Raw genomic sequence first — 135363 nt, 5'->3', positions numbered from 1 at the left:
TAGGCGTGGAGTTGGACAATGACCCGAAGGTGACCCAGGTGGCCCCAGCCCGTCTCACATTGACCAGTCAAGTTGGGCCTAGGAAGGCCTCTTTCCGGCCCAGGTTGTAAGATGTGGGGTGACTCGTCCAGAGCAACCCCCCTGCCGTTGTCTGCACTCACCGCCTCGCCATGACATACCGTCTGGAGGCCACCTGGGCATCATGAATGCTTAACACCCCTGGCCTTGTGGCTGGGACTCTGGACAGTTCATCATGGAGGTAAGGGGCCCTGTACTGAATACACGGTCTTTGTTAACATCACAGGCTTGCCAAGCTGAGGTCAGGGGTGCCTGGACAGGGAGAAGTGCTGGGCCTGTTCACAACTCGGTTATACCACTGGATGCTGTCCTGTGCTCTGACCAGCCCAAGGAAGGTCATGGGCGGGGAGGTTGTTAACGCCTCCCTTTATACTAACTCCTTCCAGCAGTGTCTCTCCAGCCCTGAATGGTCCAGAGAGCAGTGAAAGAACTCCCTGTTAAATACCTACCGTATTGCCAGCCTCCTGATTCATTTAATAGATGAAGACATTGAAGCTCAAAAACATTCAATGGGGGAATTTCCTGGTGGTCCAGTGGTTAAGACTCTGTGCTCCCAGTGCAGGGGCGTGGGTTTGATACCTGGTGGGGGAACTAAGATCCTGCATGCCACATGGCACAGCCAAAAAAAAAAAAAACATTCAGTGGTTTTCCAAGGCTGAGAAGTGATGGAGCCTGGTGGGAGTGATTCTTTTTGGGTGTGTAACTTTGCTCTCTTCTGCCAGGACTTTAATCTCCTCCTCCCTTTTTGGCCTTGGATCACTTCTGAAGGGCAGGGCTGGAGAGCACTAGACTGGGCGTCAAGAGTCTTTCTTAGCCACTGAGTCTGGTTCTGTGGGGAAAGTTACATCCCTTCTCTGGACCTTGGTTTTCCTTATCTATGGACGATTGGGAAATTGGACCAGACCAGCTTTCTCCTCAGCTCTCGGCTCTTCCCACCCCTCTCCCATCCAGGCCGTTCTCCCTCCTGTTTCCCTAAGTTGATGTCGTCATGGAGGAAATTAACACGACTTAGAGAAGGGTCGAGTCAGACGTCTTGATTTTCTTCAAATGTCAGGATCGCATTTTCTTCTATCTTCTGCTTCCAGGTAGCTATCCCACTGTCCCTTCCGCTTTTAGGGGCTTAAGGATGTTATTACCAAGCTGCTGATCTCTGCCTCTTGCCAGGCGGGCTCAAAGAAGTCTACATCCTTCTCTTAACTTTTTATTTCTTGGTTTCTTAAGCCCTTTTTTCTGTTTGAACCTGATAGATTACCTCATTTCCTTGTTAAAACAGAATTGTTCGCCTACAGGATATTTATCCTACTTCCTTTCCGGGAAGGAGCTTGGTATGGTGGGTTCGACTCTGAACTCCACCTCCTACAAGCTGAGACCAAGGATCCGTGCATGTTTCTGTCACCAGGGTCTGCTCAGTCTGCTGCTGGGCTCTGTCCTGCAGTGTTTGCAAATGCAAAGTGGCCTCTTAAGCCCCAGGGCAATGTGGGCCACCTGAGAAAAAGCTCAGTGCCAGTCACCAGGGCAGAGTAGCATCAGCCACACCTGGTACCTGGAGCCAGCCCTTCCCTACCAACTCTTCCAAGGTGGGCAGCTCTCGTCCCTAGGTCCCCCAGTGTGCTACTAAGGGGTGCTGGGCCCAGACAAGCCACCCCTGGCGCACATGACTGTGTGTGCCCTCCACACAAACAGAATATTCCATCTGAAATAATTCTGTGGCAGGGGACACACAGGTTAGTTCAAGACACTCCCGGGAAACCAATTTCTCTTTGTACTTCAGGGAAGGGTTTGGCTAAAAGACCACTTGATCCTCACTATGGCAGGACACTTGATATCTCAGTTTGCAACATCTGCTTGCAGGATTAAGGTGACCTCACTTTTTTCTCCATGAACAATGGGTGAATGTTTGCCTCACCATTGTGTATGACCCTTTCTGCTGGATTTCCCAAACAAAAGAAGCCCAAACTTCCAGACCCCCCTTCCTTGTCCCCCATAAATGGCATCAAGTCATCAGCAAAAGACTATAAAAAGGTTCCAGATTCCACCTTAATGGGTACCCTGTCTCTTGCAGGAAATATCCCAAAATGTTAACTGAGGTTTTCTGTGGGTTGCCAGTGGTTTTTTCTACTTCACTCTCTTCTAGATTTTCTACAAATAGTGTTTTGTTTCCTTTGTCAAAAAGGTTTTAAAGGAAACAATCATTCTCTGCAGCAAATTCTAGGTATATATCCCCTTCTATAGTGCTGGATAAGTTAATTCAAGCATATAAGTAATTTTTTTTAAGACATGTGAATTTAAAGTAAGTATACGTGAGCATTTCTTTGATCTTGGGGTAAGGAAGACCTTTTTAAAAAACCTTTTGTAATTATTAAAGACATAGATTATAAAAGTGCATGCTCATGGTTTAAAAAATAATTGAGATTGAATAGAATATTCATATAAGGAAGAGGAAGAGCCTCTCATGTTCCAACTCCCAGTCTTACTCTCCAGACATAACCCAAGTTGATTGGAATTCCTTTCAAATCACTTTTTTTTTCTTTGAGAATTATGTTTTATTCGGTGGACATTCTGAGGACTTCAAGCCCAGGAGACAGTCTCTCAGATAGCTCTAAGGGACAGCTCCCTCAAATTGCTTTTTAAATGCACACACACGCAAACACACAGAGCATGTTTATGTTGACCTTTTATTAGACAATGAGATTATTCTATAATTACTGATCTGCTTCTTTTAGCACTTACTAATGTATCTTGGAGATCTTTCCAAAGCCCATGAATATCCATTATCCTACACGGTCTTCCATTGTATGGGTGTGCAATGTTTATGTGTTTTACCATGACAAACAATGCTGCAGTGAACGTATGCATATGTGTCTTTGGCCACTTGTGTATTTCCATAAGATAAATTCCTATAAATGGAATTGCTGCGTTACAGAATATGCTTAATTAAAGAACTTTTATAGGTATTAACAAATTGTGCTTCATCAACAATGTATAAGTGAGACTATCTTCTACATCATTGAGTAGTATCAAACTTTTTATTCTTAGCCAGTTTGGTAGGATTTAGTGATCATGTCTTGGAGTCTTGGAGCCCAGTGTAGGGACTTTGGCTTTTACTCAGAGTGAAATGGAGAGCAATTAGAGAGTGATAAGAATAAACTGTAGAGGGCAAGTCTGGAAGCAGACCAGTAAGAAAGCCTCTTGGACAATTCCAGTGAGAGATGGGGGCCTGTTCCAGGGCAGAGGCACTATAAACAACAAGATTTGCTAATGTAATTGATGTGGGGAAAAGAGGAGAGTCAAGGATAACTACGACATACAGATGGCCAATAGGCAAATGAAAAGATGCTCAACATCCCTAATTATTAGAGAAATGCAAATCAAAACTACATTGAGGGGGGCTTCCCTGGTGGTGCAGTGGTTAAGAATCTGCCTGCCAATGCAGGGGACACGGGTTCGAGCCCTGGTCCAGGAAGATCCCACATGCTGCAGAGCAACGAAGAGTAGCCTCCGGCTTTCCGCAACTATAGAAAGCCTGCGCGCAGCAATGAAAACCCAAAGCAGCCAAAAATAAGTGAATAAACAAATAATTTTTTTAAAAAAAGGATAACTCTAAGGTTTTTGGAGCAATTGGTAGGAAGAAGTTGCCGTTAACTGATATGGAAAAGACTGTGGATAGAGCAGACTTGAGGGAGGGAAGATCAGGAGTTAAGTAGTGGATGTGTTAAATTTGAGATGTCTGTTGGACAATATCCAATGGAAAATGTGGAGTAAGCAGTGGGTTATAGAAGTCTAGAGTTCAGAAAAGAAGCCCGGGCTGGAGATATAAATTGGTAAGTCATCAGCATATGGATGTTATTTAAAACCAGGGGACTGTATGAGATCACCAAGAGAGTCAGAAGAGGAAAGGTCTGAGTCCTAAGCCCTGGGATACTCCATCTCTTTAGAGGTCAGAAGAAATGAAGCAGAAGCAGCACAGAACATAGTGGTAAGGTACTTTGAATCTATGTAAATATTTCACTTTCATCAAACTTTCTATTTATGCATTAATTTATATCAGTGTGGACTCATGGTGTCCTATTTTATTCAATAGTTTATAATCCATTACTACCATTATTTACTTTGGTGCTCAAATTGTCCATGATTTGGCCAGTAGAATCCCTTTAAAACTGGCTTTTGTTTTGTTTTGTCTTTTGACAAATCTCCATCATTCTTTTTGAGTACATACTTTCTGGTGTAACATGTTCAAGGTTCATCTTCCCAAACCCAGCCCTGAAATCAGCCATTTTTCCAAAGAGCCCTGGTTTCTTTCAGTGGGGAACAATCTCTAGAAACCAAGATCTGGGGGCTGGGTGTGCTCATTATTATGGGGGAGTTGCTGTTCCCAGGCTCTAAGAAAGGGTTTCTTAAAGATAGAAGTTAAAGCATTTTCTTATACTTATGGGGATGACAAAATAGAGAAAATTTGATGATGCAGGAGAGAAAAGAGGAAATTGTTGGGCTTCAGTGCACAAGTGGACTTAAGCAGCATCCACAGGTACAGGAAGGCAGGTAGGTGAGTGTATGTGGTGGTGTCTACTTACAGAAAAACTTTATTTATTTATTATTTTTTGGCTGCGTTGGGTCTTCGTTGCTGCGCACGGGCTTTCTCTAGTTGCGGCGAGTGGGGGCTACTCTTCGTTGCGGTGCGCATGCTTCTCATTGCAGTGGCTTCCCTTGTTGCGGAGCACCAGCTCTAGGTGCGCAGGCTTCAGCAGTTGTGGCGCGTGGGCTCAGTAGTTGTAACATGCGGACTCAGCAGTTGTGGTGCACAGGCTTAGTTGCTCCACGGCAAGTGGGATCTTCCGGGACCAGGGCTCGAACCCATGTCCCCTGCATTGGCAGGTGGATTCTTAACCACTGCGCCACCAGGGAAGTCCCAGAAGAACTTTTCTGATTGCTTTTATTTTCTCAAGGAAATAATCACGGTCATTGGCCAAGAGGAAGGATGGGAGAAAGAGTTGTTGGAGGTTTGAGAAGAAAGGAGATAGAATGAGTAGTCATCTAGGAGCTCAAAAGTTAGTGAATAGGCTAGAGAATATAGTAGGATTACCAGGCAGCATGAAGGGTCCACTTGAGGTGATTAGGAATTAAAAGTGAGACTTACTAATATGAATGTGTTGGGGGGTTTTCTCCTGCCATATTAGGTACAGAATAGGGAGCAAGTTGGATTAGCCAGGGCTGCCAATTTGCTAAATAAGTGCAACAAAGAGAGAGAGGCAAGGGAATCGAAGATACATGCATGGAAGCGATTCTATTAACTGGCTGTGGGCTTTACACTGGTTAAAGAGGGAAGAGAGAGCAATAAAGGAGAGAGGCATGAAGGGAGGTAGAATCAGTAGATTGAAGGTCCTGGTGGAATCAAAAGAGTTTTGGAGATAAAGTACTAGGGGGAATGAGTTGGAAAGATGTTGGGAAGAAAAGAGGTGATAGTCAGAGGGTGGGATGCATGAAACTGAGATTATGGGAGAATGGGAGATGTTATGGGTTGAATTGTGTCCCTCCCCTCCTTAAAAAATATTGAAGTCCTAAACCCCAGTACCTTGGGAAATGACCTTACAGAAGTAATCAAGTTAAAATGAGGTCATTTGGGTGGGCCCTAATCCAAAATGACTGATGTCCTTATAAAAAGTGGAAAATTGGACACAGGGAGAATGCCACGTGAACATGATGGCAGAGATCAGGGTGATGCATCTGCAAGCCAAGGAATGCCAGTGATTGCCAGCAAACCACCAGAAGCTAGGGGAGAGGTCTGAGAGGAACAGATTCTCCTTCAATAGCCCTCAGAAGGAAGCAACCCTGCTAACACCTTGATCAGATTTCTAGCCTCCAGAACTGTGAGCAAGTTACTTTCTGGTTTTTGAGCCACCCAATCTGTGACACTTTGTTACGGAAGCCCTGGGACACTAATACAGAAGGGTTGCAGTTATGGGTAATGAGAAGGACCAGGGGATGACCATGGGAGTGAGTGGCTCAGATAGGGTAGAGGGCAAGGTCATTGGAAAAGAGGTCATGGAATGCAGAGGCCAAGGTATTGGGAGGATTACCTCTGTAGATACTGAGAGCTCTCAGAATTAGGACAGAATTAGCATCAGAGGGGGTGACAGTGAGGCAGGAGCCAAAACCTCAAGAAATAAGAGGAAGTAACCCAGAGATTGATAGACAGGTGGAAAAGAGGGGTATGGTGGGTGGAATAGTCCGTTGACATGAGATTCAAAGCTGAGGGACTTTAGGGAAGAAGAACGGTCTGAAAGCACTGAGGAGTACAGGGGGTGCCTACACACCCTCTGGCCTCATGGCACAGGGGCTGAGGGAGAGAAAGCAGTGCCCACTTGAGAGGTCTGCAGGGAGGGCATCCTCAGGGAGAGCCAGGAGGTCAAAGGGAACATTCGAAGAGGCTGTGTCCATGAGAAGTTTGCTGATGAGGAGCCATGAGCTTGAGAGGGCCCAGTGGAAGGGTTTCAGGAGACGGGAACAGAGCAGGGAATGTGCAGGGCTGTGAGGATCAGAGTGTGGGAGACAAAGGGTCATCCCGCGTCAAGAGGATAGACTACAAAATATGGTGGCATGTTTATCAAGTTACCACAGAGGGACTCTTTTTTCACTGTAACCTTTTATACCTTTTGAATTTCATACCACGTGTATGGGGAAATGGTGGCGATGTGGAATGGTCACTGCAGACAGAGGAGAGGGACCAGGGTAAGGTCAAGTCAAGGATTTTTCAGAGGAGGCTGGAGCCCAATGGAGGCTGAGAAGCAGAAATGTCCAGTGGCACAATCTGCAGGAAAGTGGGATTTTTGTGGTTCCTGTTTCTTCTCTTAGCAGGGTGCAGAGGCCTGGTTCTAGGACTAGAAAAGGTGGATTGTGGGCTTAGTGCAAGGATGGGCTTTGTTGAGGTGGCTGGTGATGTCATCCACCATAGGCTCCAGCTTGAGCAATAATAATAACATATAAGAGCGAACACATACACAGCGTTTACAGTGTGCCAGGCACTGTTCTAAGTGCTCACACATATTAATTCAGTTCATCCTCACCACAACCTTTTTAGGTAGGTATTATTTTTATCCCCATTTTAATATGAGAGTGAGGCTCAGAGAGCTTACGTAAGCTGCCCAAGGTCAAAGCTTGTCTGTGGAAGACCTGTGATTCAAACCCAGGCAGTCCAGCTCCAGGGTCTGCATTAAACAAAGACAGAAGTGATGCCTGAGGGGCCTTGAAAGGAGCAGGATAAAGTGGAGGGGTTAAGGGGCAGGACTGGAGTTTCAATGCACCCAGAATGCAAGGGAGAGAGCATGGGGGAGCTGGGACGATGTGGGCTGTGGTCTGAGAGTGGAAGAGTAGACGTCTATACTCTGAGGCTAGCTGAAATGAGCCAGAAGTGAAAGTCCTGGGAGGGGTGAAGGTCGAGGAACCGGGGAGTGGGTGGTGGAGGACCATCCACGGGAGCACAGTTGAACACAGGTCTCTGATAAGTGCCGCGGATGATTCCTGCGGGAGAGTGAGTGGGCAGGGAAGAGTCTGAGCAGAGGGCAGCTGGGGCCTAAGGTGGCACAAGCCACCAGAAAATCGGGTTTCCGTCGTTAACTCGTAGGGTAGCTAACAGGGTAGCACTGGGGGCCTTCTCTAAGGCGGAAGCAATCCAAGGAGTTATTGAAAAGCCTCAAATTCAAGTATGCCGCATATGTTCTTTGTTTGAGATTCTTTAACTTGAAAAGAAAAAAATCATTTCCTACGGAACAGTCGGAAAATAAATGGCCACCAGGTGGCGCAATAGCGGCAGCGCCCATCTAAGAGGTTTGCAGGCCTGAAGTGCCACCCTGTGGCGAGAAGACGAGATGCAGGGTGCCCTCCCTTCACCACACACCTCATCCTGGCTGCTCTCTCCCCACACCCAATACACGCGTTGCACAAAGTACAGAGAACATGAATATGTGGACTTGGACGGACGTAAACTGTCCCTGTCAGAGTCTGTTTCACCTGGAACCTCCCTCGCCAGTCCAGCCCCAGCTGGACCTCAGGGTGGGCACTTTTCCCACAGCCAGTCCCAAGGCAGGCAGCGTTGGCAAGGGAGCAGAAGGGACTCTGGGCCTGGTTTGCCTCTCTCTTCCTACCCCTTCTGAAGTCAGGTCACTCTGCAGGGGCCCTTCCGCCCCATGCCGGGCCTCCCCTTTCGCTCCTTCATTTCCTCATGCACCCATATTGTCGTTCACACAAGGAACATTCATTGGGCACCTAGTAGGTGTGAACACTGAGCTAACTGAACCAGGGACCCAGGGATAAATGTGGCATGTCCCAGCCCTTGGGACTCACAGTTCTAGTCGGTGATGCCAGTCACTGGGTGATGGATCGTAGGAGAGCGTGGGTAGTGCTCTGATGGAGGGTGCCCGGATGCTATGGAGGCCCCAGAAGGGGCTAAAACCCAGTCTTGGGGGCTCAGAGAAGGCTTCCCAGATGAGGTGGTATCAAAACTAAGAACTGCAGGGTGGGTATGATGAGTCAGACCAAGTGGGTGTGGGTGAGAGTTCTAGGCAGAAAAATAAAAATACCAAGGCCTAGCAGTGAGGGATCAAATGGAACATTCTAGCATAAATATGAGTTTATTAGGACTAAAAGATGAGAGGACAGAGGTAAGCAGGAGACTTGAATGTATGATGGGAAGTTTGGACTTTATCCTGACAGCAAAAATGAGTCATTGAAAAGTTCAGTGTTCGCCATCAGAAAGATTCGTTTAGAAGTAGTGTGCAGAGTGCACACTACCCAAGGCTGGGGCACTGGGAGGCCGGTGAGGAGGCTGGAGCAATATTCCAGGCAAGATTCAGTAGGGCCTGCACCTAGGCAGCAGGAGTTGGGTTTGAGGGTAGTGCACAGATTTAAAAGATTTCCATATGCTCCTTAAATGGTGAGGTTCCTGGAGTTCCACTGGGCTCACTCAATCTTCATAAAATAATGCCTTTGAGATCCACCTGAGTTGTATGTATCTATAGTTTTTCCTTTTTATTGCAGAGTAGCATTCCATCGCTACTCTGCATGTATTTACATGCATGTATTACTGTTAGTTTGTACATTCCCCTGTTGAAGGATGTTTGGATTGTTTCCAGTTTTTGACTATTACAAATAAAGCTTCTCTGAACATTCTGTCCAGATTTTTGCTTGGATACAGGTTTTTATTTCTCTAGGATAAATACCCAGTAGTGCAATTGCTACGTTGTATCGTTAATACATGTTTAATTTTATAAGAAACTGCCAATTGTTTTCCAGAGGTTGTACCATCTTACCTCACCACTTGGCAGTGTGAGGGATCCAGTTGCTCCACATTCTCACCAGTACTTGGTTTTATCACAATTAACAAAAAAAATTTTAGCCATTCTCATCAGTGTAAAGTGGTATTTCATGGTTGACTTCATTTGCATTTGCCTAATACCTAATGAGGTTTAAGAGATTTTCATGTGCTTATTTGCTATTTGTGTATCTTTTTTGGTGAAGTGTCTGTTCAAGGAGCTGACTCATTTGTATGGGTTTAAAATGTGTCAAATCATCCACATCTCTATCCCTGACTTCTCCCCTGAGCTTCAGATTTATATGCAAAGGCCTCCTGGCACCTTCGTAGAAGTCCCTGATGGTGGCCTTCTCAGCATGTTCAAAACCAAAAGTGCCATCCCACCCCCGGTCCTGGGCCTCCCCAATGGAAGAGGTAATGCTTGGAGGATTTACTACTATGTGCCAAACACCGTACTAAGTGCTTTCTCTACATGTTTTAATTAACTTAATCCTATGGGGTATTATCCTATGAGGTAAGTCTGTTTATCCTATGAGGTAAGTCTGTTTTTACCTCCATTTTACACAGGGGAAAATGAGAGACAGAAAGGCTGACTGACTCTCCCAAGTTTGCAGAGCTGGGAAGTGGCTGGTAGGACCGTCCAGACACCTGAGAGTTACCCTAGATTCTTCTCTCTCTCCTCTCTGCATCTATTCATTCACTAAGGCCTGGACATTTCACCTCATGAATATTTTATTTCATTGTCTACCTTCCTATCCTTATAACTACTGCTCTATTTCAGACCATCTTTTCTCTTGCCTGGACCATTGTTAAGTACCTTTTTTTTTAACTTTCTATTATAGAAAATTTCAACCGTACAAAAAAGTAGAGAGAATAGTACAGCGAATATGTCCATTGCCCAGCTACGACCAATATAAACTCATGACCATTCACTTCATCTATACCCTCCACTCCCTGCTGCCACCCAACCTCATTATTTATTTATTTATTTATGGCTGCGTTGGGTCTTCGTTGCTGCGCGTGGGCTTTGTCTAGTTGCAGCGAGCAGGGGCTACTCTTTGTTGCGGTGCGCGGGCTTCTCATCGCGGTGGCTTCTCTTTTTGCGGAGCCCAGGCTCTAGGTGCGCGGGCTTCAGTAGTTGCGGCAGGAGGCCTCAGTAGTTGTGGCGCATGGGCTTAGTTGCTCCACGGCATGTGGGATCTTCTGGGACCAGGGCTCGAACGCGTATCCCCTGCATTGGCAGGCGGATTCTTAACCACTGCACCACCAGGGAAGTCCCTAACTGCATTATTTTGAAGCGAATCTCAGACAGCATATTAATACATCTATAGATATTTCAGTATGCACCTCTAAAAGATGTTTTAAAGAACATCATCACAATTACATGATTAGCAGTATTTATATTAATTATATTATAGACTTAGCATTAGCAATACTTTTTTTTTTTTAAGTTACTCATTTATTTTGGGCTGCATTGGGTCTTCATTGCTGTGCATGTACTTTCTCTAGTTGCGGTGAGCAGGGGCTACTCTTCATTGCGGTGCGCGGGCTTCTCATTGCGGTGGCTTCTCTTGTTGCGGAGCACGGGCTCTAGGCGCACGGGCTTCAGTAGTTGTAGCACATGGGCTCAGCAGTTGTGGCTCGCGGGCTCTAGAGCGCAGGCTCAGTAGTTGTGGTGCACGGGCTTAGTTGCTCCGCGGCATGTGGGATCTTCCCGGACCAGGGCTTGAACCCGTGTCCCCTGCATTGGCAGGCGGATTCTTAACCACTGCGCCACCAAGGAAGCGCCAGCAATACTTCTTTAAATCCTCAACTATCTAGTTCGTGTTGGTATTAGTTATCTATTGCTGTGTAACTTAGTGGTTTAAAATAACAATAAACATTTATTGTCACTCAGTTTCTGTGGGTCAGGAATTCGGGAGCGGCTTAGCTAGTTCCGGCTCAGTGTCTCCTGAGACTGCAGTCACTTGAAAGCTTGACAGTTCCTGGAGGATCTGCTTTCCAGGTTGCTCAATCACACTGGCTGGCAATTCAGTGCTGGCTGTGGCTTGGGTCCTCTCTGCAAGCACTCTCCACCGGGCAGCTTGAACGGCCTCAGAACCCATGCCTGGTTTCCCTCAGAGCAAGTGCACCAGAGAGCCAAGGAGGAAGCTGCAATGCCTTTCATGACCAAGCTTCGTAAATCACACACAGTTCAGCAGCATTCATCCCATTATATGTACCAGCCTGCTTCCACGTAGAGGGTGTGAATACCAGGAGGCCAGGATTTTTGAGGGGTGGGTGGGCATCCTGGAGAATGGTTACCACAGGTTCAAATTGCCCCAGTTCTCCCTCTCTCTCCCTCTCTCTCATTTACAGTTGGTTTATTTGAATCAGGATCCAATTCAGGTCTACATCATTGCATTTTCTTGATATGGCTCGTAAGTCTTAACCTCTAGGTTCCTTTCCCTCTATTGTTTTTTTTTTTATTTCGTTCTTCCTTCTTTGCCTTTTCTTTTTCTTAAAAAAGAATCTAGGTTGTTTGTCCTTAGAGTTTTACTAGGTTTTGCTGCTTGCATCCCCATTATGTCATTTAACATAGTCCTCTGACCCGTCTTCCCTGTAAACTGGTACTTGATCTAGAACGTAATATGCCTGAGAGTCAACTTTTTTTTGGAAGTGTTGCTTACTTGCATCAGGAGGCATATGTCAGGTTGTCTCTTAATATGATGTTGGTGGCTGTTATCATCTCCTAGCTTCATTATTCCGTCAGAGGTTTACAATAGTGATACTAATCCTATAATTCCTTCATGTAATAGCTGGAGTACTTCTATAGAGAGAAACTTTTACTTACTTTTTGATTACTCTGAAGTACAGTTTATACAGACAAGAAAGGATAAATGCTGCTGTTTATTGACAAAGTGACTGGTTTCTAGCATCCACCAAAGCTGACCAATATTTTTAAAAGTATCATGAACTTATGAGTTTATTGATGCTCAAATTATCCCGTCTTCGGCCAGGAGGAGCCTCTTTAGATTAGCCCCTGAGTCCTTCTGAATGATACTACAGTAGTCATCTTTGACAGCTCCTTTGCTTTCTGGCATAACGTTATGTTCCAGGTTCATCTTGTACATTTCCTGAGCCATTTCTCCAAGGAGCTCTGCTTCCTTCTAGTGAGACAGGAGAGGGACCACATCTGGGCATTAGTGTATAATTGCCTTTCAACTAGCCCCTTTCCCCAGTCTACTCTCTAGTCACCTGAGATGTGAGGACTTAAATCTGACCATTCCCTTGCTCAAAGCCCTTCAATGCTCTCTGCTGCCGTCAGGACAAGGCCAGCTCCTTAGCACCGAACAGCAGGCCCTCAGTTATTGTTTACCCCCTCCTTCTCATTTCCTACTGGTCCCCTCCGTAAAATTCACAACCCAGCAATTGCACTCCCAGCACTCCCCATGCTGAATCACGCTCCTGTGCCTTTTCTCACACTAATCCCTTGACCTGAAAACACCCACTCCTACCACTGCCTTTCTAACCTCACCACTTGTCTCACTTGACTCAATCTTCGAGATTTCACCTTAGTTCAGGTATCATCTCCAACACACTTTTCCCTGAACCAGGAGCAGGGCTGTCTCTGTTGTCCATGGCCCTGTGTTTACCTGTAAGAACTTAATGTCTGCATGTAGCTCTCCTGCACTGCTCCGCCATGATGACTGAAGAGCAGTAACTATATCCACCTCTAGCCCAGCATGGAGCACGTTACCTGGCGCCAAGTGGGCGCCCCCATCTGACCCCCTGCTTCGCAGAACAGACTGTCTATTCTCCCAGCACAGACATCCTTCCACTTCTGCCGCCCACCGATGCCTTCCCCACTCTAGCTCAGCCTGCAGGTCTGCTAGGCGTGGAACGAGCTATGTTAACCTCTTCTGTTTAACTTGTGACTGGTGGGCTAGTTGGGAGAAGACTAAAAGGGAGCTCACTGCCCTGCTCTGGTTACAAAGATTGAGGGTGCGAAGACAGTACCTGAAACACCTCACATTTCCTGCTCCACCTCAGCTGGGGCCTCAGCCAGGAGTCAGAGTAACAGGAAGCTGTTTACAATGAGAGTGACAACCAGAGGGCAAGCATGCCAAAATGGAGTAACCTGACTGTAATGCAAATTTTGGTTTATAATCACATATATAAACTCTACGAGGACAAGGATTTTTATATTTTCACTGATGATTTCTACCGTCGAGAATAGAGCCGGGCCCAGTGGGTGACCACAGATATTGCAGACCACGATACTTGCAAAATGAGTGAATTGTCATGCTTTTTCCATTATGCATCCCCAAATGTCAAAGCTTGGCTGTATACTGGAACCAACTACACGTGCTGCTACCATGAACCCCCTATGATAAAGGCTGGGTAGAAGGAGGACCAGAAAAAGGCCTGGGCTGTGTATGGAACAGAGAATATCCCCAACATTTGTGGCAAGCTGGGGCTACAGACCGAGAGGCCCAAGTGGGGGTCTCTTTATTTCTATTCATACCTAGAGCAAACTTAATCCTGTCCTACTCCCAGCCCCAAGAACAAGAAGTCAGACAGCCCCCCAAACCTCCCGTTCAGCTGTGGCCCTGAATTTCACACACACTTACACAAGGAAAGGTTAAGGAATTTTCTTTATTTTTTACAAATTAAGACTATGTAGATTCCATATATTTCTGAATCAAAAACACCTTTGTCTTCACAGTATGAGTTAGAGAATACAGCCTGAGCTGGAAACCAAGGAACTAGAAAAGAAAGTGATAATTACAGTGATTACTGTATTAAAAACCTGTTAGGCATTTTCTTTAAAAGTAGTTTTTTATATCTTGTCATTCTTGGCACTGTTTCTAAAGAAAAACTCCTTCATCCCAAGCAAAAAAAGCACAAGAGGTGGAGTTTGGCTTCAGGAGATGTAACGCATATTCTCAGGCCTAGCAGAGAATCAACAAATGTATGGAGAGTTGCTATTGGGGGCTGAATGGGAAGGAAATCCCTTTTAGTAAATTCTCAAGCCACAGGCTGGAGACAGCAGCTAAATCAGAGGGCAGCATCCTCTGCAGAAGCAAGACATTCTGAGTGGCATGCCACTCCAGGAATCACACAGCCTGGGAACAAAACTGTTTCATGGGATGGCACAGTGATGTGGTGTGCTGTGAACCAGTAGCCACTGGGTCAAACTGTGTACTGGTTGTGAACAGGGGAAGCCAAAAATGGTGTCCTACTAGCAATGAGTTTTCGATGGCTCAGTTCCCCTTACGTTGAAGCCCTGTGAGTAGCCAGAGCCACAAACGCTCCCAAGGCTGCCTGACCTTCTGTGCCAGCTGGCTGTGGCAGCTCACAGGGAAGGAGCTGGTGACCCCATTAGTACTGCCCCCCTACACTTGCAAACACAGAACTGTAGGAAAGCAGAAGTCTTGCAGGTTTGGTCGCCCAGCCCCTGCCTAAAGAAGGCTGCAGATTTCTGCACACAGGTGAATAGACCAAAACCTGAAGTGCATCTGTAAAATGGACATTTACCTACTGCCCCAAATCTCTGACCTGACACTACCTATTAGTGCCCAAGATAAGACAAAAACGCACCTAAGGACTGTTATGAATGCTGCCTCCCAAGCCATCACAGCCCGTGCCACTGGTGTGAACAAAGACCCACTCAGTTAGTGGGGGAGATACTACTCTCCCCTGCCCCAAACAGGTCCTCATCTGCGTCTGTCTGGCAGGATTAGTCACAATTACCTCAGAGGCTCAGCCATGCCCCTTCTCTATCCTTCCTCTCCCGGGACCCTTAATCACAGCCACGTGGTAGAGGCCACTCAGTAACTAAGGTAGTGATCAATTTAACAAAAAAATGGGGAAGTCTGGGAACTCTACATTATATCTTGCCATACATAATCAGCCATTTCATAAGATGCCTGACCAGAATTTCCCTTTGTGCTGAAACCCTCCCACCCCATGGATGGAAAGCAGGCAGATTCCGAGGGCCAGACAAGGGATTGGAAAGGGAACCCACACAAATCCACACTCCTTTTGTGACAGCAAGGCAGAAAGGCATGTCTGCCAGACCAGCAGTGACTCGGGCAGCTCAGGGGAAGCAAAGCATCCACCAGAAGAGGCTTTTCATGGTCTCTGTAGGGGTTGGCAGCTCAGACGTAATAAGCCTGAGTAACAATGGGACCAGCAAACGTCTTTCCAATGGAAAACACACTGCCTAGTCCCATAGGAAATGCGCATAAAGCAAACAACGCTGAGGGAAGAAGGGCCGAGCAAGGCGTCTCTACCAAACAGTTCAGGTCCACTCGGTGAAGCTCAGTCGTAAAGCGGACTCCTGGAGTTTGCTTCCTCTGCAGATCCAGCTCCTCATCACGGCAGACTGGCTGCCTGAGCAGAGGAAGAGGCTAGGGATGGGGGATGACAAAAAAGGGAGTGGGGAAGAATCCCAGAAATATGAAGCCAAACTCCAAACTATATTTTGCTAATCATTTTTTTGATCAAAAAATTCAAAATAGAGAAAACCACAAAGTACAAAAGCTTTTCTGATGCTTTTCATTATCGCAGAACACGCAACCTGTATGTAATGTGTGCAAAGAGGAAATGAGGGGCGGAGGGAGAGGAAGTCAAATTGGGGAAGGCTGGATGGTCATTTCACTTCTTCTCCTTCTTCTTATCCTAGAAATGGAGGAAAATTACCCAATTAACTTCTGGCATTGACATTTAAGCTAAAACTCTTGAGTCAGCCGATACCTCACTGCCTTTGGTTAGTGATTGGAAGGGATCCGGACAGTAAAAAGGGAGGAGAGGTGCTCCTTCAGTATAGGAGGAACTAAATCTTAACCATCTTCTGCTGGTGGTCTCCCAAGTCGCTACAGACTTGACAACAATAAAGGTTAAGCAGTTGCTCCCGTTGCTACCCCATGAGTAGCTAGGTGGGCTGCCTAACCACTCCTGGCTACTCACGACCACGACAGCTCAGATCCCAACCACTGAAGGCTGCAGACCAGCGGTCTACCCTAAAATAACTGAACGAGAGGCCAAGACCAAGCCAAGATCAACTTTCCATTAGGCCTGAGAAGAAAGCATAAATCCTCAGCATAAATCAACATTCGAAATAATATAGTCCAGTTGAACTCTTCATTGCACTGGGGGGAAGCCCAGGGTATCATTACATGGATGAAAGGGATGTTGTTTTGACTGAAACTGCTTGGTCCTCAGTCCAATCGCAGTACAGACCAGAGGACCACCAATCCCATCTGGTCAACTGCTTCCATCACCACTGCACCGACTCACATTCCACCTTAAGTTCTGTAAAGAAAGGCCTGTGCTTTTATTTGTTCCCCTACTGCTGGAGTGGATGATGTTTGCCACTCACTAACCCTATACAGAATGCCCTTCTTGAAGAAAATTAAGACTAACAAATGGGTAAAATTGGCCTATTTCTAAAATATATATACAAAAGCTGGTGGTATTATATAAATCCTCTAGATTATCTTTTTGAGTCACAACTATCTTTACAGCCTTTAAATCCTTCATATAGTAGACTGTTTCTTGTTGCCACTGAAGCTCTTTTCCTTTTGATACTAATCTCAGGGATTCATTTAAAAAAGAAAAAAAAAAAAAGGATGATTTTTACTTGTTCCTTTTTCTCCAACAGCTAAAGACTTCTAGTTGAACTCTTACTCAGTGGCCTGCCTTACAGTTACCCTGGACCCACACAGTGTGAGCAAGTTCTCAAGCTTTAAGTACACATAGATGCCGAGCTCAGGAGCCAGTCTTTCATCTTTAGGTGGTGCTAACCTTCTCATTCATAGCCAGGATCATCATGAGTTTTCTGAAGAGAGTAACGAAATCTAAGAAGAGGTCAACGCAGTGCCTGAAAGAGAAGAACCAGGTCACAAACTGCACTTCCCACTTTCCTTTATCCACAAGCCCACAAAGGTGCAGAACACAGAAACCCCGCCCCAACTCCAAGAGTCAACTTCACCAGCACTCCACCACCAACTAAGTAAAACTCTAGTGTCTGAGATCCTCTTCAACTCAGCGAAGCCATGGAGCATAGAGAAAAGAAAATTTAGACTCTGCAGAGGCCTGAGTCTGAACCTGGAACTACCATTAACTAGTTGAGACTTTGAGAGGATTACTACATTAAAAAAATTATATGCGTATCTTCTTCTCATTGTTAAAGGTTTAAAGAATACAATAGTATAAAGAGTAAAAGGTGAAAGATCCCTTTCCCTCTCCTCTGCCTAGAGGTAACCACTATTCAAAGTATGGATAATTAAATACATATTATTAGTCCAACTTTTAAAAATCTGATGTCTTTCAGGAATTGAGGGAAACGATGCTTTTTGGTGCATAGTTCCAAAACCATGGATATCCTATCATGTATGCCCCTGAAGGCTGGCCACGTAAGTCAGCCAGTGCCATCTGGTCCTTCTTATTCCTACCGATGTGGAAAGAAAGGTGAGTCAAGCAAAAGATCATCCCAGAGATCAGAAAAGAGTCGTCGAATGGAAGAGTATGCCTCCCCGCTTCATGCTCATTAAAGACCAGGTTTCACACTCACCAGATATAATCTTTATCTCCACTTTCAGCCTTTTCAATAATGAGTTGAGTATCAAAAAGGACAAAGCCACACATGACCACCAGTCCCACATACAGGTTTGCCTAACAAAAGAAGAATGAGATGAGGTTACCACGTGGTAGACATTGTAAAGAAAAAACAGCCATACCTCCTTCTGGCCCTTGGCCACTTGAAAGTACATCGAACGCTAACCCTACTGACATTAACATTCGTGGGAACTGAAGCCACAGTGAAGACCATATTACTTCCCTAGGCACAATTCTGCACTTCAGAAGGCTCCGTCCTGGGAGGGTGAGTGGCGAGGCTTCAAGAGCACTGCCCCACAAAGATGAGAATTCTTAGTCTATCTTGGCTATAGGGGGTTAAGCAAGAAAAAGAAATGCAAGGTAAATGGCTGCTGCAAAGTTATATGCAAATCTCACCTGGAAAAGCCAAATGGATCTGAAGAAAAGGTTCCCCAGGGAAGACAAGAGCATCAGGCTCATGGCTGACATCAAGATACCTGTAAGAGAAGACAAAAAGCCATCTTGAGAAAAGCCAAAGCAAAGTAAAGCAAAGCAATCCCATTAAGGGCATTCATTACTTTCCCCCCAAAATGAAGGCTTTCAATTTCAACCCAACAGTCACAAGTTGGAGGTGAGGGGAAAGGTCCTAGTGAGAATTCTGGCTAAAGTGGAGACCCTCGCCCTATTTTCCAGTCCACACATACCTCCCAGAAAGAGGTAGCTACGGCGCCTGGCATAGAGTGCACTCAGGGTGAAGCAGGTGAAGATCATTGCTGTGCCCAGGAAGGCGGTGGGAAGGATGCTGTTAAGGGAAAAGACCATTATATCAAAGGCTACAGGTATATAACCTATATTTAGAAGGTATATTTAGAAGGTATATTCGTAAGACACTAGTAACATAGTTACCTGGGGTTGATGGCAATGCACAAGTCCAGAGCAGGGCCCAGGCCAACTCCTAGAAAACAAAAAGCCCCAGAACACAGCATTAACACCGATTTTTGAAGAGGACTCTCATCCAAAAGCTGATCATCAATAGCATGGGCATGCCTACAGTCCTAGAAAACAACAAAACAAGTGGACTAACGTAATTAAATCTCTCTCTCTTCCATCCTCAACTGTTTTCCAGAGAACAAATACTTGACTGAGTTATTTATGGACAGACCTGCACAACTGTCCCCTTGGCTGAAAATCATAGATGACCCAGGAGGAATAGACATTAGGAAAAATGAAGCAGGCATGTCAAACATTTTCCAGCTAAATTATAAGGCTGCAAAACTCTGAAGAGCAGTGATGTGAGACTGTAATGTGGGCCAGATCAGGAATTAGATGAAAAGGATAAAGAGCAAAGCAGTGCCTTGTGGCCAACAACCTGTAGTCATGCAGGCTGACTCCCTCTGTAGCAGAAAAGGCCAGACCGGTTCTGCAGGTGGACACCTGCCAACAGGAGGGTGCGGCGGCAACCTGTTCCAGCTCCAATCTCTCCTCTACTCTGGCTTTTCTCTCCTTCTGATAATCCCACACCTTTAATACCTTCAAAAACTAGCTTTCCCTGATCTAAAAATCTTAATCTCTAAATCCCTTCCTTTCTACAATTTCTTCAACACTGTATAGATTAGACGCACTCAGAACAAGTTGTACTAACTCAAATGTTGCTTTGCAAGTATTTTTACTATGTACCTTGAGACCTGTTTTCCTTAATGACAATTCTAGAAGATCTGCGCTTTTAATTCTTTCCTTGAGAATCAGCAAAGTGCCCTGTAGGATGGATCTCAATGTATGACTTTAATTAACTGTCCACAAGATTCAGAACAGATGCTCCTATGATAGTTGCCAGTGTGAGTTCAACTAAGTCAGATTCTTGGCCTAGTTTAGTCCCATGTCCACCATTAACAAGTTACGCTACCTAAGCTCTTAAACCTCATTCATTCAAGCATACAAATGCTTATTTTTGGATACAAAAGTAGAAGTCACAGACACTAGTCACAAAGAGCCCTCTAGATGGGGAAGCAAGATGCACCTCTATGAAATAAGAAAGCAATACAAGGCACACTCAAATACAAGATAGGATGGTACAGTGTGCCAGTTGGGGTGCATCAGAATAAATATATATCTTGGGCCTTAATCTAAAGAGATACTAAAAATACAGTGTCCCTCCCTCAAAATTAAACCAATCCCTTAACATACCTGTAAGGAAAGCAAATCCAGCAAGAAGTCCCAGTCTTTTTTGCTCAGTTTCATGGCTATGAGGTGTTGCCATCAGCCAAATCATCAACCCCAGGGATCCCAAGGCAGAGAGCAGGCCAGCCTGTTAGATCCAGTCAATAATTAAACACTTGAAAGTATCAAATTTATTTTGCAAGAGACCTTATTGGGTTCAAATATTCACCTGGACTTCCTAATATTTGCTTCTAACCTGGAGGCAGCAGAAAAGGCAGTGAGGGCTGAGGAGAAAAACCAGAAGCTTGGAGGACAAGGTCAGGACCATGGTGGATGCTGGAGGCAGTCCATTAACTGTAACTGCCCAAGTCAAATTATGAGTCTGACCCAAGAAACAGAAAAGATGAATCAAAGTGACAAGTGCTTGAAGCATATTCCAATCTGCAGAACAAGTAGGAATGACCTCTTTTTGATCACTTTAAAACACACACACACACTCAAATGTATATACACACACACAGAAAAAACTGAATGATTGTGCCCCCCCTCCTCAAATTCATGTTTAAATCCTAACCCCCAATTTAATGGTATTTGGAGGTGGGGTCTTTGGAACGTGATTAGATCATAAGGGTGGAGCCTTCACAAAGGGAGGTTAGTGACCTTATAAAAGAGATCCCAGAGAGCTCCCTTGCCCCTTCTACCATGTGACGACACAGGAGAAGATGGCTGTTTACACAGGAAGCTGGCCCTCACCACAGAACAAATCTGCCAGCACCTATCATGATCTTGGACTTCCCAGCCTCCCAAACTCTGAGAAACGTTTGTTGTTTAAGCCACCCAGTTTATGGTATTCTGTTAGAGCAGCCTGAATGAACTGAGACAGAGAGTAAGAACCAAAATGTTAAGTTAATTTAGGGTGATGGGATTATGGAGTTTTATATTTCCTTCTTATCACTAGTCTGTTTTCTAAATTCTCTACAATGAACATGCATTAGTTTTATAAGAAAAAAAAATTTTGTTTTAAAGCAAGTGGGAAAAGTTACAAGCATTAGAAAGAGAGGAAAATCATCAAGGATGTATGTAGACACCAAAGTTCCTTCCTTCTTTTAAAGGTAGTCAATCCTCAGTTTTCACAGTAGTTCTGCTCTATACAGCCACTGTAAGCAATGAATCAGTGATACTGAACAAATGCTCCTGGAGGAAACAAAGGTTTAAGCTCTTTCGAGCCTCTTGTCACATTTTTATCAACTGGTCAATACAAAACCTTGTCGTATATGTCTTTTCTGTTTAAAGACACTTGGATATATACTGTTGACTCATCAGCATAGAACTCGTGCCCAGCCGCACTGTAATTCATGCCTGAACAAAGCTTATGTAACACACGTATTTTCTCTATAAGGCACATCACAGTCTTGCACTTAGCAATACCACTCAGCACTTTTTAGCACTATGCCTGAGGCCATTTTAAACATCAAAATCACCAAGAAAAATTATAAGAACGCAGGTGGCACTAAACAGACTATGAAAAAGACACTTGTTTACAGTATGAGAGCTTGAAAGAAGGCAGTGTTGCCTTGTTCAACCTCAGCCAGAATATGGTGCAATGGACAACTCGAATTTTTTGCCACTCTGTGTATGGCTGCAAATGTCCACAAAAGCACCATGAGAACTGATTTTAGGGTTACAAATGAATTTTGCTGAGTAGGTAAATCACAAATACGGAATCCATGAAAGATGAGGATGACTATATTACTTAAAAAAACAATGAAAACACAACCAGAAACCAAAAGGGCCACTTTTGCCTAAAAGGTAGAAAATGTTTTAGTCTGAACATGAGGGATCAAAGCCCTATCTTTGAGTGTCTAGAGTAATTTTTCACACAACCTCTGCCAGGAGATGCCTGAGCATGGGGATGCCTGATCATGCCACTCCTCAGCAGTGGCAAATGCCAACACAGGCACACCCCTGTACTTACACTAAAAAGGTCACTCCAAAAGGGACAAGTCTTGGTTAGTGAGCTTCAAACTTTTTGATTATTCCTCAAGCATCCCTTTTATTGTTTCTAGCCAAACGCCAACTCTCACTCAACAAAGGAAAATGAGTTTATCAAAGAATAAAATGGGCCAAATCCTTAAAGGTCTCAACCCTGTCTCTCCTGATAATCATACAATCAGTGTTCTGTATCCAACTACTACACAGTCATTCAGGCAAAAAAAGAGGAAGAATGGAAGAAAAGATAAAAAGGTTACTGTGCAAAACCAGCCCAGCACGCAGACCTCTCCCCAGTGGGTGGGGGTCTTGTGTGTCAGCAGCACACCGTTCAGTGTCAGGGTCAAAACATCCTGTTTTCAGTATTTAGAGAGGGCAGAGTTGCCAGAAAAATTAAATGGTTCTGCATGTCCTGATTTACAACTGGCTCTGGCTGGGTTCAGATCCCAAACTACTGAAAAGTATTAAGGAAGGACATAGGCTTGTACCACCCTGCTGAGCTAGTTTCTTCCTAATGCGATTTGTGCCACAGCAACTAGAGGAGAAAACCGCTCTTACCTGAATGAAATGGGTGACCACATGGACATAGGCCCCGGCAGCTGCCACAAACATACAGAGGGCAAAACTGGCATAGACCTTCTTCAGGTGCTGCTGTGTCGAGGGGGTTCTAGGAAAGAATGTTAATAATGGCCATTACTCCAGGACCAATCTCATCTCTAAGCTAAGAATAATTTTCCTTCTTCTTCCCAGAGAATATGTGAAAGTTTTGGTACAATAAAAAAAGAATGCTTTGAAAACTAGGTTAACAAACAGAAAATCTTAAATGCTGAGGAAGGCCCCAATGCCCAAACTATGAACAATCATTACCCAAACTATAATAACTAAATGGCTTTCCAGCGACCACACCGCAGCCCTTAGAATTTGGGTGCTTTTATCAGATCCTCTGGATTCTAGCAAAGTTAATATGTTAGTTTGTACGTACAAAAGTTAATACATCAGGAAAAGGAAAAGAAACAAGATATGAAAGGAAATGTAATAAGGAAGTACAGTCAAGGTCAAAGCACTTACATGTGGGAAAATTTAAGGAGTGCATCAAAGTTGATCTTCCGATCAAATATGTTCATGATGCTAGAGTCTGTGGGACACAGTCTCCACTCTGTGGAATCAAGGAAATAAGAAAAGTTATTTTAAAGATACAAGGACACACAAAATAACAAACAACTTTCTTATGAAAAATAGCAACATACAAGTTTGGAAAAATGAAAGTTATATCTAAAATCCCACTGCCCTAACACCACCATTTGCATTTTTATGTATTTCCTTCTAGAATACATTTGCAATCATACGCAACCATTTTAAAGGGGACAGAAGAACCCATCTTCTTCTCCTCAAACTGTTTCATTACTAGCATTTGATTTCTATTCTTTCAGAAGATAACCTGCCCCTTTAAAAGACAGTTTGTTTCTTTGAGAAATTCTCTATTAGCAAGCTAGTTAAAGGGACCCAGTCTTACTGGAACATAAAGCAACTTGTCATTTTTTCAAGATGCCAGAGAATTCCCTCAGCAAAGGCACAGAAGCTTAAAGATAAAAAAGAAAAACTATAAAGCTGGGTCTGGCACTAGGGCTTGCATTTCTTAAATATACATTTAGAAACTTTCCACCCAATGCAATTTAGAACTGAACTGTAAGGGAGCCACAATTTTAAAAAGAGGAAAGTTCCTCCATGAAAAAGAAATTTGTGCAGAGAGAATTTTTTAAAACACAATTTCAGAACCTTTCTTACAGAAGAGTTGGAATAGTACAAGGAATTTCTGCACACTTCACCCAGATTTCCTAAATGTTAGTATGTCACCATATTTGCTTTATCCCCCCCTCTCTATATAGCAATATATGGAGACCTTTTCCTAACTATGCAAGACACAATGCCTCTTTACACCTAAACACTTCAGTATGTATATCCTGAAAACAATGATCAAAATCAGTAAATTAACAATAATACAATACCATTCTCTAATCTACAGATCTTATTCAGATCTTGTCAACTGTCCCAATTGTCAGAAAGGGCATTTTAAAACTGAACTACAGCCAGGTTACATTACATCAATACCATAAAGTCAGGATCTTAAGTTTTGCTCCCTCCCGTATCGCACGTGCAATCCTAAATAAACACATTTAACCTATAGAACTAAAAATCTAATCAAGAGCTTTCATCCTTCCTAAATATCAATGCTCCAGATTCTTATTAGACCCATAATACCCATTCATTTCAAATCAGCCAAAAACGGGGGAGAGGAGGGGATTAAAGCTAAGCTGTTTGAAAGACAGGCCTACTACTCACACCCATTCTATCAGCACCTAGCCCAATACTCAGCAAAATTAATCCAGGCAATAAAAGTTACAATCCCCAAACTGACTTCCCGAGGAATCCTGGGCCAGTGGAAAGATGCCATCCTTAGAGTTCACAAGCATCACTACCGCTTGTTTCCTGAGGCTCTCTCTCATACATGGAACAATTACAATGGCTGGCTTGCTTTCTCTGATTTCCTCTTTCCTTTCTCACCAACATCCCTACTCACCTCAGTTGTACTGTTAGTTTTGTTCTGAAGGATAGATACAGTGAGAAGCTGCAGAACCTACTAAAGCTGTTCCTCTCGCCTCTAAATCACGGGGCTCTGGGCCCTCTTGATCTAGATGGTGCAATGGTTGCAGGCTATTGCATGGCCAACCAAAGCCTTCCATAACCATGATGAATCCGTCCTCTAGAGAACACACTTACAGGATGGCAGAATCCAGCACCTGGAAAGTGTCTTTGTTTAAAGCTTCCATTAACAGCCTTAATGACATCCCTAGACAGAACTTGCAACAGCACTGAAGCAACCTTCAGAGCCAAGTTTCTCAGTATTCACAACAAAGCTAGAGTGCCTCTTGCTTCCAATTTCAAGAGTTCCAGTGTGTGTGTGGGAGGGTGTGTGTTAAATCCTCAAATACCCTGGGGATTATTAGTCAGAAAGGGGCAACACTCTGTAACCAGACCCCCCTGAATGGAAACTGTGGGAGGGGAGAATGGCAGTTTGCTCTCTGGCATTTCCCAGGGGGTACTGACTGTCCCTCTTACAACTGCTGATGGAAAAACCAAAACCATCAAAGGTTGTGAGGATAGGGACAGAGGTATCAAATATGAATTTCTCCATGATTTAGTGCCTTGCAATTTAAAATCATTAAAAAATTAATTAAAACCAGTTTTCCAACATTACTACCAACTCTAAAATTTAAGTGAAATATGTAATCACCAAATTTTCTAGATGCAAAGGTACACAGCAATTTTAGTAGCAGCTTCATGGGGAAAAATGCAATAAAGTATACATTTAATAATTATGACATGATGTATATATGACATAATTTCAGAACTATTAAAATTAGAAGGGGAAATAGTTAGGTCTTAGAATCAAGGAAATAAATATATGACAGTTTGCTCTCGGTCTGTTCCAAACAGACAAGAACTAACATATAGATAAGTAATGAGTTAAAACTGTTCTTATAACTTTCGCCAGATAGACTAAACTTACCAGTTTTCTATCTTAGCCTCAACTGCTTGTGCTCAGAAGCTGTAGAGAAAAGATATCTACATTTCAATGGTTCATATGCCAACTCAGCTGAACAAGATTAAATTGCATTCATAACTCAAAAATAGCAGCTCCCATACCAAAAGTATTTTCAGTCCCAGGGACAGTCAGCTCTCAACAGGGCTTGAAGTATTCAAAACCGTTAACCAAGTAACTCAGCTAACATTCCAGAGGGGCCCCCATAGTTAAGCAAAAATCTTGGTTTTAAAAAAAAGTACAGGGAATTCCCTGGCAGTCCAGTGGTTGGGACTCCGCATTTTCACTGCCGGAGAGCCCAGGTTCAGTCCCTGGTCAAGGAACTAGGATCCTGCAAGCCGTGCAGCGTGGCCAAAAAAATAAATAAACAAAATAAAAAATAAAAATAAATGTAAAAGCACATTAAAATGATAAATTTTATGTTATATATATTTTAACAAAATAAAGGGAAAACGTATACTACAAGTTACTCAAAAATTATTCATTATAGGACTCCCCCTAACATACACTGAAGCCCACTACGGAACGGATACCAGCATTGGTCTGTCTCACCCTGGACCCCAACTCGTACAGAGTTCTATACTCAAATCTAAAATAGGGAGGTGGACAGTGCCTCAGAGACTCATGGGAAATTTGCCTGCACTGCATTTGTAAATGAGAAGTAAATGTTCAGGTGTTACATAACCAAATTCCTTTTATTTAGTTTAGAGACTCATTTTATGCCTTCATCCTTTGAAAGGCAGAATACCAAAACTTGTCAAAATTTGTCATGCATATATTGCTCAAGCTTTGTTGGAAGTGTCACCATCCGTGGTTCCCCAGGCCAGCCTCTCTGCCAGAGCCACCCAAAAACAAAACAAAAAACTTATTGCACAATAGGACTTCCCTGGTGGCGCAGTGGATAAGAATCCCCCTGTCAATGCAGGGGACACTGGTTCGAGCCCTGGTCTGGGAAGATCCCACATGCCACGGAGCAACTAAGCCCATGTGCCACAACTACTGAGCCTGCGCTCTAGAACCCACACGCCACAACTACTGGAGCCCGTGCGCCTAGAGCCCGTACTCCTAGAGCCCGTGCTCCGCAACGAGAAGCCACCGCAAGAAGCACACACACCATAACAAAGAGTAGCCCCAGCTAGCCACAACTAGAGAAAGCCCGGGTGAAGCAACGAAGACCCAACGCTGCCAAAAAAACAAAAACAAAAAAACCCTTACTGCATAGGTTTATCAAGATAGAAAAACTCAAGTAAACACACTGTTTTGAGTTAGGTATTCCTGGGGTCTGCTTTTGTTTGAGGAGGGAAGGGCAGCAGGGGCAGGTAGGAGGAGACAAATATTCTTATCAATTAACATCTTTGTCTTCTTACATATTGTTAAATCTCTTGTTGTTTTCTAAGAACCTTCCTTACCCATGTCCTAAAACAAAATATTATTATCAACAGCCAAGCCTTAAATTAAAAAAAAAAAAAAAATTCTCCTCAATCTTATTCCAACACCTATTAAGTACAATGCATATGAAACATGGCCAAGTGGCCAAAAGCTATGCAAAACAATCATGCATTTAGTCTTCTTTTTTTTTTTAGTCTTCATTTTAAAAAAATCCTTGCCTTTGAAAAAGAAAAGCTTACTGACTCCTGGAGCCAGCCCAGAAGCTGCCTCAGTGTATACAATTTAACAACATTAAACCAACCAAAGAAACACTGTTCACGCATTTAATTAAACATACAGTGCATGAATTATATGGTTCTTCATTCCCGTTGTAGTAATTCAAACATCTTGAATCCTGTTCCCACACACCCAAAAGGGACCAAATTGATACTTGAGAGAAGAAAAATCTCATGTGGTTAAAAAAAAAAAAGGTGGTGGTGGTGGGGGGGAATTGTAATTTTTTTAGTAGTTCTTTCTATTGAATAGTTTGTAGAGTCTACAACCATGTCCCTAGCATAGTGGTTAAGAGCACAGCCTGCTGCGTTTGAATCTTGGCTACTTCCTTAGCTGTGTGATGGAGCAAGTCTCTGGCACTTAACGTCACTGTGCTTCAGTTTCCTCATTTGTAAAGTTATAACATTTAATATTCCCTACTTCATACGGATGAGGACTAAGTGAGATAATACAACATGCTAAGAATAGTGCTTCGTACATAAGAACAGCTCAATATATTAACCATTGTTTTTACTAGTGTAATTCATTACTCTCATGTCCTCAGTGCACAATTTTCCCCCTTTTCTTAAATTTTTGTTGTTGTTTATAATCATTTAATGAATGTTCCAAACACACCCTTCACAGGCTACAGGTGATGATTTTCCCTTTTAGAAGTCTAGTTTTAGGGACTTCCCTGGCAGTCCAGTGGTTAAGACTTCGCTTTCCAATGCAGGAGGTGAGGGTTCAATCCCTGACCGGGAGCTAAGATCCCACATGCCTAGTGGCCAAAAAACCAAAACACAAAACAGAAGCAATATTGTAACAAAGACTTTAAAAATGGTCCACATTAAAAAAAAAAATCTAGTTTTAGAAGACATTTATCATAGGCCTAATATACATATGCTCTGTATTTTAATTTTAAAAATGTATTACTCAAGAATTAGAAATGAAAAAGGAGAGTAACAACTAACACTGCAGAAATACAAAGGATCATGAGAGATTACTACAAGCAACTATATGCCAATAAAATGGACAGCCTGGAAGAAATGGACAAATTCTGAGAAAAGCACAACCTCTGAGACTGAACCAGGAAGAAACAGAAAATATAAACAGGCCAATCACAAGCACTAAAACTGAAACTGATTAAAAATCTTCCAACAAACAAAAGCCCAGGACCAGATGGCTTCACAAGCAAATTCTAACAAACATTTACAGAAGAGCTAACACCTATCCTCCTCAAACTCTTCCAAAATACAGCAGAGGGAGGAACACTCCCAAACTCATTCTACGAGGCCACCATCACCCTGATACCAAAACCAGAAAAAGATGTCACAAAGAAAGGAAACTACAGGCCAATAACACTAATGAACATAGATGCAAAAATCCTCAACAGAATACTAGCAAACAGAATCCAACAGCACATTAAAAGGATCGTACACCATGAGCAAGTGGGGTTTATCCCAGGAATGCAAGGATTCTTCAGTATACACAAATCAATGTGATACACCACATTAACAAATTGAAGGAGAAAAACCATATGATCATCTCAATAGATGCAGAAAAAGCTTTTGACAAAATTCAACACCCATTTATGATAAAAACCCTCCAGAAAGTAGGCATAGAGGGAACTTACCTCAACATAATAAAGGCCATATATGACAAACCCACAGCCAACATCGTTCTCAATGGTGAAAAACTGAAACCATTTCCTCTAAGATCAGGAACAAGACAAGGTTGTCAACTCTCACCACTATTATTCAACATAGTTTTGGAAGTTTTAGCCACAGCAATCAGAGAAGAAAAAGAAATAAAAGGAATCCAAATCGGAAAAGAAGGAGTAACGGTGTCACTGTTTGCAGATGACATGATACTATACATAGAGAATCCTAAAGATGCTACCAGAAAACTACCAGAGCTAATCAATGAATTTGGTAAAGTAGCAGGACACAAAATTAATGCACAGAGATCTCTTGCATTCCTGTACAATAATGATGAAAAATCTGAAAAAGAAATTAAGGAAACATTCCCATTTACCACTGCAACAAAAAGAATAAAATACCTTGTAATAAACCTACCTAGGGAGACAAAAGACCTGTATGCAGAAAACTATAAGACACTGATGAAAGAAATTAAAGATGATACAAACAGGTGGAGTGATATACCATGTTCTTGGATTGGAAGAATCAACACTGAAAATGACTATACTACCCAAAACAATCTACAGATTCAATGCAATCCCTATCAAACTACCAATGGCATTTTTCACAGAACTAGAACAAAAAATTTCACCATTTGCATGGAAACACAAAAGACCCCGAATAGTCAAAGCAATCTTGAGAAAGAAAAACGGAGCTGGAGGAATCAGGCTCCTGGACTTCAGACTATACTACAAAACTACAGTAATCAAGACAGTGTGGTACTGGCACAAAAACAGAAATTTAGATCAATGGAACAGGATAGAAAGCCCAGAGATAAACCCACGCACATATGGTCACCTTATTTTTGATAAAGGAGACAAGAATATACAATGGAGAAAAGACAGCCTCTTCAATAAGTGGTGCTAGGAAAACTGGACAGCTACATGTGTGAATGAAATTAGAACACTCCCTACCACCATACACAAAAATAAACTCAAAATGGATTAAAGACCTAAATGTAAGGCCAGACACTATAAAACTCTTAGAGGAAAACATAGGCAGAACACTCTATAACATAAATCACAGCAAGATCCCTTTTGACCCACCTCCTAGAGAAATGGAAATAAAAACAAAAACAAATGGGACCTAATGAAACTTAAAAGCTTTTGCACAGCAAAGCAAACCATAAACAAGACGAAAAGACAACCCTCAGAATGGGAGAAAATATTTACAAATGAAGCGACTGACAAAGAATTAATCTCCAAAATTTACAAGCAGCTCATGCAGCTCAATATCAAAAAAACAAACAACCCAATCCAAAAATGGGCAGAAGATCTAAACAGACATTTCTCCAAAGAAGATATACAAATCGCCAACAAACACATGAAAGGACGCTCAACATCACTAATCATTAGAGTAATGCAAATCAAAACTACAATGAGGTATCACCTCACACCAGCCAGAATGGCCATCAAAAAATCTACAAACAATAAATGCTGGAGAGGGTGTGGAGAAAAGGGAACCCTCTTGCACTGTTGGTGGGAATGTAAACTGATACAGCCACTATGGAGAATAGTATGGAGGTTCCTTAAAAACAGAACTACCATACGACCCAGCAACCCCACTACTGGGCATATACCCTGAGAAAACCGTAATTCAAAAAGAATCATGTACCACAATGTTCATTGCAGCACTATTTACAACAGCCAGGACATGGAAGCAACCTAAGTGTCCATCAATGGATGAATGGATAAAGAAGTTGTGGCACATTTATACAATGGAATATTACTCAGCCATAAAAAGAAACGAAATTGAGTTATTTGTAGTGAGGTGGATGGACCTAGAGTCTGTCATACAGAGTGAAGTAAGTCAGAAAGAGAAAAACAAATACCATATGCTAACACATGTATATCGAATTTTTAAAAAAAATTGGTTCTCAAGAACCTAGGGGCAGGACAGGAATAAAGACGCAGATGTAGAGAATGGACTTGAGGACACGGGGAGGGGGAAGGGTAAGGTGGGATGAAGTGAGAGAGTGGCATGGACATATATACACTACCAAATGTAAAACCTATAGCTAGTGGGAAGCAGCCGCATAGCACAGGGAGATCAGCTCGGTGCTTTGTGACCACCTAGAGGAGTGGGATACGGAGGGTGGGAGGGAGACTCAAGAGGGAGGAGATATGGGGATGTATGTGTATGTATAGCTGATTCACTTTGTTATAAAACAGAAACTAACACACCATTGTAAAGCAATTATACTCCAATAAAGATGTTAAAATATATATATATATAATTGAATCACTAATTCACAGCTAGCTATATTCTCAAGGCATAATATTTACCCAAATGAGAGAGTAAAATTACATGGGGGGGGAGGGGGAGTCTAAGAAAATTATGAACTGGAATTTAAAGGAACTTGGTAAATCTTACTACTGATTAAAACGACTTTTGTTTAAATGCCATGCCTCTCCTCTGGCACATTTACACTGTACCTCCTGTCCCCCAGGACCACAAAGGTGTTTTGAGACAGCCTAATGACCACTAAGTGATAATCTGATGTGGTAGAGAATTTGATGAAGTAAATGTTTGTTTATTAGCTTGATGCTTTCCTTGCCACCCCTAGGAAGTAAGTCAGTTTGATTTCAAGAAATCCAAGAAATTCTGTCTTGACTAGGGCTGGGCTTTGATTGTCCTAGATCTGGACTCCAGATGCCCCAGCCCATCCCTTAACTTGAACCAAAATCCCTGGATTAGGTAACCCTGAATCTCTAGGAGGCTGCCTCAGAACCAAACCAGTAACTGGAGATGGAATGCCTACCTCCTTCAATAAATTATTATTTTTTGCATCAAACTGACACTGCTGAATCTCCCTCTCTAAAAGCACAACTGTTTGACAGACAGTGAATCACAGAATGGTCCCAATGTCCTAAATACATAATCATCCTCCAATATAAACCAGCAATCCCTGCCCAATAAAACCATATTTAGCCCAAATAAGAGTAGACATAGATTAGGACAAACAGCACACTCACTCAGCCCTCATCCTTGAAGCTCTTTTTCCCCCAAGTGTTCTGGATTCCAGTTAATTGTTCAGGAACTTTTCTCACACTTTTCACTGTAAGCAGCCCCACACTTAAGTCTCTAGAATAAATCTAGACCCCCATCATCTAATCAAGTGTTGCGACCACAAATCAACATTCCCCAGCTGGCTCAGAGAGGAGCCTACCTTAATAGAGGGTCACTGAAGTGGCCCTAAAAGCAGTCTCTACAGTTTTTCTCTCCTTGGTTTGAATATTGTTTTTGAAAACAAAAATGAGTATGTATAATATAAAAACTACTTCATGAAATTTGGTTAGAAACTCTAGAGGAAAACAAGGTGGAGTAAAAGACACTTCTAGCAGATTCTATAGCCAAGTCAAAGTAGCAAAGGAAAATTTAGCAGGATAGTGCATCAAGAGAATATTCAGTGTTTTCCCAGGAGACTAATACCCTTGGGTAGTTTATGAAATAAAGTGAAACTCTTCAGGCTAGCAATAGTACCTTTTATAACAATACCACTGACTGCATTTATATGAAATTAAACAAATTTCAAAGTGTTTTATTATATACACTATTCCCTTTGATCATCACACACATGAAGAAAGGGCAAGAATGATTAGTCCCACTTTAAAGATTAAAAAGTAAGTTCAAAAAGGCAGCATAATAGTGGCACGAGCACTCGATTTGGAGTCACAAGTCCTGCCATAGTCTACCACATAACTTTGGGGAAATCATTTTACCTAAGGTCATCTAGGCTTCCTCATCTGGAAGGATGATTAACTAACACCTGCTCTACTAAGCTCATTGAATGCCAATAAGAAAATCTGTGTGAAATTATTGTAAAGTGCTAAACACTTTACAATGGACATTAAATGGACATTAGTACTGACCAACATCAGAAAGTTGAAATAAATAGTAGAGCCACGGACTTCCCTGGTGGCGCAGTGGTTAGGAATCCGCCTGCCAATGCAGGGGACACGGATTCGAGCCCTGGTACGGGAAGATCCCACATGCCGCGGAGCAACTACTGAAGCCCGCGCCCCTAGAGCCCGTGCTCTGCAACACGAGAAGCCACCGCAAGGAGAAGCCCGCGCACCGCAACGAATAGCCCCCGCTCGCCGCAACTAGAGAAAGCCCGCGCGCAGCAACGAAGACCCCTAATGCAGCCAAAAATAAATTAATTAATTAATTTTAAAAAAAAAATAGTAGAGCCAGAACCAGGTTAGGGGTCTTCTGACCTCTCAAGCCTGGTGCTCTTTTTACTATTACACCCTACAGTAGAAAAGCAAGTTTTCCTTAAAGCAGTTTCAGCCATAGGTCAAGAGAAATTGTAAAACAACAACAAACATATGTTGATTCCTATTATACTTTTCTGTATTTTTCAGCATTTCTACAGTAAGTACGAACCATATGCATAAATCAAGAAAAGATGTGGAAATGCTGACCAAATATCTGGATTAATTTTACCTTTCTTTCCTATTCTTCAGGAGAGTGAGACTTCACTGGATCAATAGTGGGGAAGGGAGAGAAGGGAAGAAAGAGGGTACTAAGCCAGGTTTCCACAACAAAATGAATAAAGGAAGAAGGAAACTCTGAATCCAAATTACAGACTGCATTTCTCAAGGATTCAACCATTCTGACCCCACTGGAGGAAAATGGCAGAGAATCTAAATGTCAACATACTCCTGAAGCCAGGCCAAAAAAAATATTAGACAAGGAGGAATAATAAAACACCAAAGAGGGTAAATCAAATAATTACAGAAATGTGTTTGCAGAAGCCGTAAGAAATGTAGTTATGAAACTTTTATCTTTCTTGAATTTAATTCTTAAACTACACATACAACCAAAAGATAAACTTGAAATAAATAAGTAACTAGAAAAGCCCATTCGCCATTAACCTTTAACCTTGAAATTTTTGTCTACGTTTCAGGCACAGTCAGCTCTTCTACGTGATTACACATTCACAAGTTAACTATTGCTGGAACAGAGATTCAAGTTCAGACAGGTTTTTGTTGTTGTTTGGTCAATGAAAGGCTCATGCGGCAGGCAATGCAACCTGGGCTGGCACCGGGCTGCAATTCCTCACTTAATAAACACACAAAAATACCACAGCTCCAGCAAGTACGTCCAAGAAAAAAAGAAAAACAACCGCCCAACGACGCCTTTCCTGAGCGGACTTTGAGAAAGACGCCCACAAGGCCCAGGACCAAGCAAAGCCAAAGCCACCTCACCTGTCCAAAAGTAACCAATCAGACCTGAGCGGGGCTGCCCTGGGGGGCTGGCAAGCCAGGCCTGGCCCCGGTCTCTCCTCACCTCCCGCCTCTGCTGTTGGCTTCCAAGAAACTAAGGAGCCTCGCGGGTCACAGAGGAGTGTGACATCACCCGCCCCGCCGTGACAGGGCAGCCTGCCGGACCAGGCCCTCCTGAGTCCCAGTCCCCGCCGCTCACCCAAATGGGGCCCGGCCAGAGGACCCCCAGCAGGCCAGGGATCTGTCGGGTGGGGCGGCGATGACCACAAACCCGTAAGGTTTCGCTTTCATTCTCCTCGGAAGGAAGGTGCGGGGGACGTGCCCTGAATTCAAGGGATCGAGGCTGGGCCTGGGCCGTCTACACCGGGCGGAGAAGGAAGAAGAGGGACGCGCAATGGGGGGGGAAAGGGCAAGCAAGAGTCTTCCCTAGCGCTACCGTGCAGAATCCGCGCCTCGACGCCCCCCAGAGACCCCTTGGACTCGTCCCCGCCCCTCCCCCGCTCCGGTACGGTTGCGCGTGCGCGGTAGTAGTTCTCGTTTTCCTCCCCTCCCCGCCTAGCTTTCCGGAGTCCAGTTGTCGACCAGGGCCCACTTTCCCCAGGATGCAGTCAGTCCGAAAACGGAGACTACTCCCACTCTTGCTCAAGCAATAACTGCTAACCCTCTTTCCATTTCTCACTCCCGGCTTGCACAGTCCTAGCTTCAGACGTACCTTCTGACTCGCCGCTCAGGAGCCCAGACAGCTCTCCTATCACCGGATGTGCTTCTGACTCTCCCAGGGTCCGCTCCGGACTCTTTACCTCGCGTCCGCCCCTCGAGGGAAGCCCCGCCCCCGCGTTCCGCTTAAGGCAAGTCCTCATTGGCCGTTCGTTGCACTTCTGCCTTTCCATTGGCTGTACTTGCATAAACAACAGCTGCTTACTTCAGAGCCATTTGCTTAACGCCCGTGTCGATCAAGACTCTAGCCGCCAACCAGCGTCGTAGCGAAAGATATCCGCCTTCTTCCCTAATAGTAAGAAAGGGTCGCGGTCCAAAGCCGCCTCTAGTGGACAAAAAGAAGAGGGGCAGGCCCCACCCAAGACACAGGGCAAGTAATTCAGCCTCCAATACGCGCGGTAGGATAGCACCGCAAAGTCCCGGGATTCTGGTTTAGGCTGGTCATGGAATGTTAAAGGGGGAAAGAGATTCAGAGAACACATAGAAAAGCGCTCTCACAAGGGCCAATTTACCGTGAATCTAGTGAAGCTTAGAAGGCTCAGCGAATTCTCCAGGAACTCGAGGAGGAATTAGCAGCCCCAGTCCTGCATCGGACGCACGGACCCCACCCTGGAGATCACCCTCTAAGCCTAAGTGGTGGTCCTGGGGTCTTGGGCGGGGCCAGCGGGTTGCAAGGACCACCTCCCCATCCACCTTGCTTGGGGGAGGTGGGTATTAGTGCAGTGGGTGGGAGGGGAACCAGTGTGGCTATCTGGCTGAGCTGCTCTGGCAGCCCTGAAGAAACTAAGCCAAGGAAGATCAAAGGACTGGAGCTCCCCGAGGACAAGAAGCAATACCTGAGCAAGAACTTATAGTAAGGAGTTCTGAGACTGATTAAAAAAAAAAAGTTTCTGCACTATCAATTTTTTTCAAAAACTTTTTTTGCTAATTTATCTTTCTAGTATCGCTTAATATCTTATAAAAATAATACAACATGGTCATACGAAGAGGCAAAGAGTATGCAGCCAAAAAAAGTAGAAAAAGATAAAAAAGCTTATAGTGGTTGACAGGCAAGTTGGTAATAATAATGTGGGTTTTTTGAATTGTGTTATGTTTGTGGTTTTGTCAGCATTTTAAAATCTGTAATGATTTCTTATTCTAAATAAATATTGACTTTATTACATAATTTTGTATTCTTTTTCTTAAATACAGCATTATAATTGTAGATGTTTGGGGCTGCACAAAACATAGATCCACCCATGCCCCTCATTTTACAGATGAGGAAACAGGCCCATGGACAGAAAATGTTCTGACAAAATAAGAGAAGAAACTTAGATTAAGCATTTGATCAGTGAAGATCAAATCAGAATGCAGGATTTAGGAAACTGCTTTCTAGAAGGATAGAATAGCTTTTTTTTTTTTTTGGCGGCATCTCCCCGACCAGGAATGGAACCCGGAACCCGGGCCCTCAGCAGTGAAAGCGCGCAGTCCTAACCACTGGACTGCCAGGGAATTCCCTAGAAGGCTAGCATAACTATCTTTTCAGTAAAGAATACAAATGGACAGGGTATGATTCTCGGTACACAAATGCAGATATGCAATAAACATTTTATTTTCTATAGTGCAACCTAATGTTTACTCTGAACCTTATTCCACTGGAGTGGGAGAAAATACATTATCAGTCTTCCTTGAGGTTTCTCTCCCTACCCCACCCTAATTTCTGCCACATTTCTGGGGCTAAAGTGCTTGGGAACAGGGCCTATCTGGTTCCTGGTCATCAGTTCACACAGGTTGCTGCAGAAGTTTTTACCTTTGTACTGGTGTGGCTCTTTCAGGTACAGCAGTAGCTATTTCCTTGCCATACTTAAGCCACAAGAAATCTTTTGTCAAGCTAATATTGAATTCTCCACCTAGAACAAGAGGTTGCTAAGAGTTTGGCCTGTACAGTGTTGACCGACATAGTTTATTCATTCATTGATGACATAGATTATTCCCTCCATTTCTGACTCAGGGTCTCTCATGAGGTTGCAATCAGATGTCAGCCAAGGATGCAGTTATCCAAAGGCTTGACTGGAGCTAGAGGAATTACTTCCAAGGTATGGCTGACAATTTGGTGCTGGCTATTGGTAGGAGGCCTTAGATCCTCTCCAGATGGGCTCCTCCATAGGGCTGTTTGAATGTCCTCACAGCATGAGGGCTGGCTTCTCCCAGAGTGAGCAATCCCAGTGATAGAACTAGGTGGAAGCTCTTTTTACAACTTATCTTCACAAGTTGCAGAGCAATCACTTATAATAATACCCTTATTCCCAGACCCCTGTCCTGGGTCTTGTGCCTCAGAGGGCCTCATGCTTTGGAAGGCCTTCCTGGAAATTTTCTAAGTCTCCCTCATGTGCCTGGGACCAACCTGGGCCAGTAGTGCCATCAAGGCTCAGCCCAGACCAGTTCCTGCTGAGCCCTTGTCCCAATTTCTCCCCTTCATGGGGTTCTCCAATTCCAGGGTGCCCAAGGAACTCTGAAACTCATGCCTGTGTCATTATCCCAAGGCCCTGTGATCAGGTCTCAATTCCAAGAGGGCATCCTGGTGAGCTGATCACTCGTGCTAGCCAGCACAGTATTTCTTTTGTGGAATCGCATGAGATTGGGTCTCCAGGATCATGCTGACATGCCTACTTGTGGGTCAGACAGAAGATGAGCTCAGGCCTCTGGGCTACCAACAGTCTTCTACTAACCTTTGGGCTTGAGTTGTATGTATGGGTCCCTGTATTGATCCTCTCCTGTCAGTGTTCTGACTGTGGAGCTGTGTGTGGTCCATAGCACCAGAGGACAACAGAATGACAGCGGGCATCTTTTATCCTGTACATCACTACACTCAAGCCACTCCCACCCCCACCCGCTGCCCACCCCACCACTGGCACCCAGGGTAGTCACTCCATCTCCTCCAAAGACTCTGGGATGTATGTCAGGCAGTCCTCTGGGAGTAGCCCCCCCTTCCTCCTCCAAGATCACTTCTGGATGTTTTTGAGACTGTTGCTGCACAGTGCCAACAGGCCCTTCCCAACTAATGTCCTCTTTTGCTTCTGAATGCTGTGGTGATACAATGTTCTCATCCATGTCAGTCTTAGGTCATGCCAAAGGAGACATGCACAAATGACATCACTCCTCTTGCTCTATCCATAATGTGTGGAAGATAAGGATGTGGTTAACACTGAAAGAAATCACAGTCTGGGAATGCTGTGATTATGGTTTAAAAAGTATAAGAGAAGATATGGTTAGAAGAGGTGTTGTTCTACGCTTATGGTATAAAATTCTGAATGAAAATTTAACATGACCATAAAACAAATTACTGTTCAAATCTTCTTGCATATTCTGGGTAAGACTTGCATTTGTGGTCACCATAAACAAAGCACAGTAATAATTTTTGAGAGAGTTATGGGTGACATGTGGATAACGTGGTGTCATGGGTAATGATATAACCTGGAGAAAACAATAGTATAAGGGAACTACAGGAACAAGAATATCTATATTGTTTCACTATAAACAGAGTACAAAGACCCTTGGCATTGTATTAACAGTGTTACTAAACAACCCAATCAAAAAATGGGCAGAAGATCTAAATAGACATTTCTCCAAAGACATACAGATAGCCAAAAAGCACATGAAAAGATGCTCAGCATTGTTAATTATTAGAGAAATGCAAATCAAGACTATGATGAGGTATCACCTCACGCTGGTCAAAATGGCCATCATCAAAAAGTCTACAAACAGAGCTTCCCTGGTGGTGCAGTGGTTAAGAATCCGCCTGCCAATGCAGAGGATACGGATTCAATCACTGGTCCGGGAAGATAGCACATGCCACAGAGCAACTAAGCCTGTGCTCCACAACAAGAGAAGCCACGGTAATGAGAAGCCGGCGCACCGCAACACAGAGTAGCCCCCGCTCACCGCAACTAGAGAAAGCCCGTGTGCAGCGGTGAAGACCCAATGCAGCCAAAAATTAAAAAATACAAAAAATAAGGTTTAAAAAAAAAATGTCTACAAACAATGCATGCTGGAAAGGATGTAGAGAAAAGGGAACCCTCCTATACTGTTGGTGGGAATGTAAATTGGTACAGCCACTATGGAGAACAGTATGGAGGTTCCTTAAAAAACTAAAAATAGAATTACCATACAACCCAGCAATCCCACTACTGAGCATATACCCAGAGAAAACCATAATTCAAAAAGACACATGCACCCCAATGTTCATTGCAGCACTATTTACAATAGCCAGGTCATGGAAGCAACCTAAATGTCCATCGACAGAGGAATGGATAAAGAAGATGTGGTACATATATACAATGGAATATTACTCAGCCATAAAAAAAGAATGAAATAATGCCATTTGTAGCAACATGGTTGAACCTAGAGATTATCATGCCAAGTGAAGTAAGTCAGATAAAGACAAATATCATATGATATCACTTATATATGTAGAATCTAAAAAATGATACAAATGAACTTATTTACAAAACAGAAACAGATTCACAGACTTAGAAAACAAACGTATGGTTACCAAAGGGGAAAGGGAGGGGGGATGGATAAATTAGGAGTATGGGACCAACACACTACTATATATAAAATAGATAAGCAATAAGGATTTACTGTGTAACACAGGGAACTATATTTAATATCTTGTAATAAACTATAATGTAAAATAATCTGAAAAAATATATATATAATTGAATCACTTTGCTATACACATGAAACTAACACAATATTATAAATCAACTATACTTCAATTTTTTAAAAAGTGTTACTATTACTTTTCTCCTTGTAGGAGATGTGAAATTAGCCAGCAATGACACATTTGACAGTAAAGAACATGAAGAACATGATTTCTGAACCTGAACAAGAAGAGATGATACCTGGACACTGAAGAATCACCACATCCTCTGATGTGTACAATAAACTGATTGCTATCCATTATTCTAAATCTTCATCAATAAGTCATTATACCTCGTATAGGCTCATAAATTTGGTAATCCATTTTAAAAATGAGATATAATTCTCATACTATAAAATTCCTCCTTTTGGAGCTCGTACAATTCAGTATTTTTTTTTAGTATATTAACAAGGTTGCGCAACCATCACCACTATCTAATTCTAAAACATTTTTGTTACCCCCAAAAGAAACGCTGTACCTGTGAGCAGTCCTCCCCATTCCCCTTTCTCCACAGTGTTGGCAACCATTAACTCCCTTTCTCTATGAATTTGCCTATTCTGGACATTCCATGTATTAGAATCATACAATACGTGGCCTTTTGTGTCTAATTTCTTTAACTTAGCATAATATATTCAAGGTTCATTCAAGTTGTAGCATGTATCAGTAATTCATTCCTTTTCATGGCTGAATTACATTTCATTGTATGGCAATACCACATTTTGTTTGTGCATTCATCCATTGACATTTGGGTTGTTTCCACTTTTTGGCTATTATGAATAATGCTGCTGTGAACATTCATGCACAAGTTTTTGTGTGAACACATGTTTTAATTTCTCTTCGGTCTATTCCTAGGAGTGGAATTGCTGGATCTGGAGCCATAATTGGGGTGGTTTTTCTAAAATGGCCTTGAATGCTTGACACTTATCAAGAGATTAAGTCTATTTCCTCTCCCTTGGATCTGGGCAATCTTATGACTGCTTCCCATAATAGACTACAGAAGAAGTAGTGCTGTATAACTGCCAGGACTAGCTCATAAATGCTGTGCAGCTTCTGCCTGTTTCTCTTGGAGCGCTTCTACTTGGAATACTCTCTGGAGACTCTCTTAGAACCCAGCTGCTAGCTTGTGAGTCTAAGCTATTTGAAGAGGCCATGTAAAGGTTCTCCCACCAACAGTTGCAATTGAATCCAACGTCTGAGTCATCCTAGCCCAGATGTTACATATGTGAGCAAAGGAGTCTTCAGATGATTCCAGCAATCCAAGTCTTCCCAGCTGATACCCTGCTGTGCCCTATCCAAATTCCTATCTCATAGACTCCACAGGCCTAATCAAATGATTGTTGGTTTATGCCAACTTTGGGGTGGCGTGGATAAATGTAGTCTTTCTACAAATAAGTAAGAAAGAGACCAAACCAACAGAAAAATGGGCAAAGGGTATAAACAGGCAGTTCACCCAAGAGAAAACCCAAATGGCCAATAAACACATGAAAATATATGTTCATTCTCACTAGTAACTAGAAAAATGCAAATTGAAACAATGGTATACCATTTTACACAAGATTGACAAAATCAAAAAGTCTGACAACTCCAGTATTGGTGAAGAAGTGGAAAAACAGGAAATCATATGCTATTGGTGTAATGAAAAACTAGCATAAACATTTTGGAGAACAATTTGACAAGATCTAGCAAAGCTGAAATGAACATACCTCATAACTTCTAAGTATATATTTTAAGGCATATGTATAAAGATACAAAACTAAGGCTATTTATTGCAACATTTCTTGAAAGAAAAAAATTAGAAACACGGTATATTTATACCATGCATTCTCAACAGGGGCAATATCACCCTGACAGGGGTGAAAATTGGTTCTTAGGGGTGCCAAAAATTAGATGTGGTTTGTGGTCGTGACCCTCCAAAGTTCAATCCTATCCAACAAAAATCTTATTCCTTAGTATTTAATTTCTGTTGTTGGGAGAAATTAAAATTAAATGTTATTCATTTAATAACTCATAATTAGTGACATTTTCCCTTTGGGGGAAATTACAAAATAAAGGTTGAAAAACAGATTAATACAGTGAAAAACCGTGCTGCTGCTACAACAAATGTAGTACGTTTGTATATATCAACATGGACTCCTCTTGAACACAATGTGAATGAAAACAAATTACATAATGTTACACGCAAAATGGTGCAATTGACTTTAATGTAAAATAACACCCAGAACAATACTATATATTGCTTAAATATATACATAGCAAAGTTTTTTAAAAAAAAAACGGGCTGTATAAACATTAGATTCGTGACAATAGGGGTCTCAGAGGAGAATGCTTGGTGAATGAGATTAGGGAAAGGAAGTTTCAACATATTTATAATATCCTATCTTTTTTTAAAATAAATTTAGTTATTTTATTTATTTTTGGCTGTGTTCGGTCTTCATTGCTGCGCGCAGGCTTTCTCTAGTTGCAGCGATTGGGGGCTACTGTTCGTTGCTGTGTGTGGGCTTCTCCTTGTGGTGGCTTCTCTTGTTGCAGAGCACCGGCTCTAGGCATACGGGCTCAGTAGTTGTGGCACACGGGCTCAGTAGTTGTGGCTCACGGGCTCTAGAGTGCAGGCTCAGTAGTTGCGGCACACAGGCTTAGTTGCTCTGTGGCATGTGCTATCTTCCCGTGCCAGGGCTTGAACCCGTGTCCCCTGCATTGGCAGGCGGATTCTTAACCACTGCGCCACCAGGGAAGCCCTATAATATCCTATCTTTATGAGAAATTATCTGAAGAAAAAGTTATGAAATCTTAACATTCATTAATTCTAACCAATAGGAATGTGGGCATTTATTTTTATTCTCTGCACTTTTCTGGGGTTTTTTTTCTCCCACACTTTTCAGATTGAAAGAAAATGAAAATTTAAATATTAAAAAATCCTTTTTGTTTTAGGTGTATGTGCAGTGCATCTGTTTTGAGTGGGTCTTTGTCAGTGAAATCCAATTTAGCAAGATAGACTATGAATGGATGAAGCAGACAAGGTTTGCATATAAAACAAATAGTTTTTAAAAACCCTGCCTGCTTCACCCTCTGCTCTCAGGCCCCTACAGACCTCCCCTCCATCCTGTCTCTAATCCAGGGGAGGGAAATTCTTCTTGGTTTGGTGAAATGAAGATCCTTCTCTTTTCTTATCTGGCCAAGACACTATGCCCATGCCCTTGAGTATTTTGCCAATGAGCGAAATGCTTGGCAGGCATTATTTGTACACCGACCCTGTCCTACTTGCCATATTTTCTCCCAAGGCAATAAGCATAAAGCAAACTAACTGCTTGATAGGGGAAAATAGGGGAAAAATAAAGGGGAACATCTTAAAATGTGATTTAAGGCACTCAGCCATAGCTGCCATGTTACTTACTATCTGATAGGCACTGTACTTTAGATCCTTTTACAACGTTGTGAAAAAATTTTTAAATATTTATTTATTTATTTGGTTGCACCGGGTCTTAGTTGCGGCAGTTGGGCTCCTTAGTTGTGGCATGCGAACTCTTAGTTGTGGCATGCATGTGGAATCTAGTTCCCTTATCATGGATCGAACCTGGGCTCCCTGCACTGGGAGCACGGAGACTTAACCACTGCACCACCAGGGAAGTCCCACAACATTGTGAAATTTAAACTGACAAGATTCCTAAACTAGACTTTGTTTTTTTCCCCCTTGCTTCTTTATTTGTCCACATCACTGTCTACCCTTTGGTTCCCATTCTACCCACCAATGACAAGCTCAATTACATAAAAGGCACCTCCCAGGAGAGCCTGGAACTTGGCTTTTAGAAAGCATAGAAATATTCTTAGGAAATGACTCAAGGAGACTGTTTCTATATAGGACAGAGGCCCAGGGAAATGGCCATCACCCAGCTCACCTGAAGATCCTCAGTGTGTATATGTCCAACCTAAAGTTAAGGGAGCATTTACCTGGGTCTGAGAGGTTTCCCAGGATGCAGGACTTTCAGTGCTAAAAGTAGGACAGGCAAATTGGGATGATTGGCAGCCCTAAACCTGGGACAGAATTGGGGTGTAGGATGGAGGGCTAGGCAGGGAACATGGCAGGAGAAGAGAAAGCTAAGTGACCTCCTCCCACAGAAATAAACTTGAAGGAAAACTCTGTTGAGTTTCCAATTATTTCAAAGAGCATATATGCAAATAATGACCAAGAAGCAAAAGACCTCAGGAAGATCTCTTAAACCCTGTAACTTCCTCATATTTGTAATGTTATTGTTTGTCTGTTTTTATTAGTGAGCAGAAGCAAAACGTGTAATTATAGGTTAGTTTTTTTGTTTTTACTTTGCTTTCTGTAATAATACTAGTTAATATGTATTGTGTGCTGCTTTTTGTATGCTAGACAGTGTTTAAGATGCTTTATATGTATAAACTAATTCAATCCTTGCAGACACCCTGCAAGGCAGGAGCATGTATTACACTTAAGATGAGGAAACTAAGACTCAGTCCACCCAAGGTCACAGAGCTCAAATTTGAGCTCTGGGCACCTCATTCTGAAGCCCATACTTTTTTTTTTTTTTTTTTTTTGTTGTTGGCTGTGCTGGGTCTTAGTTGTGGCACTCGGGATCTTTAGTTGCGGCCTTCAGGCTCTTAGTCACGGCATACGGGATCTAGTTCCCTGACCAGGGATTGAACTTGGGTCCCCTGCATTGGGAGCATGGAATCTTAACCACTGGACCACCAGGGAAGTCCCTCAATCATTTTTTTCCCCATGTGTTTATTTATTTATTATACAGCAGGTTCTTATTAGTTATCTGTTTTATGCATATTAGTGTATACATGTCAATCCCAATCTCCCAATTCATCCCACCACCCCCCACCACCCCCTACTTTCCCCCCTTGGTGTCCATACATTTGTTCTCTACATCTGTGTCTCTATTTCTGCCTTGCTAACCAGTTCATCTGTACCATTTTTCTGGATTCCACATATATGTGTTAATATATGATATTTGTTTTTCTCTTTCTGACTTACTTTGTATGACCGTCTCTAGATCCATCCACGTCTCTACAAATGACCCAATTTCATTCCTTTTTATGGCTGAGTAATATTCCACTGTATATATGTACCTCACTGAAGCCCGTACTTTTAATCGTTAAGCTATACTGCCTCTCACTGTAAAATTAGCATGTATTTGCATGTTAATGCAATTTTGTAAAGTTTTGTCTTTCTTTTTTTTAAATAAAATCTTTGAAATAAAATAGCAGTTGTACTTGACTTTAAGGGCTAAGGGAGATTAAGAAATGGTGGGGAGGGCTTCCCTGGTGGTGCAGCGGTTGAGAATCTGCCTGCCAATGCAGGGGACACGGTTCGAGCCCTGGTCTGGGAAGATTCCGCGTGCCGCGGAGCAACTAGGCCCGTGAGCCACAACTACTGAGCCTGCGCGTCTGGAGCCTGTGCTCCGCAACAAGAGAGGCCACGACAGTGAGAGGCCCGTGCACGGTGATGAAGAGTGGCCCCCGCTCGCCGCAACTAGGAAAGCCCTCGCACAGAAACGAAGACCCAACACAGCCAAAAATAAATATAAATAAGTAAAAATTAAAAAAAAAAAAGAAATGGTGGGGAGGTGGGAAGACAGCAACAGACTCTTCATCCCAGAAGTTAGGGAGGAGGTGAAAAGCAGGCTGGATTCCTCAGCCTAGGGCAAGGATGGAGAGGAGCAGAAGCAGGACAACTTGGAATGACTGGGGGCCCTACTCTCAGCTTAACCGTAGGGAGGCTGAGTGGTTCCCCAACAAATGGCGATAAACATGGCTTCCCTGAGGTCACGTCTTCTGAATCTTACACCTTTCCTTGTCTACTTTTATAGCTCCAGTCCCTCCTTCAAACTCACTGACCTTGTTCTGCTCTATGGTTAGGAGAACAAGCAGCTAACAGGAAAAAAACACATTAAAATCCACATCATCACCTATAAATGTGTGAGTATTTAACATTCTGTTTAAGATTCAGGAGGAGCCTTTTCACTTCCCAGATCTCATTTGCATTTCCACTGACATCTGAAGGACAGGAGTGAAGAAAATTGAGCTTTCTTTTTCCAATTACAGTATTGTGGGCTATTATTACTGAAGACTGGCAGGAGAAAAAAACTAAAAATTATAGTTTGCAAGATTTTTTACTATCAACTCAGTCCCTTTTAACTTTTCAGAGTGCAGTGATTAACAGTAACAAGAGTATTAGAAGAATGCTTTACTCTTTTCGGAGTAATTTTCCATCTGTCATTTCACTTTATCTGTATAACAACTCAGTGGAGAAGGTAATGCAGATATTATTAGTTCCATTTTACAGATGAGGAATCTGAAACTCAAATAGATTAAGTTAGTTTCTGTAAAGAGCTATGAGAGATGCTTCATTCTTAGAAGTAATTAGCTCTCTCTATTTTACTGTGGCGCTTCAGTCTGAGTTCCAGATCAATTACTTTAGTATCTCCCAGCACTCTAAAGTCTACACTCTTCTATCCAATCACCACGTCCAAGCCCCGAACACTTGGCCAACCTCTTCGTCTGCTTTCCCTGGTCCTGCCTCTGACATGTAGTGCAGGTAGTGAAACAGAGCAAAGGGCTTGTGTGCCCAAGGCGCAGAAAGCCAACCTCTGACAGCAGGAGTTTGCAGCAAAGTAAGGATTTATTGCAGGGTGCCAAGCAAGGGAATGGGAGACAAGCTTCAGATCCTTTCCCACTCAGTCTCTGAGTTAGGGGCTTTTTAAAGGGGGAGAGCAAAGAGGCTGGGATTAATCATCATCTTGTGACAGTTCTGTGACTCTTCTTAAGCATAGTTTTGGAAGCCAGGATATCTCTGGTTTATGAGTCTCTGGCCAGGTGGTCCATGGCTTGGGGGTCTGTTAGCTCATTTTGCCCTGGAGAAACAATCTGAGTTTGTACGGTAGCGATATTATCTACAACAGCAATTTTAGTCATTAACGCTGTTATTGACAACAGCAATTTTAGCCATCTGACTCTGACTGATTATCACTCAGTTAGTACAGGATTGAGGTCAGAGGGGACCGGAAAGGGAATAAAGTTTTGGATAGAGAAGTTAATCATAAACTCCATAGGGAAACTCGGTTTTAGGGGGACTCGGTTTCAGTAGAAAGGCACTACATTTGTATAACTGTTGCTTACTGCACTGACTTCTTGAATCACTATTCACAAAATGACACAAATCTTTTCTTCCTTAAGGCTTTAATATATCTTTTTTTCTTTGGCTTACTGTGATGGTTTTAAAATAGGTCCACAAGTTCCTTGACACTTCTCCCTTCAAGAGGTGGAGCTTAGGGCTTCCCTGGTGGCGCAGTGGTTGAGAATCTGCCTGCTAATGCAGGGGACACGGGTTCGAGCCCTGGTCTGGGAAGATCCCATATGCCGCGGAGCAACTAGGCCCGTGAGCCACAATTACTGAGCCTGCGCTTCTGGAGCCTGTGCTCCGCAACAAGAGAGGCCACGATAATGAGAGGCCCGCGCACCGCGATGAAGAGTGGCCCCCACTTGCCACAACTAGAGAAAGCCCTCGCACAGAAACGAAGACCCAACACAGCCATAAATGATAAATAAATAAATAAAATAAAATAAAAGACAAAAAAAAAAAAAAAAAAAGAGGTGGAGCTTAATTCTCCTCCCTTCAAGCACAAGCTGGACTTAATGAGTTGCTTCTAATAAATAGAATATAGATCTTCCTCAACTTACAGTGGGGCTATATCCCAATAAACTCCAAGAATTGAAAATATTTTAAGTAGAAAATGCACTTAATATATCTAACCTACCCAGCATCATAGCCTGGCTTACCTTAAATGTGCTCAGAACACTTATATTATTAGCCTACAGTTGGGCAAAATCATCTAACACAAGGTCTATTTTATAATAAAATTTTGAATATCTCATGTAATTTATTGAATGCCATACTGAAAGTGAAAAATATAACAGTTGTATGGGTACAGAATGGTTGTAAGTGTATCAGTTGTTTATCCTCATGATCACATGGCTGACTGAGAGCTGCAGCTCCCTGCTTCTGCCCAGCATCAGGAAAGAGTATGGTACTGCATATCAATAGCCTAGGAAAAGATTAAAATTGAAAATTCTAACTACAGTTTCTAATGAGTATGTATCACTTTCACACCATCATAAAGTTGAAAAATTGTAAGTTTAACAATGGTAAGTTGGGGACTACCTATAAAGTGGAAGTGATGAAGATTAGGAAGACTAAGTCAGAAAAAGCACAGCAGCTTCCTCTCTGCTCTCTCTCTGATCACTCATGACCAGCTGCCATGTCAGGAGGACACTCAAGCAGCCCTGTGGAAAGGCCCAGGTGGTGAGGAACTGAGGTCTTTTGCCAACAACTAGCAAGGAACCGAGGCATCCTGCCAACAGCCATGTGAGTGAGGCATCTTAAAAGGAGTCAAGGGAATTCCCTGGTGGTCCAGTGGCTAAGAATTGTGCTTTCACTGCCGAGGGTGAGGGTCGGGGAACTAAGATCCCGCAAGTCACGCGGTGCAGCCAAAAAATAAAAAAATAAAAATAAAATACACCACTTCCCTGGTGGTGCAGTGGTTAAGAATATGCCTGTCAATGCAGGGGACATGGGTTCAAGCCCTGATCCGGGAAGATCCCACATGCTGTGGAGCAACTAAGCCCGTGCGCCACAACTACTGAGCCTGCGCTCTAGAGCCCACGAGCCACAACTACTGGGCCCGTGCACCTAAAGCCCATGCTCCGCAACAAGAGAAGCCACCGCAATGAGAAGCCTGTGCACCACAACCAAGAGTGGCCCCCGCTCGCCGCAACTAGAGAAAGCCCGAGCGCAGCAACGAAGACTCAACGCAGCCAAAAATAAAAAGGTAGTCAAGCCTTCAGATGACTGGAGCTCCAGTCGATAGCTTTATTGCAACCTCATGAGAGACCCTGAGTCAGAAGTACCCAGCAAAGCCTCTCCCAGATTCCTGACTCTCAGAAACTGTAGGATAATAAACGTTGCTTTGGTTGTTTTTGTTTCAAGCCTCAAAGTTTTGGGGTTATTTGTTAGGCAGAAATATATAACTAATACGCTTACTTAGTTTCCATTCTTGATTCCAGCTGATGATGTGACATAGCTTGAGAGTTTCACAGCTTGAACACATTTGGGTGCCAATCCTTGGGGTAAAGAGAGGAACTAAATGACAAGGAGATTCTGTGGAAGAACTAGGCACATGACCTGATTAGTGTTTTAAAACCAACATTCTAACAAAAGAGAACAAGAGTGGCATCCAAGAAAGGAGTTAAGCTATTGGAACAGAAAAAGTGAGAGAGAATGAGGGCTTGGACTAAAATGTCAATTTGTGAAGATGGAGGGAACCAAATGCATATTTTACTGTATAGGGAAGTTTTGTGTTTGGGGAAGACTGGGGGAAGGAAAAACAACCTGGCTTCTGTCTGAAATCACTTTCTTCGGGGAAGCCAATGCCTTCTAACTGCTGAATCCAAAAATCCAAAGTCCTTTTCCTAATTCTTCTCTTCCCTGAAACTCCGTGTTCCTTTGGCTTTGCTGGCACAGCGTTACCTGGCTCCCCTTCACCCTCTCAGACTGTACCATCTCTGCCTTTCCTCCTCATTCCTCCACATCTATCAACAACAACGCAGTCTCTCTTTCACTCAGGGTTAAAACTTGAAGTTATTCTCAACTGTTCTCTCTCTCTTTTCTTTCTTCAACAAATATCTGTCAAATCCCTAACATGCACCAGATTCTATGTTAAACATTAGAGATGCAAATAGGCACGGCCTCAGCCGTTATGGAGTTTTCACTCTACTGGGGAAGACAGACATCAAACAATCACATAAGTGAGGGAAGTGAGGGGGTTCCCTGGCGGTCCAGTGGCTAGGACTCCACTCTTTCTCTGCTGGGGCCGGAGGGAATGGGGTGGGGGGTGGGAGGGGGGGTTGGGTTGGGCAGGTGGGGTTTGATCCGTGGTCGGGGAACTAAGATCCCGCAAGCCACGTGGTGTGGCAAAAACAACAACAAATCACGTAAGTGAATATACACAAGGAGTATAGGGTTTTTTCCCCCCAGTCCAAATGTCTCTGCTTTAATACTTAAATAACTTTATTTAGGTATAATTGGTATATAATAAACTGCACACATTTAAAGTGTATAATTTCGTGAGTTTTTGACATGAAACCATCATTATAATCAAGATAATGAACATATCCTTACCCCCCCAAACTTCCTCATGCCCCTTTGTAATCTCTCTTGCCTTCACCCTCCCTTATCCCCAGGCAACCACTGATCTGCTTTCTATCACTATAGATTAGTTTGAATTTTATGTAAGTGGAATCATACAATATATACTTTTTTTCTTTGGCCTCTTTTTTCTCAGCATAAATTTGAGATTCATTCATTGTGTGGTACCATAGTTCATTTCTTTTTATTCCTGAGAAGTATCCCATTGTATGGATTACCATAAATTGTTTATTCATTTACCTGGTGATGAATTCCGGGATTGTTTCCAGTTTTTTTGTGGGTTTTTTTTTTGTCATTATAAATATGGTGCCAAGAATATTTGTGTAAAAGTCTTTCTGTGCTCATCTGTTTCTTCTTCCCTGGGGTAAGTATCTAGGAGTAGAATGGTTGAATCATATGGTAGATATATGTTTAATTTTTTTAAAAATTGCCAAATTGTTTCCAAAGTGGTTGTACCATTCATTTTACACTCCCACCAGCAGCGTATGAGAAATCCAGTTTCTCCACATCCTCATCAACACTCAGATCAGACTTTTGAATTTTCGGTGTATGTATAGTGGTTTCTCACTGTGGTTTTATTTGCATTTCCCTAATGACTAATGATGTTGAATATCTTTTCATGTGTTTATTTGTCATCCATATATCGTCTTTGCTGAGCAATCCTCTAAATCTTTTGCCCAATTTTTTTATTGGGCTGTTTGTTTTCTTATTATTGATTTTTTAAAAACATTTTTGTTTTTTTAAAATTAATCAATTATTTTGGCTGTGCTGGGTCTTCATTACAGCATGCGGGCTCTCTAGCTGCGGCCCAGGGGCTTCTCTAGATGCAGTATGTGGGATCTTAGTTCCCCGGCCACGGATCAAACCCAGGCCCCCTGCATTGGGAGCGCAGAGTCTTAACCACTGGACCATCAGGGAAGTCCCATTCTTATTATTGATTTTTGAGAGCTATTTCTATGTTCTGGATACAAGTCCTTTGTCAGATATGTGATTTGCAATAGTTTCTCCTAGTTCGTGGCTTATTTTTAGTTCTCTTAACAATGCCTTTCAAAGAGCATTAGTTTTTAATTTTGATGAAGTCCAGTATATCCATTTGTCTTTTTAAGGATTGTGCTAAGGATAACTAAGAAATTTTGCCTCACCCAGGTCACAGAAAAGGGCAAACTGTAGCCTGAAGGAGAAGACTGAAGAGACAGGGCCAGAGACAGTCAGCAGGGGGGGCCCTGGGCAAGGGGGGTGGGGGAGGAGGAAGAGACCCAGTTGCAGGTGATTAAGACATTGGGTGGATTTTCGCACAAGCAGAGTAGTGGATATGGTTTATTAGCATTCAGCATATAGTCCCACATTCCCAGCATGTATTTTCCTTCTAGTGTGCTTTCCTATACTGCAGAGGCTGAAAAAATAAGGATTATATTTCTCAGAACACCCTGTAGCCAGTCAGATGTACGCGGGTGAGATTTAGAAGGCAGAAGTGAGACAAAGGCCATCACGCTGCTGCTTGGGCTATTTCTCCAGGCAAGCAAGCCCATAGAGATGTGATCTATTTCTACTGCAGTAATCCAATGATGTCTCAAGCTTTGCAAATATTGAGAGGTGGTTGCATCAGAGTGTAGCGGCGGCAGTGTCCTGATCATAGATTCCAGATCCTTGGATCACAGCTGGCAACCACTTGTTCTCAAACCCCATCATCAGTGGAGACCTCTAGGTGCCCCACCCTCTCTGACTATGGCAGAGGTAGCACCTTCCCTGGCAGAGCACTTTTATCATGTTCTGGAGCTCATTGCTAGAGTTTCAGCCCAGAGTGGGCCCCTCTAGACTTTCCAATTGATTTTGTAAGCACCTATGTCTTCATATCCTTGTACTACTTGGAGGGCTTTTTTGTTTCCTGCATTGAACCCTCAGTCATACAAGCAGTCAGACTGTATCTGAGAGGAATGATGAAGAGTAAAAGGGCTCAGTGGTGTGGGAAGAATGTCACAATGTATGAAATCATTCATTTGTTCAATGAGCATGTAACAGACACAAAGTGGGCGCTGTTGCTAGACACTAGGAATATCAGCCTGCCCTGAAGGAGCTTACACAATCTGATGATTCATGATCTGATGATAGAGATATATTAGGAAACTATGTGCTCACAGACATGTTCTCATCAAATTTGGAGAAGTCATGAAAGAGGTGACCTGTAAGCCTAGTTTTGATGGATGAATAGGAATTAGCCAGCCAAGAGGAAGGGGAAGATCCTTCTATCATTAACAGTTTAAGTTATTATGAAAAAGTTTTAAATTTCTGTATTCACATCCCCTCCACACACACACACACACACACACACACATACCTCCCCAGGAGAGAGAAGGAGAGAGCAGATGTGTGTCTCTAAAGACCTTAGAGGAGGCGGCTGGGGATAATGTAGGCGCTTCCTAGATGGGGAGAGAGCAGGCGGAGGCAGGAGTTTGAAAGCGTTTTGAGTAAGGGGGTGGAAGCAGTTGACCTAAGAGAGATTCTGGGCTTCCCTAGAGACGAAGGGTAAGGCAACCTCAAGCTGGCCTCAACTTTTCAGTCCTCTTTACTCCCTCACTTCTCACAAGAGAATCAGAATGGCATGGGATTCCAAGTCCACAGCCAGGCTCAGTGCCAGGGTCTCTGCTTACTAGCTATAAGGTCTTGGACATATTATTTAACTTCTTTTAGTCTGTTTACTCATCTATGCAGTGAGGATAATGATAGTATCTCCCTCCCACAGTGTTGCGAAGGTCAAACCAGATAGTGGATGTGAAAAAAAATGTTGTAAATTATAAAGCACTATAAAAATATTAGTCACTATTATCAAATAGGTACCTAAGTCTTGTTGATTCTATCGCAGGTATATCTCTGTTATAGACTGAATTGTGTCCTCCCCAAATTTGTACGTGGACAATGTGACTGTATTTGGTGACAGGGCCTTTAAGGAGGCAATTAAGGTTAAAGGAGGTCATAAAGGTGGGGTGCTAATCCGATAGGATGGTGTCTTTATTAAGAAGAGGAAGAGACACTAGAGCCCTCTCTCCATATGAGTACAGAGGAAAGCCCAGGTGAGGGCACAGCGAGAAGGCAGACACCTACAAGCCAGGAAGAGAGGTCTCACCAGAAACCAACCCTGATGGCACCTTGATCTTGGATTTCTAGCCTCCAAGACTGTGAGAAAATAAATCTCTGTTGTTTAAGACACCCAGTCTCTGGTATTTTACTACAGTAGCCTGAGGAGATTAATGTAATCTCCGCCTCTCCCCTCCCCACGCCCCACCCCAGCCTGTTTTACTTCTCTTCATCCCCCGTCCTGATTCTGTTCAGGCCCTTGTCTTCTCCGTATCATCTCTGCAGACCTCTCTGTATTCTCAAATGCTACTAAAGGAATCCTTCCAAAGAGTATACTTAAAAACTGACTAGGACACAGGACTATCTACAGCATAAAAGACTCAGCTGAGCATGAGACTCCTCTAAACTTGATTCCCATGCCTTTCTAGCTTTGTCTCCTGTCCTCCCACTACATACCCTATGCCCCAGCCTCAATGAAATTCTTACCCTTGCTCAGACATTCTGTGCTCTTTTCACAGTTCTCCGTTTTCACCTGTATGGTTCCTCCTTCCTGAAATGCCTTTTCCCCTTCCTGATCACCCCTCCTTCCATCACCTTCTCATTCACACTGTCTCACTTTTTCCACTGGCACCTCTATTTATCCTTCAGCCCTGGATCAAATGTCATCTGCTTCCTGAAGCAGCAGCACTTTGCACACCCTTCTTCTTTTTTTTTTTTTTTTGGCACACCCTTCTATTACAAAACTTATCACATTGTTTTGTAAACACTATTTTCAGAGTCTTTCCTACTAGATTCTGAGAACCTGAAAGAAAGACACTTATTCATCACTGAATCTTCTTTTGTACTTGAAACAAAGCAGGTACTGAATACGCATGTCTTACATAAACAAACCAAAAAACCCCACAGCCCAGACAAGACATACACAAAAAAATTAAACAACAAAAGGCAGTAGAGGAACCACGAGTTATTTATCACAGGTATCCTCCATGGCACCTAGCCCAGTGTCTTGCATGTAGTAGACTCTCAGTAATATCACTGAATTAAGTTCCAACGGAAAAGTAGAGAAAATAAGAATTATGATCATTTAAATCTGGGAGAAATCCAGGATGGGATTTAAAAGCTGGTATCCACTAAAATAACACCAATTATCCTATCTGGTGCCTTCAAACTTCATCCATACTCCTCCTCCTCTCTACCTTACCTCCTCTGCTCCAGACTCTGAGCTCTTTTGAAGTGGGGAAGGGGGAGTCTCTCACTCATCTTTGTATCTTGCCTTCTTTATCTACTGGTATTTAGCCAGATGCTTTGCATGTGATAAGCATCCAATAGAGTTTGTTGCATTTTCTTAAATACCAAAGATTATGCTGAACCTGGGGTGGGGGTGGATTTGAATAGGCCGCACAGAAGAAAGCAGAAATCCAGATCAAGGACACAGCAGGAGTGTATGTGTTTCCTATTGTTGTTCTAACAAATTACCACAAACTTAGTGGGTTAAAACAATACAGATTTATTATCTTACAGTTCTAGAGGTTAGAAGTCTGAAAACAGGTCCTACAAGGCTAAAATTAAAGTGTTAGGGCTGTGTTCCTTCTAAGAGCTCTAGGGGAGAATCTGCTTCCTTACCTTTTCCAGTTTCTAGAGGTTGCTGCATTCTTTGGCTGGTGACCCTGCATCACTCTAACCTCTGCTTCTGTTGTTGCATCTCCTTCTCTCATTCTGACCCTCCTGCCTCCCCCTTTAAGGACCCTTGTGGCTACATTGAGCCCACCCAGATAATCCAGGATAATCTTCTCATCTCAAGATCCTTAACTTACTCTTATCTGCAAAGTCCCTTTTGCCACATAAAATAACATATTCACAGGTTCTGGGGATTAGGATGTGGTACTTTGGGGAGCCATTATTCTGTCTAGAACAAAGCTGAAGACATAAGAATGCACAGCTAATGTTAGGAGATGGACCCTTCCAGCTGAAGCAAAGGGTTTCTGAATATTAGAGCCAGGTAAGATAGGAAAAGTAGATTGAAGAGGCATTGGGGTTTGGAGATGATACAGATCATTGAAGACCAGATTAAGTTTTGGCTTTATCTGTATAAAGTAAGAAAGCTTTGAAGGTGGGTGAGCAGAGAGTTAACAATGAAAGAAGTAATCTAGCAGACTCCAGAAGACGCTAGAGTATGTATATTTGGTGATCAAATAAAAACAAAAATAAAAGGTTTGGGACCAAGAAACTGCACCAAAGTGAATACATTGCTGTTTACTCTCAAGTCTCCTTTCTGCTACATGTTCCTTGAGAATCCATAATAAATGACTGATGAGTTATTTCCTCTCTTGAATTCTAAATTTTTTGTCTAGTGGAAGTCTTCAGTTGTGCTATAACTCATCTGTCCTAGAAGAGTCTGCTACAGCAATTGGGAAAGTGTGTTTGGGGTGGGGGGGAGGAGGAGAGGGGATAAGATGTGAGTTAATTGATTTGTCCAACTGACTGGAGGAGGCTGAGCTTTTCGGGAGTTTCAATGGTTTGCAAAGACAGGGATTTCACTTTTTGGTTGTAAACAATAGAAACCTAACTCAGACTGACTTACAAAAAAGTAGAATCTACCAGCTTTAAGTTGCATCAATATGCTGATGATTTTTATTTTTAAGCAATTTTTTTGGGGGCGGGGGCGTTTGTGCTGGGTCTTAGTTGCGGCAGGTGGGCTCAGTTGTGGCATGCAAACTCTCAGTTGCTCCGCAGCATGTGGGATCTAGTTCCCTGACCAGGGATCGAACCCGGGCCCACTGCATTGGGAGCTCAGAGTCTTAACCACTGTGCCACCAAGGAAGTGTCCTGATAATTTTTTTTTTTTTTAGAATTTTAAGTCATTACAGCAGTTGCCTCTTTTATTTATTTATTTATTTATTTATTTATTTTAGGCTGTGTTGGGTCTTCGTTTCTGTGCGAGGGCTTTCTCCAGCTGCGGCAAGCGGGGGCCACTCTTCATCGCGGTGCGCGGGCCTCTGACTATTGCGGCCTCTCTTGTTGCGGAGCACAGGCTCCAGACGCGCAGGCTCGATAGTTGTGGCTCACGGGCCTAGTTGCTCCGCGGCACGCGGGATCTTCCCAGACCAGGGCTCGAACCCGTGTCGCCTGCATTAGCAGGCAGACTCTCAACCACTGCGCCACCAGGGAAGCCCTGTCCTGATAATTTTTATAAGTTTATTTATTTTTGGCTGTGTTGGGTCTTCGTTGCTGCGTGCGGGCTTTCTCTAGTTGCGGTGAGCGAGGGCTACTCTTCGTTGTGGTGCGCGGGCTTCTCATCGTGGTGGCTTCTCTTGTTGCGGAGCATGGTCTCTAGGCTCACGGGCTTCAGTAGTTGTGGCTCATGGGCTTAGTTGCTCCACGGCATGTGGGATCTTCCTGGACCAGGGATCGAACCCGTGTCCCTGCATCGGCAGGCAGATTCTTAACCACTGCGCCACCAGGGAAGTACCCCCTGATGATTTTTAAATTGATATTGCCAGCCTGGATCTCCAGTCTCATACATATCCAAATGCCTAGTGGCTAACTCTACTTGGATGTCCAATCAGCAAATCAAGCTCAACATGGCCAAAACACTGTTCCTGATCTTCCCTTTCTGGCTGTCCCTCACCAAATCTACTCCTCCCACAATCTTTCTCCATTTCAGTTAATGAAAACTCCACTCTCCCAGTTGCTCAGGTCAAATGCTTTGGAGTTAACTTTCATTCGCCCTCCACATTCCAAACTGTCAAATAATTCTATTGGCTCTACTTTCAATCCATTGAAAATCTGACCATTTCTCTCTACCTGTACAGCTACTACCTCACTCCAAATCACCATCATCTCTCACCTAACCTAACTGGTCTTCCTGCCCATGCCTCTATTCAGTTTATTTTCCATGCAAGAGCCAGCAGATCCTTTAAAACATAAGTTAGATCATGTCACTCCTCTGCTCAAAATCTTCCAATGGCTACTGATCCTACTTAGAGAAAAACCAAAGTCATTGCAATAGCCTACAATGCCCTGCACAATATGGCTTCTCGTTACCTTTCTGACCTCATCTTTTACTACTCTTTCCCTTGCTCAATGCACTCCAGCCACATTGGCCTCCTTTCTGTTCCTCTAACACATCAGGCACAGTATGTACCCGTCATTCCCTCTGTTTGGATCATTCTTCCTCCAGATAGTCACATGGCTTAATTCCTCACTTTCTTCAGATCTTTATCTAAATGTTATCTTAATAGTGAGGTCTGCTCTGATCGTCCTATTTAAAATTGTAACCCCCTTCCACCTCTATCCCCTTTCAATTTTATTTTTATTAACATGGATCACTAACATCTGTACATTTTACTTATTTAGTTTATTGTTTACCTCTTCTCCTACCCAGAATGTAAATTCCAGGAGAGCAAGATGTATGCCTTTTTTTTTCTTTTCTTTTTTTTTTCCCTTCGGCCGTGCAGCGCGGCTTGCAGGATCCTAGTTCCCCAACCAGGGATCAAACCCTGGCCCCCAGCAGTGGAAACACAGAGTCCCAACCACTGGGCCACCAGGGAATTCCCTGTATACCTTTTTTTGTTCACAGATGTATCTTCAATGCCTAAAACAGTATCTGACCTATAATGAACTTTTCAGTAAATATTTGTTGAGTAAATGAATGAAAATGGTTGGAGTCAGGTTCTCAGCATGCTATTAGAACTCTCTATCTCTTAGCTTCGCTTTCCTCTGCATTGACTTCATTCTCAAACAGGCTTGAGGTGTTACGGGTAATGGCATGATGGCTACCAGCAGCTCCAGATTTACATTCTCACAATTCAGCAGCCTTAATGGGAAGAGAGTGCCTCTTTCCTGATTATTCCAGTGAAAGCCTTAGAAATGAGTTTTATATTCTGGCTTGGGTCAAGTGTCAATCCCTAAAACAGTCTCTAAAGGTAGAGCAAGAAAATGCTGTGACTGGCCAGGCCTGGGTCATGGGGCTTCCTGGGATGGGGGTGAAGTTCAGCTCTACGTAGACTGAGAACAGGGGAATGTAGTTCCCTAAAAGGAAATGGGGTGCTATCACTTGATGAAGAGGGATGTAGATTTGGCCGGCAGAAACAACAGATGTCCATCACATCATAAATGATGACCCACCCAGCAGACCTAGTCCAGAACAGCATTCTTCTCCTGCCCCTCCATTTTCACCTCCAACTAGATCAACCCCTGAACGTTGGTAAGATCCTCTCCTCCTAAATGCCTTTTCACCTGTCTCTGTCAGTTAAGGTATTCCCCGTCCCTAAATGCCCGGTTCAAATATGATCTCCCTTACCATGACTCTTTAACAGATGTGGTCTCTCTCCCACTTCTGAGCATCCCAGTTGTTTCTACTTCTCTTGTCGTTATCTTTTCACACTGTACCCTATATCTTACTTATTTGTACACATTATGAGCTGTTCTGGAAAAGGACCGTTTCCCGCGTCCAAGCCGACACCTCACGCCCTCAGCAACTGCGGTGATTAGATACGCACCAGGGCCGCCAGGGCGCGCCAAGCGCCAGGCGCGAGGCAGCCGGGGGCTGGAGGCGCTGTGATTGGCAGTTGCGGCAGTCAATCGGGCGCAGGCGGGGGCAGGGCGGGGCGGGCCGTCCGAGAGGCCCGTGGGCGAGAGGCGGGGCCTGCATGAATGGGGCGCGAGGCGCGCGGCTGCAGTCGGCGCTCGGGGGGGAAGCGGGAGTCCCGGCCGGGAGTGGGTGGGAGGAAGCGAGGTGGGGAGGGGAGGGAAAGAACGCGGGGGGCGGGGAGGGGCAGCGCCGGGGCGGCGCGCCGAGAGCGGCGAGGCGGCGGGTGTGAGCCAGAGCCGTGGCCGTGGTTCCTGTCGCTTCGGTGCCGCTGTCCGCTGCGCCGCCTCCTGCCGGACCCCGAGAAGCCCCCGACCCGGCGAAGGAGTCGGGACTGGGGTAGCCGGCGCTGAGGGAGGAGTCGGGTCCGAACGGCCGCGCCAAAGACCCCCGGGCGTGGAGGTGGGGGGCTGAGGCCCCCGAGGGGGCCCCGCCGCTATGGGCAACCTGGAGAGCGCCGAGGGCGGCCAGGGCGAGCCTCCCTCTGTCTCGCTGCTGCCGCCGCCCGGCAAAATGCCGATGCCTGAGCCCTGTGAGCTGGAAGAGAGGTTCGCCTTGGTGCTGGTGAGAGCTGAGCCTAGTCCCTTCCCCCTCCTACCGCCCCGCAGGTCCCAGCGCCCCGGGTGGGTTCCTTGGTCCGGCCCACCCCTTCATTCAGGGCCCCCGATGGGTCTCGGCCCCCAGCGCCTTCCCAGGAACCTCTGAGCAGCCCCGTCGGGGACCTCCCGACCGACGCCTCAACCGCTGGACACTTAGGAGGAGGGGTCCCCAGCCCGGGACCGCCCCAGGATCCAGACTTCTTCCTCTGCCCTCCCCCTTCTGCCGCCCTTCGCCCTTCTCCTCACTTCCATGACAGTCTCCGCAGGTCCCTAGGATTCTCATTCCTAAACCTCTGGCTGGTGCGGGGGAATTCAGAAGCTCAGGGCCGGTCCACTCCCCAGCCTAAGTCCGGGTTCTCTGACTGGGGAGACCGCCTCTCGTGTTAACATGGAGGCTTTCCAGGGAGTGGGTCCTACTCCCAGCCCAGACCAGATGTTTGGAGGAGAGGAGGGGGAATGGAGGGAGACTGGCAGCTCGTGAAGGGGGTGGAATAAAGAGTGATGCCATTCTACTTATTTTCAGAACGGCCTGCAGGCATCCTGCGAAGTTACAGTGGGTTTGCCTAAAAGAGCTGAACATGTGGATAAGCCATTTCACTAGTGTATTTTTCCAATTGAAACAATACACAAACCATCCTGCCTCCCCCCCCCTACCCCTTTTATGTTAAGCCCTAGTGGCTGGTTTGTATTTTTTGCCTGTGCTTCTTTTTAGTCTTTCTGTAGGTTCCTAAATGATCTGTATGGATGAGTTTTTAGAGCTGACTTTGGGATTCTTCTTTGATGTGGGAACTGGACATTGATGTCGGTGGCTCTGTGGACAGAGAGCATCTGAGCTGGTATCACTGAGATGGAGGCAGAGAATATGTCGGAGCTAAAAGTGAAGTTTTGGAGAAAGAAAGTGAGCTAGGTGAAGGAACGTTTGCTAACAGAGGTAAATCTTAGAGAAACTTGGGGATATAGTTCCCAGTTCCTCAAAGAACTCTCTAAGAGGCAGTGTTAATGCTGCCGTTACTGTTACTATGGCTTGAAGGGCTGACTTTGCCTTTGCCTGTGAGGAGGGTTAAGTTGTGACTTAGCAGCCTTATTGGATTTCATCTGCTTTGGAATAGGAAGATTAGATCTGTTGGCACCAGTGAAGCTGTCTAGAGATCCTGGCCTCTCCGATGGTGCAGAGCCTGACATCACCCCACTGGCACCCATAGCCAGATCAGAGAGGGTTCACGGGGTTCCAAGGGGAAGCTGGCACCTATCTGCCCATCAGCTCTGTGAAGGACCGAAGGGATCTGGGCCACATGTCTTGTGGCCCTTTGCATTTCCTCCAGCATCCTCAGGGGGATGGGGTGAGTCAGTGATTACTAATGTGCTGTGGCCATCTCAGAGGTTGAGGAGAGCCTGGGACTTGATGCCCTTGCAAACAAGAGCTCAACTGTTGGGGGAAAAGAGTGGGAGGGAATCTGCCCTCCAGTGGGGTGTGAAAACCCCCATGGAGTGGCATGAGGTAGCTACAGAAATTGGAGAAAAAGGGATGTAAAGGGATGTTCAGAGGTGGACTGGGTAGGGGGCTGCCTTAGGTAGGGGCTACCAGGCTGTGTGTTGTGAGAGCTCAGAACCAGAGTTGGTCATGTCCTCACTGGAGTTTGGTTGACACATTTGTTTAGTTGACAGATTAATGGCTTAATATTTACAAAATGCGTATGGTATCCTGATTACTAGCCAGAGAGCCTAGGTCAAACCGGGGACCGTACCACCCACTTGCAAGCCTAACTTTCAGCATAAAGTTTTGATTTGTTTCCTCGTGGCTTTTGTTTTGGTCTTGTTACTGTGTGCCTGAGCCGCTGCTGACGGGGAGTTGGAACAGGGCAGGCCAGGGCTAGTTAGCTGTCTTAGGAAAGGAGGAGATTTTACCTCAGTTTTCCAACACAGGGAAATCATGCTTTCTTGGGAATTTGAGTTCTTCACTAGGGACTCTTAAAGATCCCTCTTTCCTCTGTTCCTAAAACATGTCCTTTCCACTATCCTTTGGGAACAGTACTGGCTATTGGATATTTGACCCTGGAACAGGCTCAGATATATTTCCTGACAGTCAGGAGAAGCATAGTACAGTAGAAAAAGCAGGAGCTCTGTCTTAGCAATCGTCTTAACCTCTCTGAGCCTAGGTTTGCTCATCTGTACAATGAGGCTAATGATTCCCATCCTGGTGGGATTTTGAGAATTAAGTGAGGTGTGTATATAAGGTGCTTGGCACCCAGTAGGTACTCAGTATAGATTAGTTTCTTTTCTTGATTGTGTAAAAGAGTCAGACAGCTTGTTGCTTTTACACCATTTTCTTCCCCAGATTGATTTGGTTTATGGACAAGCTATTTGTTGGTTTTGCTGAAGTGATGTACTGGTGTCCTGGTTAAGCATATGGATTTTCAAGTCAAAGTGGGCTCAAATACTGGCTCCTCACAGTCTTCAGTTAGAAAAGTGTTTGACCTCAATCAAGTTACTTAATCTCTTTGAGTCCCAGTTTCCTCTTATAAATGAGGATAATAATAGTATTTGCCACATGAGGTTATTGTGTGAATTTAATGAAACTAGAAGTTAAGTACTTAGTTAGCAGAGTCTGGCATCTACTGTATGCTTGGTAAATGGTAGTTTTTAAATGTGTAACTCTCAGCAGTGACTCAGATCTGAGATCACTTGTATTCCCAAAAAGGTATTTTAAGTTCAGAGATCTGATGAAACCAGTTACCCCATTCTGTATAGCCAGACTCAGGATATGCTGCTGCTGTCACATGAAGGGCTTCCCCAGTCCCAATGTATCTATGGAAACCCCCCCTGAAAAGCACCCTGGCTGGGGAAGTTGTATCATTGCTGAGTCAAGACCACAGGCTCCCAGCTTTCTGGTGCAGACACATGATCTGACCCACAGCCTGTCAGCCGAGGTTGGAGAACTCGAGGTCTGAAGCCATGAGGTGATTTGTGCAGGACATAGTCCTACCCCAGCCCAGTGCCCTAATCCAGGGCTTTCCTACTGGTATGCTGGGATACTGATCCCCTCAGCCCTGGCAGCAGCTCAGGTCCCAGATTGGTCCCGTCTGGCTGGATCAGCTTCCACCATTTACCCTGTGTACTGTGCAAATAGTATTTTCTAGGTGTGCCCTGATATTAAAAAGGTTGTGAAGCTGCTGTGTTACACTGTTTCCTTGGGATCCTTCCTTACCCCCTGTCTTGGCAGCAGCCCCTATTCTGTTGAGGACTGAGAAGTTTAGGATGGTCAGTTATTGGAGCTCCTCTTTATTAATACCAGGATGAGAGCCGATCTCTGGTCCGGTAAAGCCCCCCTCTGTGTTTTGGTCCCGACTAGTCTACTACCTTAGTTGCTCAGAAGCTAGTATGCTGGCCAGTACTGGCCTTTCCTTAGATAGAGAGGGGAGGCAGAGGGCTTTAATGACTTTAAAAGGATAGCTGTCTGCCTTTGCTGTGTTTGCACCCTGATTTTTCTGTTTACTGGCTTACTACAGATTTGAAACGAAGTCTAAAGGTTCTAATGCCAGAAAAAGCCCTGGATATCCCTCAAGAGGAGGCTCTCAGGGCATGAGGGTGGGGCTGTGTGACAGGCTGTCCCTGCCGTGGCCCCTCCTTTCACATTTCCCTGGTAGACTGATGACTTGGGGTTTTGCTATAAGTGTAGCGTTGATGTGGGAGCTAAGCTGGCCTGGGTGCTAGTTGTCAAGAGGCTTTGAGAGGCCTCCTTTGACATAGAAAGGGGCTGGGAAAAACTTGGACTAGATATCAAGTTCCAAATCGCCATGGTGGAAATGTTTTTCCCAGCCCTGGGGATTGTGGTGAATTAGTTCAGGCTGGGATAGGACTTGGGGGAGGGTAAGGGCCCTTGACAGCTGTCAGAGCAACCCCCTTGTTTAGAGACCCCACTGAGAAGACCCTAGGGCACAGAGAAACCTCATTCCTTGACTTTCCCATATGACCCTGCTTTAGATTGGGGAGGTGTAGGGGTAGGTGGGAGGGAGATGGAACTGATGCAGTGGACTCCTTGTGATTTGGGAATGTTTTCATGGCTCAAAGGGAAACTCAGCTTTTTTCCTTTTTTCTCTTAAAGTAATATTCATTCTCTAAAAACAAGTTTGGGGAATTTAGAAAGAAGAAAAGATTGAAGATTTAGGTTGAAGGAAAAAGTCCATATTTTCTCCATTCCTTTAGCAGATGGAGACAATGTGTTTTAAAACTTTTCATGTTTTTGTCTCTGCATAGGGTTTTTTTTTTAAATTAATTTTATTTATTTATTTTTGGCTGCGTTGGGTCTTTGTTGCTGTGCGCGGGCTTTCTCTAGTTGCCGAGAGCAGGGGCTACTCTTTGTTGCAGTGCGTGGGCTTCTCATTGCGGTGGCTTCTCTTGTTGCAGAGCACAAGCTCTAGGCGCACGGGCTTCAGCAGTTGTGGCTTGCGGGCTCTAGAGCGCAGGCTCAGTAGTTGTGGCGCATGGGCTTAGTTGCTCCACGGCATGTGGGATCTTCCCAGACCAGGGCTTGAACCAGTGTCCCCTGCATTGGCAGGCAGATTCTTAACCACTGCGCCATCAGGGAAGCCCTCTGCACAGGGTTTTGTACAGTGTTGTGTCAGTAACGTGTGTGTGTGTGTGTGTGTGTGTGTGTATGTATACACACACACATATATTTATCCAACATGGCTTTTTTTTTTTTTTTGCTTTTGTTATTTCATTAGTTTTCCCAGGATAGTCACTGTAAACATTTTTAAATGCTTGTACAATGGTCCATCAAGTGAATGTACTATTGTTTACTTAACTCTCCTCCTATTGTTGGACATTTAGGTTGTTTGCCTCTGTTTGCCATCATAAACAATGCTGTGATGAACATCTTGCTGTACCTTTTCAATAGTTAGAGTTTTCCTTGGGATAGAAACCCAAAATTGAACTTCCTAGATTGTAGGATATAATGTTTTTAAGGTCCTAAATACATATTTACAAATGTTTTTTTAAAAAGAGAGTAGTTCATGTGAGTGTCCTTAAAGGGAGGTTGGAGGATTGAGGATAGCTTCTTTTCTCCTGATTATGAAAATGAGACATATTTATTAAGCAAATTTAGAAGTAAAAAGTATGAAAAGTATAAAACATATGGAAAAGTATGAAGAAGAGCATTAAAATAACCTGTAATCTCTCCATTTACTGTTAACGTTTTGATGTACTTATATATTTTATTACTGCCTTATATTTCTCTCTGTCTCTGCTTTTTGCTACTGTAATTAACACTGTGATGAATTTTCTGTGCATAAATAGTTGTGGGCATCTCTGATTATTTCCTTGGGATAAATTGCTTTTAAAGGCCTTTGAGAAGTATGCCTTCTAAAAAAGTTGTACCAGTTGTCTTTTCCACTGATAGTGTGTCTCCCTTTCTCCATAAGCTAACCATTACTGAATGGTTTAACTTTGAACACCTTTGCCAGTTTAATTAGTGAGCAATGGTATTTTGTTTTAATTTGTATTTCTTTTAACATTTCATCATAAGTGTTTTGGCCATCTTTTTTTTTTTTTTTTTAAACATCTTTAAAAATATGGAACGCGTCAAGAATTTGCGTATCATCCTTGCGCAGGGGCCCTGCTAATCTTCTCTGTATCGTTCCAATTTTAGTATATGTGCTGCCGAAGCGAGCACTTGGCCATCTTTTTTATGTGTTCTTAGCTCTCTGCTGGGGATTTATTATACATACATATTTCTATGTAATAAATGTATATGTTTCCACACTTGTTCATTATAAAATATTTTTCATATATGAAAGAGCATATATAACTATTATGTTAGATTAAAATAATAATGAAATGGATAACAGTGTATCCACTGGAGAGTTCTTGGAATTGCTTCCTGCCCCTTAATTTCTTCTCCCTGCTATTTTATCTGGGATGAAAAAGCCCTTTAGCTCAGGACTTATTGGGTCTGTTTCTGCAGCTGGAACAGTCCAGGTGGCAGCCACACCAGTGCTTCATAGCTCTGTCTGTGGGGAAACAACCGCTGCAGCTGGTGAGAACAGGAACTGGTCGTGGTGGAAATAGCTAGTCTTCAGTGAAGTGAAAAAAGAAGCCAAGGTGGAGAGGAAATGAGACCACAGATCCTCCCCTGCCCCTGGGGTTGCCTGGGAAGGCTGGTCGGAGCCAGGGCCCCAGTTCCGTGGTCGAGACCAAAGAATCTGCCCCAGAGCTGACTGTAGTCAGCCCAGGGGACAGCAGTGCTGGCGGCCTGAAGTCAGCGTGTTATCTGCTCAGCCAGGCTGGTCACCTCCATTCTGGGGAATGTTTCTCCTAAGTCTGCGCTGAGCTGAAGCAGCGCCAGGGAAAGGCCGGGGGTTCATTCCAGTTCGGAAATGCACTTCAGAGAAGAGGAAGGACCTTTTTCTTTGAAGATAAGAGAGGGTGCTGTCTCTACACAGCCCCCGCCCCCTGCTCCTTGCTGGGTACTCTAGGGCCCCCTCTTTGAATAGCACCACATGGGAACTGAAGGGTTTCGAGGTTGTCATCCATGAAGAAGAGGCTTCCAGAATAGAGATGAACTAGGCAGCTAGAATCCCTGAGTTCCCATTTCCAGTCTCTCTGCCTCCCTCAGCAGAGCCACATTTTTCTATCTTGTTTTCCTTCCATGGGAGAGTGAGTCCCCCAAGAAAGATACAAAGGTATTAGGCTGCCTCTCTGTCCTTGAAATACTCTGTCTGTGCCTCCCACACTCCTCTCTACTTCTTCTGTTTTCATCTTTCAGAATCCTCTTTCCAGAATCTCTTAATGCTTTCTGTCTTCCATCACTTTACAACGAAGGTGTGGGTTGGAAGTTTGTGTGGTGGGTAGGGGAGGACCTGGACAGGGTTTTGGCGGAGCAGTTTCCCCCACCCCCTTTACTAATATGCATACTCTTCTCAGTTTATAAAGTACTTTGAGGTACTTGAAGGGTGTTCTAAACAATGTTCAGAACCACGAGGGCATATCAGAATTATTTATGTGACAAATTTTGCAAGTAGAGGAAGGATTTAGGCTGTTGTATGCTCGCGATGGTTCAATTCTTGTCCTCATCTCTTTCCTCGTTCCCTCCCCATCTCTTTTACCACCTTCTCACCCTCACTCAGGTTATTGACAGGGCTGGATGGGCTGGTGGTCCTGCCTCTGAGTCCCTAAAAACATTGACGGGGAAGGAATATACTCTCTTCTTCCCCTGCTTGCTCATTTCTACTCAGATCTAGACTAGAGAGCGTCATAGCCCTCCTCCAATTGCTCATCCCATCTCTAAGAGCTGGGCATGAGCCTTGTGTTTGGGTACTTTCGGAGATGGTTATCTTGTTTTAAGGACTAGCTACAGTTTAGAGCAGAGTTAGTTTCTGCTCAGTTTTTACCAGTTTCCTTGCAGGGAACTGGAGAGCCAGTCCCTAGATCTTCCCAGTATTTCCCGTGAAACCTTAAAAAAAAAAGCTGTCCTGGAAGGAAGTAGCTGGTTTGAGACTCTTGCAGGCTTAGAATGTTTTGAAAGAAAAAACATCAGTTTTGGAATCGGAAGACTTGGGTTCTGGTCCAGCTTGATAGGCTTTTTTTTTTTTTTTCTTTTCCCCCAGCTGATGACCTTAGGCAAAGTCTATAACTTTTCTGAGCCAATTTCATCCTCATGAAATTGGTGATGATAATATCTACTTTACAGGGTTTTGAAGATGTTTAAAGTAGACAACGTAATGAAAATAGTTTATAAAGGTTCTACAATTAAATGTTTGTGGCATATACATTACCCACTGTATACCACCCCTATTCCCATCAGTTAAAGTGGTTTTCAGCTTGGGGAGGTACTGTCCCAGAAGGGAGCTTTTGGCAAGTGAGGATTTTTGGTTATCACACTGACTTGGAGTGGGGAGGGGGGAGTTGCTTCTGACATTTAGTGCCCAAGGGCTGGGGATGTTAACCATCCTACAGCGTTTGGGTCAGTCCCACACAGTAAAGAATGATCTTACCCAAAATGCTGATAGCACTTCTGCTGAGAATTATCTTCTACTAATCTGTACCTCTGTTGTCTTTTTTTTTTTTTTTTTTGGATAACTCTGTTTTTTTGGTTTTTTAAAAATTTATTTATTTATTTATTTTTGGCTGCATTGGGTCTTCGTTGCTGTGCGCGGGCTTTCTCTAGTTGCGGCAAGTGGGGGCTACTCTTCATTGCAGTGCGTGGGCTTCTCATTGCAGTGGCTTCTCTTGTTGCGGAGCACAGGCTCTAGGCGTGCGGGCTTCAGTAGTTGTGGCACGTGGGCTCAGTAGTTGTGGCTCATGGGCTCTAGAGCGCAGGCTTAGTAGTTGTGGCGCACGGGCTTAGTTGCTCCGCGGCATGTGGGATCTTCCTGGACCAGGGCTCGAACCCATGTCCCTTGCATTGGCAGGCGGATTCTTAACCACTGTGCCACCAGGGAAGCCCGGTGTTTTTTGTTTTTTTTTTAAATTTTTATTGGAGTATAGTTGCTTTACAATGTTGTGTTAGTTTCTACTGTACGGCAAGGTGAATCAGCTATACGTATACATATATCCCCTCTTTTTTGGATTTTCTTTTTATAAATTTATTTTATTTATTTATTTTTGGCTGCGTTGGGTCTGTTGCTGCGTGCAGGCTTTCTCTAGTTGCGACGAGCGGGGGCTACTCTTTGTTGCAATGCACGGCCTTCTCATTGCAGTGGCTTCTCTTGTTGCGGAGCACGAGCTCTAGGCACGTGGGCTCAGTAGTTGTGGGTCGCGGGCTCTAGAGGGCAGGCTCAGTAGTTGTGGCGCACGGGCTTAGCTGCTCCGCGGCATGTGGGATCTTCCTGGACCAGGGCTCGAACCCATGTCCCCTGCATTGGCAGGTGGATTCTTAACCACTGCACCACCAGGGAAGTCCCTGGAGTTTCTTCTGTACCTCCGTTGTCTTGTGTCCCAGTTGGGGATGAAGCTTTAAGAGCAGTAAAAGTGGGCTTCCCTGGTGGCGCAGTGGTTGGGAGTCTGCCTGCCAATGCAGGGGACACGGGTTCGAGTCCTGGTCTGGGAGGATCCCACATGCCGCGGAGCGACTGGGCCCGTGAGCCACAATTGCTGAGCCTGCGCGTCTGGAGCCTGTGCTCTGCAACAACAGAGGCCGCGATAGTGAGAGTCTCGCGCACCGCGATGAGGAGTGGCCCCCACTTGCCGCAACTAGAGAAAAGCCCTCGCACAGAAACGAAGACCCAACACAGCTATAAATAAAAAAAAAAAAAAAAAAAAGAGCAGTAAAAGTAAAGGCAGAGCAACAGTTTTTGGTGCTTTCTTGGTTTTCCCATTTCCTTTTACACCTCCAAGCAAGAGGTGGACCTCCATCTTTTTATTACCTCTGTCTGTAGGTTTAAGGACTGATTCCCTGGTTCCTTCTGTACTGTGGGCTGTACCCTAAAACTTGTCAAGGAGCAGTTTGGGGAATACACACTTCACTGCTGACCTTTACTAACCCCATCAGCTCCTCAAGCCAGGGTAAACGTTCTTTTAGGTTGGGAATATGTTTGAGAGCTTTTTAGACAGTGCTTCTGGATCTTTTGAGTAAAAGACTCTTTTGAAAATCTGATTAAACTTGTGACTCCTAATTCTGTGCACACATACAGTCCTTTGGGGGTTTAAAACCCGTTCTTGGATCTGCTAGGGAATCCCTGGCTTTCAGCCTAGAGGAATGGGAAGGGAGAGCTGGGCGAGGAGAAGCCACTGCAGGAGCTCCTTGACACAAACAGTACTCAATATTTTTGTAAGGGGAATGGAGCCCTTACAAAAGGGCTATCAGTTCAGATAAAATGATGCCTCTTGGTGGTTCCAAAAAAGAGAGCTTGTTGAAACTTGGTTGACTGCCATTCAGAGGGAGATACTCTGGCCCTTGGACATCTTAATTTAACTTTAAAAAAAAAAATTAATTTATTTATTTTTTATACAGCAGGTTCTTATTAATTATCTATTTTATACATATTAGTGTATATATGTTAATCCTAATCTCCCAATTCATCCCCCCCACCCCGCCCCGCTTCCCCCCTTGGTGTCCATACGTTTGTTCTCTACATCTGTGTCTCTATTTCTGCATTGCAAACCGGTTCATCTGTACCATTTTTCTATATTCCACATATATGCGTTAATATACGATATTTGTTTTTCTCTTTCTGACTTACTTCACTCTGTATGACAGTCTCTAGATCCATCCACATTTCTACAAATGACCCAATTTCGTTTCTTTTTATGGCTGAGTAATGTTCCATTGTGTATATGTACCACATCTTCCTTATCCATTCGTCTGTCGATGGGCATTTAGGTTGCTTCCATGACCTGGCTATTGTAAATAGTGCTGCAGTGAACATTGGGGTGCATGTGTCTTTTTGAATTATGGTTTTCTCCGGGTATATGCCCAGTAGTGGGATTGCTGGGTCATATGGTAATTCCAGTTTTAGTTTTTTAAGGAACCTCCATACTGTTTTCCATAATGGCTGTATCAATTTACATTCCCACCAACAGTGCAAGAGGGTTCCCTTTTCTCCACACCCGCTCCAGCATTTGTTGTTTGTAGATTTTCTGATGATGCCTTAATTAATTAATTATTTAAAAAATAAATTTATTTATTTATTCATTTATTTATTTTTGGCTGAGTTGGGTCTTTGTTGCTGCACGAGGGCTTTCTCTAGTTGTGGTTAGTGGGGGGTACTCTTCATTGCGGTGCTCAGTCTTCTCATTGTGGTGGCTTCTCTTAATGCGGAGCATGGGCTCTAGGTGTGTGGGCTTCAGTAGTTGTGGTGCACGGGCTTAGCTGCTCCGCGGCATGTGGGATCCTCCCGGACCAGGGCTCAAACCTGTGTCCTCTGCATTGGCAGGCAGATTCTTAACCACTGCACCACCAGGGAAGCCCGATGCCTTAATTTAACTTTGACTAAGGACACTTTGTGGTGAGGTCTTCCCCTTTGAGCCAGACCCTCAACCTCCAGGAACATCCAGGTAGGGATGACAGGATGTACTTTGACAAGCCAGGGGAACCAGTGGCATCCTTGCAGTGAAGCCCAAAGGTTAGGTCATATCCTATGTTTTGAGGTACTATCTGCCCAAAGCCGCAACTCTCTCCAGCAGGCCTAAGGTCTCTGGGAAAATCCAGGCAGTTGTGGCTTCCCAGGGTGTGCCTTAAAGAGGACTTCGACATCCAGTCTCTAGCAGTTACTTCTATGCTTAAATCCTTTTGCTTTCTACCTTACAAACAAACAAACAAACAAAAATTACGTATATTTTTTTTGACTGCTCAGAATATTTCATACCAAAATTTTTGAAGAAAAATTCAGATCTTTTGGGGGCTTTATTATGAAAAAAAAGTTTTTTTCAGAACAACATTAAAAATGTTGTTTTTTTATGGGTGGAGTCTCCCATCTCATCCTTATAGGAATGGCTCAGTTTCTGGTCTCCACCAAATGCCTAGATTTAACTTGTGTAGGTTAAGGAAAGAGAATTCAGCATTTGTCGGGTATATGCCACATGCTTTTACATGTATTATCTCATTAAACTTGACAACAATACTGTAAGGCAGTTATTTTACTTTTTTTAATTAATTTTTATTGGAGTATAGTTGCTTTACAGTGTTGTGTTTCTGCTGTACAACAAAGTGAATCAGTTATACATATACATATATCTCCTGTTTTTTAGATTTCCTTCCCATTTTGGTCACCACAGAGCATTGAGTAGAGTTTCCTGTGCTATGCAGTAGGTTCTCATTAGTTATCTATTTTATACATACTAGTGTATATATGTAAATCCCAATCTCCCAATTCATCCCACTCCCCCTTCCCCCCTTGGTATACATAAGTTTGTTTTCTACATCTGTGTCTCTATTTCTGCTTTGCAATTGTTCATCTGTACCATTTTTCTATATTCCACATATAAGTGATATTATACGATATTTTTCTCTTTCTGACTTACTTCGCTCTGTATGACAGTCTCTAGGTCTATTCACATCTCTGCAAATAGCACTATTTCGTTCCTTTCTATGGCTGAGTAGTATTCCATTGTATATATGTACCACATCTTCTTTATCCATTCCTCCGTTGATGGACATTTAGGGTGTCTCCATGCCTTGGCTATTGTAAATAGTGCTGCAATGAACATTGGGGTGCATGTATCTTTTTGAATGCAGTTTTTATTTCTGTTTTACAGGTGATGAAAACAGGGCTCAGAGGGGTTAAGTAACCTTGAGAAGGCCTCAGCTTAGATGTCACTTAGAGAGGCCTTAAGTAAAAATTTTTGGTTAGATTTTTTGTTAATGCTAAAAGGACTGCTAGAAATAAAACTTTTTTTTTTTTTTTTTTTTGGCTGTGTTGGATCTTTGTTGCTATGTACAGGCTTTCTCTAGTTGTGGCGAGCGGGGGCTACTCTTCGTTGCAGTGCACGGGCTTCTCACTGCGGTGGCTTCTTGTTGCGGAGCATGGGCTCTAGGCGTGCGGGCTTCAGTAGTTGCAGCTCGCAGGCTTCAGTAGTTGTGGCGTGTGGGCTCAGTAGTTGTGGCTCACAGGCTTAGCTGCTCCGCGGCACGTGGGATCTTCCTGGACCAGGGATTGAACCCATGTCCCCTGCATTGGCAGGTGGATTCTTAACCACTGTGCCACCAGGGAAGTCCACAACTTCTAAAAGATGCTTAATCCTTGATTATATATATATATTTTAAAATGCCTAGAAAAATTTCTGGAAGAATACAAGTAAATCTAATAACAATGATTACCTCTGAAATGTAGGGAAGGAATCATAATAAGAGGAACAGGAAAGTCAAAGGGAATTTAGCTTTATCTATAATGTTAACATTTCTTACAAGGAGAATGTATTTATATGTCAGTTATGTAATTAAAAGTTAAATAAAAAACTGTTAACCTCATTAGAAATCAAGGAAATGAACATTTCAATGATACACTTTTATACTAATCATCTGGGCAAATTTTTAAAGATTGACAATGTCTGTGGTTGTCATTAGTGGTACATTAATACACCATTAGTGGTAGTGTAATTTGGTACAGACATTTTAGAAGACATTTTATAGGGTCTACCAGTTTCAAATGTGCATACCCTTTAACTTGGTCATCTCACTTCCAGGAAACTGTCCTACAGAACTGTTTATACATGGGCACAAAGGTGCATGGAAAGGATCCTCAGGGCTGCATTGTTTAACAGTAAACACCTGGGAAAAACCTGATTGTCCATTTCTTGTCCATATCTGTTTCTCTTCCATTCATCTGGTTACTCCAGGCAACTACTGAGAGTTATCCTTAATTTTTCCTTCTTCCTTCTCCATACTCAGTCTAGTACTCTGCCAATTCCATCTCCAAAATATGTCTCAGATCTACCCATTCTCTCTTCTCTACTGCCACTGCCTCAGTCCAAGCCGATGTCAACTCTGGCTTGTATTACATCCAAACAATTGGCCTCCCAATTTCCTCTACTGCTCCTTTCTCCATTCTCCCAGCCATTCTTTGCAAAACAGCCAAATTTAAAATATAAGTCAAATAGCATCATTTTCCTACCTAGAAATCTTTAATGGCTTCCTTTTGCACTAAAAAAAAAAAAAGCAAACTCCTGGCCTTGGCCCTTAAGACTGCATTATTTGGCTCCTGCTGACTTCTTTAACCTTACTCACGCTCCTGATTGCCAACCTCCACATTAGCCTTCCTTTAGTTCAGGACAAGTTCCTTTCTTGTCTCAGGGCCTTTGCACAAGCTGTTTCCTCTCCTGGAATGCCTTGTCCCTGGATCTTCAAATGGCTCAATCTAGTTTGTGCTTCAGGGCTCAGTTTTAATAATGCCACCTCTCAGAGAGCCCTCTCTTCCTTATTATTCTCTTAGCATCCTTTTAACTGCTTTTGTATTATTTTCCATTTTAAAATTATTTGTTTAATTACTTGCTTATTATCTGTCTCCCCAGACTATTGACTCCATGAGGGTGGAGACTTTCTTTATGCTTATCACTGTCCAGCCAAATGCCTGGCACCGGCTAGGCACTCAATAAATGGTTGCGGCTGATGGGAATCTCGAAGATGTGTGTGTGTGTGTGTGTGTGTGTGTGTGTATGTATAAATATAATCGTCTAAAAAGGGAATTAAAAGAAGAGTATATATAATGCTTTATAAAGCCACATGTTTGTATGTAAATGTTTAGAAAAAAGGCCTGGAACAGTCAACACCAAGCTGTTAGTCCTTGTGGTGACCTACGGAGGGGGATGGATAGGGTTGGGGGCCGAACAGTGACTCCTTTTTTATTCTATAAGCTTTTGAGTTGATTAATTTTTTAACAATATGTACCCATGTATTTGTTCCTCCTTTAATGGAAAAGGAGGAATAAAAATAGGGGAGGAGGACTCAACTTCTATTGCAGAAAAGAAAGCTCCTCTCTCTTACTCTCTGCGCTGACCCAAAAGAAGAGAGCAGCAGGGAGAAAGGACACCAGTGAGGTCATTCCCTGCCCTGTACTGAGCTTGGCACTAGTTTTCATAGTAGAAAGAATCCTAAGAGATGCCCTTATGCCCTGAGGCTATATTTTAAATTCTTAAATGTAGGCCCAACCTTGGTCTCCCAGACACAGCCAAGTTGTATATTTTTAGCCTGTTTCATTTCTAGGCTAGTGAAAGCTGCACCTCCAGCCTCAGTTTAGCAGGTGAAGTCAGCAAAGAGAATAAACGAGCTCTGGGCTTCACTGCAGCTAAGCTTCTCAAAGTTAAGTCAGTTCAGCAGCCCCAACCCCCAAGGAAACTATGTTCTCTAGATTCTTGTCTCCCAGAAATATGGATAGTTAATCATTTTCACAGATGCTGTTCATTGCATGCTAATGGTATGCCAAGCATCTGGCAAAGCTCTTTATACACATTATCTCATTTAATCACCATAACTATGAAGTAGTTATAATTATCTCCATTTTATAGATGAGGAAATGGAGGTCCAGGAAGGTTAAATAGCTCACCTGGGATCACACAGCTAGTAGGTGGTGACGTCAGAATTTGAATCCAAGCAGTTTGACTCCAAAACCCACATCCTTAACCACAATCTCCTTCTCTTTCCAGGGTCACCACCCGCCCCCACCCCCCATCCCCTGTACCCCCCCCCCCCACCCCCCGTCCCCCGCCCACCTTCAGTACTGCTTTGGTGGGGATTGTGTACATTACGGCAGAATACAGGGAAAGTAGAACAAGTCTTCCTTTGCTAAGAGGTGTGGTGGGAAGATTTGGGCTTTGGAGTCAGCCAGACTTGGGTTTGAATCCCAGCTATCCCACTAGGACTTTCACTATTCAACAAGTATTTCCTTTTTTATTTACTGTGTGCCAGTGATAGCACTGGGTATACAGTGGTGAAAAATATCACCTCTGCTTTCATGGAGTTTATGGGAATGCAGATATTAAACAAATAAATACTTAACTACAAGTTATATGTCCTCGGGAGGCAAAGAACAGGTTGTTACGAGAGAGTATAACCAAGGCTCCCCTCTAAATGAAGGCCAGAGGCAGCCTTGGAATCTCTGAGAGACTTTCTACTTTCATTCATTTTCCTTCCTTTCTTGATTTATTAAGGAAACAGGTCTTAGGTGCCTACTGTATATACAGCACTTTCTCGAGTGCTTTGGAGAATACCAAAGAAATAGAAGATAGTGCAAGTTGGAGAGACAAAATAGAACTGTACTTTGAACAACTAGAGAATTAAAACAAGTGGGTGTCCTCAGATTATCCATGAGGCTCTCTATGTGCCTCAGTTATTTTATCCATAACATGGGGTTATTTGTCTTGCCCAATCACATGTTTTTGTGAAGACCAAGTGAGATCATGAAGTGATGAGGTGCCACACAGCTCCAAGCACAGAAGGACTAGAGGGTTAGGGAAGGATTAGCGTGGCGTGGGATTGCTAATCAGGCAGTGCTCTCAGGAAGACATGGACTGTGTCAGGTCTTACAGGGGACAGGTGTGGATCAGGAGAGAGGAGACTGAAGGCCAGAGCAGTGTGGGAGGGGATGAAAGAGGAAGAATTAGCCAGGTATATGAAGGACAGCCAGGAGCCCCACCTGCTGGGGTAGAGGATCCTCATCTCTTGCCTGGTCCATTGTAGTAGACTCCTTAGTGGTCTCTCTACTCCAGTCTTGCAGACCCAGCTCCACCTTCCTGCTCCCCATCCCCCATTCATCCTCATAGCCATGTGTAAAGATCTGGGTGAGAGGTTTTCTAGGAAGAGAGAGTAAACCTTAGGATGGGAAAGAACTTTGCACATTCGAGGAACTGAAGGAATGCCAGATTGGTCAGCAGGGATGCTAAAGAGAGTCGGGGAAGGCAGAAGAAAGGTGAGCAGGGCTCAGGTTATGGAACCTTATCAGCCTTGATAAGGAGTTTGGGGAGTGACCCGATCTGCTTTATAGTGTTAAGAGTTCACTGTGTCTGCCGTGTGGAGAGCCCTGGAATCTGGCTTCCCTCTGGGCACCATGTTGGCCTGAGTGAGACCGGGCTCCTCAGTCAACTCTGCCCAGCAGAGTGATCATGGCCTCTGCTCTTTGAGGTTTGACTGGTGTTCACCCCTCCTTCCTACACCCTCCTCAGGCCAGAAAGGGCAGTGCCTCTGCTAGGCTGGCCCCAGTGTTTGGCGTGCCTGTCCATGGTCTGAGCCTATAATTTGGTGGGTTGGCTGGTTACAAAAATAAAAAGTGTGACCTATAACTAAAGCTGAGTGGATTCAGTAAAGAGGGAGCTTTTAATTTGCAGGGGTCCTGGGCTGTATTTAACTGGAGGAGAAATGTGTCTCCTCCCTAAGCGCTGCTCCATTTTCTCCCTTGAGTACCTGCTCTGCAGTGAGTTAGGGTTTTTGGGCCTGGGGGTGAGCTTTAGGGAGATATTTTGAAGGGAAGTTAGGATCCAACAACAGGTTTGATGGCGCTTCCTGGGAGGTTGGCATTATTCAGTCTTGCCTCTCATATAACCCACTTGGAAGGAAGTAGAGTTTTTAAATGTTTGATTGAGTGATCACTCATTTATTCATTCAACACAAATGTATTGAGTGTTTACTCTGTGTTTTAGACATTAGGGATCCCACAGTGAACAAAAGAGACAAAGGGACTTGCCCCACAGAGTTCACGTTTTTGTTGGGGACAACAATAAACACATATACAGGTCTGTCATAGAATGTTGAGTAGGGATAAGTGCCATGAAGAAAAAGAAGGTAAAGGGGTGGAGAGTAAGAGGGGCACTATTTTAATGAAGTGGCAGTTTGAGGGGTTGAAGTACAGGAGAAAAGTGAAATAGTGAAGACAACTTTCTGTGGACTCTGGACCCCAGCTCCCGAGAGTCCCTCAGGACAGGGGCTCTCTGAGCAGGGCAGGGTTAGGTCCGTGCTCATCGGGGGGCCTGGCTGGTTCCTAGCCCAGGTGGGCCCAGTCAGAGCCTGTGGTTGCCTCTTCCCGGCTCCACTTGTCAGAACTGTCTGCAGGGCTGGGCAGGGTGCTGATTAACTGTAAATAGATACTTGTCTTTCCAGGGCTCCTCAAGCCTGATCCTCTCAAGATTTCCTGAAGTCACCGTGTGTTCTTGGCTAGAGGAGGACTAAGAAGTCTGGCCTGGGAAGCTGCAAGGAGTGCAGGGGTTCCTTCTGCCTGTGACTGCTGCTCACCAGGCCTTTTTCAGGGGCTTTGGGGCTCAATGGATTTGGATTTGAATCCCGCCTCTGCCATTTATTAGTTCTGTGACCTTGGGCCAGTGCTGTAACTTTCTCAAGCCTCTGTTTTCTTTATCTGTATAATCAGGATAAGAATACTTGACTTCTAGGGATTTGGTGAGGATTAAATAACATATATAAAGGATCCAGGGCAGTGTCTGGCATAGTGGGTGCTCAATAAATTTTAAGTTGAAATATTCTAAGACCACTAACCTCTTAAAGTCAGGGGTCTGGTATTAAGGAGTCCAGCGAAAATATTCAAGAAATATGGATTATTATTGATGGGTAAGAGACTGGTTCTGTGTACCTCAAAGTTGTAAAATCACTAAATTGCACACCACATATTAGTCACCTTGCTTTCCTACTCCATGTTGGCCTTGTCATGACCTCTGCATGGATCTCCTTAGGATCTCCAGGAACTAACGTAGCCCTTGGCCTATCCTTTAGCACATTTTGTCTCTAGTACAGCCATGGAAGGATCGGCCTTTAAGAGTCTTCTGGACTGGGGAACTTACCAAGGCCAGAATAGGCAACATAGGGCTACTGAGGTCCAGACCTCTGCTCCTGGGACTGTATTGAACTCTGGGGTGGTGGTGGCCACTGTTATGTGGGTTCATTTGCAGATTGAAGGGATCACAGACTCCCTTCCCCTCAAAACCAGCCTCAGAGTGAGGCCCAAACAATGTTCTAGAATTGATGGACGAAAGATAGCTAAGTGGGAAAGAGCATCTTAGTTTGAACCTTCTGTGTCCAGAGTATGCTTGGGCCCCTCACTTTGGACAGACTTCTTGTTAATGGTTGTGGTTATTTTGTTTTTACTTGCCGCTCAGCAGAATCAGCCTCACACAAACACTCATTATCCTCAGGCCCTTGGCAGTCAGGGCACTTGGTGAGTCCCTTGTAAAGTGCTCACGTCTACAGATTATTTTCTGATGCATCTGGCATGATTTCCAGATTGATAGTGCAATAGCAACTATCAATTGCTCCCTTTGGGCTTGGCTAATTACTGCTGGCATCGTATGTAAGGAATTAAGAATCTCTAATGCTTTTACGGGGCAGCAGGGCCTGGTGAGCTCCCAAAGCATTTATCTGTCATTTCCCCAGAATACCCTTGTTAAAAGTTGTGAGCAAAACCTCAGGAATTGAAGGGTAACCAGCCAGACAGTATTGGGTGGCATTTGGCTTCTCAGTTGATTCTCTCTAAGAATTGTAAAGAAACCATCTAGTACTTGTTGCCTACAGATGCCTGTAGGGAAATGTCAAATGGTGTCATAATGTTGTAAAAGCACTACTAGCTGCTTCTAACTGTCTTGGAGGTGAGAGAGCAAAGAGGTTATTCCAGCCTTATCCTATGGCGAGGTGAAAATTTACTCAGGACTCTGGAGGGCCTCTGGAGGCTGCGAACTGAGAATGGCGCAGGTGTCATCTTCCTCGCCTGGAGACAAGGAAGGGAGAGGAATGCAATACCAGCCCTCAGAGACTCCCGAGTGCAGCATGGTGTTCATTCGCTCAGCAAGCACTTATTGAGCACTTAGGATTGTGTTAAGTGCCAGAGAAATAAAGATGACTGAGACAGTGTCTGCCCCTAGGAGTTCAGTCTGGAGGGGAAGACAAACACATTAAACGTCTAATTGCAGTCTTCAGCTTGGGAAGCACAATGGTGTAGACATGCAGGAGCATCTGGGGAGCACAGGGAAGGGCTTGGGGAATACTGCTTGTAGGAGGAAATCTCTGCTGCCTAAAGGGATAATTAGGAGTTGGAGAAAAGTGTGGAAGAGAAAGCAGGTAGAGTGGCGGCATCAGGGTGAGACAGAGTGATGTATTCAGAGAATCCTCCCACAGCTGCTCGGGGCTCTTGGAGTGTAAGGTGTAAGGCAGACAGTGGTGGCGGGGTGGGGATGGCTAGAGTAGTAAGGAGGGCTTTGAATGCCATGCGGATGGACCATACACCATGCTTTTTGTTGGAGAGTGGCATGGTCAGATTTTGAGGTGTGAGTGGGTCAGTGTGGCAGCCATGGGAGGGGAATCAGAATTGGAGGTGGGCAGCCGAGTTGGGAGGCCTTGTAGTGTGGTGATGATGCTGGGAGCCTGAACCAGAGCTGGTTTGCATGGTGGAGATGATAGGACAGACTCAATAAATAGTTTAAAAGATTAAATTTGGGGACTCAATGATGGATTAGATTTGACATTGGAAAGGTAGAGATAAGGGAAAAGGGAGGAATTCAGGATGACACCCAGATTTCTAGCTTGAGATAGAAATGCATATTTGAGAGTCATTGGTGTCTACGGGTCAAATAAAATTTGGGGCCAAAACATTCTCATGCCTCTCTCTCTATTCCCACAGACAGCACAGCCCCTCAGGGACTGGGAGGGACAACTCCTGAGACTTATGCAAGGTCACAAGGAGAGAAACAGTTGTTGAGAAGAGTAGTTAGCTGAGGGGGCCGAAAACAGAGATTTGTGGTAGATCAAACCTCAGGTTTGCAGACGGCGGGTTTAACCTGCAGAAGTTGGGAGACAACGGGGAGGTGAGGGACTTGAGATAAGGCGGAACACGAAAAACAACTTTCTTTGCAAAATCTCATCCCAAAGGTTAGAGGAATTGTCCCAGATCACTCAGCAGAGCACCTTAGTTAGTCAGTGCCTCAATTCTGTCCCCCCAGATTCTGGTCCCAGCTTTCCTGTGAATCCTCTGGGTGGCTGTTGGTGTTTGCAGTCTTACCTTTCGGAGGGGCGTGTGTGCAACTGCTCTAACCTAGAGAATTAATAAGCGTATAAATAAATATATTTAACCTATACTCTTCAGCTACATGTATATACTCTCTCTTTTATGCATTTTAAAGTACTGTGAAATTATATTTTATGTATGTGCTTAGAAGCTGTCTTTGAGTCACCTGCAACTCCTTGGAGTAGTTCCTCCCAGTTACCATTTATAGAGCCCTTCTCCTGGGCCCGGCACCGTGCAAACCCCTTTTCATTCTTTCGCCCCTTCACTTAATTCTTATAGGAGGTAGAGATTATGATTCACATTTTATAGATGAAGAAACTGAGATTCAGAGAAGGCTAGTAACTTTCCCACTGTCTCATGAAAAGTACCAGGATTCAAACCTAGGTCCTCTCTGTTCCAAAGCCCATGCTGTTATTTATAGCTCTCTGAATGTTTAAAATGCCGTTCAGGTATGAGGGAATTGTCACCTTGTGGTGTCCAAGAGGGGAGTTCCCTTGTCTTTTTGCTCTGCACGGTGTCCCTCTTACTCTGAGACAGAAGCCTTGAACTTCAGGTGTTCGGCACACATACCTCGTTCAGCTAGTTTCACCCAGTCTTGCTGGACAGGGAGGCACCATTTAATGATCAACCAAAGCCAGTCAGACAAATACAGGTGGACCTTCCCAAGTTAGAAATGGAGATTTGATTTCTTTGTAAGGAGATGGAAGGGTATGGTGGAAAAAGCCATGCCCTGGCAAAAGTTCTATTGGAGGCCACATATCTGGGTTTGAATCTGGGTTCTGCCACTTTCTGTATGACTTTGAGCCAGTTGGTCTCAGATTCTTAATTCTCTCACCAGTTAAACAGGCATAATACCACTTACCTCCACTGGTTATTAAGAACAGTAAGTGAGATTTTGTGAGAAAAGTGCCTGGCATATAAGAGACGCTCAGTAATGTTTTCCTCCCCATCTGTGGCCCTGAGTGAATATGGCACCTAGGACACCAGACATTGAGAGAAGCAGACAAGATTTAGGGTCTCTCTGGGGTGGGAACTCTCAGAAGGCTACTTCCAAAGAGGTGTTTTTCTAGCTGGACAATCAAATGAGATGTAAAAAAGCTGGGGCATTCAAAGATGGGGTAGGGTGTGGGCAGTTATAACCTCTGTGTCGAGCTCTGGCCTTAAAGTCATGAGGAGGGACAATGTTGGGAGGGTGGCTTGTGGATCAAGAGCAGACTGGGGTCTTTACGATTCCTCGCCAAAGAGGAGAGGAGCACTGAGGCACTGAGATGGACCTCCATTTGAGAGCAATTGAAAAAGCAAGGAGAGACGAAGGACTTGTAGTGCCTCTCCCCAGCTGACATGACTGGTGACAGATGTGAGCCCATGCTGGGGCATAAAGCAGGAGTCATGCCCCTCCCACATGTAGTCTGGATGTAGGAAGGGACTCATTAAGTTTTATGTTTTGATAATAAGCTCCTGGGTTTATGAGACTCCTAGAAAGCCCAAGCCGGGCCCCCAGCTGGTACACTGGGTGAGATGGAGTGCTGCCCCCAGCCGGCCTCTGCCATCCACACAGGCAGCTCACAGCACCTATTAAGCTTTTTCTGTGTGTCAGACATCCTTCTCTAGGAACAGGTGTGGTCAAGGAAAGTCTATGCCCTCACAAAGCTTACAGTCTAGTTCAGGAAATAATACAGAATGTGAGTAGTAATATGAGCGTGCAGTAATTTTTTTTGTGAAATCTTATAATTAAAAGATCTAGCATAGTGCTTGGCCCAGGGTAGACGTTTATAAGCCATAGTTTTCCCTTTTTTGGTAAATATACAAGAGTTATCGCAAGGCCAAGTAGGACTTCCAGTTGGCCCAGTGTATGATGCCTAGAAGACGCTAGTATTGAAGGAATGATTGAATATAATTGTGGATGGGAAGCAAGGGCAGGAAGCCCCACAGAAGTTCAGGGGAAGGAGTGTGCAGAGGTATGGGTTGTTTGGAGGGGGCTTCATGAGGAGCATTGATCGTATTGATCCTGAAGGATGCATGCAGTTTGAAAAGGTTCAGAGAAGGGCTAAAACAATTGGTTGTCTCAGAAGAGGCATTGTATGGGAATACAAACTCAGGGTCAGACCTGGATTCAAATCTCAGCTCTATCGCATACTGGCTGTGTGACCCTGGGTAAGTTCCACGGCCTGCCTTTCGAAGCCTTTGTTTCCTCACCTGTAAAATAAGAATGATGTTAGTCCCAACTTCATAGGGTTCTTGTGAGAATTAAATGAGATAATTGTATAAAGTTCTTCCTTTTTTTTTTTAATATTTATTTATTTTGGGGCTGCATCAGGTCTTAGTTGTGGCATGTCGGATCTTTTGTTGCGGCACGTGGGCTCTTGATGGCAGTGCAAGGGCTTCTCTCTAGCTGTGGCACGCAGCCTCATTAGTTGTGGCGTGAGGGCTCGCTAGTTGTGACACGAGGGCTCAGTAGCCCCGCTCAGCATGTGGGATCTCAGTTCCCTGACCAGGGATCGAACTAGCGTCCCCTGCATTGCAAGACGGATTCTTAACCACTGGACCACCAGGGATGTCCCTCATATAGAGTTCTTATCAAAGTTTTGTCAATAAATGTTAGCTTTTGTCATTATTTTATCATTTTAATAGTAGTATCATTATTATCCTACTCATGCCCACCTACTTACCTTAGTTCCCTAGACCTTGTGTCATCTGGCTGTTCCCTGCCTGCTGTAATTTCCTCATATATACTTTTATTCCATTATTGTAAATCAGGGACTCCCAGACTTTTTATGGTGTTTTGTGTGTCTGTGTACTTGAAATTGCTATGTCCTTGCCTAGCATATCACCATCTTCCCCTGCTTCATTGCTTTTCCTGCCTTCCTCCGGCTTGATGTTTTAAGACTAAATCCTATAGCATTTCTTCCAGGAAGCCTTACTCGACTCTTCTGTCTATTAGATTTTGCGTCCTTGGGATCCTACAGTGCCATGTGCACCTGTTTCACAGCTGTGCTGTATGCACTCATCCGTGGTTTGCTTGTCTACCTTGCCCTCTGGATATAAACTTCCTGAATGTAAGGATCCTGTCCTATTTATTTTTATATCCCCAGCTCCTAGCTTAATGATTGACATATTGTTACTTTCCAGCTAATTGTTGAATAAGAAATCCAAACCCCATCCCCCCCAAAAAACCATAGCTAGCTTTATGTGTAACGTTTACTACCTACTTCTGACTTAAATGTTTTACATATATTAACTTTAATCATCATAGCAACCCTATGAAGTAAGTATTATTTCTACCTCCATTTTATAGATGAGGAAACTGAGCCTCATAGAGATTAAGTAAGTCTCCCAAGGCCACACTAGTAAGTGGTGGAACCAAGATTCATACCAGGGCAGCGTGGCTCCTCATTCTGTGCTTTAAGCACTCTGTGAGATTTGTGATAGGATATTTATTGAACACCCAAGAAAAGGTGAAGAGACATTAGCTATAAATTACAACTCCATGAACATATTTTAAAGGCGTTAGTAAATGTGTGGAGACGCTATTAGGGGGCGAGTGTAGACCTTACCAGTCTCACTTATGAAAGATTTGCTAGAGAAGGTGGGATTGGATGTTGTGAATTGGATGTGGGGCATGGCTGGCAATTGGGAAGGAGATGATCTCTGAGGATAACGTAGAGTAGAAATCTTAGGGGCAGGAAAAAGAGGAGTATATGTATGGGGAAATTCAATTTGCCCAAAATTTATTGAGCACCTACTACAGTGATAAACAAGCTGGTGATGATGGTCCCTGTGCTCAGGAGCTTGTGGTCTAGCGGGCTTTAAGAAGATGAGTCTGGTTAGAAGATGAGTCAGGGGAGTGTCTTAGATTTATAGCGTGAACTGAAGGACAGAGTTGAAACTCAGAATGAGAAGTGGGAGTTTGCTGAGGGAGAAGCAGCATTAAGGACAGTGATTTGGGCTGTAGCACATAAGGCAGATTATAGGAGAGGGACCAGAAATAGCAAGGACAATTGTAAGAATTTGGATAATCCCCTCCAGAAATAACCAGGGACTGAACCAGGGACTTGGTGATGGGAGAGGTAGTAGCAGGATCAATCAGTTATTTATTAAGCACCTGCACATGATTCAAAGAAGGATAAGGCATGACCCTTACCCTCCAGGAGTTCATGTTCTAGTTGTAAATAAAGGAAATACACACATGAAAAGACACTATATGACTTCATTCAATTTGTGTTAAGATCCATGGTATCAGTGACCAGCTATTTTTTTCCTCTTTGCTTCACTCATCTGGATTTCATTTCCAAGGTCACCTCATGGTCCAGAATAGCTGCTGAAGTTCCAGCCATTACCTCTGCATTCCAACCAGCTGGAAGGAGGAAGGAGAAAAGGATATACTCCCTCCCTTTAATGATACTTCTCAGAAGTTGTGCACACTACTTCTACTTGCATCCCACATGGTCACATAGCCACACCTGAATGCTACGGAAGATGAGAAATATATTAATTCTTTTAATTTTTTAAATTTATTTTTTAAGTTCAAGTATAGTCGATTTACAATGTTGTGTTAATTTCTGCTGTACAGCAAAGTGACTCACTTATACACATATATACATTCTTTTTTATATTATTTTCCATTATGGTTTATCCCAGGATATTGAATATAGTTCCCTGTGCTATACAGTAGGACCTTGTTGTTTATAGAAATATATTAATTCTGAGTTGCTAAGTGCTCAGCTGAACATTGGAGGTTCATTAATAAGAAAGGTGAGAAGAGATTGGGGATAACAAGCAGGTCTCTGCCATATCATTCTTCACATATGATTATGCTTTGGAGCTCAGAAGAGAGACTGAGCTGTTTTGGGTAGTCACAGAGTTGGTTTTTGAGTCAGGTAGTAATAGGTAGGGATTCAGAAGATTGGGGAAACGTCAGTTACAAGCAAATCCTATGGCAAGAGCGGCTGTTCCAAGAGAGAGTCCAGGAGAGAATGAGCTGGTCAGAGATGCTGGGGCCAACCCAGGGAGAATCTTACCTGTGAAGCTCTTTCTTATTTAAGATTCTAAGAACAGTAGGCCAAGGAGTTTAGGTTTTCTTGTGTAAATGGTAAGGAGTCAGAGAAGATTTCTTTTTTTTTTTTTTTTTAATCTCTTTTTTAAAAAAAATTTATTTATTTATTTATTTATTTATTTATTTGTGGCTGTGTTGGGTCTTCGTTTCTGTGCGAGGGCTTTCTCTAGTTGCGGTGAGCGGGGGCCACTCTTCATCGCGGTGCGCAGGCCTCTCACTATCGCGGCCTCTCTTGTTGCGAAGCACAGGCTCCAGACGCGCAGGCTCAGTAATTGTGGCTCACGGGCCCAGTTGCTCCGCGGCATGTGGGATCTTCCCAGACCAGGGCTCGAACCCGTGTCCCCTGCATTGGCAGGCAGATTCTCAACCACTGCGCCACCAGGGAAGCCCAGAGAGAAGATTTCTGAACTGAAAAGAAACATGATTTATCTTATGTGCTAGGAAGTTTAGAAATTTCATCCACATGCAGTTTGGAAGTAGGGATGCCAGCTAGAAGGTTATCCCAGAAGGTCAGGAGTGAACAACAACAAGGGCCTATCCGATAGTGGCAGTGAGAATGGAAGGGAAGGGAAGGTATGGATGAGAGACCCTGGGAAGGACACACCCTGGGTCCTAGTGGTAATGGGCTGTGGTCTGAGGAGAGAGAAGAGGATGCCTTTTGTAGGATGTTACCCCAGAAATGTTGTGTCCTCTGTGAGGTAGCGCTGCCTATTAGGGCTCCCCTGGCGGGAGGGCAGAATGTCATGAAGAGAAGGGTCGACTTTGGTTGGCTACCGGGATAATGTGAGGCTCTGCCCCAAGACTCCTTAGCTTTGGAAAGCCAGCTGCCCCCAGCAGAATAGTTTCCATTCTGCGTAACTGGGGACTGTGTGGGTCTGGCTAACCGCGAGGAGGGGCTGAGGAGCCAGCAGATAGATCAAGTTGCTGTGGCAGTGACTTTTCAAGCTGGGGCTTGGGGCCCCTAGCTAACAAAAGTTCTTCTATCTGAGGCTGTGTGCTTCTTGATTGAGTAGGCCAGAAAGGTGTCCTTAGGGCCAGGTTACCTGCCAAGGTTACCTGATGTCAGGTGTGAGGCCGACAGTGTGGCAGAGGGTAGAGCTGGGGGGCTTTGCTGGCCCTGGGGACATGGCCAACTTCCTGTGCCTGCTCAGGATCCGACGCAGGAGTGTTCCAGGGTGAAGAAGAGGCCTCGGGGGGTATAGTTGTATTTGGATAAAGCCACCTCTTTGATTCATGCTGGCCTTCTAGGACCTCTCCTTTACCCGACTTCCCTGGTGTGAGTTGCAGAGCTCAGCCTGAGACATCTGGCGAATCCATCTCTTTTTCCTCCAGGCTGCTCAGGGACTTGGCCCGTAACTGCTCAACAAGTCATTTCTGGTTATAGAGTCATCAGTGACCACAGAAGCACGTTCTCCAGACAGGGCTCTGAAAGCTGGTTTTTCCCTGGCAACTTGTCCCCAAAGTGATAGCTTCAAGTAAACAAAACCAGAAAGCCAGACCTAAGCCATTACAGACACTTAAGTCAAGGAGCACCCACTTTTCTGATGTCTTTTGTCATAAGGTACCCTAGCAATTTTCCCGTAAGTCTAGTAGGGTAGCTTAGGCCTTGAGGAAACCGTGCGTGTGGCTAGAGCTGTGTCACACCCATGAGCCCCTGTGCATGGGTCTGCAGATGGCGGGAGGTGAGGAGGGAGGGGGAGCTGCACCATTGAGGCTGTGGGGTTTGGTAGCACCAGGGCAGGAAGCCTCGAGTCCAGGGAGGTGACTGCTGCCGTCCACCCCTTCCTATTCTTGAAGTGTTCATCCCACTCCGTCACGGGCAGGGCTACCTCTTCCTCCAGCCAAGTGTCATGAACTGTTCTTGTGATTTCCTTTCTGCTGCAGGATACAGTTCTTCTCCCAGAGCCTTTCCCAGTTGGCTCAGGCTCATTCCAGACTCTGTCTCAAGTTATCTTCTCCAAACCTGAGCTCTGAAAAGAAGGATGGGAGGGAGGCAGGTGAGGAGAGCTGTCCTGAGCTTCGTCTCCCAGGTTGGCAGCAAAGCCAGGCTTGGGCTCGGTCTGTGGGAGCTGCAGTGAGACCTGGCCACCGACCTGGTCTGCTCCCTCCCCTGCACTACTCCCGCCAGTCACGGGGCTGGGGGAAGGTGTGGGTGTTTGCAGGGACTGCTGTGTTTCCCATGTCTGGACCTTCTTAATTTTAGTTCTTGGACCTTTGATCAAACTCTCTGATTTTTTTGGTTTCCTTTTGCCAGGATTGTACTTCTGGGGGGCAATTAGGAGGAGCTGTGCTGAAACAACGAGATAAACAAACAGTGACGCAGAGGCGGCAGCAGCGTAAGCAACAGGCTGGGCCTGCCGTCTGGGCCGGCTGGGTGGAGGAGGACTCCCGCCCTGCACACTGGCCAGCTGGCTTGTGTTAAAGCGCTGGCTGAAAATAACTCTCATTGTCTGGGAGCTGCTACTGCGCAGGGCTGGCAGGTCTGGCTGTGGCCGCCAAGGGGGCCGAGGCAGCAGGGGCTGGTACCTCCCACCTCCTTGGGCTCTTGCCCTTTGGGAGCAGTGCCCAGCTGGCCACAGCTGCGTCTACTGCCCACCAGGAGAGACACGTGGAGAGTAGGCCGGGCCACTCCTAACACTCTGTCCTTTTGGTGGCTGGACATGGCCCTTTGTGCCCAGTGTTGCCTGTTTCGCCATTGACTTGGGGGCAAGAGATGTGAGGGGATCGTGGCAGGAACACAGGGCGGGAACGCAGGGCTCCAGCTGCTCCTACAGCAGTCTCTCCTGGACTCCCAAAGCTGGGACCTCACCGCATTCTCCTCTGCCATCTGTATAATGGGCTGATCTGTGGATGCCCGAGAGGCTTTGCTGGCCGCTGTGACCCGGAGCTGGGGCTCAGCAGCATGTAGTGCCCGGGACAGTGCCTCATTTCATCTCTGGGGAAGTTCTGGACTCAGCTTCCCAGGGCTCCCCACCCCCATGGGCTGAGCCTGGCGGCTGGGGCTACCACACTGGGGAGAAGTGGCCAGCCGTAGGGGACTTTGTGGGGAGGTGGTTCTGAGAGGGAAAACATCAAGAAAACCACCAACTCACATTCTGTATTTGCTCAAAATAGACAGCCCTTTTCTGCCTTCCCTTCAAGCCTCCAGAATCCCCCTCACAGGAAAGGTTCAGACATCTCTCTCCCTCTCCTCAGAGGAGCTATGCCATTTTTGTCTCTATTCCTGAGATTTATCATGATTGACTGGGACCAATAGAAGCAGCTGGGAATTTTGGGTGGTTCTTATTTCTGTTTGTTGGGTTTTCCCCAGGCCTGGCCCAAGGAGACTGACAGAGGCAGGGGTGAGTCCCAGCACAGGAGCCACAGCTTTGAAGGAAACTCCAACCCTACCGGCATTTCCCTTCCCCTGCAGTGGGAAGGAAACGAGGAGGGGCCAACTGACCGGGGGTGCAGAGCAGGAAAGGGAAAGGAACCTCTGCGACCAGAGCCACCTCCCTCCTCCTCTGCTTCTCTGGGGCCAACAGGGGTCCGGTGGGGAGTAAGGAAGCCTTGCTGGGGGGACTGGGCCCTTTTGCTCCCACAGAGCCCAGGAAGGGGTTGGTCCCTGAGCAGGGCACTCTGCCTGGCCTCAAACTGGCAGTAAACCAGAGCGGCCTTGCCGGAGAAGCATCAGATCCACCCCTTTCTGCTTCTTCCTGTTGTAGGTTTTTATTATTAGACTTCTGGCTGGTTCCCTCTGATTTAGGAATCAGTCCCGGAGTTGCTTTCAGTCTGAGTTCCTCTTCCCCCTCTCTTCCCATCTCCCTGGGGTCTCCCCTTCCCTCCCCAAGGACGGTGGTATTTCATTGCCTCCTAGGCTTAGAGGAAACCAGAGAGGGATCAAAGGAGGAGTAAGGGATTGCTCTGTCCCCAGAGTGTGGAGAAGCAGTGCTGAAGGAGGAGGGACAGAGGCAGAGATAGAGGGACAAGCCAGGAGCAAGAGGGCAGGTCCTTGGGATGTCAGAACATTACTCAAGGTTTCTAGGAAGAGCGGGGAAGGAACTGTGTGTTCCAGACACATACGGACCCAAAGTATTTATCATTTAATCCTCATAAAACCCTGTGAAGTCGTGAGATTGTCTCCATCTTATGGACGAGATCACTAGGTTCTGTGACTCTGAAGAGCCCAAAGTTGATCTTGGGCTCTCTGATTCCTCCTTCAGTGCCCCCTGCTCCGAGACAGCTGAACCACCTTTCTGTTCAGCAAGGATCTCAGAGAGGAGTTAGCAAGAACTCAGCCCAGCTTCTGCCTCAAGAGAGTCTGAGGTCTCTGCGGAACCACGGCAGGAAAATGTCAAGGAAACAAACCTCTGACCGAGACCAGAAGGAACCGTGTCAGATTTGCTCCCTGGCTGTCCCCAGAACTCAGGAAGCTGCCCTTCCTCGGGACGTTGAGCCCTGCTGCCCTCACGCACGTTTTCTGGTGGAGGCAGAAGCCCCGATGCCCTGGTCTGGCAGGTGGAGAACTGCCAGGCCCTGGTCCTGCCCCCTAGCCAGTGGCTCCCACCCCCCAGTCAGTGATGGACTTCTTGTGAGTGTTGGAGGCTGGGAATTCCCCCACCCACCTCCTTCCCCATCACACTTCGGCCCCAAAGGAGCAGAGAAGACCACCATCACTATCCAGAAAGTGCCACCGAGAACTCTGGACTGGAGGATGTGGGCCTGTGGTCGGAGCTGATTCATGCTTCTGCCACCCATTTCCATACACTGGTGTCCCTCTCTCCCGGGCATCTAAAGTTTGGCCAGGTCCCTGAGGTTCCTCCTCCATGCTCTTAGGCTAGGGTTCCCAAAGGTGGTGACTCTGCTTCGTCTTTGAAGCCATGGGGGGACGTTTTCTCACCAGTTCACCTGGTGGGGAAGTGTGAGGCCACAGCAGCTGACAGTGGGTGGCTGAGGGAGGAAGTTGGTGTAGATGGGATGTGATGTCTGCCACAGTAGCGACAAGCTCCCGCCCCCGGCCCAGTCGCGTTCTTCCAAGGGAGACAGACAACTGTTTTCTATCTTCACGGCACAGACTTGGGAGAAAGGAGCAGATGACAGTGAAGTCATCTCAGGACGCGCACAGAGCCAGAACCAGGCCTGGTCTCACTTGGGCTCAGCTGGCAGCAGCCTGGCCCTGGTTAGGTGGGAGAACTTGCTCTGGGCCACCTTTGATCTTTGGGTCCCTGTTCTGTTGTGGCCTCCTGCTCCTGTCCTGTTATCCACAGAGACATGCTGAGATTGGCCCTTAGCAAAGTAATTCCAGAGAGAACATCTGGGGTTGTATTTGCCCGTCCGGCCATCCCTGCTACATCGGCAGTCGGGAGGATTCGGTTAGCCCCTCCTGCCTGCGGAAGCTCAGGCAGGTTAACAGGGCAGCAGAAACCATGGGGAGAGGTGTGAAGTGGTGGTCTCTTCCCCTTCTTTTCTTCTCTTAACCTCTTCTGTATTCCTAAGTTCTTCCACTTCTAAACACTGAGCAGAGATGCCAACGCTACTTCCTTTTTTGAACCATAGTGACCCTGTTTCCAGCAAGGAGCTGGGCCCAGAGCTCAGAACCGGGACATCTTAACCATAGGTTTACCCTCAACTTACTCTCCACTCAGTGCCTGTCACAGGGTTAGACATTATTGGGGGTTGGAGATCGTATGAATAGACACAGTCCTTTAGGAGCTAGATGAGCATACAACTGGCTTAATAGTATGTATGTAAATAAATGCATAATAAATAGATACATGTAACAGAAATAAATGATGTTTAAGGATTTTCTTTTAGTTTCTTAGAAAATGGAGGCCCCACTCCCAGGATACTCCTGCTGCTTTTGGAATAATGCAGGGCCTGTGTGACTCCTTGGGATCCCGGGCGCGCATGATTCATGTTCCCAGGGATGAGGATGTCAAGGAGTGGGCAGAGGTAAACCAAGTGGTCACGCTTCGTTTACCCGGGAGTTAAGAGCTGAACTTGGAGCAGTAGGTAAAGGAGAGAAAGATGAGAGGAAGACCTTCCAGGTGGCCTGAGTGTGCTGGGGGAAGAGGCCGGATTTGTGGGCAGTCACGTGGGTCCTCAGACAGCTCTGATACTTCAGGTAGGAGATCATATCTGATTCAGGAGTTGGGGGTGGGGTGCAGGTGAGTGATCTGCCTTTGGAGGCAAGGGCTGTGACCTGCCACCAAGGCAGCCGCCCGACTGGCTAGAAGAGGGCCTTGGCTGGACGGGGGTAAAAAGGGGAAGGTAGGGCTGCTGGTCTGGGTGGAGCTCGCCCATGGATGCCTTGGCTTTTACTCACTTACACTCGTATTCATTTATTCACTCAGCAAACAGTAGTGAACAAAATAAAATGACTCCTGGTCTGTCCTGTACTCTAGGTTAGAGTGTCTCAACGAGGGGTTGGGACACTTTACTGTGTCTTAAGTAATTGGGAGTTGTGTCATAAGTAATTGATACTAATAATTAAAGTCCTGAAATTTTGTAAATTATTTCCTTAAAAATTTGAGCAGTTACCTTTGTGTTAATGTTCTACTCATTCACTTGTATCCTGATATGAGGGAAAGGGGTAGACTTGTGGCATCTGCACAGGCTGTGGGTGGCTCAGGATTCACTCGTGGGCATACGTGGTGCAGGAAGCCCGCTCAGCTCTCAGACCGTGGGGGAAAATCGATTGAAGGTTGTCAGTTTAGACTGGTAGCTTTCAAACTTTTTTGCCCGGTCCCGTGTTAAGAAACACATCTTACAGTGTGATCTGTGTGTGTGTGTGTGTGTGTGTGTGTGTGTGTGTGTGTGTGTATACATAACATATAAAAAGAAACAAAACTTCATGAAACTTATTTTATTTATCTATTTTTGGCTGTGTTGGGTCTTCGTTGCTGCACGTGGGGCTTTTCTCTGGTTGCGGTGAGCGGGGGCTACTCTTTGTTGCAGTGCACGGGCTTCTCATTGTGGTGGCTTCTCTTGGAGCATGCATGGGCTTCTAGGCGCGCGAGCTTCAGTAGTTGCAGCACTCGGGCTCAGTAGTTGCAGTACACAGGCCCTAGAGCACACAGGCTTCAGTAGTTGTGGCTCGCAGGCTCAGTAGTTGTGGCTCGCAGGCTCTAGAGCACAGGCTCAGTAGTTGTGGTGCACGGGCTTAGTTGCTCCGCGGCATGTGGGATCTTCCTGGACCAGGGATCGAACCTGCGTCTCCTCCACTGGCAGGTGGATTCTTAACCACTGCGCCACCAGGGAAGTCCATGAAACATTATTTATACTTCCTACTTACAATGAATTCTGGTATCTTCAATTCTATTCTATTTTAATCTGTTCATTTTCTTTTTTAAAATATAATTTTTATTGGAGTATAGTTGATTTACAATATCATGTTAGTTTCAGGTGTACAGCAAAGTGAATCAGTTATAAATACACATATATCCACTCTTTTTTTTTTTTTAATTCTTTTCCCATATAGGCCATTACAGAGTATTGAGTAGAGTTCCCTGTGCTATACAGCCAGTTCTTACTAGTTATCTATTTTATGTATAGTAGTGTGTATATGTCAGTCCCAATCTCCCAGTTTATCCCTCCCCCCCACCCCCTGATAACCAATCTGTTCATTTTCATTTAAAATAAAGTTACTCTTGACTAACTAAATTGATTCCTCGACCTGTGGTTTGGAAAACATTGCTCAACCAAGCTGAAGCATATATGAAGGGGAAGCAGGAGGATGGTCATGCCTCTCTGAGCCTTCCTTGTCAGCCACAGAGTGTCAGGGTGAAGCCTGAGGGACCAGGCCTGAGGGAAGCCTGTCAGCCCTGTTGACTCAGGTTCTCTCCTCAGAGCTCCATGAACCTGCCTCCTGACAAAGCCCGGCTCCTGCGGCAGTATGACAACGAGAAGAAGTGGGATCTGATCTGTGACCAGGTACGGGGTTTGCGGTGGGTCCGGAAGTGGGGGTGTGTCTTGAGCTGGACGAGGCAGCAGGACCGTGGGCATTGACTGCAGCTCTGGGGTTCCTTGAGGAACCCTGGCCTGGGCGTAGCCTCAGTCCATGCTTACTTCCTGTTCCAAAACGCCTCTCCTAACAGAGACAGGGCTGGTAGGCCAATAGCTGCCACAAAGCATTGTCTTGATTTCTTCCCAGTGAGCAGCAGCCTCGAGGAGGTTTGTGTAGGTCTGAGGTATAGGGTCTGCTGTGGAGGAGTTTGGTGTTTTTCCCAGCAGAGCTTGTTTCTGCCTTTCCCCAGGGTGAGGGCTGTCCCTGGCTGGGAAATCCAAAGCACCATTTTTCTCTCACTCTGCTCCAGACCTGGCAAATAGCAGGATTTTCCCCATTATTTACAGGCCTCTAGGAATGAGAAGCCCCAGTCCTCTAGTCTCCTGTTCCCAAGTCTCAGAACATGAGGATTGGAAGCTCTCCCTACATGAAAGTGTTTAGAGCCAGAAGAGAAAATAGAGATTATCACTTAGCTCAGAATCAAGAACTAATGCCCGCGGCCTTGCTCTTTCCCCTGCACACATTTGAAGATCACAAGTCATGAGTTTCTGAACTCAGACAGGCCTGTCTGCACTGCTGGAGAGTTGGCTTTTAGTTCCTTACCTCTTGGGAGGTATGGAAACACCTGGCACAGAGTGGAGGCAGTCTGTTTACCCAGCACTTTCTGATGGAGTTTTGTCATAATTTTTTTCAAGCCCTGAACAAAATCACAGTAGCTAACATTTATTGAGTACTTATTATGGACCAAGCACTTTATATATATACATACATATATATATATATATATATATACACACACACACACACACACACACACACACACATATATATGTAGAAATATTTAATCCTCACAAAAACCCTCTGAGGAAGGCACTGTTACATTTTATAGAAGCAGAACCTGAGGCTCAGTAACTTGCCTTTCACTGGTAGGTGATGGAGTCAGGGCTCAGGCCGCCAACTCCATCTGTGCTAACTATTCCTCTGCTTCCCAAGTCATGCTGCTTGACCTAAGGTAGAATCATGCTTCAGAGAACCTAGTCCAGGTCGCTCCTTCTCCAGGGAAGGCCCATTTCCTTGAGTTCTGCATTAAGAGGAGTTGGTGAGCACGGTGAGCAGCTACCTGGGGTTTGGAGAACAGTAGCCCTTTGGTACTGAGTTTCTTTAATTGATAATCTCTCAGTCTTTTCTAGGTCACATAATGTCAGCTCTTTCTCAAACCTTTCCTTTTTTTCTTTCATTTGTTTTTAGGTTCTGTTTCCTAACATTATATCATTCTCCTGGACCCTCTCCAGCCCCTAACTCTTCAGATATCTCTGTTGTGGAGGCCCTTACAGGACCAGAATGCTTAAGAGTTTTCCCTGAGTTTTCCCTTGGGTCAGATGAGGGGGTTGGGCCACAATGGGGAGCCTGTGCCCTGTGTGGAAGGGGACGGAGCAGTGATCTTGCTGAAAGCAGCCTGCAGCATTTGGGGTTGCTTGGATTGTTGGGGCCTGGGACCTGGGCAAGGAGCAGAAAGTGTGTTTGCACTCCTGAGCTGTGTTAACACAGCAAAACCAGTCCAGTCCCAAGTCTGGACTCAGGGCTGAGAAAGTTGGCTTCTACAAGGCCTAGCTCCCCTCCCCTTCGCCTTGCTAACCCCTGTCCATTAGCTGGCTAGGAAGTGAACAACATTTCCCAATCATGTCTTTATTTTGGGTGCTGTTTAGAGCTACGTAATCCCCGCATCTTCTTAGCAAGCAGCAGGCTCTTAAAATAATTTTTAATGTAGAAAAATATTTTAGGCTCAGGGAGTACTAATTGAAGGAGGAGAAGATGGCAACAGATGAGAAGTAGCTGAGGATAAGTCAAGAAGGGGAACCTATGGTTTGGGTGATGTTAAGGGCCAGGTGATAACTTTAGGCGTCGCCTCACATCAAACACTGTGAGTGCCCTACTTCCTCAACACCCCCCTCAGAACCTTGGGTGTCTGTGTACACACACGTGTTTCCCTTACAGGAACGATTCCAGGTGAAGAATCCTCCCCACACTTACATCCAGAAACTCCAGAGCTTCTTGGACCCCAGCGTAACTCGGAAGGTGAAGTGCGAGGCAGGGAGGCCCCGTTTTGCTGCCCTTTACAGTCCTGTGGGGTTTAGGGGCAGACCGTTTGACTTGGGTTGGGACTGCTTCTGAGCAATGGGAGTTGGGTTTCTGTGTTCTGAGGCCATGGCCCTGGAGTGGCTGGCTAGTAACAGAGGGCAGGACTCTAACTGCCCTCTTGTACGCCTTCCCTTTCCTTTCCTACCCCTTTTGCTTGTATTGTAAAGTTGGCTTGGGGACCTCCATCAGTGACAGAAAATTCCATGTTTACAGAAGTTCAGGAGAAGAGTGCAGGAGTCAACCAAAGTACTGAGAGAGCTGGAGATCTCACTTCGTACCAACCACATTGGGTGAGTCAGATTTGACCATCAGAGCCTTTTCACCTGGCCTCTTAGGACCTGGTGTCCACTGAGGATAGTTTGCCTGTTTCATCTCCCTGCCATGGGGCAGATTTGCCTCTTGAATGGCTTTTATTTCCCCAGAGAGCTTCAGACTGTTCCTTTTCTGGCTCTTCTCCCCCTCAGCTCTGCCAGCTGCTGACTGGATGCTGCTGGCAAGCTTGGGGCCTCTCCTGGGGTCCTCAGCCTGTGGCTTTGAGTGGAAGACATTCCCACAGCAGCTGAGACTGGAGTCTGCCTGTGGCCTGGGGCTGGGCCAGGGGAGGCCCAGAGAAGGCTGGGGATGGGGGAGTGTGCTGCATTGGGTAGCCGAGACCTAGTTCATGGACTGTTTGGTGCCCGGAAGATTATTTGCTTGATTATAAGACAATTTTAGTTCATGAGCAGAAGCAGCTTCCTGAAGTACCAGGGAAGATCTAAGGCAGTGGGGGCCAGGAGCTGAACACCTTCCGTATTCACTGACCAGGGTACTGCCAACCCATTGACTGGGCCCCTAGAAACTACATGAGTCTTTTTTGCCAGAGAAGTGGGGAACCGGGACCTGCTGAACAGACAGAGGGCTAATGCGTGAGATACAGTGAAAGACGGCTGTGGTCTCAGTTTTATAAAACCGTAACCAGCCAGAGTAAATATAGTGAAAGTGGGAGAGAGAGAGAGAGAGAGAGAGTGTGTGTGTGTGTGTGTGTGTGTGTGTGTATGTACACCAAGGACAGTGAGGGACACCTGATGGAGAACTGCAGGCAGGGCTACAGGCCTGACCGAGGGGCCTGGCATGAACATTGAGAGCTTACACAAGTGAGAAGTCGAGCCTGGGGTCGGGGTGGAGGTTTCTGGGCAGGTTCCAGCCCCAGGGTCCTGGGCTTCCTGAGAGCAGGGGTAGAAAGAGCAAAATGACATAATACGCCTTCCCCTCCTGTCCCCTCCCAGGGCTGAGGCTGCCTGGGGTTCTTACGGAGGCTACGTGTATGCAGCCAGCTGCCTCAGCAACAGTTGTAGGGGAAATGGCACAGGAAAGAACAGGAAAGGGACAGTTCCTGGCCTCAGTAGCTGTGCTTGATGGCCAGAGTTGGCTTTCACACCTCATCTGTGAACCAGACATTGAGAACTGACCTGCTTGGAAATGTGTAACTAAGCCTTCACCTTTATTTGGTGAAGCTCCTCAGAAGGAAAGGAAGAACTGCAGAAGCCTCATCAGCTACCCCACGTGAGAGAGCAAGAGTGACACAGATGGCAGCTCCAGACACCGTCTACCACCCTGCATTGCTCCACAGGGCCTTTACCCCTCCCCGCTCCCTTCTCTCTCAGGCCCTCCTGCCTTCCTTATTAAGTCCTGCTACGTGAGGATGGGGGTCTGCTTTTCTCAGGAGAGGGCCACAGAGCAGTGCGGGGCAGTCCCCTCTGCCTGCCCCTTCTACCTGGTGCCATCCGCCCTGGCCATTGGCCAGGAGCTGGGGCCAGAGCAGCATGGTTCCCAGGCCCGGGCCTCTTGGCAGTTGGCACACAAGCTAGAGGTCTGGACCTGGTCCTTGGTTCCCAGGAGCAGCTTAGTGTCTGGCATTTTAGGAGCTCCTGTCATCCGGACTGCGGCTTCTCTGGGAGAGTTATGTGGGAGGGCCCGGATCCGTCCCGGATTCTGGGGCAGGAAGAGTTTGTCAGGCTGTCAGGCTGGGGTGTGGGTGCTTCAGGGCAGTAGGAGCCCAGGGCAAGGTAGGGAGAGGAGGGTCTTGCTTCGGCAGCAGCCTGATCAGCCCCAGGCCTGCAGAGATGGGAGCTCTGGCCTGGAGTGGGCGGGCTGGGAAGTAGGATTCCAGAGCCTCTCCTGCTCCTCCTCTCCCTGGTTTGTATTGGTTTTGCGGCCTTGCCTAAGTGCCCTTTAACCTCTCCTCAAAGTGTCAAGATCCCGAAAATAGCAGTGTAGACTCAGACAGGAAATGAGAAGGGGGTGGGGAGCTGGAGCGCAGACAGACAGGAAACGGGAGGCCTGTCGGCCCCCAGAGAGGAAGCTAACTTCAGGCAGCTCCGGTGTCAGTCAGCCTCAGCCAGAGCCTGCTGCCAGATCTGAGCCGGGCCTGGTGCTCTGGCCCGGCCTCTCTCTGTAGCCCGGGGTGTGGCCATCAAACATGGCGCTGGTGTTCCAGCTGTGGGGGAGAAGCGGCCTTGCAGGGCTGTTTGGCGCAGCTGGCCTAGAAGGACACCTGGACGCTCAGAGGGAACAGAGCACAGGAGAGTCAGGGTTCATCCTGAGAGTTTTATGTCTCTCTGGGTCCTGTATATCTATAGGACGAGAATGAGCCTGTCCTGTAACAGTCCTGGGACTCGCTCCTGACTTTCCTTCCAGGGATGTCTGAGTTCAAAAGGCCTGAAGGCAGAAGGGTGAAAATGCCCCGGTCCACTGTCTTTAGGGTGCCTAGTTGTCTTCCCTCCTGCCTCCCTGGTTCACCCTCTTAGTGGCCAGAGCCATTCTGGGGTTACTTGAGTTCCTGACTGTCCCCGCATCCTTTTCCTATTCTGCCAGACTCACCCTGACAAAACACTGAAGTCCCACGTATCCCTCTGCTCACTACTTCCCAAAATACCTTTCCTTGGTGGAGAGCCTTTTGGCCCAGTATGCCTCTGTTCCAGACTCTCTTTGACCCTCCCTGCCTGTCTTTTAACTGAGACTTCTGTCAAGTCGGGGACCTGCTGGCTTCTGTCAGAAACAGCTCTGCACAAGGGCTACAGTAAATGCTCTGTCTAACCCTCAATTCCTCCCAGGAACGTGGCATCAGGACGGTGCGTCCAGCCACGTGCTGGACACCAGAGACCTAGAAAATGATTGAGTGGGGCCCTGGCCCTTGAGGAGGGGGCTCCTGAAAGCTGGTTTGGCTAACATGGTGTTGGAAGGCCTGTACCTTTCCTCATCCCTGGCTCTCCCGCCTAGGGACGGTCCAGGCCGGTGACGTGACCATGGCTGGGTCTGCCACAGGCTTTGATCTTCAGAATTCTCCCAGCCTGGTGCTGAGTTCCAGAGGATCCAGGAGGGGGTGTCGTTTTGTCAGAGGCACCTTTTCCTCCTCCCCCTCAATCCACTTTAGCAGACCCCTCCACTATGTTTCCTTTATCTGTAGGTGGGTGCGGGAGTTTCTGAATGATGAAAACAAAGGCCTGGACGTGCTGGTGGATTACCTGTCATTTGCCCAATGTTCCGTCATGTGAGTACCACCTGGGACTAGGGTTGGGGAACGGTGAGGAAGGACATGGTCCCATTCTGCTTTGACGAGGAAGGGTGAGCTTGCAGTAGTGAAGATGGGAATGGAAACCCCAGGCAGGAGGGGAGGACCCAGGCAGCAGCGTGGGAGTGGACAGGTGGCCAAGGGGCTGTCTGAGATCAGTGAAGAATGCCAGGTGACTGGAGTAGAAGGTGCATTTTGGGGAGCAGGAGGAGAGATGTGGAACGGGAGCTCAGAATCCGAGCCCAAAGGATCCAGACTCCATGCTGGGAGCCGTCCAAGGAAATGTCCTGGCTTCTGGGAGAGATGCCCTGTGGGATTCGTTTGCTTTGGGAGAGCTAAGTCTTCAAGAAGCAACTTTGGGTCTCCAGTTGTGAGAGGGTTACTCCAGGTCACCCCAGGAGCAGTGAGCATGACCTTTGACGCAGACTGAAAGTGAAGCATTCAGTAACCTTTTTCAAGCAGGTGGGGGGTTTGGAGGCAGCTGGAAGTGAATTAGCGCAGAGGAGAAGGCAGTGTGGGGTAGTGGAAGGAACGAGGGCTTTCAAGTTAAGACAAAGCCCAAAGCTGGGTGTGGGTCTCTTCTGTCCTTTACTGTCTGTGTGACCTCAGGCAGGTTTGCTGAGGGCCTCTTATGTAAGAGGAGATCCATATTCCAGGGTTGCCATAAGGATTAGATGATAATGTGTGTAAAGTAGTTGTAGTATTTGGAACATAGTCTATACTGTGGTAGCTGCTTTTTATTTGTTAATTGTTATTTTTTAAGGTGTTGTTCCCTCCATAATTACCTAAATATATGGAAAGAGGGATTATATTGATCGTTCATGGCATGGCCAACACATTCAGACTTAGACCCAAGGCTTACGTCAGCCCTCGGGTGACTGATCATCCCGGTTTGCCCGTGACTTTCCCGAGTGTTAGCGCTGAAAGTCCCGCGTCCTGGGGAACTCCTCAGTTCTGGGACTCAGCCCCAGCCTCGACTTCCACTTTTCTTGCTACTGTCTTTTCCCCTGGGCTGTTCTCCTTCCTCAGCAGGTTTTCACCCTCATCTCCTTAGGGTTTCGAACTAATGCCTCTCCTAGGTTTGGCCTTTGTCATTTTTTCCAGGTCATCCCCTGTTAAAACCAAGAGTGGCCCACTCCCCATTCCCGTCCCTACAGAAGTCAAGCCTCATGATCCTCCTATCCCTTAAAAGAAACTCACTCTTTTTATAGAAAGAAATGAAAAACATTTGCTGAAGCGATTTTTTTTTTTAAATTCAGAGCTGTTACAGCAAAAGATGTAGATTATTTTTCCAAATAAGCATATCTTGTTTCAAAAGCAAACAAATTCCAGCTGCTTGAAACCAAAATACACTGGAACCTCAGTATTGTAGTGTCCACAGCAGTACCTTTGACTGTGTTTTTAAAAGAAAGACTCGGAGCAGGTGAGGTAAGAGTGTGTGTTTTGGGAAGGGTTGAGGGGAAAAGAGCGAAGCCAAGTAGAGTTTGAGTGAAGGCACTTATTTGTAAACTGCACATCCCAGCTCTGGGGAATACTATTATTCACGGAGGGAAACCACTGGCAAGTGGTTTCCCTGTCCGGGAGACTCCCCTGATGTCTGCTTGAGAGCCCCGTTAAGCATGTGATCGTCAGGATCCTGAAGTCTGCTCCTGCTTCCTTGGGAACACTCAGGCATCTGCAGATACCGCTTCCTATTTCAGAAAGCCTCGGCCTCTGTGCCTTTGACCTTGGGGCTGTCGTGTCTGAGCAGAAGCCTCCTTGGGGGAAGAGCCTGTAGGAAATGCTTGCTCAGTCCTGGGTGACCTACTGGGGGAAGAGGACAGGAAAGAGGAGTGGGGCTTGTTTCTCAGAGGGGGTAGATCCCGATGTGGGGATATGTAAAGGAGAAGGCCTTGTGGGTTTGTGATCTTGAGCTGTCCTCCTTGCCCTGGCTACACTCCCGAACTGCTGAGGGTGGGAGATGTCTGGTCCCAGAAGCAGGAAGTGACATAGAAACCATCCCAACTCCTGTGAGGACTAAGGACCCCAGTTCACACCCTCGACCTGTGATTTCTTCCCCGAGGGAAGCTGAAGCCCAAGGAGCCTCTAAACCAGAAAAACCTAGAAGCCTTAAGTAGAACCATGGAAAGAAAACCCGGTCATTAAAACCCAGTGCTAGGATGAGACCATGGTGCTTTTCCTGAACATAGAGGCCTGTCCCACTCTGGCTTTGTCGGGACCCCCGTTCCCTTCCACTCAGACCTGGCCTCGTGAACCTAGTCCAGAGCCACCCGGGCCCCACCCTCAGGGCACTGAGAGGCCCCTTTGGCTGCTGCCATTTGCCCCCTAGTAATCCCTTCAGTTGGCCTGTTCCCCACCACTGCTGTGCAGGGCGGATTCTCCAAGGGGAGCGGCAGCTTCTCTGAGATGCCCCTCTATGGCTGGGAGTGCAGAAAGACTGCCAGCTCCCCGCGTCCCTTCGGGCCCGTGGGGAGGTGACTCCTGGAGGCCAGTGGGGGCAGCGGCTGGCCTCGGTCAGCACCCGCATCTCCTCAGATCCCCCTCCTGGTTGCTGCCGGTGACTACTCTGCCCTACTCAGCCCTCCTGACCAGGGTTGGGTCTCTGCTGCCCAATTCCGCTTTCTCTTCTGCTGCCCTTGCTTCTTGTTGCCCTAGACGTCTAAAGGGCGGGGGTGGGCTCGCCGGGCGGCTTGGCACTGAATTTCTCCTGTGTGTGCGCTTGTGTCCTTTCCTGCTCCAGGTTTGACTTTGAGGCTCTGGAGAGTGGTGACGATGGTGCATTTGACAAGCTCCGCTCCTGGAGCAGGTCCATCGAGGACCTGCAGCCACCCAGCGCCCTGTCAGCCCCCTTCACCAACAGCCTCGCTCGCTCTGCGCGCCAGTCTGTGCTCCGGTATGTGTGCTCTCGCTCTGCCCGCCTGCCTCCCACCCTCGTCCCCGTCCAGGTCTTGGGTGACAGCGGTGAGTGCTCATGCTCCTCCCTTCACTCTTGCTTCCAGGCTCAGCTCTCTTGCCCTCTGCCTGCCAGTCTGTCTCTGGTCTGTCCTCTCTGTCTCCTTGACTCTGCCCAGCGATCTGTCCTGGGTAAGTACATCACCCTCGGCTGTGCCCACCCCATCTGGGGTTCTAGCCCTCCCCTCTCCTCTCCCCGTCTCTGGGGGCCCCTCCGTTCACCATTCTCACTCTGCCGTTCCTCCAGGCCTCTGGGCAGGGCTTGTCCTCACCCAGCTCCTTAGTCTTCACCAGCTGGTCCAGCACCTGCCCTCATGTCTGTTTCCCTCTGCTCTGCACGCAGCCCCATCAGCTGCCCAGAGACCAGCTCCCACCCAACCTACTGCTGCTCACCTTCCCTTCACTTCTTCCTTTAGGCCTTTTTTTTTCCTCCAAGGCTGCAGCGTGTTCATTTGTCTGTAGTATCTGAAGAGCCATCCTGCCCGGAGGCAGGTGGACGGACCGGATGATTTCTGAGAGCCCCTCTTACAGAGGGAGGCTTTCCTTTGGGTCCTATGGCCCTTTCCATGGCCTCTGTCTCTCAGCCATGCTTTTCTCCTAGTCTTCTTTGGGTTTTGCCCATTCTAGTCATGCACGAGCAGATACCACTTGTGTTTCCTTTTTTTTCCATGAAACATCACTAGGGGCAGTCAGATGTAGTCCCTAGCCCTTCTATAGCCTTTGGGGTCTGCTCTGTCTTTTCTAGGACATAGATGTGGGATGGGAGCTAAGATGCCCCTGCCCCAGGGAATGTGTTAAAGATGCAGTGACTAGAAGGAGGAGGAAGGATGGCTCAAATGAATGTCTCCTGGACCCATCTTGAGGTCTAGGAAGGCCTACACACCTCATGTTGTATTTTGGAGAACGTCTGGGCTTAGGATGGTTTGGGCACTGGTTGTAATGCTGGGATCCTGGATAGTTAACTGACAAAGACCTGTTCCAGGGAGGTGAAAACAGTGGAGCGCCCTGCCCCCTGCACCTGCACCCCCTGCATCTCTCTGGGCTGCTGGTGCAAGGTCCTCCGTCCCCCTTTTCTTCTGCTGCTGAGGGGCAGCCTGCTGTCTGGGTGATGGCAAGTGCTTCTAGACCCTTCACCAGCAGCCCCTCTCCCCCAGGTATAGCACTCTCCCTGGGCGCAGGGCGCTGAAGAACTCCCGCCTGGTGAGCCAGAAGGATGACGTCCACGTCTGTATCCTTTGTCTCAGAGCCATCATGAACTATCAGGTAAGGCGACAGCACTAGCCACGGGTGCTCTGCCTCTTCTGCCTCATCTCCCACACCAGGAGAGCTAGGAAGGCACCAGCTTGTAAAAGACAAGTTTGCTGGTGGGCCTGCAGTCAGGGAGCTCCGGCTGGGATCTGCCTTCCCCACCGTCACGGTCTCCCCTCCTTCTGTCCTTTCCCCTTGCTACAGTATGGATTCAACCTGGTCATGTCCCACCCTCACGCTGTCAATGAGATTGCGCTCAGCCTCAACAACAAGAATCCAAGGTGAGTTCCTTCCCTCCCCTTTCCTCCCCGCTCTGCCCAGGACTCTGGAGAACTGGGCTGCACTTGTCCCTGCCAAGAAGTCCTGCCTGGCCTCAGGTCCTGTGGCCTAGGTCAGCGCCTTGGTTTGGCCCCTCACCTCTGCTGGAGGAGGAGTGTTCTGCTCTCCTCTGGTCTACACAGCTCAGGGAGGGAGAAGGCCTGCCTTCCCCTGCCTTCTTTCCCAAACCCACCCTCTCCCTCACCACCGAGGCTGTCTCTACTCTCTTGAAAGGACTCACCCAGTTGTGGAAGTGAGCTGTGTGGTGGCCAGGGTCAGGGGCTAGGGTGTTAATCTTCATTCTCCACCCCTTAGGACCAAAGCACTTGTCTTAGAGCTCCTGGCAGCCGTGTGTTTGGTACGGGGAGGTCATGAAATCATTCTTGCTGCCTTTGACAATTTCAAAGAGGTCAGTTTCCTATGCGCGCGTGCGTGCGTGCGTGCGTGCGTGCGTGTGTGTGTGTGTTTGGCGGGGAGGAGGTGTGAGCCAGGTAGGTAAGCGCCCTTTCCTGTGATCTCACACATCCTAGGGATTTTAACAGCCTAGTGCTTTTAGCTAGGTAGTCTGCCCCCTGCTTTTTTAAACCAAAACCCAAACTTCAGTCTTACTAGATCTTGTGTCGGGAAAGCTCCTGATTGGCCAGCGAAGGATGCCCTCACTTGAGGGCTATAGTCCAGCAGTTCTAACCTGCTGTGCAGCAGAATACCTGAAGAGCCTGTGTTAAATGCACAGACCCCTGGGAGGCCTGGCCATCTGTGCTTTAACAGGCTCCCCAGGTCGTTCTGAGGCAGTGAACCCACTGGTAGAACCCGAGGCAGTTATATTTGTAGTGGGAGGAGAAGGCAAGCAGGGGTCCTCCTGGGGTGTTGGCTGTCGTTGGTGAGGGGAGAGGGAGCTCCGACTTGGAATTCCCCAGACTCTGGGCCTGGCTTTGAAACCCCCATCTGCTTGAACGTAGGATTCCTCGACATACAGCTGCAGCTGCTGGTCCCACCTCTTCCTCCTTTTTGGACCTCTTCCCTAGCATCCATTGTTCAAGCCAGGAAATGGCTTTTCCTCCTTGAAGCCAGAGGCTCAGAGGAGTCTCTGGACCCCTCTCAGCACAGAGGCTTTCCTGCACCCAGGCCTCTCTCCTGCGTCCCCACTAGGACTTCAGCCTCCTGCCTCGGCCATGGCCTCCAACCTTCCTCCACCCTCCCTCTTTCCTTCAATAGCTCGGCAACACCAGACCCCTGTGTTTCTTCTTGGCCTACCCTCAGAGGCACCCAGAGCCCAGACTAAGGGCCCACGCTTTACTGAGCTCCCTCAGGGACCCAGAGCAGATGCCAGGTCCCAGGCTTTCTTCTATCATGTCCCAAGTGACCCGTTACATAGAAAGAACTGTGGTTACACTTGGTCTGAACCAGTCCCTTTGCTGGATGTTCCTGGGAACCAGGACTCAGGGGCTTGGGTTCTGCGTGGGACAGATCCTGTTACTGAGAAAGTTTGCTTGTTCAGGTATGCAAGGAGCTGCACCGCTTTGAGAAGCTGATGGAGTATTTCCGGAATGAGGACAGCAACATCGACTTCATGGTGAGGAGCTGGTCCTGGGTCAGGTGCGTGCCCAGCCGGGCCGCCTACTCCTTGAGAACAGGGGCTGGGCCAACAGCGTACTCTGATGTTCTGTGTAGGACCTCGAGTGGTTCTCTACTCAGTAAATGCTCCTTGTCCACTCACTCACTCACCCCAGAAAGCTTTGAGAAACTCCAGGACAATTTCTGTCTTGGGTCTACCTCCTTTCCCCCTTTGTGTGGCCGTACTGTCCCTGATTTGGATCCTTTCTGAGCTGCTTTCCTCTTCCCCAGCTTTTCCTCTAGCTTCGCTTCCCTTCAGTCTAGGGTATACAGCTAGTAGGGTTGTCTCAAGGAATACCTGCTGGTGTGCAAAGGAAATCAGCCAAATCTTCATTTACACCTATTTCTCATGTAATTTACTTGTCTTCATAAAATGAATATTAAGTTTGATGTTTTTTAAGTTAAAATTCTCTTATTGCTCCCTGAAAGACTTACCTTTTTGACTCCTTTTGATTATCCACCTGATGATGCTGGCTCTAACAGCTGCCTCCCCTCCATGTCTCGGCTCTCTCTGCCCCTCTGGGCTGCTCCTTCCCCAGGTGGCCTGCATGCAGTTTATCAACATCGTGGTGCACTCGGTGGAGGATATGAACTTCCGGGTCCACCTGCAGTATGAGTTTACAAAGCTGGGGCTGGAGGAGTTCCTGCAGGTGAGCTGGGCTGGAGTCCTCACGGGGTGAGGCGCTTCGGGGAAGAGGACCAGCTTAGCTGTATCACAAGGAGTTTTTCTTTTACAAGAGGCTAGTCACGGATGCTCCCGGCACCTGGCCTGTCTTCTGTGACCTGGGACTCTGGCCTTTGCACAGAGGGCTCCTCAGTCAGTCAGCTCCACAGGGCGAGAATCTGACACGGCTACAGTAGGAGCTCCCTGGGTCCTAGGCTCTAGGAAGGGGTCATGGAGGCTGATGAGGAGGCTCCCCCAACTACTACTCTCTCTGCTTTTCCCCAGAAGTCAAGGCACACAGAGAGCGAGAAGCTGCAGGTGCAGATCCAGGCATACCTGGACAACGTGTTTGATGTGGGGGGTCTGCTGGAGGATGCCGAGACCAAGAATGTGGCCCTGGAGAAGGTGGAAGAGCTGGAGGAGCATGTGTCCCATGTAGGTGGTCCTCCTTTGCTGCCAGAACCACTGTTGAGGGTGGGGAGAGAGTGGGGACATCCGAGTCCCAGGAATCCTGAACTAACCTACTTACCTCCCGACTGAGCCTCAGGGAAGCCTCAGAATCCGCTGGGGCTCTCTAGGGCATGCTCTGGCTGAGGCACTAGTTCATCCGCGGTGGAACACACATTGACCTCAGGACTGGGTGTGAGGTGGCCTCAGGCTCGAGAGAGGCAGATGTGGCCGTTTGCCTTGTACTGTTTCATGTGGTCTCAGACCCTGGGCCCACAGTAGTGACATAGGGAAGCCACTGGGCCAAGCTGCCTTTGGGGCCCTGGGTGGAGGGGTCGGGCCTGGGTCCTGACTGGGGTTCAGACTGTACTGAGTGCCCAGACTTCAGGGCCATCCCCAAACCTGCCCTTCTCATCCTGCAGCTCACAGAGAAGCTTCTGGACCTAGAGAATGAGAACATGATGCGTGTGGCAGAGCTAGAGAAGCAGCTGCTGCAGCGGGAGAAGGAACTCGAGAGCATCAAGGTACCAGGTTACATGGGGAAGGGAGCCCCTGACTGGTACTGGGTGCTGGGGCCTGGGGATCTTGCTTTTCGTTCCTGAGTCATGTCAAGTCCTCGAGAATCCAGATATTAATTCACCCCTGAGGCACTCAAATGAGGGTGGGCTGATGATTTCACCCCATGTTTTAGCTGGAGAGGGAAGCTGGAGCCAGAGTGGGCCAGACACACACACAGGAGGGTGGGAGCAGGTGGGGCACCTCTGGAGCCCCTGTCTCCTCCTGCCAGCCCACCCCCTTGCTTCTCCCTCACCCGCACCTCCACGTGCTTCCCCAGCCCAGCGTAATGAACAGGCTCAGAATAGCCCAGGTACTTGGGGCTGTTTATTAGGATATCCACCAGGTATCCCAAATTGGAGAGCAGGGCCTCCTCACATTTCAGTGTCTTCTCTGTCCCTCACCTAACTTTTTGTTAGTTATAAAATCATGCCCCAACCCATCTCTTCTTCCACAGGAATACAATTATGCTGGCTCTGTTGAGCTCAGTACATATCTGCCAAGCCCCTGCTAAGAGGCTGAAGCGCTGAATTGGGAGTATGGAGGATAAGGCAGGGTCTTGTCTGTAGGGGGCTTCCAACTGAGCGACTATACAAACCAAATGAAATGAGAGCAGGACTGAGGCACAGAGGGCTGAGAGCCGCCATAGCAGGCTGCTGGTGGGTCAAGGAGAGTTTCACAAGGGTAGCCTTCTACCTGGGCCTTGAGGGACCAGTGAGACTGGGCTGGAGCAGTGAGGAAGGACACTGCAGGGTGCCAGCCAAGCAGGCTTGCTCTTCGGCCCCCCCTCTTTGGTTCTGCTGCGTTCCAGTTTTCCCTGGGTTTCTGCCGCCCTCTGCCTCTGAGCGCCCTCCCAGAGACCCCTGGGTAGGAAGTCTCACTCCCAGGAGCATCGCCTGCTGCGCCTTCAGGCGCTCTTTTCTTAATGGTGCTATCTGCCCAATAGGAGACTTACGAGAACACGAGCCACCAGGTACACACCCTGCGGCGGCTCATTAAAGAGAAGGAGGAGGCCTTCCAGCGCCGATGCCACTTGGAGCCCACCGCCCGGGACCTAGAGTCAGTGGGCAGCGAGGCCCTGGCCCGGGTGGGCCCTGAGGAACTGAATGAGGGCATGCCCCCCTCCGACCTGGACCTCCTGGCTCCGGCCCCGCCCCCCGAGGAGGCCCTACCTCTGCCTCCGCCGCCGGCTCCTCCCTTGCCCCCTCCACCTCCCCCGTTACCAGGTAAGCAGGACCCTTACCTGGTAAAAGGCAAGAGGTGCAGCCTTATTGTGGGGCCAGACCAAAAGCCCAGTCAGCAGCATCTCCACAGGGAGAAACTGGGGATGTGGCTGGAAGGATGTAAAGTCAGGTGGGAGAGGCTGAGGGAAGGTTAGAATCCGAGGGAGGCTCAGGTTACTAGAGAAGGGATGTCTACGAGCAGATGTGGATCTGTTTTAAGGAGCGTAAAGATGCCGCTCCTGATTCCTCTGAAGACATCCAAGGAGAGGGCTTAGACCAAAGCAGGAGAGAGTGGGTCAGAGACAGCACGACCTGCCCCGTCAGTTAGGACCCCTGGGAGCCACTTGGGCAGGGAGTTCATGCAGCCTCCTTCCCTGATAGTCTTTAAGGACAGGTAGGGCGGACAGAGGGGAGTCTCTTGGCCCCTGGGTCACTGTGCTATTTCTTCTTTTCCCAGACAAGTGTCCCCCAGCCCCACCTCTCCCCGGCGCTGCTCCCTCTGTGGTGTTGACAGTAGGCCTGTCAGGTGAGTGTCCCGAGGGCTCTGGGCAGGGCTGGTGGGACCGAGGGAGTGTGTCCTTGGCTCCTGCCCCACTGATCCTCCTTCCAAATTAGCCATTCGCATTAAGAAACCTATCAAGACCAAGTTCCGGCTGCCTGTCTTCAACTGGACCGCACTGAAACCCAACCAGATCAGCGGCACTGTCTTTAGCGAACTTGATGATGAGAAGATCTTGGAGGTAGCGGGGCCTGGGGCCCTCAGGGCTGGGGTTGGGAGCTGGGGACCAGGTTGCCCTTTAAGGTAGATCTCTTGGCTTTGGAAGAGCCCTCAGACTCAGCCCTCCATGTACCAGAGCTGAGCTGATGCTGGTGTGTTGCCAAGGGGTCCTCTTGTAGGATGAGGCCACAGCATTTTCCCTTCTCATCAACTCCTGCCAGGACCTGGATCTGGACAAGTTTGAAGAACTGTTCAAGACAAAAGCCCAGGGCCCTGCCCTTGACCTCATCTGCTCCAAGAACAAGACAGCACAAAAGGCTGCCAGCAAGGTGACCCTGCTGGAAGCCAATCGTGCCAAGAACCTGGCCATCACCCTCCGCAAGGCTGGCCGCTCAGCTGAGGAGATCTGCAGGGCCATCCACACGTGAGGCTCCCACTGACCTTGCCCTGGTCCCCAGCTAGTTGGTAACCCACCTAGGATCTCCACCTAGGATCCTAGCCTTCCCTGGAGTCCATTGACAGAACTCCCTCAGTCATCCAGTGGCTTGGCCAGAACTTACTGCATCTGTGCTGTGTGCCAGGTACTGTGTAAGGTACTGGGGAGTAAGCCCAGACCTTCATTCAAGGAGCTCCCAGTCTAATGGGAACAGTCCAGTAACACTGGGTGACAACACCAAGGTAGTGGAGGTACAGGCAGCTTTGGGAGAACAGGGAGGGCCAGGTAGCTGAGCTTGGTGATCAGGGAAGGCTTCCTGGAGGAGGTGATGTCTCACTTGCGACCTGAAGGATGTATATGAACTCCAGGTCAGGGCCTGGAGGGAGAGGCATGGTGCCCTGAGTACTGAAAATTGACTCTGGCTCTAGTGTAAGGAGGGGAGTAGGAGAGACAGAGTAGAGAGGCGAGTGGAGGTCTTGCAGGCTGGGCCTCCTAAGCCACGTCCAGGTGTTAAGACTTCTCCCTAGTTGCAGAGGGAAGACATCGAAGGGCTCTTAAACAGGGCATGGAATGTGACCCTAGGATTGCTACTGGTGCTGAGTAACACCAGTCCTGGAGTTACTGGAGGTGAGACAGTGAGTCCTCTGCCTCTGGCTGTGTGCTGCTCAAGACCCCACCCTCCGTCCTTATAGGAGCTGAAAAATGAAGGGATGACAGATAATGTGGCCAAAGGCAAGACCTGAGGTGGTCCCTCCCTCCTACACAGGTTTGACCTCCAGACACTACCCGTGGACTTCGTGGAGTGCCTGATGCGCTTCCTGCCCACAGAGGCTGAGGTGAAGCTGCTGCGGCAATACGAGCGGGAGCGGCAGCCCCTGGAGGAGCTGGCGGCCGAGGACCGCTTCATGCTGCTCTTCAGCAAGGTGGAGCGGCTGACCCAGCGCATGGCTGGCATGGCCTTCCTGGGCAACTTCCAGGACAACCTGCAGATGCTCACGCCGGTACGGCCCCCACCTGTATCATGGTTGTCTGCGGCCGCCCCTCCGCCCTCTACCTGCCGGTCGCCTCCCCTGCCAGCCCCTCCCTGACTTTGCCGCATCCCGGCATGGGGCCACTCAGCTACTCATCTTGCCTTCCAGCAACTCAACGCCATCATTGCAGCCTCTGCCTCCGTCAAGTCCTCACAGAAGCTGAAGCAGATGTTGGAGGTGGGGAGAGGTTGGGATGGAGGTGCCGGGGGTTCCCAGGTCCTGGGTGGGGGCCTGGCGCTATACAGAGAGGAGGAAGGAGCCCTCGGGTCTTGCCCTGAGTTCCTCCCGTGCCTCTTTTGGACAGATCATACTTGCCCTGGGGAACTACATGAACAGCAGCAAGCGGGGCGCTGTGTACGGCTTCAAGCTCCAGAGCCTGGATCTGGTAAGATGGTGGGGACAGCAAGTGGCCAGGAAGCTGGAGGGGGCAGCGGCTGTGGAGCCAGGGTGTTCAGCCCTCTTGCACTGACCCCTGTCCCCCTCTGCCAGCTGCTGGACACCAAGTCCACTGACAGGAAGATGACACTGCTGCATTTCATCGCCCTGACGGTAAAGGAGAAATACCCAGACCTGGCTAACTTCTGGCATGAGCTGCACTTTGTGGAGAAAGCTGCAGCAGGTGAGGGGAGCCTGGCCCAGCGAGCCTGCCTCGTGTCCAGCTCAGGACAATCCCTGGAAGCTATGAGGAGGGGGAGCACTTGGGTGCCTTTCTTTCTTGCTTTTGTTTTCTTTTTTCCGACCACTTCAAAGTTTTCCGCTGGGGCCATGGGCAGGGGCCACCCCAGAGGGAGCTTTCCTACAGGCACCAGGCCCCACCCGGCCCTTTCCACTTGGGTGCTGTGGGAGCTGGACGGGAAAGGCAGTGGAGGCTCTTCACTGCCAACTCCCCCAAGCTGGCCCCAGAGCCTGTGTCTCTGTGATGTATGTGCAGTGCTTAGAAAACCCATGAAGCCCCCCACAGACCTAGGGTGGCTGTTATTTTTGCCCCCCCTCGTGAAACTGGGGCAGGCCTGGGGCAGCTCTGTTTTGGAGCCCAGCAGTCTGCGGCTCACCTTCCCTTGCTACCTTCGGGGTCAGGAGCCCGCGGCCTCTTTTCCTTTTCCTTGCCCCTGTGAGAGCTTGGCTAGCTTGGTTCACCCCTCTCTGTCCACGCCGGTAGCTCTGGAAGTGGGGCTCCCATGCTGAGCGGGAGGGCTGGAGCTTGCTGTAGTCCTCAGCCCGGACTCTGGTGACAACAGTGTCCCTGGAGAACGTGCTGCTAGACGTGAAGGAGCTGGGCCGGGGCATGGAGCTGATTCGGCGGGAGTGCAGCATACATGACAACAGCGTCCTGCGCAACTTCCTTAGCACCAACGAAGGCAAACTGGACAAGCTCCAGCGCGATGCCAAGACAGCCGAGGTGAGCACAGGGTGGAGGTGGGTGGGAGAGGCTGGGGCCAAGGTGCCGTGCGCCTCTGGCGGGCTTAGTTCTGGTTCTTGGGTCAAAGAACTTTCGTCAAGCAGCTGGCTGGCTGATCGTGGGGGAGAGGGGGCGCTGGGGGTGGCAGGCAGCTGCCTCTGGAGACGCACTCCAGGGGGCTTGGCGAGCCCCTAGTTCTTTGCCCTCCCACAGGGGCTGTGGGGGGCTGCGGCTTCCTGTGGGCCTCCTGCCCCTGCTGGGAGCCCGGCTTCTCGTTCCCCACCAGGCTGACCCCTTCTGCCCACCCCCTCCCCAGGAGGCCTACAATGCTGTTGTGCGCTACTTCGGTGAGAGTCCCAAGACCACGCCTCCTTCTGTATTCTTCCCAGTATTTGTCCGATTCATTCGTTCTTACAAGGTGAGCAGAAGAGAGGCTTTTAAAGAGGAGTTTGGCTGAGAGAAGACTGGTAGGGGGAGAGAGGGCTGGGCTTCAAGCTTGGGCCTTTTCCGTCTCCTCCTCTGAGTCCTGCGAGGGAGCGATGGAAGCTGGCCACAGGCCTCTTAGCTGTGAACTGGTGGGCAGGGTGGGGGCCCAGGCCCTTCCTGTCATTGTTTGGGGCAGGAAGTGCCCCTCCAGAGAGTGGCCACCTGGGGTTGCTGGTCCCACCGACACCCACTCTCCACCCTCAGTGTCAGCCCCTCCCCTCACAGCCCGTGTGAGCCACACACATACACACACACACACACACCCCGCCCCCCATCTTTCATGGTTCTTAGGAAGCAGAACAAGAGAACGAAGCCCGCAAGAAGCAGGAGGAGGTAATGCGGGAGAAGCAGCTGGCTCAGGAAGCCAAGAAACTGGATGCCAAGGTGGGTGGGACCAAGAACTGGGGCCTGGAAAACACGGCAAAGGATTAGGAGGGGGTGGAGCAGAGAGCTGGAGAGGAGATGGAGAACTGGAGCCCACAGACCACCCAGAGGGCCTGATGATGGAGTCCAAAGGGATGGAGAGGGGGGGCTATGGGAGGGGATTCCTAGGCAATGATGGGGGCTGGGCTGGCGAGCACAATCAAGGGCATCCTCAGACTGCATCTTGGGGCAGGAACTAGCCCCGTGGTACGTTAGCGGTGACTCCCTTTCCCTTCAAATGCTCGGCTCTAGACCCCATCCCAGCGGAACAAGTGGCAACAGCAGGAGCTAATTGCAGAGCTGAGGCGGCGCCAGGCCAAGGAGCACCGGCCTGTTTACGAGGGGAAGGATGGTACCATTGAGGACATCATCACAGGTGGGGCCCTTTTCCGTCCCTGGTGCCTGGCCACTGGGCCCAGCTCCCAAACCCCAACCATAGGCCTTTGGGCCCTCCTCCTCCCACCCCACCCCCATGGGGCCTGACCACTGTGTCTCTCTCCTGGGCCACAGTGCTGAAGAGTGTCCCTTTCACGGCCCGTACTGCCAAGCGGGGCTCACGCTTCTTCTGTGATGCAGCCCATCATGATGAGTCAAACTGTTAACCCCCAAGGCTGGGGCCCTTGACAGGTACTGGGCACCACAGCTGCCCTCTCTGCATGCCCACCTCCCAGGACTCCTGCTGGGTCCCACAGGTGCCTCCTCTCCTGCATGACTTGGAACCATTCTCTGGCAGCCTCGTGATGGGGACACATACTCCTTCCCTTGCATGCCCCATGCTCTGAGAAGCATGGCTTATCCCCTGCATGTGCCCTCAGGGAAGTGGTTCTCTCTCCCACTAATGCTGTCTGGCTTCAACTAAGACCCAAGGGGTAGGGAGTTGCCAAAACAGGCAGGACCAGGCGTGCCGCCACTGATCACTGAGGCAGAGTCTCTGGTCCTGGGCCCAGGTATCATTTGTCCTTGCCTCCTGTAAGAGCTCTGGCAGTGGCTTCTGCCCAGGGGCATCAGATGACCCTTGACCTGTTTCCTGATATCCAATCTGCCTGGGGGTCTCTTCCTAGCTTCTAGATCTTGCTGAGTCCACCTTGTTTCTGTCACTCCCCAGTGGCCTCTAGTACCCCCCACCTGTTCTTCTGAACATGCAGAGCCCACCCCAGAAATCTCCCTGACCATCCCCTCCAGTCTCTCTCGACCTCACGGCTGGCTCTTCGCTGGCCCTGCCTGTGTGGCTAGGCCCTCAGAAGGTGGGCCTGGCCCAGCCTCCCTGCCTGTTCACAGGCCTCTGTTTCCCCTACAGGCCTCCACCACCAGCCCCTTGTCGTTTGCCACCAAGCCAGGAGTGCCGCACCGCCCGCTGGCCCCCCTCGGGCTCCAGGCCCCCACTGAGACCTTCTTGGAGGCAGAAGCACTTCAACCCTGAGTCCTTCAAGTCCAACCAGTGGACCTGAAGCCCTGGCGTTGGCCAAGGGCCTAGCAGAGGGCTACGCTGCTCTCAGCCCAGCGTCCACCCTAGCTCTCAAAGCTGCATCTTGCCTGCCGCCACTGTGGGCACTAGGTCTTTCAGGGCCTGGCACTTCCCTGGTGCCTCCAGTACTGCACTTTGCTCCCAAGGTCTTCAACATCATTTCCTCAAGGGTCAGCTCAGGGCTGGAGAAAACCATTTCCAGCTTTAGGCTATGTATGGGCACCTAGGCCCACCATCACTAGAGCCAGAGGGACGAGAGGAGAAAGCAATTTTCCCTTCCTTTTTCCCCCCTTACTTTTTGCAACCCGATGGTCAGCTGCGATCTAGAAGTGTCCAAGCTTAGGGAGCCCTGGGGCCCTGCCAGTCTCAGATCGTCTTTTACCAGGAGCAAGGCTCTCCTAAGCCTGGGCCGTGTGCCCTAGTGATAAGGGGAGAGGAGAGACGCCACGCTCCCTGCCCTTGGCCCTTTGCGTTCTAGGCTGACTATCCATGCCGAGGTGGGCAGAGGACTAGTTTTCTCTGCCTAGAGAAAGGGTGTGCCAAGAACGTCCTCACCTTCTTCCCCCAGCTAGGTTTTGTTGGCAGGGGCGGGGTCATGTCGGTCTTAGCTATTTTCTCCGTCCCCTGCCGGTTTCTTCTCAGCCCCTGGGAGGGAATACAGGGGCCCACTCCTTTTTGTACATGTACCACTTCCTTCTCTCTTGTACATAAACTCCAGACTTTCCTTCTCTCAACAAAGGCTTGAAATACCAGGCCTGACTCTGTCTCCTCTTTCTGAGTGTGGGGGGGCTAAGCTGGCCGTTTAGGCTGACCCAAGCCACGGGGATAGAAAGGAGGCTGGGCAGAGCTGCCACGCTTGGGGGAGGTGAGTGCGGAAGCCTGGAGAAGGAGAACCTGGCTAGATGGGCTCCAGCCACACAAAGGGAGGCAGGCCTGCTGTGAGGCACCAGTGCCCCCTGCTGGCCATGCGGGCACCTGTCCGGCCCCAGCCGGCCCCAGTGCAAGCACATGGAGAAGACAAAAGAGCCACTGGTGACGTTATAAATATTGTTATTTAAAAAACAAAAACAAAACCAAAATGAAACACACATACACTGGGCCCCGGGGCTGGAGGAAGGAGTGGTGGTGCCCCAAGGACCCGGGCAGGCAGGAGCAGGTACTGATGCTAGAGGGTAAGGTCCCCACCCTCTGCCACCCAGGCTGTGTCCACCAGCCTGTCACTCTTCCTGGGGGCCCCTTCTCACATTTTATCTACTGGCACCACCCACCCACGTGGCATTCACCACCAATCGCTGGTCTGGGGCTGAGGGCAAGGACCGCACTAGCTGTCCGGGAAGCTGGGAGGACCCTTGAACACCGCGAGCAGCCTTGGGAGGTGCTGGCGATGGTGTGCTGGGGTTGGGGCTACTTGAGGAAAAGCGGACACAGACCCAACTAAGGAAGAAGTCTGGGGCAGACAGCGAGGGTAAACTAGGCCACAGCCTCACACAGACCCGAGGCACGGTGCCTCATCAGGTCACTGGTGGTCATCCAGCTGCTGCAGGAGCGTCCGCCGCCGTCTTTCCAGCTCACCCTCGCTCAGCTCGCTTTCCGACGTGTCCCAGCCCGTCTGGTGGAGCAAAGGCACAGCTCACCCACAGCTTCCCCCCGAGGGCTGCCGAGGCCTGGGCACAGCGCTGACTGGGCTGGGGCCGGGTGCCTGCCTCTCACCTTCTCCTTCTTGATTCCAAAGCCTGCGGAGCGGTTAGGGAGCTCTGCCCGCCGGAGGTCCCTGTCCTTGTCCTGCTCTGGTTCTTTCTCATCACTCTCCTTGCCCGCTTTCTCCTCAGGGTCTGTCTCGCTCTCAGGACTGTTCTGTAAGAGCCCAGAGCCCGCCTCCTCAGTTCCTGTGGAGAACAGCCCAGGAGGCGGGTGAAGACATCTCATAAAATAGCAGGGCCTTGGACGGAAGTTCCTTCTCTACGCACCGACTTGTGTCTTCTCTTCTTAGTTCTCTTTTTTGGTTTCTTGACTTTCCGAAGGCCATGATCTGGAGACAGAAAAAGCCCCACTAAGTCCCGTGGGAGAAGGGAGGCCTCATCCTTTTCTCTGCTCATTCTTCACAGACAGGGACCTGTCTGAGGAAGTCTCAGTCTGGTTTTCCTTCCTTCTCTCCGTTTCCTGCCTGGGCAGGGACGGGAAGTTCTCCTTACTCTCCGACAGGTGCAGCCCTCCCAATCCACTCTACCCTCAGAGGGTGGGGCTCCCCGAAGGCCTCCTCTTCAGCTCCCAACAGCTTACCTGATCCAAGGAGAAGGCGGGAGGATGGGGAACCCCGTCCCCCAAGGGCAGCACCCCCACTTTCAACAGAATCAAGTGAGGAAGAGGGCTCAGAGCCTGACTCCGAGGGGTTCCGCCGCCTCCGCCTGGGGGGCCGGAGAGATGGTGGGGGCAGCTCCTCATCTTCTGACTCAGAGCCCTGGGGAGATCGGCAGACACGTGTCAGCACAGAGGTTACCTGGGCTCCAGAGGCCCTCAAGTATGGGAACTGGGGACAGAGAGGAGAATCCAGGGCCAAAGGAATCCTCACATCTTCCTCCAGGGGAGGTGATGTAGGGGAAAAGCAAGAAAAGTGGCTCTTATTTCCCCCAGACAATCCAGCCTCACCCCACATCCTTTCTACCCGCCAACTCACTGAGGGCGAGTGGGAACGCTTGCGATGGTGCTTCTTGCCCTTTCTGCCGTGTTTCCGGCCTTTGCTGTGGAGGTGCTGGCATTCAGTCTGGTGGAGGCAGAGGGAGGGGTGAGGAAGGTTAGCCCCAGGAAGGACCCTGCATTCTACAATACGGTTTTGCCTCCTCTTCTGAGGCTAGGGCCTTAGGTCTATCCAGGGTACCCTAAGACCTCCCCTTCCTTAGTTGTCCGGGAAAGGAGAGCCCTGGTGATAAGAGGTTACCGAGGCTTCTGTTAAGCTAGCCTCAGGTGTTCAAGAGCCTGGGGCAGATGCAGAGGACGAGAAGCTCTGCCTCACCTCCAGTACCTGCAGGAACTCCCGGAAGAGCCGGATCCGCTCCGACTCCAGGGTGATCTGCTCAAAGGCTGAGTCGCACACAAAGCGCTCACGGACCTTGAACAGGAGAGCACTGCTGATCAGACCAGCCCCAGCACAGCATGGATGCCGCCATGAGCACAGGGTAGGGCTGGGGCAGAGGAAGGAAGGGAGCCGAAGCTGGCCCCGAGCTGTGCTATGACTGGGGTGGGTCCCCGGTGGTGGAGAAGCACCGCTGCCCTCAGGACTGAGGGGGTGGTGTTTGGTGCCAGGCTGCAGTCCTGACCTCTTCCCAGGCAGTGCCCAGCTCCACAGCAGGCACAGCCTGCCTCAGCATGCTTCGAAAGGCAGCTTCTCTGCGCCGCAGCCTTCGTGCCTCCTCCTTCTCCCGCTCTCTCTCCCGTGCCTCTGCTTTCTCCAGCAGCTGAGGGCAGACAGGACACAGAACAGCGTCACCCAGGAGGGTGGGCGCCCCGACTCACCCAGACATACCTTAAAAGGTGGGAAGTTGGAGCCTGGGCTCCTACTATCATTCCCTGAACTGGGGGGAGAGTCACACTGGGGCAGTGAGTGACAAGGCACGGAACAAGAGTGAGGGACGAGTTCGAGAACGGAGCCCTGGCTACAGCCCCACCCCGCGCGGCCCCTCACACTATTGAAAGTCAGCTTGATGTTGCCTGCATCCAGCGCAGCAGCCCTCTTGTCAAAGCTTATGACGTGGGCGAAGTCCTCAAAGGCTGTGTTCACCTCCACGCAGAAGCCCCGGTCCTGTGGGCACAGCAGCGCATGAAGCAGGGGGCACCACAGGCCTGAACCTGAAGCTGGCTGGCCTCCAGGGCAGGCAAGGGTCAGACTACAGGATGCTCAAGTAGCCCCCTCCCCCAGAAGGGATCCACAGGAACGGGATGCACTTGGAGACCAAGTCGTCCAAGTCCTCACCATCTGATAATTAAGACTCCCATGCCCACCCTTGGCTCGGTTGTCACAGGGAACTGGAGGCGGGGGTTGGATCACAGGGGCGGGTGTGCAGGGTGTGTGTGTTCCCTGTGTGATTGATGCCTGTGTTTCTCACAATTAATTCTTTGTCCCTTTGGCTTAAAGCTTGAGCCCCTGCTGGGTCCTCCTGCTGCTCAGTAAGTTCCTTGCATTCCAGCATCTGCAGGTCCCACCCGTTGGCTGTATTTATTGAGTGCTTACTATGTACCAGGTACCATGCTGAGTGTTTCACACACACTATCTCATTTAATCCGCACGTATCTGAATTTAAGCACAAGTCCTAGTATCCTAATTGTATGCAGAAGAAGAAACCAAGGTTTGGAGGAACTAGAGCAATTGCCCAAGGTCTTCAGGGCTAATATACGGCTGAACGAGAATTCTACGTCAGGTCTTTCTAACAACAAAGCCCCTACTTTTGAGCACTACACCCACACAGATCACTTCATCCACGGGAAAAATAGAGGCCATCAGGTGTACAACTCCCAAAACACTATTAAAAACACCACACACAGACCTGATGCTGTGCTTCTCACCTAAGCCTCAAAACACCCCAGTGAAGCAGAGGCTTAGGAGAGTTCTCTCACTTGGCCCAAGATGACTCAGTGGAAAGCGGAGCCACTGGCGTGCGAGGTCTGGGGCACGGGCCCAGGTTCCCTCCCTCTCCCTCCACTCAGCTCGAACTTGCCCCGGCCTTCCTGCTGATGGCAGAGGTGCACTCTTCTTGCTTCTTCCAAGAGGATTTCCTCAACCCATGCTCTCCAGCCCTTCTCCTCAAACATACCAATCTCTCTCGCTTAGGGAACTGCAAGCTTCAGTCTCACCTCTTCACTGGCTCCTTCCATCAAGTACACAGCTCACCTAACCTGGAACACCCTGCTCTCACCTTCCTCAAGCTAACAACCTCTGCTTCTTTCCCTTTGTTTCAAAATCTTTAAATGCAGCGCAAAGGAAAACAAACATTTGTTAAGCCTACTATAAGCAAGACACTCAAATGTTATTTAATTTCACGACCTTGCATGTGTATCACCCCCATTTTACAGATTAGGAAACTGAGGCTCAGAGACATTATATAACTTGCAGAGGTCTCAACCAATAAACAGCCAGGAGTTACCCAACTCTAAAGCCTGTGCTGCACTCACTCTGCCCTCTTCACGGACACTGCTCTCCTAGAGGTTGCTCATGTCCCAAGAGTCAACTCCAAGGACCCCTTCTTGTTCCCCACTCTTCTCGTCCTCTGTTCACTTCTTCAGTGCTCCCCTCTCCAGGGTCCCCTCCTGTCTCTGACCTCTTTTACCACCTCTCTTGCATATGCTTGTTCCCCTGAGACCTGCAGTTAGTCTTTTCAATCTACACTGTCCCTCGCAATCTCATTCCCCGCCTCTCTCCTAATTTTCAGACCCATACTAGACTGGATATTTCGCAGACACTTCAAATTCAGCAGATCCCAAGAGAACTCATTTCCTGGGAGCCCCCCACCCTACTCCCATGGATCTCTCAGGCCCAGATCTTCTGTCTTTCAGCTATTCCAAGTCCAGGACTCTGCACTACCCCTATGGGATGCGAGGTACCATCACAGTCTGCCTGGCTGGTAGATGGTCTCAGGGAGCCCTGGGTTCATCTGCCTTCCATAGGCAGGAGCCCAAAACGGGGAAGAGGAAGGAGGAATTGTCTAAAGAAGATTCTTTCTCAGAAGGTGTGGAGACACAGGACTCAGCAAGGATAGGACTCCCACAGGCCTGTCAGCAGTACCGGCCGCTCTGTGGCTAAAAGTTAAAAGTCCAATAAAATTTAGCTCTCCTTGGATTAGATATTTCTACTTTATATAATTATCCTATTTAAAATTTGGTACATGCTTTATTCCTCCCTGCCCCAGGTTGCTTTTGAGAATAATTCCAGAAGTGGAATTCCTATTTTCTCCAGCCCTGTTCTTCCTGCTTAATCCTTACCAATGGTGCCATCGATCCACTCCTGACATCTCCGACTCACTCCTTCCTTCCCTCAGTTTCACAGAAAAATCCGTCAATTCTACTTCTGCGTGACTCTAGCCTACTGGTTTTAAACTTTCTTTTTTAACAGCAGAAACATTTTTTTCCATAAAAATCTTATGCAGAACCTCGATGTATAAAAGAGAAACAAGCTGTTACACTTGAAAATAGAGGAAGGAGCATAAAGTGCCCCCCACTCCTCCACCCCCTCCAGCTTGTCCCAAGGCCCCTCTGAGGAGACCTAGGGAGTTTCAGAAACTACTGGAACATCACAGTTCTGCTCACTGGCCATCCCCACTGCCCCCGCTGAGCTCACTCCCACCTAGATCACTGCAGCAGCTCCTGCCTGGTCTCCCTACTCACCCCCCATGCTTCGAACCCTGCCTTGAGTCCATGCTGCCCGGATTTTTCTAGCAAATGGCCCCAACAGCAGGAAAGTGGTCTGGGGGTGAGTCAGAAGAGGATGACTCAAGCTCAGAATTTATCTTGATCACTGGTCACTAACACTAGTATCCTGAGGCTTCGAGTCCTGTCCTCCTACCACGCCTATCCCTAAGCATAAAAGCACTCTGGCTGCAAGCACTGCTCTACACAACCACCTGGGCTTTTCCAAGACATCAGCTGATCACATCATTCCCAGCTCCCCATTACTTACAAGATAAAAATCCAAATTCCTTATTTTAGCATTCAAGGAATTTTACAGGCAGGGCTCTCCTTCCCAACTGGGGCATGTGGTTCCAGAGAAACAGAGGAAGCCACAGGACAATACGATACATCTTACCTAATGGTAAGTAATTTTAAAATATTAAGTTTATATTAACAGAGAAGTATTATGGTATTAAAATGCAACACCTGCATGAATTTTTAAGGCAAGACACAGGACTTTAAAGAAATGTGTGTGCAGTGGGACATTCCTCGCTTTATTCTCAGACCCTCTCCACCTCAGGTACCAAGTTACTCCCCTTGGTAATCAGGTGAAGTCTGAAGGAATACTCCCCATTTTTCAGACGAGGAAACATGCTCAGAAAGATTAAGTAATCTGCTCAAGGTCACATAATTTGTAAGTGGTTAAGCTGGACTTTTACCCCTGCAGTCTGCCTTCACGGCCTTGCTCCTAACCACTATTCACACTGCCCTCTCAAACCCATGAGAATGGTCTTCACTTCCACAAAGAAACATGCTTCTCTTTGTTATCTTTTTCTGAAACATGGGGCTCTCTTAGTCCATCACTCACTTTTCCCCCTTTGATAGACATGGATATTGAGAATTCTCCAACGTGCATGTGCGATAGGAAATGGCAGGTGAATTAGCTCCCACATCACGGAGGTGATAGGGAGGAGTGAGGATAGATAAGGAGGACAGGCCCCTTCTAAAAGGCAGTGGCATCTCAGCTCAAGTCCACTGAATGCCTCACAAAACCAGCCTAGTGCTGCTAGATAATCCAAATTTCCAAGAGACGCTGAAGATCCAGATTTTAATTGTAATCTCTTGATTTTAAAATGTTAGCATCAAATTCCAAATTTTTCTAAAACTCTGTACAGGCAGAAGGAACATATCTGTGGGCTACGAGTTTATGATTAGCCGTGCTTCTTGCTCCTCTTTGCTCCTGTGGTACCCTACGCCCAGGACCTCCACCCTCCTCCACCTACTCGTTCTTAGAGGTGCAGTTCAAATGGCAATTCTTTCCATTCTCTGTAGTAACACTTGCCCCTCTGTATAGCCATTGTCATGTCTATCTTCCTACTAGACCATGAGCTCCTTATGGGCAGAAATTGCATCTTATTCATTTGTGTGTCCCCAGCGCACAGTAAAGGATCACAGTAGCTATCTCCTGAACCGAGCTGCAATGCTCCCACAGAACAGGCCTTACTGGGGAGTTCTGTCCTGGAAGCTTGCCCTGCACCCAGCCTGCCTCCATCCACAGGCCCAGGCTTCCCTCACCTTAAGGATGTCCTTAATGATCTTCTTCTCATCATGGAATCGTGCCTTCAACTCCTCCACATAGAACTTGAATAAGTCCAGAGGGGTGGAGCCTGCGGGGAAGGGAGGGAGGGGGGCCTGGCGGGCGGCAGCTTCCCAAGGCTTGAGGGTGGGGTTGAGGACAGGACCAGGGAGTGGGAGTGCAGAGAGGCTGGCAGGGCAGAACGCCAGGCCAGAGGAGGGGGAGCCCGGCTGCCTTACCCGGCTGGCCCAGCATGTTGGCAAAGCGGACATCAGTGCTGACTGCTGGGTACAGCTCCATCCAGGTGGACATGGAGTGCAGCTGCCCTGTCTCGTGCAGCTCGTCCAGGAAGGTCTAAGCAGGGAGAGGCCAGTTACAGGGAGAGTGAGAAAGGGAGGGAGGCAGAGCCAAAGACTGGGGAAGAAGACAAGAGCTGGCAGAGAGAGGCAGGGACAACCCAGACTGAGGAAATGCAGGCAAGAGGCAGAGATGAAGAGATACAGATGGGGAGGCAGAGAGCAATGTGAAAGCAGAGAGTGTAAAACAGAAGAAGACAGACTTAAAATGAAAATGAGCCGGACCGGGAGGCAAAGAAGCGGAAACTTGCCTGCAGCATTATCTTCCCATGACTTGGTTTCAACTTCCCAAATGTGTTACAGCCAAGTAACCCCCACCACTACCAACACCAATGCCACCTCCAAGCTGGGGGACAAGCTAGCTATGCCTGTCTGGCTCCCCAGTGAAGGGAAATAAACTTGGCCTAGCTGGCGAGCCATGCTTGTAGGGCGCTCTCTGCTGGCAGTTTCTGGGTGGTGCATACATCTAGTCTCCCTAGAGGAGCACAGCCCAAGGTTGAGGGGACACAGTGGGAGCAAAAGTGCAGGCACAGAGAGGCCTTGTGGAGCTGGGACAGGGCTGGGCATAGAGAAAGCAGTGGGACTGGCCGAGAGGAGGCAGGGCACGGGTGAAGAGGTGACGGTCTGGGGCAGAGCTGAGCTCTGATCCAGAGGGCAGCAAAGATACCTGAAAGGCCTCCCGGTTCTTGCGCTGCTGGCGCCGCTCCCGAAGCCGGGCCCTCTCCCGCTCCTCCTCCTCCTCCCTCTCCAAAGCACGGATGTGCTCCTCAAAGCAGATCAGCGCATCTTCCTTGTCCATGTCTAACCACAGGGAGGAGGCTCAGTGGGCACCGCACCAGTGCGACACCCTCTCAGACCCCGAACCCCCAGTGCTTCAAAGATGCTGCCCCTGTAGGTGTTGGGGACACCCAGGGTGGTGGGGTTAGGGGAGCAGGGGACTCTGCAGGAGAGGCTATTGGAATGATGGTTCTTGAGGAGGGTTCCTTGATTATATGAGAAAAAATTAGAAGTGTTCAGCTCTTGTGAATTTGGTTACTAGAAGTCATCATAGGAAAACAGTTATCTCAGGATCTGAGATTTTATTTTTTATGGGACTGGGAATCAATCAGGCTTTGATACAGCTTCAGAAGGTGAATATCTGAAGATACTGCCTGTGATGACAGGCCAACAGCAGCTTATTGCAACATGTGTGACCACTTAAGACCCACCCTACCAAGCAATTTAAGACCATATTCACATGAGCTACAAAAATCATCTCCAAGTCTTCTGATTCCTACCCCAGTGCTCTTCCTACAAGGACACACATTGTCCAGGTCAACAGTGGACCCTGGAGGGAGAAAGGAGGTGTCCTGAAGCATTCTGGGATCTCCAGAGTCCAGAGAGGTTCTGGACTGAGTAAGTGCTGGGGACTCCTAGACATCCAGGAGGGCAGGAGGTGCAGGGGAGTGGTTTGAGGCTGGTGCTGGGGGTCAGTGAGGAAAAGGGAAGGGACAGGAAGGAGTGGAGACCCAGGCTTACTCTGCAGCTGATGGTCCTGAGCAAAGCTGGGGTTATCCATGAGGTACTGCTGGGCCTGGGACCATGTGGTTTGGAAGTTGACGCTACTCATCCCATCCAGGATGCTCTTCAGGGCCTGGATGTTGCGGCGCCGGAGCTGCTTGGCCTGTTCCTAGGGAGCCACAGGGTCAGGGTGAGGCAGGGCAGGCCGGAGCTACTCAAGTGGGCCTGGGCAGAGGAACACCTGGGGAAAGGCAGGCAGCTTGGGGACTCTGGGATGGCCAGACTCGAGGCCTTCATGTCCCCGGAAAGGGGAAGGAAACAGGTTACAGACCAAACCCTCAGAGACCTTCCTGTCCTCCCACACCCAGAGCTGTAGGCCCAAGGCATAAATGCGGGATGTGTAAGTGCCACACCAGCTTCTGAGTAAGGAGCTGGGACCCTGGGGCAGCGAGAAGTGAATGGCTGGGTCCACAAGGAAGCAAAGACATGGAAGGTCTTAGATGAGACTGTGACTGATGGATCCAGCCCAGTGACTGTTACCTTCTCCTTCTTGGCCAGGAAGAAAAGGACATCATCATAAACCTCTTTTCGATCCCTCTCGGGGACCACAGCCCAGACCTCCAGCTCCCCAAAGGTCTGTTCTGCCCGCCTGTGGAGCATATGGGCTGTGAGTAGGCAGGCAGAGAACAGAGACTGGGCCCGCGGGTTCTCGGGGTTCCCAGGCCCCACCCCAGCCCGGCCCCCTGACCGGTAGCGGGTGGTGGAGGTCATGCGCTCGTGCTGCTCCAAGAAATGCTGCAAGGTCTGCTTGGCCTCCTTGGCTTTTAGCCGGGCCTCTTCCTTCTCCTCCTTCTCCCGCTGCGCCTTGTAGGCATTGAATGCCTGCTTTTTCTCACTCAGTTTGGGCAAGGCACTGGGGTGGACAGGGTGGGAGTGGGATGGGGACAGAGGAGTCAGCCTGAACCACGCTGCACAGCCCACAAAGCAGGGTCATGGCACACTGGGGACAGGTCTCATAGAACTAACTGAGGTGTCCGTGCATGGGCACAGCAGGCTGCAGGGGCTCCAAGGGCACAGGGAGGCAAGACAGGTAGGTCTCTGGGATGTGGGGAGGGGTAAGAAGCAGTGAGGGGACAAGACGGGGCTCTAAGACACTGCTAACACTGGTCCCTTTTGCTTTGGGGTTCTCAAGTTGCAGTCAGGCCCCTGCCCTATCCAGCCCCCTGTTTCCCCAATTAATTCAATTCAAATCAATTCAATTCAACAAGCATTTATTGAATGTCTCATGTCAGATCCCTTTCCCCCTCCTTCTCCTGGAGGCTCTCCAGCTTCTCTTTCCCAGCACACTCACCAATCTATCACTCTCCTCACTCTGGCCCCCTTGGGGTTTCCTGGGGAATCCCTGGCTCAGCTGCCCCCATGAACAAGGTCTGGAGGGCCTGCCCAGACCTACCTGTAACGGGGGTCGGTGACCACCATCTTCATGGCCTGTTCCCACGAAGCATTGGAGGGGACAGCCTGGAATGGAGCAGGCGGGGGTCATGGGGCCTGCCCATCTCTTGCCCCCTCCAGGCCTACCCTGGGAGCCCCACTCTCAGCACCTTATCCCTCAGCAGCTCCTTGAAGGCCTGCTTTGCCTTCTCCCGATTGCTCCAACTGAGGCCAGACCTCTCCGGTTCTGGCTTTGATTCCTCTTCCTCCTGCTGTGGTGGCTGATGCTGTCCAGCAGAACTAGGGGGCAAAGGGGACTCAGCCACAGTGTCCCCCAGTCCCTATAGCTTTCAGTGCCCTGCGTGATCAGGACACTCCCCCTTGCTCCCCAGGGAAGCCATTTTCTGCTCCTCAGAGGTCATGCCCAGATCTTCACACCCTTCCCGAGAAACCTGGCAGAGGTCAAGGGTTGAACCCAGCTGGGAGCCTGAGGCCAGCGTCTGGAATGCCATGGGGGGCAGCCCTCACCTGCTGGGGCCCTCCTCCGGCTGCTGCAGGAACCCCTGCTCCAGGGGCTGGGCAGCCTCTGACACATCGCAATCTTCACTCCCACCTGGCTCAGGTTCTAGGAGGCCCGTGGGCACCAAGGTGGGGCCAGGCGGCACAGGTGGGGGGTCAGGCTGTGGCTGAGGAGGCTGAGGCTGTAGTGTCCGTGGCTGCTGCCGTTTCCTGCAGGTGAGCCGGAAGGGCAGTGTCCAGTAGAGCAGGGACAGAGGTGGTCAGGGGCTGGCTGGTCTTTCTATCCTGTGAAGGACTGGGGCCAGAGCAGACCACTCCACAAGGAGACTGAGAGCTGGCTCTTCCTCCCACAGAGTAGGGATCATGGGGAGAGGCCACTCCCACCCCTTAGGTGGTCCCAGGTACGGGTGGATAGGTAGGCAAGGTGGGCAAGTCACTCACCCTGCAGCCTCTTGTTTGACTAGAGCTGAAACAGGAAAGGATAACATGGTTATAGGGTAGCAAGGGCCACACCCAGAGCCCCTGCCTGGGCCCACCCCCTCCTCACCCTCCAGGTCATCCAGGTCCTTGGGCCGGGTCCAGCGGGACTCCTTACTCTGGTTGTTATAGTAGTAAGGTTTGCCTGTGTCCGACTTGTACTCTTTCCAGGGACACTGGGATAGCAGGAGCTGTAAGAGGATGGGCCAGGGAACATCAGTGGGCTGGGCATACCTTCCAGCCACAGTTGGGGGAGCTAAGGGGACCCAGTGAGTAGGGGACACAGGAGTGTTTAGCGACCACCTGGCCTGGCTCATCATGGGGGAAGGTGGACTTCCTGAGATCCTAGGGAGGTCAGGGAATGGTCAGGAATCTTGGGATCAGAGGAACCACGTGTATGGTTAGAGACTCAGGGGAAGCCAAGGACGTGGAAAGGTCAGGGCAGCTGAAAGGAAGGGACAGAAAGCCCCACTCAGGACCTCTGCCTTGGACTTGAGCACGCTGGGCTTCTCCCACACGGACTGCTTGTCGTCAGCATTGTAGTAGTAGATGCGCCCATCAGGGGCCACATGCTCACTCCACAGGGCCCTCTGGGGGAGGGGAGGGTGCACAGAATGGTGGTCAAGGCCCCTTTCCCAAAGCTTCTTCTCCTCACCCCAAAAATTTAACGATTAGCACCCCTTTTCAGCCTTTCTACCCAGAGACCCCTGAGCTGAAAGAACTCACCGGAGGGCCCGTCCCAGCCACAGCAGCTGGAAAAGAAGCCAAAGGAAACATATTAAGTCCTTTCTCCAACCCCTATCTGATCCCCATCTATTCCTCCCTTATTCCATCCCCAGTAAATATCCCCTGGTCCCATCAACATCCCAGGATCCCTGGCATCCCAACAGGCATGATCCGGGGTGGGCTCTAGTCCATGGTCCCCTCTACCCCCCAACCTCCGAGCCTGGGGGGAACAGACCCCCAGAAGACTCACAGCTGGCGGTGTCCGCACCTGGAGCCGTCTGCCGAAGAAAGAGGAGGGGGAAGGGTTGGGGCCGAGCCCAGTGGCCCCCAAGACCCAGGCCATGGGGGATGAAGAAGCAGGCCAGGCCAGGATCCAAGTATCCTGCTCCCAGGGATCTCTGCTCCCTAACAGGCTTCCCCTGCCCTCTGGGGCCATGGCTCTAAGACCCCAGAGGGAAATTGCACAGCAGCTCCTTTCTTCGTTTTCAAGTGAGAGTATTTTGTTGAGTAAACCTCCATGGCCCATCTTTTCCACAGCGAATACCAAATGCCACATCCTACCCAGACTCTACTACACTGAACAACAGCATAAGAAGGTACAGAGAGATCCCCAGGTACTGCTGCTTCCTCCAGAGACACAGAAGATGAAGACGAAATTGAATTCAAGTGTCCACAGTGCTAACTCTGTGAGGGTAAGCAGTGTCTGGCATGAGTGTGTTTCCTTAAGGGAGCTGGGCATAGCAGAGGGAGTAAAAAGAGAGAATGTATGTGGCTTTGGGGAAGAGTGAGAAACTAGAAGAGCTGAGTACATGGCTGGACTGGAGAGGAGGACTCAGTGTGGGGAGTGCAGCTGGGCCGAGGGTGGATGCGATGAGAAGAGGGAAAGAATGGAAGCCATGTCCCTGTTCTCCAAGTCAGGCCCACTGGGCTGCAGGGCAGCCCCTACTTCCTGTCCCCCAGTGCTTACCGCTGCGGTGACGGGCACCGCTGGCATCAGCATTCCTGGCATCATGGGTGGTACCATTCCTGGTATCTATGGATACAAAGAAGACAAAAACCAGCTACTGAGGTGAAGGTAAGCACAGGCTGTGAAGGTTCCTGAGAGATCCTGTCGGGGCTGTGACCCTCACATGGGCACCTCCGCAGGCAATCCCCAGGCTCTGGGCTCTTAGCTGAGCCTCAGAGTGTCCTCCAGCCATTCAGCAGACAAATCCACCTGGGCCTGGCCCCACGTTCCCTCCCTCCCCACCCCAGCTTCTCAAGTCCAGATATCCACTCTCACCTCTACCCGCAGCTAAAATGACAAGGGTTTTCTGAGGCCCTGGTACAGGGGAGAGGATTACCTGTGTGAGTGGTGGTGGCGCCCCTATTGGTGGAAGCATTGGGGGCATGATGCCAGGTGGCATGGGGGGGATGGCCGGTGGTCTCTGACTCATCGGGGGGAGCCCCATTGGAGGAAAAGGTGGGGGGATTCCTGGAGGAGGCATCTGAAAATGAGGAAAGGAAGAGATCCTGAGCAGAGAAGACACTGCTTTGCACCTGTCAGGAAAGAGCCACTCGGCTCCCACCCCAACCCTCCACCCTGGCTCTGAGATAATTCCAAGGTTTCGGTTTGAGAGGCATGAAACCACCTCCCTCCTCACCACTGAGACTGATAACAGGGGGTCCCTCTGGGTATAACAGGAAGCACGCAGCTTCTTGAGGCAGGGAAGGGAGAGGGAAAAGGGAGGCAGAACTGCCACCAGACTGCAACTGGAAGGCTCCACTGCTTCAATGACTGTCCCCAAAGAGGCCTTTCAGATGCAGGGCCAGAGGCAGGTGTCCAGTCCCAAATCCCCCAGTCCCCTGCCTCCTACCTCTTTTTCCCAAGTTTGGTGACCACCAGTTGCTATTCCAGCCTTACTTTTTTGTATAAAGAATACAGACAAGGGGAATTCCCTGACAATCCAGTGGTTGGGACTCGGCACTTTCACTGCTGAGGGTGCGGGTTCAATCCCTGGTCGGGGAACTGAGATCCCACAAGCCGTGAGGCACGGCCAAAAAAAAAAAAAAAAGAATATAGACAAGGAGCAGTGAAAGAGAAAGACAGCCCCACCCTGCCCTCACACTAAAAGGGTCTTTTCCCATCCACTTCTCCTTTCCCCAGCCCCTGTGTGTCCCAAGGACAAAAAGACAAAGGGAGAACTGTCAACTTTATGGACTGAGAGCTTAAAAGCAGCTCCTCCCACCCGGATGCCCAAGCAAAACCATCCCTCATCCAAGGGCAACAGAAGGGGGCATTACACAAAAACCATACTGGCGATGCAGCAGTGCTAGGGACTAGGGAGTTGGGGGTGCAGGCTGGTAAAGCCAAGCCCAGGGAAAGACATAAAACTTACGAAGGGTGGTGGCATCATGGGGGGCCCCGGTGGGAAGGGGGCAGGCGCTGCTGGGGGCCGGGGACCAGAATCGGGAACCGACTGTTGAGGGAGAGAAAAGTCATAGGACCCAGGATGGGCAAAGAGATGGGCTTTTGCAGAAGGGAAGCAGAGGGGTGAGGATGAAAAAGGAGCAAAAGTTCAGAGGAAGGGTCTCCAAGCCCATTTTCCCGCCTGCCCCCAGCTCTGAGCCCTGGGTAGCTCTGCTCTCTCTTCTGCTAGCTCAGAGCCAGCTGGCTGAGCTCCTTCAATGTCATCTTTATTTTGGAAGTTTCCACTTTGCCAAAGCCAAGAAAAGATGGAGGAGGCTCTACTACAGGCACAGATGGGCTCTTCCCAAGGCTTTTCACCCACCCTCCTGCCTGTGAGCAAGGCTGTGCTTCCCTTAAACCAGGCAAACAGAGGTCTCTCATTCCCAAAGTACTCAGGGAGGAAGTGGCCTCTTTTCCTGTTCACCTCCCTGAATTCACCCAGTACAGAGACTCAACCCAAAGGTCTCTAAACATAGTCACTAGTCCTTCCTAAGTACTAGTTTCCCTAACTCTCCTCTCTTTACTACCAGCCCCCTCCCCTAACTGGCCTCATCTTTAGTCACTCACTCACTCTGATATCTTCCATTCCCATTCCCTCCCTCTTCTCTTTAGCTTTACTCCCCAGCCCCCCCACTCAGTGGCCATCACCTCCCCTACAGATTCTGAGCTCACGTCCCAGTGCATGAAGCTTTGAACAGCCTAGGTCTCCCTATCCTACACCTAATGGCTAGCCACATCACCCCACTTAGTTCTCAGCCTAAATATCACTTGCTCTAAAACGCCTTCCTGACTCCATTTAAAGCACTTCCAATTTATTCTGATCCCCTTTTTAGTTTCCTTACATAAACAATTTTGTAATTATTATGTTTGCTTGGATATGTTTCCCCTTACCAGAGAATAATAACATTCCATGAGGGCAGAGATCGTATCTGACTTGTTGAAAGCTGGATTCCTGGTATCTGCCACAGTGTCTGGCACATAATAGGTACTCAACAAATATTAAGTGAATGAACGAACAAATGAAGGAACAAATCCTCTTTATACAGAACCTTCCGATTCTAAAAATTCATCCTATAGATATAGCCCTACATGTGTGTACAAGGTTTTCAGATCCACATTATTTGTAAAACCAGAAGACTATAATAGCCTAAATATCAGCAAGGAACTATGGAATTTTACACAAACATAAAATGGAATACTATGCAGTCATAAAAAGAACGAAGAGGCTCATTGTCTTGATAGGGAATAATCTCTAAGATACATAAACAAGTGGGGGGGAAAAAAGCAAAGTGCAGCAAAGTTTTATTACTTGTATAAAAGTGGGAGACAAAAGATGGCACACAAGAAATGAGAATGGGGACACAGGTGGAAAGGAGAATTCTGTTTGCCCTTTTGTAACTTTGAATATGACTATATTTACCCTTTCAAAAAAATTTTTAAAGTAAACTAGGGCACAGAGATGCAGCTAAAAGGCTCTGCCCTTCCTCCTCTTTGCTTGGAAGGTGGGGGGTGGTAGGGAGGAGTCCCATAGAAAGGTGGGAGCTGGCTCACTGCTGCCCAATTTCCCTACTTTCCCAATTATCCCTATGGTATGAAGGCTCAGCATTTAAAAATGCTTCTAATCTCTACTTTTAGCAATATCTGTCTTTCCTCTCTTCCCACCCATCTTGTCCTAAGAAGAGAAGGGTAAGTCAAACTACTCCAATTTGGATCACCTTTTCACAGGGTTCACATACTCTAAGCCCTGTATTCAGACCTGCTTTTGCCCCCTGAAACTTTCTTCCACGTGGAAGTCAGAAACCAATCAACACGGGAGGAAATCCAATTCTCTGTGCCACGCTTTCCCACCCAAGCTGCCTCAGGATCCTCTCTAACCTCCCAGATGCTACATAACCATCTTTGGGTCCTCCCAGGCTCCAGGGTCACCCATCTCAGAGACTGCTGCCACCATTCATACAGTTGTCCAAGACAGAAATCTGTGAGCCACTCACCACACCTCCTTCTTTCTTGTCAATACATCAATGAGTCCTGTTAATTTTACCTCCTAAAGATTTCTTGAATCCATCTATTTCTCTCCGTTTCCTCCTCCACCCCTACCACCCTCTTTTTTCATCTGACCTACTTCAGTGGCCTCTTGACTGGTCTCCCGACACCCACTCCAACCTCAGGCCACGCACGTTACTCCCCTGCTTAAAACTCTTTAATGGGTCTGGGAGGCTGTGGCACGTTTGCTCCCCAACTGCCTTGCCTACTTCACCCATGCTGAGCTCCTTCTCTCAATCCTCCCACCTCAGACATTCACCTCTGCCTGGGGCAAGCTTCCTTCCAACCCCACACAACTCGCCTACATATCCTTCACATCTGGCAGTCATCATTTCTTCAGGAATGCCTTTCTCCAACCCAACGGACTAGTCAGAGCCCTCTTTTACACACTCAGACACCATGTTACCGCCTCCTTCAGCAATTATCCACTGGAATTTTACAGTTATTTGTACAATTCTGATTGTATTCTTATTTTATGTGGCACTAATAAAAAACAAATGCTGCCAATTAAATTATGATACTCCACTGATTTTAATTTAAGATGCATCTTGACTTCAGAAATGTTAAAATGTGAGTCTTAGAAACAATGAAGTATCTGACACCTCCACTAGGCTGAAAACTCTAAGGGGCAGGGACTCTGGTTTTGCTTACTCCAATATCCCATGCCCATTGTATTTTCCTCACCACCCCCTATTGGCACACAGTATGTGCTATTATTTCTTGACTTACTGACTGGTCTTGGCAAGTCCCACAAAACAAAGCCATCTTAAGGTCTAGCAGTAATTCAGGGAACACAGAATGTCAGAACTGGAGAGGACGCTGGCAACCACCCTAGGCAGTCCTCTTTTTTCAGATAAAAAACTAAGGGGGATTAATTGGTCCCAGGGCTGGATCCAATCTGCCCTCTAGCCCTACTCCCTTAAATGCACAGTCTGTTTTCTTCACTCTAGCATATCCACTGAGACCCATGTGGTTAAACCAGGAAGGTTCCAACATTTTCTTGCTTGAAAACCAGTGGTGGGTCCCTATTGCCCACCCTACAGAATCTCTCATCTCATCTCATTCAAAGCCTTTAAACAAGACCCATCCTACACTCTCCTTGGCTCACCCAGTCTCAATGGCTCCCCTCCTCCTCTTTGCACAGAAACTGTTAGATTACTCCATGTGTTTTTTACTCTTTGTCTCTTATTTTGTTCAAGATGATCCAATAGTCATCTCCTTCAGGTTACCTTTATGACTATCCTCCACACATACACACACTCCTACCTGTGTCCCCTCAGGATAAATGCTGCACTACTTTGCACAGAGTGACGTGCTACTCTGTGGATGTCTGCTGGGTGTTTCACATGGGACTGCCTGTCTCCCTACTCAGGTGGGGATTTCCCTACATTTAGGGATTGCGTTTTCTCCTTTTAAGCCTCCTCTGAAGTGTCTAGTCAAGGCCCTGCACACAAAGTGCTGTGACAAGATGCAGACTCACCCCTAAACTTATTTTTGCATACTGGAATATCCTAAAACAGACAAATGTGTATGTGTGTGCACATGTACCCAGGTACATTTGTATAAATTCTCTGGGTAAAAGCTGACCGTGATGTGAGAGAGAGGCAGTTTGGCAGAGGTCTGTGTGGCTGGGGAAAGTGAACTAGAACCAAATACTGGCACGGGAAAACCTAAACAATTTTAAAAACTAACTGTATATGACCATCTTTAACTTGGAATGGAGACCCCTGGCCAGGATCCAGACACTAGCCTGTTTTGGACAGTTCCCCAGAGAGGACACAGCAATGGAATGAACATAAATTACTATGGAACTTCCAAAGCCCTCCCTTCCCTAAGCCTCCCCTGTGCAACGTGTATGCTTTCTTTCCTGAAACACCCCTGCCCCTATCTCACTTGCTGCAGTGCCTACACAACTTCAGGTCTTATTATACTTCTGTGTGAGAATCTGAAGACGTAACTTGTGTGAGAGAGGGATATAGGAAAGGGGGCTGAAAGAGAAGCAGATCATGTGTCTTCCCTGGAACAAAAACACATTTGTAGGCTGGGGAAAGACGGTGAAGAGATAACTGATCATCTGATCATCGTGTTCACCTGGGCCAGTTGAAGGATTTTTTTTTCCACCCCCCCACCCCCCCACCCGACAGATACAATCAGTTTTTTCTCAGCCTCCACATCTGAGGGGCATCTCAGAACTGAAGAGTCAGAAGAAAGAACAGAAGGAGAAAAGGAGAAGACTGGAGAGACAGAAGGAAGAGAATGGAAAGAGGGAAAAATAACATTTAACTGAGTGCTTATTATGAGCCAGATACCATGCCAAACACGCATTTAATCCTTGCAACTATATTAGAGGTTATTATCCCCATTTTACAGATAAAGAAACTGAGGTTCAGAGAGATCAAGTAACTTGACCAAGGTTCCAAGAGATTAAATGGCAGAGGCAAGTTTGGAATCCAAGCAGTCTGACCCCAACGCCTGTGCTTTCAACTACTCCACAAAGCGGCCTCCCAGCAAGGACGATAGTGCCACAGGTATTTCTCACATTCAAATTCATTCCCCTCTTTTCTTTTTTACACCAGTCCTCACACAATCCTGAAATCCTGAGACAGCCAGGGGATCCCAAGGTTGGCCAGGTCTGACTCACTCCCTGAAGGGATTTGTGCTGGAAAATGAAGGCTGGGAGGCACACCTCTCAGAAAGAGGTAGCCATCATCAGAAAGAAAAGTATCATGGAGGCTGAGAGACCAGCTGATTACCCTGTGCTCTAATATCTACCTGCTGCCCTTCTTCAGCTGCCCCAAACAGCACCAGCCTCTCCCTCCCTGTTTTCGAGACCATTCTAGTTCCCACTCCCTTGTACCAGCCTCATTATTCATCCTGTTCCCCAAAGATACTAGAAAATATCTTCCGTTGCTTCTCTGATCCTGCCATCTCATCACTCTCCTTCTGATGAACAGAATGTTACTTCTGGTCTTCATCTTTCTTGGGTTAGGTCTCAACCCCTCCTCTACTGAGAGTTCTCCCATCCCTCCAACAGGATTCCAGAGGCGCTGGCTAGCCTGCCCCAGCCATGCTTTGTGCCTACCATCCCCCCACATCCCTGGGGATTTTCTGCAGCCCCAGCTGAAGGCCTAGCCTCCATCTTCGTTCTCCTTTCTTTTGCTTCCCCACATCCTAGAACCCATTCTCCTGAACTCTCTCAAGAACCACCCCATTTTGGAGCAGAAAGAGATCTGGGATATCATTCCCATGCATCTTCCTTTTTTTTTTTTTTTTTTTTTAATCGATAGTAAATCTAAGGCCCAAAGAAAGGTAGTGACTTGCCCAAGGTCACACAGAGTTGTTACAGAGTTTGTTGACGGCAGAGCCAGGGTTGGGACCAAGGGGCCTCTGCTCTCCCATTTCTTGGACTGTCCAGCACTGCGTGGGGGCCGGAAGCCTCTCTTTCCTCAGGAAACAATGCCCCCTCCTCACCTCAGGAGACAATGCGGGGAAATAAAGGAGGGGGTCTCCAAGAGGTCTTATGGGGCACCCAGGGCTTCCAAAGGGTTCAAGCACTGAGTCTGGGTAAGGGGCATGTCGCACGCCAAATATCCCAGGAGGGGAAACTGTGGCCCCCAGCTTTCCCCTAGTCCACCGGTTCCCACATCTCTCGCCCCCTCTTCTTTCTCGACCTTTCTCCACAAACCCACTCTTCGCATCATCTCTTCCTCCTCCTCCTCACCCAGTCCCGCAACCCTAGTTCCCCTCAACACCCCCACCCTCCGCCATCCTCCATCATGGCCTCCCCCGCCCCTTCTCCCCCAAATCCCCGCCCCCTCCCCCCTCCCCGGCTTCTCTCCCTAACCCCTCAATCCCCTAGCTCTGCCCCGGGGTCCCGGGTACCCCCGGCGGCCTCCCCGCCCCCCCGGCCCCGGCCCGGGCCGCCGGGGGCGCTGTGGGACCGACCCGGGCCCCTCCACACCCGCGCGGGGACGTTACCATGCCAGAGCCTCCGAGCAGCTGGGCCGGCTCGGCCCACCCACCAGTAAAAGCCGCTCTGATTGGCCGGCCGCAGCCGGGAAGGCGGGGCCAATGGGGGTCGCACGCCCTGGTGGCCGGGGCTCCGGTCGCTCCCGCCGACCAGCCGGGTCCTCCACCGGCCCAGAGAGCCCCGGCCCGGCCCCGCCCCCGGCGCGGAGAGCAAGGCCCCGCCCCTGCGCCTCCTGGTTCGGAGTCCGCCTACCGGGGGCGGGGCGCGGGGCACGCCCGCTCCGCGCTGTGAGTGACGGCCGGAGAGCCGACGCTAGGCTGCGGTTCGCGGCCTGAGCTTGGGTCCCGACCCCTCAGCGCGCGCCCGGGACTCTCCTGCCTTCCCGCCCTTGCCACCCTTCCCGCCGGCCGCCTCCAGACCTCTTCCCGCCGCTTCTCCGCCTTCGCGGCTCGACTGCAAGGGCGCGCGGAGCAGCTGGATCCCACGCGCTCGCTCTCAGGACCAGAGGCTGGACCCAAGTATTCATTCCGAATGTAGGGATATCTTTACACTTCACAGAGCGTTTTTTTGGTTCGATGCGTAGTTATTTTTAGCACTTTAACTAATTCACTCATTCAGCAACTACTGAGCACCTGTTAT

At 47.6% G+C, this 135363-nt stretch overlaps 3 protein-coding genes across 17 annotated transcripts; 1 reads left to right on the top strand and 2 right to left on the bottom strand.

The window, feature by feature from the left end:
- Positions 1–14001: 14001 nt before the first annotated feature.
- Positions 14002–35127, bottom strand: TMBIM6 (transmembrane BAX inhibitor motif containing 6). 4 transcript variants are annotated; one of them, XM_082352533.1, is made up of 11 exons: positions 34994–35091; positions 25680–25718; positions 23180–23267; positions 22670–22778; positions 20150–20270; positions 18872–18920; positions 18670–18767; positions 18383–18462; positions 17943–18043; positions 17174–17249; positions 14002–16048 (listed from the first exon to the last, which is right to left on the bottom strand). In XM_082352533.1, exons 3-11 carry the CDS (start codon positions 23233–23235, stop codon positions 16025–16027), a joined length of 714 nt encoding a protein of 237 aa, XP_082208659.1. In that variant the 5' UTR covers positions 23236–23267; positions 25680–25718; positions 34994–35091; the 3' UTR covers positions 14002–16024. The 4 variants fall into 4 exon arrangements, with proteins under 4 accessions (XP_082208659.1, XP_082208658.1, XP_082208660.1 ...); XM_082352532.1 differs by lacking the exon at positions 25680–25718 and having other exon boundaries at positions 34994–35127; XM_082352534.1 differs by lacking the exon at positions 34994–35091 and having other exon boundaries at positions 25680–25734.
- A 23620-nt stretch (positions 35128–58747) lies between these two features.
- Positions 58748–114054, top strand: FMNL3 (formin like 3). 4 transcript variants are annotated; one of them, XM_082352362.1, is made up of 27 exons: positions 58748–59136; positions 92478–92561; positions 94630–94710; positions 94987–95063; positions 98219–98302; positions 101064–101216; positions 102430–102538; positions 102728–102804; positions 103157–103250; positions 104340–104414; positions 104995–105105; positions 105408–105554; positions 105989–106090; positions 107068–107347; positions 107802–107870; positions 107960–108084; positions 108284–108486; positions 109265–109499; positions 109638–109706; positions 109834–109914; positions 110019–110148; positions 110768–110928; positions 111245–111346; positions 111706–111798; positions 112090–112213; positions 112348–112464; positions 113135–114054. In XM_082352362.1, the coding sequence occupies exons 1-26, from the start codon at positions 59011–59013 to the stop codon at positions 112437–112439; spliced, it is 3084 nt and encodes a 1027-aa protein (XP_082208488.1). In that variant the 5' UTR covers positions 58748–59010; the 3' UTR covers positions 112440–112464; positions 113135–114054. The 4 variants fall into 4 exon arrangements, with proteins under 4 accessions (XP_082208488.1, XP_082208487.1, XP_082208490.1 ...); XM_082352361.1 differs by having other exon boundaries at positions 105405–105554; XM_082352363.1 differs by having other exon boundaries at positions 59060–59136; positions 92465–92561; positions 105405–105554.
- A 281-nt stretch (positions 114055–114335) lies between these two features.
- Positions 114336–135163, bottom strand: PRPF40B (pre-mRNA processing factor 40 homolog B). Of its 9 annotated transcripts, none has more exons than XM_082352378.1 (26): positions 135144–135163; positions 128641–128721; positions 127606–127749; positions 127230–127295; positions 126513–126540; positions 126263–126288; positions 126016–126126; positions 125607–125727; positions 125501–125525; positions 125069–125269; positions 124711–124840; positions 124563–124627; positions 123858–124022; positions 123650–123758; positions 123128–123278; positions 122277–122410; positions 121493–121607; positions 121253–121344; positions 116982–117098; positions 116617–116754; positions 116313–116408; positions 115977–116063; positions 115583–115760; positions 115270–115331; positions 115013–115156; positions 114336–114911 (listed from the first exon to the last, which is right to left on the bottom strand). In XM_082352378.1, the coding sequence occupies exons 2-26, from the start codon at positions 128656–128658 to the stop codon at positions 114819–114821; spliced, it is 2616 nt and encodes an 871-aa protein (XP_082208504.1). In that variant the 5' UTR covers positions 128659–128721; positions 135144–135163; the 3' UTR covers positions 114336–114818. The 9 variants fall into 9 exon arrangements, with proteins under 9 accessions (XP_082208504.1, XP_082208503.1, XP_082208501.1 ...); XM_082352377.1 differs by lacking the exon at positions 135144–135163 and adding an exon at positions 134777–134882; XM_082352375.1 differs by lacking the exon at positions 135144–135163 and adding an exon at positions 134733–134860 and having other exon boundaries at positions 115013–115188.
- Between the last annotated feature and the right edge of the window lie 200 nt (positions 135164–135363).

This window comes from Balaenoptera borealis (genome assembly GCF_965194805.1).
Source record: "Balaenoptera borealis genome assembly, chromosome: 13".
NCBI classification, from domain to species: domain Eukaryota; kingdom Metazoa; phylum Chordata; class Mammalia; order Artiodactyla; family Balaenopteridae; genus Balaenoptera; species Balaenoptera borealis.
This window is presented reverse-complemented; position numbering and strand designations above follow the sequence as displayed.

Coding starts and splice junctions, on each gene's coding strand:
- TMBIM6 (XM_082352532.1), bottom strand. CDS start 23,235: ATGAACATATTTGATCGGAAGATCAACTTTGATGCACTCCTTAAATTT. Junction 18,463..18,669: donor TAGCTACCTCTTTCTGGGAG/GTATGTGTGGAC, acceptor CTTCTCTTACAG/GTATCTTGATGTCAGCCATG. Junction 18,044..18,382: donor GATCCATTTGGCTTTTCCAG/GTGAGATTTGCA, acceptor TTCTTTTGTTAG/GCAAACCTGTATGTGGGACT.
- FMNL3 (XM_082352361.1), top strand. CDS start 59,011: ATGGGCAACCTGGAGAGCGCCGAGGGCGGCCAGGGCGAGCCTCCCTCT. Junction 102,805..103,156: donor CTCAACAACAAGAATCCAAG/GTGAGTTCCTTC, acceptor TCCACCCCTTAG/GACCAAAGCACTTGTCTTAG. Junction 112,214..112,347: donor CATTGAGGACATCATCACAG/GTGGGGCCCTTT, acceptor CCTGGGCCACAG/TGCTGAAGAGTGTCCCTTTC.
- PRPF40B (XM_082352374.1), bottom strand. Junction 125,270..125,500: donor GTCAAACAAGAGGCTGCAGG/GTGAGTGACTTG, acceptor GCTCACCTGCAG/GAAACGGCAGCAGCCACGGA. Junction 124,841..125,068: donor CCGGAGGAGGGCCCCAGCAG/GTGAGGGCTGCC, acceptor TTTGCCCCCTAG/TTCTGCTGGACAGCATCAGC.